General features: G+C 44.1%; 1 protein-coding gene across 2 annotated transcripts; it reads left to right on the forward strand.

Annotated features, from left to right (window-relative positions):
- The first annotated feature begins 3,882 nt into the window (after positions 1-3,882).
- Positions 3,883-92,336, forward strand: DEG14 (Trypsin family protein with PDZ domain-containing protein). 2 transcript variants are annotated; one of them, XM_086485186.1, is made up of 11 exons: positions 3,883-4,016; positions 21,463-21,639; positions 21,727-21,887; positions 67,594-67,813; positions 69,368-69,489; positions 69,569-69,780; positions 69,860-69,941; positions 89,450-89,592; positions 89,687-89,807; positions 89,926-90,018; positions 91,980-92,336. In XM_086485186.1, exons 2-11 carry the CDS (start codon positions 21,543-21,545, stop codon positions 92,094-92,096), a joined length of 1,368 nt encoding a protein of 455 aa, XP_086341312.1. In that variant the 5' UTR covers positions 3,883-4,016; positions 21,463-21,542; the 3' UTR covers positions 92,097-92,336. The 2 variants fall into 2 exon arrangements, with proteins under 2 accessions (XP_086341312.1, XP_086341320.1); XM_086485194.1 differs by lacking the exon at positions 3,883-4,016 and adding an exon at positions 4,139-4,235.
- Positions 92,337-144,179: the final 51,843 nt, after the last annotated feature.

The following is a 144,179-nucleotide window of genomic DNA, read 5'->3' on the forward strand; positions in this document are numbered from 1 at the left end:
TCTAATGTATATTCTTTGTCTTGATCACATTACCGTGCATTGTTTTGTAGCTTTTGTTTACATTGTGCCATAGGGTATGAGGTTGTTGAGGTGTCAAATCAGTCATCTCAATGGATAATGTTGAGCACTACTCTTTCCCCACAATGTTTGACAATTTTGAGACATCCATTAAATATGCTTGGGATATGTTGGAGGCTATTCCCAACGGCCAAGCGACATATGAAGCCCAATGGTTCAAGTAGGTTGTCAAGATGACAATAGAAATGTATGGCCTTTATCAAATGTGCACGAAGTTCAAGATACGCTCGTTGCAAAGCTTGAATGAAAAGGAGCAATCCCCTATTACTTGTTGGAAGACAGTTGGGATCATGACAAAGGCATATGAGGAGAAATTAAAGGAGTAGTTGGGGCGCATGGTGAATAATTTCTTACCCATAGAGGACAACAGTACTACAAAACTAGGATATGAAAATGTAATGTAATGCTTTCTATGAATAATGAATGTTCATCTTATTGATGTTTTGATCAAATTATCCAAGATCTAAAATGATCTATGTCCCAACCTCTCTATCTCTCTTTCAATGGAGATAAGGAGAGAGGGAGGTAGAGTGACAAAAATAGATCGGATATGTCTTTGTGGTATGCATTCTCTCTCTCTCTCTCTCTCTCTCTCATATTCTTTCTCTAAAATCTTTTCAGAATCTTCTCATCAGATTCCAAAAAGCGCTTGCTAGGAAATGCTCGCAAAGAAGAAAATCCTAGCATCTCACATCACTTGTTAGATCTAGAGAGATGATCCAAAAATAGAGAATTATTTTTCCCTATCGACTATACAATAAATATATATTAGTACACCACAAAAAAATATCATAAATAACAAAGGATATTTTGGAAAATTTGGAAAAGACTCAAACAGAATTTTGAAATTTTCTAAAAAATTCTCCAAATAATTTAGATTTTTTTAATTTGAGGAGTATTTTGGATATTTCCACAAATTTGAGGGAGGTTTTGGTAAGTTTTTGTATGAGAAGTCCTTCTTGTTAAAGAAGATTAAGTGTTTACTCATGTACACCTATTCAAGGCTAGCACGTTATCCTCAAATGGTACCAACACAAATAATTCTTGTGGGTTTATCAGATTTGGCACCTATTCAAAGCCCCTAACTTCATATCCTTTTTCAAAATTCTTATCACACCTACTTGATCAAACATAGGGTTTATAATTAGCTTATACTTCATGTTGGCTATCCTTTATGTTTGAAAACTAGTTTGGCTTTTCAAGCTTTCAAGCACCAAATGGATGCATTCCCTTGTATATCGAACTTTACATATGCATCACTTGCACCATGTGCATCACAACTCGGAATATGTCTGAGTTGATCTAAAACTTTTTCATTTGTAACTTATTCACATATTTATGGCTCACAAATATGCTTGAGTCAAAACCATGTAGAGATGTGCATTTGCTAATGACAATGAGGTTCCTTTCACATTTGTTGATGATAATAAGGTTCCTTCCAAACATGTAAAAAGTCTCACGATTAGGTCCAAGTTTTTGTGATATATGAATGTTTATTGTTACTTTGAGATTCTTTACCTAGCCAAAACGTTAGGTATTAAGTGTTCCTCAAAGCATTGACAAGATGCTTCTATGCAAGTCTAGATACATCTTTGCTTATTAAACATCCTAAATGTGCGGACAAGCATTCATGATGTGCTCTCATATGTTAAGCTAGGATAAAGAAAAACTAACAAAATTGTGGGTGATGCCAATAAGTTGGATGTTGGTGGAGAAGCTTTGGATCAAGTCAATTAATCCACTCTATAGGATAATGAAAAACTAACAAAATTGTGGGTAATGCCAATAAGTTATATGTTGGTGGAGAAGCTTTGGATCAAGTCAATTAATCCACTCTATAGGCTTTGGGCTTCATAACTTGAAATTAATCCACTCTATTGGCTTTGGGTCTTTGAAAATGTTGAGATTTCTCTGTCTCTTGAACAAGACATGTCAATGTTCATATACAAAATTCATGTGTCCTCTAGAGAAAATTTTGCCCCCCACCCCTTTTTCCCTTTTCTCTCTATGTATGTGTATGTGTGTGTGTAATAACAATGTTTTCTAAAAGTTTAAATACCAAAATAGCAAAAAATTCTCAAAATACTCTTCAAATTTCAAAAATTTAATTATACCTTTGCACCGATATCTTATATAGATTAATTTTTTGAGAACAAGATCTGTCTTTTGAGCATTTGACGTAAAGCTTTTTAGTAATGAGCTTACGAAAAAGGGCATGTGTGTCTACAAATAATGAATTGTTGAATCCCAAAACCCACCTAAATTCCTACTTCTATCATCATTCTTAAGGGTGGACAATCACCTTGTGGGGAGAGTTGCAAAAGAAAACTTTGCGAGAGATGTTTGGGGGATTCACAAGGGTTTTTTTGGGAATTTTGGGAAAATGTAAGGTCTCTTTCCCTCTCCTAAGGTCAACTTCATCCTATCCCTTGCTTCGCTCATTCTTAACCATCAGCACATCTCTTTCAAAGGTAAGTTCTGGCATCAGGTTAAAGGCACCACCATGGAATCAAATTTTGCGGTGGTGTATGCGTGTCTCTTTCTTTGCTCCTTGGAAGAAAGCGGTAGTCTTGTCTCTTTCCCGTCTCTCCTATATTTTAAGAGGTTCGTAGATGATGATTTTGGAGTTTGGGATGGGCCCCCTTCTAGCTTAGAAAAGCTTCTCCATTTTTATGGTCATCCTCTCTAGGCACATATCAAGATCACTCCCTTCATCTCCTCACACGAAGCTTTTATTATGGACATACACTTTTTCAAAGGCCCCTCTTTTTGCTCTAGGGGTGTTTTGGACACGCATTGCCACCAAAAATCTCTTAACTCTTATAACTATATCCCTTGGCAGTCTTGGTACCCTACCCACCAAAAAATTACCTTTATTTTTTCGGAGCTCAAGAGAATATTATAATTAGGGAAAGCTCACTTGGGGGCTTTGTTTCTATTCACAACCTTTTTTTCTCTAGGCTTAGGGCAAAAGGCTATCCTTCATCTTTTCTAAAGGCTTGCTTTCTCTACGTATCCTATGCCTCTAGGCCCTCTCTCCTTCAAAAGGATTACAACAATGAAGCCCCACCATCCATTGTCAAAATCCCCTTCTCACCCTTTATCCGCAAACTCAACCTAGCCCGTTCCATTAATCAATCTCTCTCTAAACGTTTAGAGAACAACTCCGAACTCTCCCTTGTCTCTAAACCGGTCATTTGTTGGCTTAATGCACCTAATCTTGGCAACCTTCTCTCAAAAGAGCTTCCCTTTTCCATCTCCTTGCCGCCCCCTCATAACTTGAGCACGACTACACCTTCATCTCCCCTATCCTTTACCATAGCCTTAGACCCTTGCCCTTGACCGTAGTTACACATTTTTTTACTGTCATTTTCTCTCCAAGTTTTGGTCAAGTCCTCATTTTTTGTGCCCTCTTAATTCCACTCTTAAGCTTTCCTTTTCCCTCCTTTTCCTAAAAAAAGTACCTCATTAAAGTATAAAATTCTTCCCTCTTCCTCTTTAAACTTTGTACTTATTATCTTGGGAACTCCTCCACTCTTAGTGGGCACCTATTTAAACCCTCCTACACCTATGGTTTACACCACTAAAGAGCTAATTGCGAAACACGTTTGGTGTAAGCCTCTTTTGCAAAATTCCCCATTTTCCTCCTCTGTTTCACCCCTTGGTTTTCTCCCTCTCTCTCACCTTTTATATTTTGGCAAAAGTTTTTTCACTCACTAAGATTGTTTTGCTGTCAAATAGGTTGGGACTTTGTGAAAGTTAAGGGTGTTTTGGGTACTTCTCCAAATCTGAGTGGCATTTTGGTAATTTTCTTTTCCAAAACATAATGTGGAAAATTCTAGAGGGAAAGTGGCTGGAATTGAAATTTTGAAGGTCGATAGAGAGGCTTTCTGGGAGGCTCAGCTGTAGACGACACGCCAAGGCTACATACACTTCAGGTCCGTAAAGCCCTGCCATCTCATGAACGGTGCATGTATGCGTCTGTGTGTGTGTGTGCGTGTGCGCACAGAGAGAGAGAGAGAGAGAGAGAGAGAGAGAGAGAGAGGGGTGTTACTGTCTCGTCAAGGTCGGCGGTCGCGGGGCAGGAGATCATGGCCGTCTACCTACTCTGCCATTATTGGCCGGAATCTCAGCTGCAGCCGTCTGATGATTGCCAGGTCAGCCACCTGAACCCACTCCCATGCATCCAATGAGGAGCCGGCATGCGAGCGCAGGGAAAGCACGATTAATTGCTGATGTCACAAACCGGTGATGTGGCTGGCCTTACAATGGGCAGCAAAGCATACACATCACACTCCTCGGCTGTAACCGGCCTATTAACTTCAAAAAGGGCGGTAGACTTTACTTCAAACCTTGATTTAGCTTTCACCCATTATTAGTCGTCTATTCTACCTGTGCTATAATGACACAAGAGAGGGGAATGGGATACAGATGGTAGAATGCATCTGCATGCGAGTTAGACACCAGATTGGCCCCTAAGTAGGCGTCCCTTTCGGTATTTCTTTATTCTTTAAAAGAGGGAATAAAAGTTGTGGTTCCCTACAAGTTGCCCCGCACAATCTGGGCTGAATTTCTTTTGTTCTGGCCCGATTTCAATAGCATAATTGTACTAGGACCCTTCACAGTCAGTATCCCCACGCATTAGATGACTTTCCCGACGCATACAGATACTTTGCAAAACCTGGCGAGAATCTACAGCACGTTGAATTCTTTGTTTTCTGCCCTGAAAATGCGCCAGATCACCTGTACAGCGGTCCCCTCGTGTCCCCGAACCTCCTCGGGGTATTAGGGTCCGTTTAGGGTCAAAACCCTAAACCTGCAAAAATACACATCAGGCTGTAATTCACTGTTTCGGGCTCCGTTTCGCGTACCGGTCGCATCTGTAGCAAGTCCTCGAGCTCCTGCACCTGTAGGGCTACTTGCCCTTTGAATCGGACGAGATTTCGCACGTGAAACCTCTCCGAATTACTTGTACCTGCGGGGGATTAGTCGCTAGCTAATCCAATACCTGTGCAAGAGGCTCTTGCCTCGGCAATCGCGCATGAACCCACACAACTGTACATGGTCAATCTGATGAGCCCACTAGAGGGGCATAACCATAAAGAATAGGGGAGAGAGAGCAGTGAGAGGTGTGCAGGTCATGACATCCTGCACCTCACTGTACATAGAGGATAAGCCAACACTCCATTGAAGCTCTTCCACTTGTGACAGCACTAAAAAACGAGCTCACAGCTGAAAATCACGTTTTTGCCTTCTCTTTAGGTAGTAAACTTGCCTCAGAGTGCCAAGTGTCACTCATTTGTGCATTTTCCCACTTTAGACCCTCAGGTCTAAAAATATCTCACCTGCAGCCTCTGTTGACTTAGCCTCAGAGTAAGAAAATGATCCCCATGTCAAACTGCACGTAATGACGCGAAGACATTTTGCCGTCCAAAAATAGTAGTCCCTAAAATTTAGGAGTTTCTGCTATTACATTCTTCTAGGTCATCTGACCCTCTTTGTACACTGCAGCCACACCCATAACTGAAATGTAGCCTATGTAGCAAAGGATTCCGCTTTGGCTGGCCAATGACCCCACTTTGGCTAACCATAGTCCTTGTCCAACCTTAGTGCTCTTTAGCCCTCAAGCTTGGACTCTCTCTGAACAGTTCCACACTGGCTATCAGGGCAGTTAGATTTCCAGAGGGGTGTTTCCAAAAGATAAAACAAACGAAATTCCCCAAAGAAAGAGAAAATAAACAAAAATGGAATTGCCACTGGTTGGTGACATCGGCCGGCGCAGCATTGCTGACGTGGCAGATCCCGCAAAATGCACCGTAAAATCCGCTGGCAGGTGCTTACGTGATTGTGTACGGAATTTTGCTTTTTACGTTGAGCTGTATGGACCTGCTTTTTCTACACAAAAGCAAGGCTCAAATTGTGTGGCTGAAAATTGGCAGCTTTTGGCAATAGTTGCTTTATTTTTGAAGGCTTTTCACTTACTGCTTTTGGGGCTCTGCGTTTGGGTATCCCTTGTAACCGATAAATAAGTGAGCAGGGCCTCACTTCTCAGAGCATCTGGATGTAGAGTCTGAGAGTGAACCCTTTGACTCTCTTGTACTTTGAACACAGATTAATACAAAAAGAAATATTGAAAGGGGCGCTAGTCTTTGGGGCCAATATCTCTAGGCACGGAACTTCGCTTGGTCGTGTCGAATCAATTGTAAACTGTGAACTGTTTTGAAGTGAATCTCTGTTGTGTCGCGGTAGGATCTTTACTTGGAGTGTCCAAGTTTGTTACAGTGGTATTAGAGCACGGCCGATTTCTCTTCTACCGGGAAGTCCGATCCTTTTCTCGCGACACTTGTGGATTCAAACAGGGAGCAGTTGACTTCTTCCGCATCTGGGAATGCGGGAAGAGATCACGAAGAAGATTCTCACGAGGAGTATGGCCCGCCTCGGCCTACTCAGGCGGAGATTGAAGAGATGAAGCGTCGACAATTGGTTGACGATGCGACAAAGATGATGATCAACATTGCGAAGGATCTAAAATTTGCAAAATTTTTGACGCAGACATCCTTTGACAAAGTGCACTCTTAGTGGTGGAAGGTTACAGAACCACCCCTCAAACCGGCACTCAAGAAATCTCCTACTCCAAGGATGTTTACAAAGCAAGAATTGGAAGAGGTGGTTGATACACGGATTACCCAGCTTTTTGATGCAAGTAACAAAGCCAAAAAGCACGACAAAAAGCAGAAGAAAGGAACTGACTTCTCAGGTTATTTGGGTCGTCATTCTGCTTTTGCCTTGGCAAAGAAAACAAAAGAAGCGTGTCAGATTTGAAGGAGTATCCTCTTCTTCTTCTTCTTCTTCTTCTAGTTCTTCTAGCTCTTCTGACTCGAGCGAAGAAGACAGGAAAGGGGAAAAGTGAAGCAAAAAGCAAAGCTTCAAAAAGGGCAAGAAAAAGGCAAAGAAGCCTAAGTTCCGCCCAGTTTTTGACAGTTCTACAAAGGACTCGTCTTTGGATAGTTCGGACTCCGATCACAGATTTTATGCAAAGAAGAAGAATTTCTATAAAGACAACTAGTATGACTTTCTGGAGGATAAAAGCAAGAAAGTTTGAGAATTTAAAGAAGGTGGACAATCGATTAAATTTGACACTTTTTTTGGATTCTGAGATGCTTCGAGGGCTTTGGCCTTCATATAGCAGTTTGATATAGCTTTCTCTGGAGGGCATTACTCTGAGCACTCTAAGATTCGGAGGGCTACCTCTTACTTCAAGGGAAATGCTTGAACATGGTGGTCCACTCTTCTATTGAACAAGAAAGCGCCAATTAAATGGTTGAAATTTTAAAGGCTTTTTACTTCTTCTTGGTTGACTCAGGAGTACGAACGCGACATACGAACTGCTTGGAACTATCTTTGGATGACCAAGAATGATACCTTGGACGCATATTGTGAGAGATTTTTGGAGCTCTTTTCTACCAGCTTCTTCATTTAAAATCTCGTTTAAAGAACAGATTGAGCGGTTTACCTTGGGACTTCCCACGGAGATCCGAGATCACTGCTTAGAGCAAAAGTCAGATTCTATTCAAGAACTGATGAGTCATGCGAATTGGGGCTTTGCCATACACTCAGGCAATTTGACTCAACCCACAAATGAGATCATGACGCAGAAAACCGAGCAGACTTCAAAAAATGAAAGTAGAAAGAAGAAGAGTCCCCAAGATCAGAAAGATAAGGATGCACGACCCCGGCTAACTCCTCGGGAGAGAGCCAACTACATTAAAGAGGGAAAGTGTTTTGGATGCGGGAAACAAGGACATATCTCCGCGAAGTGCCCTAAAAAGGCACAGAAAGAACAAGATGAAGAAAGGCTAGAGAGTTCAAAAGCAGCTTAGGAAGGTGGACGGAAAGGCAAGATGAAAGCAGGATTGGTTCCAGATTGCATAGGTACTAACCCAAGCACGATTGATGAGAGTACACAACTTTGCCGAGCTTGGGACAAAGTGAAAGATCAAGAAGCCCTATTTTCTCTGATGGAGGAGCCAAGGCAAACTTCATTTCACTTGAGTTGGCGGCGCGGCTTGAGATGACACCTGATCGGATGGGACCACTAGCAGAGGCAGTTCTAGCGGCAACCGACAGGGACGTAGCCATTGCACTTGTCATTGGCAAACTTCGGGTGGATTGTCAGGGGTATTTGGGGCACGAGGACTTCTACATAATGGCCTTGGAAGGTTGTGATGTCTTCGTGGGAATTCCCTGGTACCATAAGAACAACGATGTGGTCGACTATCGGGCGAGAAAAGCGACTTTGACTACAGAATAGGGCCGAACCATTGTACTTGATGTGAAACTTAAGGGCGAGTTTGTCCCTATTGTATCGGCTTCGGCCGTTTCAAAATTAATGAAATCTAGTCTGTTTGTTTACTCGATCTTTTTGAAAGAGTTGAATGATGATCATAGGACAAATATGCCTGATCTAGAAAAAGAACGCCAAGATTTTCTCCACACTCATGCCGATTGCTTTTTTGAGGGCCTACTGGGCGAGTTGCCATCAGCTCGTTCTGAGGATCATACCATTGATGTGATACTTGGAAGCACACCACTGAATCGGCCACCTTACCGTGTGAGTCTACCCGGCCAAGGTAGAGACTATGCGTGATTGGCCCGATTTAAAGAATGTCCATGAAGTTAGAAGCTTCTTGGGCTTATGTTTTTACTATCGGCGGTTCACTAGAAAGTTTGCAGAGGTTGCTTCTCCTTTGCATATTTTGACACAGAAATGAGTCCTTTTCTCGTGGGGACCCACAGAGGTGACTGCCTTTCAGATATTAAAAGAGAAATTGACTACAGGACTAGTTTTGACTTTGCCGGATTTGCAGATGTCATTTGAAGTATATTGTGATGCTCGTGGTCGTAGTCTGGGTGTGGTCTTAATCCAAGAAGGCCATGTCATTGCCTACGAGAGCCGATTGTTCTCAAGGTTGGAATTGATAGCACATATATATGAGAAAGAGCTTTTGGCGGTTATCTATGCTCTTACTCAGTGGCGACATTACCTACTCGGAGCTGATTTTACGGTCTTCACAGATCACCAGAGTTTACGCTACTTGTCAACGGAAGCAGCTATCGGAAAAGCAGATGTAGTGGGCAAACATCTCGTCACTTCCAAATTGTCCACGTGCAGGGGCAAAAGAACTTGGTGGGGGATGATTTGTCCCGGAAGCCATTGGCTCTGGCTATTTCTGCGATACATCATAGGAGCTGCGAAGATATAGTCGATCAGCATGCCACAGATACAGATTTTGCAGATATTTTCACTCAGATACGGAATGGGGAGGTAGTAGCGGGATATTCCATTCGGGATGGCTACTTAATGAAGAAAACCATGTTGTGCGATACACAACCATTAAGGCAAAAGGTTCTAACTGAATGCCACTGTCCACCTTTTACGGGTCACCGCGACATTGCTACCACCTTGAAAGGTGTGGAGAGAGACTTCTTTTGGCCGAAGACTCAAGAAAGACGTGGACGATTTTGTACGCAGTTGCTTGGTATGCCAGAAGGTCAAGTTTGACAAGCATAAAGCACAGGGATTGGTACAACCTTTACCCATACCCAGCCGCCCCTGGGAAAGTATTGCAATGGATTTCATTTTTGATCTCCCGAGAACACAAAGTGGGCACGATGGTATCTGGACTGTTATTGACAGATTTAGGAAGCAAGCTCATTTCATTCCAGTGAAGAAAACAATCAAGCCGGATCACTTAGTGAGACTGTTTGTGATCTAGATCTTCAGATTACGTGGCATGCCTAAGGTAATTGTCTCCAACAGAGACCCTAGATTCACGAGTTTGTTTTGGAAGGCTATTTGGGAAAACATTGGCACGCGGTTGTAGTTCTCGTCATCTTTCCGCCTGCAGACAGATGGGCAATCGGAAATTGCAAATTCAATCGTACTGGATTTATTGAAGTCTTACATCTTGGACCAGAAGACTCAATGGGAAAAGTATTTGCTCTTGGTGGAATTTGCCTACAATAACACGATTCACTCTTCGACGGAGAAGGTGCCATTTGAAATTATTAAAGGTGCTACGAAGGTTCCACCCTTCCTAAGCACGAAAGATAAGATTTTTGAAGCTGACGAGTACACACGGGACTTGGACACGGCTTTTGCCAAGGTCCGGGAGGCTTTGCAGAAATCTCAAGACAGGCACAAAAAGACAGCAAATCGGCATCGTCGCGACTTGAAATTAAAGGAGAATGATTGGGTGCTCTTATGTTTTGAGAAGGCACGCTTGAGAAAGAAAAAGGGAAAGGAGCGGCTTCTTCCAAAGCTTAGCATGAGATACTAAGGACCTTTCCAAATTTCCGAAAAGACAAATGATGTCTCCTTTCGACTGAAGTTGCCCGATACTTGGAGAATTCAGAATGCTTTTCATGTGAGTCTCTCCTGAAGCCTTTTAAAGGCGATGTGCCCAATGTTCGGAGCCCGATGAGCAACCCAAAGTGGAGGAAAACGAGGAGATACTCATTTCAAAACAGAGTTTGGCACATAAAGATAGAAAGGTAAAAGGTAAAAGGTAAAATGATAAGGCGGTTCTTGGTTAAATTCAAGAACTATCTCGCATTGGATGCGAAGTGGATGGAGCAGGAGGACCTGACAGATACTCCTCAGATTGTGAATCTTTACCTTGAAGCATTTGGTTTAGCATAGTCTATTCCAAATTGAACCCCGAACTCAGCTGGGCGGAATTTGGTGCAGCGGGTACGCACAAGAGGGGAGTCGCTCCACTCCTTTGTCAACAGATTGCCCCGATTTTTGATACTAAAGTCATTGATGTCTCTTTTGAGTTTTAAGGATACTGTGAGCTGACAGTATTATGCTATATGACTTTATGAATTGGAATTCTCGATATATGATACTGAATTGTTCTTGACTTGTCTAAGTGTAGGAACTGAAGACGAAATGACTGTAGCATTTCGGTCTGAAAGATCTCGATAGACGTGATTGCAATAAGGATTAGTTAATCGGGCATCTATGAGGTCCCGAGTAGATCTAGATGCGATTGCTAAGTACGTTGCTGATTAATCATGGTCTGAGATCCAAATAAATATTTGAATGTGATTTGTCACGTGATGTCAAGTAATGTCCTGTGATGTGACTGTCGATTGGTACATGTGCTAGATGTGTGTTCCTAGTGCGTCGGTACTAACAATCAGTGTCTGCTAAGACAGTTTATGGCTTCCGTGTGTAATCAAGGGCGATTACAATGCTTTCAAGAGGGGGGTATATCACAAACCGGTGACGTGGCTGGCCTTACAATGGGCAGCAGAGCATACACACCCACACTCCCCAGCTGGCAGAAAATCTGCACTGTTGACGTGGCAGATCCCGCCAAACGCGCCGTATAATCCGCTGGCAGGTGCTGACGTGGCTGTGTACGAAATTCCGCTTTTTACGCTAAGTTGTATGGACCTGCTTTTTCTACGCAAAACCAGGGCTGAAATTGTGTGGCTGAAAATTGGCAGCTTTTGGCAACAGTTTTCAGCAGATACAACCTCAGCCATGCAGCGTTTTTCAGCCATGAAGCACCTGCAGATTCAGCCCTAAGGGAGTAGCAGATTCAGCCCTAAAAGAGTAGCAGATTCAGCCCAAAGATCATCAGTTTTCAGCCCTACAATAGATGCAGTTTTTCAGCCCTAAAGACCCGCAAAATCAGCGTTTTCCTTAGCGTTTTCGGCAACAGCAGATTTCAGCCCATAGTGTTTTTGGACAGCAGATAAAAGATTGCAGATTTCAGCCCTTAGGTCGGTGTCGCCATCCCCGTCGTCATCGCCGACATAGCCTAGACTTGCATCAGTCACATGCATTCAATTTGTACCAGTTTATGTAATCATAAGTAGACCACTCTCGCGGACGAGAGTGGGGCCTTCGGAGGAGGGTTTTACGTCTCTGGTGTCGTATTTCTCCTCTCTCTATCTCTCAGTCTCATACACTTGCACGCACAGTGTCCATTCACTTTGTTTGTGATCATAGCATTCTCTCATTAAGAACGGAAGGCTCTACCTTCCATAAGAACAAAAGGAACCTTAAGCACAATTTGGAGCACTCATCTTGAGCAAAGCGCAAACATTCATTCCGCTGCACCTTACATTGGTATCAGAGCTTTGGCAGTGTTCTGTATCACTCAAGGAAAGAACCACAAGAACCACATAGTTTTTTTGCTTGTTGCGGTCGCACGTAACCCAAGTTCACTAGGGCGTGTCGATTCCTAATCGTGTTTTTGAAGAGTGACAAGAATCCGAGGAAAGAAGGGCTTGTCCAGCCTCCCCTTGTGTCTCTTCTCACTCATTGAGAGCGGACCATGCACTAAGCGGCCGGCCAATCGACGTGAGGTGGGAAAAAGCAACCTTGGTGTGAGCGCAAGGCCGCTAAGGGGTGCGCCCGCAGAAAAGAGTAGAACTCGGGTGAAGAGAAGATCCTTCTCGAACACGGTTTGCAAGCGAAAGAAAACCTCAAGAACTTAAGAACCAAGACCCCCAAGAACCCAAGTTTCTCGTGAACTTAAGAACCAAAGACCCCCAAGAACCCAAGTTCCTCGTGAACTTAAGAACCCAAGACCCTCAAGAACCCAAGTTCCTCGTGAACTTAAGAACCCACAAGAACCCACGACTTCAGTGGATGGTCATCGAGTCACTCGAAGTGGAATGGATACTTTGCTCAGAGGTGATGAGCATGAGAGAGGCGAAGAAGAATTTTCCCCACTAGGAGGTTTTTCCGACCCTCCCCCTTCCCCATCTACGCCAAGGATTGCACTAACTCCTATGGAGGCTTTGAAGCAGTTGTTTTTGGAAAAAAAGTTAGAACGCGAAGAAAGAGAAGCAGAAAGAAAGGCCTACGAAGAAGAAATGGCAGCCATAGATCGTGAATACGAAGAAAGCATGGCAGCCATAGAGCGTAAGTACGACTTGGAGCCAAAGAAAGACAAGCCAAATTGGTTAGCGAGAACAAAGAAAGTCAAGCCAAATTTGATCGCGAGAACAAAGCCATCAAAGAAAAGAGCGATCAACACATGACAGAATTCTTGCGACTCTTTTCTCAAGTTCAAGCACAAATGCAAGAGATTCGGGAAAAGGAGACTCTCTTAATCTCTTCTTCTCCAAAGCATGACACACAGGATTTGCATGATTATGAGAAGCATGATGATGATTTGATTGATAATGATAAGCATGATGATTTGGATGATAAGGACAAGCATGATGATTTGCATGAAGATGATGCGATTGTTCACAAGGAGGATGAGGTAGTTGATGCTTTTTCTAGCGAAGCTAACCTCGTTGCAGATTCGATCAATCACGAAGGATCGATCTTGGCTCTCGAGCCTAGGTCAAAAGAACCCTCACAGGAAGTATTATGTGTTCGCATGATTGATACGCACGCATTGTTTGAGTGTTCCATTCGTGATCATTTCCTGTATTTTAGTCAACGTCTTTATGTGATCCCTTTTCCTAGGCATGACATATTGTACGTTGAGCACGTTTCGCTCATGAATGAGCACGAATGTATACGGATTGTTAATGAAAAGTTGAAAAGTATGCATTCAAGGAAGTCACATTCCATGTCTCTTCCTTGGCACGACATAGTCGTAGAAAGAACACATGAAAGTATGAGCACCAAGCATTGGCATTTCCGTTGTGAATTGCCACAGTTAATTGATTTAGATCAGAAGAGGAAGATTCGATCTCATTGTTTGCGTGTGTGTGGTGAACGGTATGGCAATCCGTCTCTTTGTTCATCCACATTGCATGCACAGTCTTTGAGGAAGACGAGATTTTTTCCACTCACTTTACATGGAATAGGTGTGTTCATGGTTTTGTGTTGGAAGTGGTTTCAGGAATTTTCAGCCATGGAGATTCTTGAAGAAGAAAGAAGCATGACTAAAGACGAAGTTGAAGCATCGAAGGAGCCACAGAAGACTTTGTGTCGCTTTCGGCGCGGCCCAAAGAAGCAAGCGTTGCAGACCTTTATGAAGTTCAAGTACCGCACGACCCACACATCAGAGTGGGCCGGCGAAGAGTCCCTTCCAGGATTCCGGATGCTATTGGCGATCTCCCTCGACACCATACAGTTCGGTACCAGTACCTTACTTTGAAAAGGAGGGGATGTCACGCGACATATCCAACCCTATGTGTACGTGGACAAGCTACAGTACGACAAGGGTTCAGTCAGTCTAGTCAGTCTAGATTTAGAAGTGATCTGGCACTTTTGTGAGTCTATTCGTAGACCGTGCATGCCCAATCACTTAGTGTAGATGCATATCCTTTGGTTGCACACAGCATGATCATAAGCATTCCCATCAGAATTCATCAGAATCCTTCAGGGGAATTTTCCTGTGCATCTATTTTCCCTATTTTTGAAATTTTTGACTTTTGTTGGAAAGTAGGTAGGGCAAATTGAGTAAGTTTGTATATAAGCAAACCTAGACTAGCACTATTTGGCAGAAGAGGCAACAGGAGCCAAGCTCAGCAGGCAACTTCTCAAGCAAGACCTTGGCGGTTCTCCCCTCCAAGCAAGACTCAACACCTAGCGTTTTGCATCATCAGGCATCATCGCCCTCATCCGCATCAGCCTAACGTTTTCAGCAGGAGGTCATCGCCACACCTACCTGAGCATCTAGCGTTTTGAAGACCTGCAGCCCTAGCGTTTTTGGAGACTCTGGCGATTGTAGTTTTCAGCAGATACAACCTCAGCCATGCAGTGTTTTTCAGCCATGAAGCACCTGCAAATTCAGCCCTAAGGGAGTAGCAGATTCAGCCCTAAAAGAGTAGCAGATTCAGCTCAAAGATCATCAGTTTTCAGCCCTATAGTAGATGCAGTTTTTCAGCCCTAAAGACCCGCAAAATCAGCGTTTTCCTTAGTGTTTTCGGCAACAACAGATTTCAGCCCATAGCGTTTTTGGACAGCAGATAAAAGATTGCAGATTTCAGCCCCTAGGTCGGTGTCGTCATCCCCGTCGTCATCGCCGACATAGCTTAGACTTGCATCAGTCGCATGCATTCAGTTTGTGCAATCATAAGTAGACTACTCTCGTCGACGAGAGTGGGGCCTTCGGAGGAGGGTTTTACAACGTCTCTGGTGTCGTATTTCTCCTCTCTCTATCTCTCAGTTTCATACACTTGCACGCACAATGTCCATTCACTTTGTTTGTGATCATAGCATTCTCTCATTAAGAACGGAAGGCTCTACCTTCCATAAGAACATGTAAGGTGTAGCGGAATGAATGTTGTATTTTCTCAAGATTAGTGATCTTTATGGCTCAAGGTTCCTTTTAGTTCTTAGGGAAAGAGAGAGCTTTCCGTCTTGTAGAGTACTGTGGTCACGAACAAAGTGAGTGGATATTGTGTGTACAAGTGAATGAGATTGAGAGAAGGAGAGAGAAGAGATACGACACCCGAGAGGTTGTAAAACCCTCCTCCGAAGGCCCCACTCTCGTCGGCGAGAGTGGTCTACTTTGATTGCACAAAGGTGTACAATGTGTATGCAATGGACTGATGCAATGGGACTATGCCGATGATGACGACGACGACTTGATGGCTGAAATTTGGGATCTTTTATCTGTTGATTTTCATGGTCTTCTTGGTGGCTGAAAATGACTGTTTTGGCTACGTTTTGATGGCTGAAAATGGGGGAACATCTGCAACCGGCTTGGGGTGGTCCTTCTACTGCGTCGTAGTGCTAGAAATGCTGTGGATCTGATGCGATAAGGGCTGAAACTTAAAAACGCTGATGCTGCCTTTCTCATGCCAAAAACGTCAGGCAGTTTGGGGTCAGAAAACCAAAAACGCTAGGCTTTGTGGCTGAAATCCTGGCGTTAGTAATTGGCTGCAAAAACACCAAGGGCTGAGGTGATTCTGTCGCGGGAAACACAGAGGATGGGGCTGATTTGCAAGAATCTGCTAACGCTAGGGTACTGTGGTTGATGGCGATGACTGCAAGAGAGGAAACACCAGAGATGGGAGATGGATCTTGATGCTAAGGGGAGTACTGCTGAGAAATTGCCTGTTGAGCGGGAAGCTCCTGCTGCCTCTTTTGCCAGAAAGTGCTAACTTGGGTTTGCTTATATATCAAGTTAGCAAAATTGCCCTACCTACTTTTGTTGGAAAGTCACTTAAAAATAATAAGTGAAAATAACCAATAAATAGGAAAATAGGCTAAATGCACTGGAAAATTTCCCTAACTGATGCTAATGGATTCTGATGGGAATTCTGATGATCATGCTGTGTGCAACTGGAGGATATGCATCTATGCTAAGTGACTGGGCATGCACGGTCTACGAATAGACTCACAAAAGTGCCAGATCACTGCTAATCTAGACTTGACTGAACTGACTGAACCCTGCTGTGGTGTAGCTTGTCCACGGACACATAGGGTTGGGATGTGTCACGTGACAGAACAAAAGGAACCTTGAGCACAGTTCGGAGCACTCATCTTGAGCAAAGCGCAAACATTCATTCCGCTGCACCTTACAAGATCAGAGAATTCCACAGATCCAGGTTGAGGTGCCAAGGACAAGGAGGCTAGCAGGGTTACCGACAGGTCACGAGGCACAAGAAAAGAACAAAAAGATAAGCTAGGTCCAACGGATAATATGGTCAAGGGTACTTTTTGGCTCTCGATGCAAATTGGCTGGAGGAGGAGAACCTCGCTAATTCTCTTCAGAGAGAGCTGTACCTCGAAGCTTTTGGGCTATTAGCAGTTTGTATGCCAAAGGTTACCGATGAATCAGCAGGTTGAATCTGGTGCTGTGCGGATTGCACAAGAGGGGAGCCACTCCAATCCTTTGTCACAGATTGTCTAGATTGAATAAAGTCACTAATTTCTCTTTGAGATTTTAGGGTATTGAGAGGCTGATAATATTTTGCAGAATGACTTTATGAATAGATGTGCAGTGAATTGGAAATTTCCTTAATTGAATTGAAAATGTGTGCTCTTTCATGTGTGTATTGTTAGAGACATGTAGAGAAAGATGAAACGTTTGCAACATTTTGTCTAATGAATGATGTGAACTTCTTGCATCTAGACATCTGTGAGAGATCAACAAGATCTAGATGTGATGGCTAAGTGAACTGAATGTGAACTCAATGAAATTCTAGTGCATCAAGATGTCTATGAGGATGAGATGGCTAGATATTGTTGTCAGTGCATTAAGAGTCCCGGAAGGATGAGATGGTTCCACATTGATCTATGTGCATCAAGAGTTTTGGACGGAATGAGATGGCTAGATTAAATGATTGAAACGCAGTGTTTAGTGTGAACTAAGTGTCTGATTTTGTGAATTGCATGCTATGTGTATTGGCTTATGAGGATGGTCATGGCCATGCTTCGCTTGGTTGAAATGTGAAGTGAAAAGATATGAATCTGATAGTAACAAAGATTTAGTAGATCAAGACATTTGTGAAAAGATTAGCGCGGTTTGGATGTGATTGCTAAATGGTTACAATGATCATGATTTGTATCTGAGATCCTCGACAGAAATGTGATCGATCAGTGATTGACGTCTATGTAGAAGTGTTGGAGTCTGGTGCATGAGTACATAGAGCCGGTGTCTATTGAAGAAAGTTTTATCCTTTGGCGGTTTTTGCAGCCATAATCAAGGGCGATTACAATTCTTTTAAGAGGGTGGGATGCCACAAAGTGATGATGTGGCACGTCCATAGGGAAGAGAAATGGCTGAGTGGACAAGAGAAGCTGAACCAACCAACCTAAAGAACTTCTGAGCACCGGCCAAGGGGTCTAGCCCTAAAAATCCCAAAGCTTGAACTTTGAGGAGGATTTCCATAAAACGGGCTGACAAGCTGATGTGGCATATTGTACGGAATGTTGACGTGGCAAAGCTGTATGGAATTTTGCAATCTGTGTTGCAGTGCTAACGGGGGAGGCTATACGGATTTCCATAAATTGCGTTGGCAGTTTTGGAGAGTTTTTGGGCGCTAGCTTTTGGAAGCAGATGCTTTTGGGGAAAGTGCTTTTGGGGCATCCCTAGTACTGTTTATAATGAAGGTTGGGGTCTCACTCTGTAGAGCATGTGGACGCAAAGTCCGAGAGCATAGGACCCTCGGGAGTTGTACTATTGCGAGCATAATAATAAAGAAATACCGAAAGGGGCGCAAGCCTTTGGGGCCAGTGCATCTGGGTGCGGAATTCCGTCGTGCCTTGTCGACTCTTCTCTCTCTCTATCTCTCTCTCTCTCTCGTAAAGTTCAGTGATTTTGCATTTTCTGTGCGTGTGTTGCTATTGATTTCTTGCCTCCGAATAAGACTCCCTTATAGATTTGAGCTGACCTCAACTGGAAGAGATAATGAGCGAAGTACAAGACGTTTTGGAGAAAGGATTGGTCCAGCATAGTACATCACCTTTTTGTTCCTTTTTGTTCCACGGTTTTGTTGGCTCAAAAGAATGACGGATCCTAGAGGATGTGCATCGATTACAGGGCTCTCAACAAGATCACCATCAAGATCAAGTTTCCAATACCCAAGATTGATGATATACTTGATAGATTATAGGGTTCTACTTGCTTTAGCAAAATCGATCTTAAAAGTGGTCATCATCAAATCAGGATTGGTCCGAGAGATGTATACAAGACCGTGTTCATAACATCCTTCGAGTATTTGGTGACATCAGGAGCATCCAACCAAGCACGGACCTGTAACAGACTTGGACACTCCCAAGTCAAGAATCAATCGCGACAACACCAAATAACCATTTCAAAACAATTCATAGATCACAATAGATTTGCACTGGCCCGGCGGAGTTCCGTGCCTAGAGATATTGGCCCCAAAGACTGGCGCCCCTTTCGATATTTCTTTATGTATTAAATCAATGTCAAAGTACAAAGAGCGGTTAGGGTTTCACTCTCAGACTCTGCGTCGAGATGCTCTGCAAAGTGAGCCCTAAACCGTTTATTTATTTGTTTGCAAGGGATGCCCAAAAGCAGAGCCCCAAAAGCTTCCAGTTCAAAAGCAAGCGCTCTCTCTCACAAACTCTCTCTCTGTGGCTTTAATAAAATAAAGCGAGTATCCTTCTCTCTCTCACACAACCTATTATGCGTGGAGAAAAGCAAAAAAGTAGCGTCGCTGGTTGGCTGCTTTTTATCTCCGTAAATTGCGCTGCAAATCCCGGAAATCCATACTGTTGGCCACGTGGCATTTCAGCCGCCAAACTTAGGGTTACCACCACATTTAGGGTTTCAGCCAGCAGTTAGGGTTAGGGTTTCTAGAAATTAGGGTTTTTGCAAAATTAGGGTTTTTGCTGCCGGTAGCCACGTCATCACTTTGTGACATACCCCCCTCTTGAAAACATTCTAATCGACCGCGATTATGCCTGCAAAACCGACAAAAGCCATAAACCGTCTTAGCAGACACTGACTGTTAGTACCTACGTACTAGGAACACACATCTAGCACATGCACCAAATCGACAGTCACATCACATGACATTCAACATTCATTCGGATCTTAGACCATGATTTATCGGCAATATAGCTAGCAATCGCATTTAGGTCCAATCGGGACCTCATCGATGTCCGATTGACTAACCCCTATCGCAACCATGTCTATTCGAGGTCAATCAGACCAAAATGCTGCAGTCATTTCGTCTATCAGTTCCTGCACTTAAAAGAAGTCAAGAATAAAACAGTATCATAATTAGGAATTCCATTTCATAAAGTCATACAGCAGAATACTATCAGCTTTCAGTATCTCTGAAGCTCAAAGAGATATCAGTGACTCTAGTATCTAAATCAAGGCATCTGTTGACAAAGGAGCGGAGTGACTCCCCTCTTGTGCATCCCACTGCACCAGATCTCCGGCCAAGTTGAATTATGGGTTCCGTTTGGAGTAGACTATGCTAAACCAAAAGCATCGAGGTAAAGTTTCACAATTTGAGGAGTATCTGCTAGGTCCTCCTCCTCCATCCACTTCGCATCCAATGCAGGATGGTTCTTGAACTTAACCAAGAACCACCTTCGGACTTTACCTTTAGTCTTCGTATCCTTATGTGCCAACATCTGTTCAGGAATAAGGATCTCCTCGTTTTCTTCCACTTCGGGTTGCTCATCAGGCTCCCCATTATCAGGCACATCACCCTTAAAAGGTTTCAAGAGACTCACATGAAATGCATTGTGAATCCTCCAAGTATCTGGCAGTTTCAATCGGAAGGAGACATCATTTATCTTTTCAGTGGTCTGGAGTACAAGACAGCCTTTTGGACTACTTTTGGGTTATTTGAGTTTTTGGCGATGCCTTTTGGCTTAACCAATGCTCCTGCGAAATTTAACCGGATGATGGACATGATTTTTCGAGAGTACAAGCTATTTGTTGGCACTTTCTTTGACGACATCATTGTTTTCTCCAAGAATGAGGCAGAACACAGAGATCATCTACTTTATGTCTTTCAGGCATTACGAGATCACAAGTTAGTGATTAATGCAAAGAAAAGTGAATTTTTCCTACCAGAGATACACTTTTTGGGACACATTGTCTCAGCACCAGAGTGCAAATGGATCCGGCCAAGATAGAGACTATATGTGATTGGCCCTATTTGAAGAATGTCCATGAAGTTAGAAGCTTCTTGGGACTCTGTTCGTACTACAGGCGGTTCATACGAAAGTTTGCAGAGGTTGCTTCCCCTTTGCATACCTTGACACAAAAAGGAGTCCCTTTCTCTTGGGGATCCACAGAGGTGACTGCCTTTCAGACATTGAAAGAGAAATTGACTATGGGACCAGTTTTGACTTTGCCGGACTTGCAGAAGTCATTTGAAGTATATTGTGATGCTTGTGGTTGTAGTCTGGGTGCGGTCTTAATGCAAGAAGGCCATGTCATTGCTTACGAGAGTCGATTGTTCTCTAGGCCGGAGATGACAGCACTTTAGGGTTTCAGCCAGCAGTTAGGGTTAGGGTTTCCAGAAATTAGGGTTTCTGCAAATTAGGGTTTTTGGCAGAAATTAGGGTTTGCAGGAATTTTAGGGTTTCTGCTGTCGGTAGCCACGTCATCACTTTGTGACACAGACCTCTATACCTCTCTAATCAGAAGACAAAATTCAGAAAACCATATGGTGTGTGCACAATACCAGGGCTTCATGTAGACTAATCACAACTTGTATCAACTTGTAGTCATCGTTTGTTCTCCTAATCATCTCACACTTGCAACAGTTTTTCGTGGCGTTCACTCTCTTATCTTGTTCAAATAGCGTATATCCGTACATCATGTTTGTTTCCTAAACTTCTCCTAAATCTTGCTTATTTGTCTTTTGCTGGGCCCTTCTCAGAATGTCTAAGGACATTATAAAGATACATGAAAGATAGAAGGTAGCTGACTGTGTTTTACTGATGTTTAGGTTAGCCCTCCGAAGTTCAAAGGTTAACTTTTCGATCCTGGAGTATTTTTCTGTATACCAGCTGAAGTGGGAGGAAAATTATGCGGCAATCGTGGGCAAGACGGTCTCATATCAAATCATTTGCGAAGATACTTGCCTGCAGTGGAATTGCAGGGTTATATTTTCACCAGAATCATGGTTGAATAGCTTTGCTTCAGCTCTTGCTTACTATTCTCATCTTACATAGGCACCTCACTTACACATTTTGATGTCCTCTTTTGCTAGACCATGTTCTTGGTGAAGGCAGAACTCTCTCTTTTAACTTAACAAGCATGCAACCTGAGAGGGTCCTTGACAAATGGCAAAGGCACTGGTTGCAGTTAGACAGCCGTAATATCTTTACTAACCATCTACAGAGTCACTACGGCACAGTGCAGCTCACGCATGTAAGTATGACACAAGTCTGGTAGCTTATTTCAGTATTCATGCCACGTGGTGCTACATTATGAAGAAGCAATTTTTGCGTCATTTCTAGTATTATGGAATATCAACAGGATAAAGGCCCTACCTTTGTGTATATGCGCGCGAGAGAGAGAGAGAGAGAGAGAGAGAGAGAGAGAGAGAGAGAGAGAGAGAGAGAGAGAGAGAGAGAGAGAGAGAGAGAGAGAGAGAGAGAGAGAGAGAGAGAGAGAGAGAGAGATAGATGAAATGATATATTAACGTCTTCAAAAGGCCAAAATGACCTATGAGACCATCAGATACAAAGTGGTGAATCTAATACAATGTCTGAAGTACAAGTACAAAAAGTACTGAATGTAAAAAAATGAAAACTGAAAACTGAAAATGAAGTGTGAAATGTGAAATGTGAAAATGTAGAATAGGCCCTCAATGACACTCTGGGTGTCGTGCTAGAATGCCTCTGATCCTCTGCTGGAGTCTCCGTCGATGGAGTGTGCTCCTGTGTCTCGGTCGTGGTTGTCTCGATCTCCCGAGCTCAGTCGCCCTGTCAATGAGGGTGCCTCTAGTATGAATGTGGGTACAACCCTGTGCTGGTGGTTGGTCTCCTGGCTCCCTCGATCCAAATAAGTCTGTGATCTGTCTCTGTGACTGTCGTACTCCATGTCTCCTCAGCAAACTATCTCTATGTAGGTGAAGCTCAAGTAGATATAAGCCAAGGCATCTCTGATCCTGATACTTGATGACTCTATCTAGGGGTCCAAAACCCTCCCTGAATAAGCAATGGAAGCGTCCTCATATCTCATAATACACAATGCAGTGGCGTTTGTAGTGTAGCTCTGTCTCTGGCTCTCTATCGCATAGTTGGCATATCCTAGACTCCGGTGGTCTACCCGTCTCAATCTCCAGCCGGTGTGAGGATGTGCGAATCTGACCAATAGCACATCGCAGACCATGAGACAAATGAGTGTCCCATGTAGCTCGGACGAATCACAAACCCATCTCCCGAAAGCTGGAGAAGATGCTCTTTGTAGAAAGCCATCTTCGTGCCCAACTCCTGCATCGGCTCTACCCATGTCCTCCTGGTGTCCAACTGTATAAGATCCTGACGAATGAGTCTAGTGATCTCCGTCCGTGTGACTGGCAGGGAGGGTCATCCAGGGAATACTGAAAAGGAGGCAATCTATCCATGCTGAAACCATGCCTTTGAAACCATGAGGTCATCTGCGCATACCAACATGATGCGCTCCCTGCATCGCTAACTGTCTAGAGGACTCAAGAGCCAATCTAGTATATCTGCCTCTATGTGTATCCCATAGACTGTGCATAAAGGACACTGATCTGGTAAGAGCCTCAATCTCTATAGGAGGGGCGGCTACCTCCGCTCGAATAATCGCACGCGGTACGGAGGCCTTGGCTCTAATCATCCGGGATATCATAAATACCAAGGGTCTCTCCATGCTCCTCCAACTGTCATGATTCACAGATGGTCCCCAAACCTGGACCCCATAAAGCATAGCTGAAGCAACCACAGTATCAAAGAGCCATAGCTTTGTTCGTGGTTCTTGAAACTGAACCTGCGAACACATCCTCTCTAGCCCTCCCAATGCCGCATAGGCTCTGGACAGTCTAGTCTTTGCTGCTCTCCTCAGAGTAAACCTCGGTCCCGTGAATACCACTCCCAGATATGTATATTCATCTGTGTACTCCACAGTGTCCTGACCATATATGAGTGTAGGTGCCGATCTCTTGACCCACTGTGGTGTGGTGTTAAACACCATAACCTTGGTTTTACCAAGGTTCACAGACAATCCACTATCCTCTGCAAAGCTGTGCAATGCATCCAATTGTCTCTGCATGCCCTCTGGTGACTCTGATATCAACACAATATCATCAGCATATAATAATAAAGGGATCCATGTCCCTGCTAGCTGAGCGCCTCTTTCGCCCTCTTTGTCAATGTAGTCAGAGACCTCATCTACATACATACCAAAAAGTGTAGGGGACAAAAGACACCCCTGTTTCACTCCAAAAGTGGAATGAACAATGTCAGAATCCCCTCAAGAGTGCGTACCTGGCCAGTCACTGAACCATATAAAGCCATGATCCCCCATATGATCTCTGTGGGTACTCCCAACTTTAGTAGCCTGCGCATCAATCTGGCCCTCGGCACTGTGTCAAATGCTTTGCGGAAGTCCACAAAGCAACAATACATCCGTCTCCCATGTGCCCGACCCTCCTCAATAATGGCTCTGAGTGTAAGAATATGGTCCAAATTGGAGAAACCCCTCCTGAATCCAGCCTGTCCTGCTGCTCGTATGCCCTCATTTTCTGCCCATTTACTCAGTTGCTGTTCAAGAATGGATGCATACAACCGTGCCAATGTGTGCCCTATCATAATAGTACGGTAGTTCCCTGGCACCGTGGGGTCCCCTGCCTTGAAGAGAGGTACAATAGTAGATAATCTTAAGACTTGGGTAGTCCCTCACACATGACACGGTTAAACAACCGTGCAAGAACCTCTGACAGTAAATCTCTAGCATGTATCAAGTGCTCTGCCACCAAACCATCATGATCATATGCTCTCCTAGTCCTCATCCTGTCAATGGCGTTCTTCACCATCTCAGTGGTAAAGAAGATACTAGTGGCTGGACATGGCTCTAGAGGGTCTGGTAATGGTGGTTGCCCAGGTACTGTATATAATGATGCTGCATATTGACCCCAAATCTCGGGAGAAGTAATCACTGGAGGAGGTGAGTGCTCATGGAAGAGATGCCAGGCTAGGCGAGACGCCAGGGGAGGGAGAGAGAGAGAGAGAGAGAGAGAGAGAGAGAGAGAGAGAGAGAGAGAGAGAGAGAGATGAAATGAAATGAAATGTTATATTAACGTCTTCAAAAGGCCAAAATGACCCATGCAACCAATCTGTTACAAAATAGTGAATCTGATACCATGTCTAGGTACAAAAATATTAGAACAAAAATATTACTATTACTAGAATCCATCCTCATCTGCACTCCGGATGTCGAGAGAGTATGGCTCGAATCCTCTGTTGTAGTCTCCATCGGTGTTGTGTAGGCCACGACTGAGAAATGAAATGAAATGTTATATTAACGTCTTCAAAAGGCCAAAGTGACCTGTGTGAGACTAGAAAGTTACAATGTGGTGGATCTGATACAAAGTCAGAGTAACAAGATGACAAAATGACAAAATAAAATACTATGAAATCCTAAACTGCTAGGTGTGAACTAAGTAGCTAGCTGGGATAGCTAGATCACAAGAGATGCAGCATCAATCGCTGGCGGATCTCATCAATCTCCTCCATGGTAAGTAGTCTGACCGGGCGTCGTGCATGTTGGGTCAAAGTGATCCGAATCCTCTGATGCAGCCTTCGTCGATGGTGTGTAGTCCTCCGCAGTCGTGGGCATCTCAATCTCCCCAGCTCGGTCGCTCGGTCGATCAGTGTCTCTGGTGTGAGGCGACGAGCTCTGCTGTGGTAGCAGCTCCTCCCGGTGTCCAATAGCAGCTCTAAAGAAGTTTGTGATTTGTCTGTGAGACTGGCTAGCCTCTCCTCTCATCAAGCTCTCTCCGTGTCTGCGTAGCTCCAGCAAAAACAAACCCAGGCATCTCTGATCTTCATACCGCATGACTCTGGAGAGTGATCCAAAGCCCTCTCTGAACAAGCAATGGAAGCGGCCTCATATCTCGTAGTAGATGGGGTAGTGGCATGTGTAATGCAACTCTGTCTCAGGCTCGATGTCACAAAGTGATGACGTGGTTGCCCGCTTTGCTGAAACCCTAACCCTAAAAATCTGAAACTCTAATTTTGCTGAAACCTTAATTTTGCCCTAAGCCTAAGCCTAACCCTAAACCTGGATTTTGCTGACGTGGCAGTTGACACGTGGCAGTTGTACGGATCTCCGTGATTTGCGGCGTGAATTGTGCTGGCAGCTTTTGAGCAATGCTTTTTCTACGCAATTGGGAGAGAGAAAACCTCTTTGCTTTAATTTACTAAGCAAGAGAGAGAGAGAGAGAAAGAAAAGCCTCTTTGCTTTATTTTAGAGAGAGAGAGAGAGAGAGAGAGAGAGAGAGAGAGAGAGAGAGAAACTGCTTTATTTTTGCAAAGCTTTTGAGCTTTTGATATTCAGCTTTTGGGGCATCCCTTGTACCTTTAAATTTGTGAGCAAGCCTCTCACAACTGAGAGCATCTGGACGCAGAGTCTGAGTGTGAGCGCATGCTCGCACTCTTGCACTTTGAACTCAGATTAATACAAAAAGAAATACCGAAAGGGGCGCCAGTCTTGGGGCCAATATCTCTAGGCACGGAACTCCGCCGGGCCAGTGTGAATAAATTGTGAATTGTGAACTGTTTTGAAGTGGTTATTTGGTGTTGTCGGGGTAGATTCTTGACTTGGAGTGTCCAAGTTTGTTACAGTGGTATCAGAGCACGGCCGGTTTCTCTTCTACGGGAAATCCGATCCCAAATTTTTTTTCCGCGGCACGTATGGCTTCAGGCAAGGATCAGTCGACTCCCCCTGCATCCGGAGATAACGGCAAGGGATCACAACAAAGATTCCGGCAAGGTGTATGGCCCGCCTCGGCCTACTCAGGCGGAGCGTCAAGAGATGTCGGTCGTCAATTGATCGGCGATGCAACAAAGATGATGCTCAATTTTGTGGAGGACCCAAAATTTGCAAAATATATGAGCGAGACTTCTTTTCAGGAAGTGCATGCGCAGTGGCAGAAAACCACAACCCCACCCCCAAAACCCGCTCTCAAGAAACCTTCTGCTCACAAGAAATATTCAGAGAAGGAATTAGAAGAGGTGGTTGATGCACGGACTGCTCAGCTTTTTGACGCACAAAACCAAGCTAAAAAGCATGGCAAAAAGCAAAAGAATTGGCTGCGCGGCTCGAGATCACTCTTGATTGGATGGGACCACTTGCGGAGGCTGTTCTAGCGGCACCCGGCAGGAACGTAACCATTACACCTGTCATTGGCAAGCTTCGGTTGCATTGTGCCTTTGGAAAGTTGTGATGTCCTCTTAGGGTTTCCCTAGTACCACAAGAACAACGCCGTGGTCGATTATCGGGCGAGGAAAGCAACATTGACTACAGAGAAGGGCAGAACCATTGTACTTGATATTAAACTGAAGGGCGAGTCTGTCCCTATTGTATCGGCTTCGACCATTGCTAAATTAATGAAATTCAGTCTGTTTGTTTACTCGATCTTTATGAAAGAATTGAGCGATAAGGATAGGACAAATATGTCTAAACTTGATAAAGAACGCCAAGATTTTCTCCACTCTCACGCTGATTGCTTGCAAGTTACCACTTGCTCGTCCTGATACCTGGAAGCACACCACCGAACCGGCCACCTTACCGTGTGAGCCGAGCACAGAATGAAGAGATTATGAACCAAATGAAAGACCTCTTGGAAAAGGGTCTTGTCCAGCCTAGTACTTCATCATGTTGCTCTCCAGTGTCGTTGGTTTTGAAGAAAGACGGATCTTGGAGAATGTGCATCAATTATAGAGCTCTTAACAAAATCACCTTTAAGAATAGATTTCGGATTCCTAGGATCGATGATATACTCGACAGATTACACGGATCCTCGTGCTTTAGCAGGATTGATTTGAAGAGTGGATATCATCATATCAGAATCGCACTGGGAGACGTCTACAAGACAACTTTTCGGACGAATTTTGGATTATTTGAGTTTTTGGTGATGCCTTTTGGCTTAACCAATGCTCCTGCGACATTTAACCGGATGATGGACAGGATTTTTTGAGAGTACAGGCTATTTGTTGGCACTTTCTTTGACGATATCATTGTTTTCTCCAAGAATGAGGCAGAACACAGAGATCATCTGCTTGAGGTCTTTCAAGCATTATGAGGTCACAAGTTAGTGGTTAATGCAAAGAAAAGCGAATTTTTCCTACCAGAGATACACTTTTTGGGACACATTGTCTCAGCAACAGGAGTGCAAATGGATCCGACCAAGATAGAGATTATCCGTGATTGGCCCGATTTGAAGAATGTCCATGAAGTTAGAAGCTTCTTGGGACTGTGTTCGTACTACAGGCGGTTCATTCGAAAGTTTGCAGAGGTTGCTTCCCCTTTGCATATCTTGACACAAAAAGGAGTCCCTTTCTCGTAGGGATCCACAAAGGTGACTGCCTTTCAGACATTGAAAGAGAAATTGACTACTTGACCAGTTTTGACTTTGCCGGACTTGTAGAAGTCATTTGAAGTATATTGTGATGCTTGTGGTCGTAGTCTGGGTGCGGTCTTAATGCAAGAAGGCCATGTTATTGCTTACGAGAGCCGATTGTTCTCAAGGCCGGAGATGAGAGAGATGACAACACAGATTTATGAGAAAAAGCTTTTGGCGGTTATCCATGTTCTTACTCGGTGGCGACATTACCTACTCAGAGCGGATTTTACTGTGTTTACAGACCATCAGAGTTTGCACTACTTCTTGTCACAGAAGCGGCTTTCGGAAAAGCAGATGCGGTGGGCGAACATCTTGTCACAATTTCACTTCCAGATTGTCCATGTGCAAGGACAGAAGAATGTGGTGGCAGATGCTTTGTCTCGGAAGCCGTTGGTTCTGGCTATTTCCGTGATACTTCATAGGAGCTTCGAGGATATGGTCGACCAGTATGCCACAGATACAGATTTTTTTTTTTTCCTGAGAAAAAGATCCTTCTATTAGTCAATGAAACTGCCCATAGGGCTACAACCACCTCTTCAAGAGAGGGCTACAACAACCATGATGGGGAGACTCTCCTAATGAAAAAACCAGCATATGTACAATGGGGCTAAATCAAGAAATGGGGGGAGGGAAAAGCCACACAAGTGGTCGGTAGTGCCATCGGAGTACACCCTGGACCATGGTGTAGAAAGCCCCAGGACACCATAGTCGAAGGAAAGCCTCTCTGCACTCCCGCATGTGGTCGGAGCTACCCTGTAGTCTCTCAAGATGTCCTCTAAGAGTGTGGATCAGCTCTAGCCAAAGATCGCGAACAGTCACTACTGGTGGCACAGGGCGAGCCTCAAAGATGCGAAAGCAACGGGCCCGCCAGATGAACCAGAGTGTCAGGCCACTGATGAGCTCCCAAGACTCCTCTCTCTCACTGCATCACTCCTGTGGAGTAAGCTCTGTGGCAGGCTGGAGTGTAGGTCGCCCCTCTTGCATCACTATCATCCTGTTGGTGGAAGATAGCTCAAATTGAAGTGCCGGGCCCGTGAGGGTGGACCAAGCTTCTGCTCCCCAAGTGTGCTGTCGAGCCGTGGAAAGAGTAGGCATCAGCCGAAGAACTCGAAGCCACACTTGCTGTGCCGAAGGACAGTCCCAAAGACAGCGATGTTAACTCTCCACAAGATGGTCACAAGCTGCACATGCGGCCGCGAGACCACTATGCATTAGCCAGCTCCCAACTGCTGTAGTTGTGTGTGCGACCAGCCACTGAAACAAGGTGACTCACCTCGACTGTCTGGAGTCCCACAACCTCTCTTAGAAGGCTGCCAAGAACTCAGCTGTGAGACCCTCCTCCTGCCAATGAGGTGCTGCAGCGGGGCGGGCCTCTCTCTGCTGCTAGTATATGACGTCCCAGTCGAACAGTGTACTGAAAGAACGGGACACCTGGGTGGTCTACAGAAGAGAAAGGGTCCCTCCAAAGCCACTCACCAGGATCCCACTGTACTCGTGCCAGTGGACAACACTCCCAAGCTCACAGCCTCCAGTGTCCAGTCTCAAGAGCTGCTGGGTCAAGATCGATGACACTAGTCCTCCCACAGATGCCCACCACTCGGATCCTTTGAAAACAACACTCTGCCACCTGCGGGGCCTCTACTGCAACTCGCTGTAAGCGTCCCTCACTCTGTAGCTCGAAGAAAAGGGATCTCTGAGCAGGCCCGGACTGAGATTAGAACCTCCAGTCGTGTGAAGGCTCCCATCCACCTGGGTGCTACTGGCTCGAGAGATGTGAGCCACTCAGCTGGAACTGCCTCTGAGATGTCCTGGCACATGCTCTGCACCCCTCTCATGTCCTGTAGCTAGAAACCCTGCACCTCCTCTGACAAGCCTGAAAACTCTAACCAATCACCTAAAGAGCGCGCTGGACCCGCTGCCATGGGACCCCAGGAAACATGAGGCCGACTACCAACCAAGTGGCCTCTCTGAGTGCGAACCATGGGGTTCCAAACAAGGGGCTGCCGTAGGCGCTCCTCCATGCAAGTAGGCTGTTGTTGCTCCAGGCCTCGCTGCAAGAGCTCCCAAGATCGAAGCAAACTCACAGCGAAGCCATCCTCCAGTCTCCTGCTCAAACCAACTCTGCGCATCTCGGTGAAGATCCATCTGGTCGAAGGTCGCCAGGGGCCTCCAGCCTGAACCACCCTAGCACGAAGCCGTTGTAGCAAGAACTCCTTCCAGGGCTCCTCACCTGGAAGAAGTCCTCTGACTATGAACTTCCCAAGAAGGGATCTGCTCTGCTGTGCTGGGTCAATGATCCCAAGCCCTCCCTGTGAACAAGGAAGAGTGATGACCTGCCAAGCCACTTTGGCTCGGGCTATCTGAGTGTCACGTCCTGACCAAAGGAAGTTCCTGATCAGCCTCTCTACCTGGCTGATACAAGAACTCGAGAAGATCCAACAAGAAATGATGTACCACATAGTCGCCAACAACACCTAGTTGGCCACTACTACTTTGCCAGCCAAAGAAAGTCGTGCTGAGGTCCAGTGTAACAACTTCCTCCCGATAGACAGGAGGAGGGGAGCAATCTGCTGCGCGGGAGACAAGTCCAAACCAACCTGACAGCCCAAGTACCCAACTGTAGTCCCTGGGGGAATCCACCTAAAACCCTCTCCTTGCATCCAATCGGGCACAGGAGCACTACCAACCGAGAAAGCCACCGTCTTTCTCCAATTGATTAGTGGGTCCGATGCACAACAGAAGGTCTCCAGATCCTGCTCACACCTGTGAAGGTTGGCCTCCTGGCCATATAAGTACAAGGCTGAGTCGTCGGCAAACTCAGCGTCCAGTAGCTCATCTCCCCGAATAGGGAGTGCTAAGCCCATTAGACCAGCCTGCTGCGACACCAAAGACCTGCTCATCGCCTCCGCATAGAACAGAAAGAGGAAGGGGGCAAGAAGACAGCCCTGTCTGACCGAACGTGTGAGCATGAAGCGATCACCTCTACCTCATGCCAAAAGTACCTGACTGTGAGCCTGTCTGTACAAAGCTGACACCCCTCTGATCCAAGCATCTGAGAAGCCCATCCTGCGTAGAGTGTCCTCTAGAAAGTCCCAGTCAACTCTGTCGTATGCCTTCTCAAAATCGAGAAGAAGAATCACCAGGTTCTCACCACGGAGCCGCGCTAGGGCAGAAGCCTCCCAAAAAGTAAAGATGTTGTCAAGGATATTGTGTTCCTTGACAAAACCTGTCTGAGTCCCATGTATAAGGCTCTCTAGAAGTGGCTGGATCCTCAAACTCAAAGCCTTGGCATGAATTTTGTAGGCTGAGTTGAGGATGGTGATGGGGCGCCACTGTCGAATCTCATCCAAGGAGCCACCCTCCTTGGGAATGAGGTAGATCAAGCCCTCACTCATGCTATCTGGCATCACTCCTGTGTGCAAAATGTATTGAAAAGCACTACAAAGATCTGGGCCAAGCAAGTCCCAGTACTTCAAGAAAAAACTGGGAGTCAACCCATTCTCACTTGGACAGCTACCACAAGGGAGGGCCCTAAGAGCCGTGTGCAGCTCCTCAAGCTGAAGTGGCAGCTTAAGCCTCTGACGCATCTCCTCAGTCACAAGGCAAGGCATCTGTGTCCACACGTGCTCCCTGCATGCATCTATATGCTCTGATTGAGTCTCTGCAGACAATAACTCACGGTAAAAGTCAGTAGCAATTGCACGCATATCCTCAGGCTCAGAAGCAACTGACCCGTCGAGCCTCCTCAACTGACTGACCTTGGCATGCGAATGTCGAGGTCCCACTGCCTCGAAGAAAGCACCAGTCACTCTGTCGCCCACTTGTGTCCACTGAGATGCCTATCGATGGAAAGCAAACTCATGTCGCCGCTCCTCTGTGCTAACAAGCTCCTGGCAAGCCTGCTGTAGTTGCTCCTCCAACCAAGGACTGTCTAGATGCTGCTCCTGCATCCTCTGCAACGAAGCAATGCCCCGTTTGAGACGCTGCTCCTCCTCTCTCGTTGCAGCCCGGCGAGCCAAAGACTCCTGGAGAAAGAAACGACTAATCTGAGCTAGTCCTGAGGCCACTTTGTCAACAGGAGAATCCTGCCTGTCCAAGCTCTCTGTCGAGAGAACCTCTACTCGCTCTCTGAGTGCAGAGTCCAGCAAGACCCTCTCTGGGATGCGAAGCATCGTGCTCCCTCTCCTCTGCCTGTGTGCCACTGTGAGGATCACTGGTGCATGGTCCGAGAAGGAAGTCCTTGCCAGAATGCCAACTGTCCCTCCCAAGTCATCGAAATGGTCACTAGTGTAGAAGCGATCTATCCGCGATAGATTCACTCCTCCCACTCTGCGGCCCGAACGAAGGCAAGGCTGTCTGGTGGCCTCACAAAACTAGAATGCTGCCAAACTTCCGAGACCCTTAGAGTCATACAAAACCTCTCCCAAGCTGCCAGCTCAACTCCATGCACAGTAGCATGGCTACCACCAATCCTGTCAGAAGGGTCCTCCAACATGTTGAAGTCCCCCCCTATGCACCGGTGTTCTGCCTGCGGTAGAGACTCTAACTATCTGTGACCAAAACTCTGCTCGAGCACTCGCCACATTGAACGCATGGATGTTCAGGAAGCCCACAAGGCAACCCTGAACCTGCATAGTAATTCACTGAGCCCTGCCTGGCACAATAATCCCTCTACCCACAATGGCCTGCTGCAAAGAATCCGCAATAGTCATACATACCCCACCCTGGATGCCTCCAAGTCCAAAAGCAGTTGACCAAAAAGTATCATATCGTCCACGCAAGAGCTGACCACAACGTCTAATGCGGCTCTCACACAGATGGTGCTCCTAAAGCATAAGGAGATCAATCTCTCCTCCCACAAGGCAGCACTGAAGCTCCTGACGCAGTCGGCCCCGCTGACGTTGAAACTGGGGCCCACCAAGTCCCTGCACGTTCCATGAGACGATCCTCATGGAGAGCGAGAGAGTACAGATGCTGCCGCAACAGCTAAACGGGCTATCTTCGACGCTGGCTTGGATGGAGAGTAATCCGCATCCGAGCATCCTCTAGATAGGCGTGACTGCAACGAGTGCCTGGCCCAAGCCCAAGCAGAGCGAGTCGTACGTAAAACAACTTCCTTTGTCCAGGAGTCCTCATGAATGTGTACATAGCATGGCAAGCACTGTGTATCGGCAAAGAAGTAAACCACAATGTGTCTACATCTTGCTGTATCTGGAGGTGTCACCACAAACTTGGTTAATGGCCACAAAGTCAGAAGCATGTTTGTAACTCCTAGTTCTCCCATGTGGTGAGAGAACTCTAGGACTTGTGTGTGCAACCATCCCAACACTGAGTCGAGAGTCCACTCAGTCTGGTCCCTGTCGCAAAGGGGAAAGGAGAAGCCAACCGCTGAGTCCAAGGCCTCTGTCCCCCTAGCTGCAAGGAACAGAACATGGACCCTGAAGCAGGCTGCCTCATGGTCTGCTGAGGGGTCGCCGAGAAAACGAGTAAAGTCGTAGTCGAAGAAGTCCCATCGGGCCGGATGTCGATGCTCGTCAGACCACGAGGGATAGCTGCAAGGGGAGACGTCTGTACCTGTAGAGGGGGTCGCAAGAAAGGCTGTCCCTCTCTCACCAAGCGACTCGTGGCAAAGGTGCTGCCAAGAGATCTCCTAGCAGCCGGAGAAGGCCTTGCCACCTGGGCCGACTGTGGAACTGGAGTGGGATGGGGGGGAGTAGGAGCAGGGGGAAGAGGTGGAGAAGAGGGGCGGGGGGGAGCGGCAGAGGTAAAGGGGCGGGGGGAAGAGGCGGCGGGAGCAGGAGGCGGGGGGAACAATGATGAGGAGGGGGGGAGCTCTTGGGGGGGAGGGGTTGTCGAGGGTGAAGTTGGGGTGGGGGTTGGAGCAGGGACCTCATCCTCCTCAAGAGGACCGAACCGGTTCCCCGTGGGAACCCAATGCTGCTAGGTAGGCGCCTGAGGACCACTCTGAGTGCCAGGCTATCGCGCTGTGGCCCCTACCATCGTCGACCACGGACCTGCTGCCATCCCTCCTTCGCTGGAGCCCCAGGCTCAGAGGGTGGCTCTGCATGTGTGCGCTGTGTCTCTGTCTGTGGCTGCTGGCCAGCCCTTGCAGGCTGGGGCTGAGTCTGTGGTGTAGGTCGAGGCCTCCTCCGTGGACATGCCTTCGCAAGATGGCCTATCTGTCGAAAAATGAAGCACTTGTTCAGGAGGCCATGATACTCCACACTCTGTCTAAACCAACCCCCACTCACCCGAGGCAGAAGAATGACCTTCGGGAGCGTGTGAGTGTCCCTAACCAGAACGCGAACTGAGGGAATGTCAGTTGCCTTGGCAGCTACTGAGGCTGCCGTGCGAGGTGTCTCCAGGATAGTCCCAATGGCTGAGCCTATCCTGGACAAAAGTGGTAAGTACTCCCTCCCCAAACCTGGAAAGCAGACGGAGATGGGGATGTCTGCCTCCTCTACCAGAACATCCGAAGTAGGGTCGAAACCATGTCTCCACTGTCGAAAGTGGGCTCGAGCTGCTTGGATGGTCAATGGACTCATGGCGATGACCTTGGACGCCATCTCGGAGGTCTCAAACTCGATCTGATGGTAACCTCGTCCGAGTATCTGTACGTCCAAGATCTTGCCCACCTCTGTGAGAAGGCGGGCCTGGAGAAGGTTACGCAGCTCTCCTCTACTGGGTCGGGTGCCGAGAATCTTGCAGATGACAGAAGTCGCGTGCAAGCGCTCTACCTCCGCGGCTAGGCTCGCTTGCTCTGTAGGTGAAAGAGCAAGTCGAATGGTGGGCTCAGCGGGGTCGGGCGAGGGGGCTTCGGACGAGTCCCTCTGTGGCGGAGCTGGAGCCTCCATGTGTGTCTACTGCTGTGTGGGAGAAGCGGAAGGAGAAGATACTCTGCAACAAAACGCGCCGAGCACTGTCCAAAGAATAACACTGCCAGAGCCAAATGCAGGGAATCTTCGGGAAACTGGCGGAGAGCGAAGAGAACGGGGGGGGGCGGGGGGCCGGAAAAGGTAGCAGGTGAGGGCTGCGGACGGGGGGGGTGGCAACGCGACAGGGCAACGGGTCGGCAGTGGATAAGGCGGGCAAGGGGGTGGCAGCTCGAGAGGGCAGCGGGCGGGGGGTGGCAGCGCGAGAGGGCAGCGGGTAAGGTGGGCAGGGTTGCGCGCAGCAAGGGGCGGGCTGGGTTGCCGCACGCGAGAGGACAGGCAGGGGGGCAGCGCGAGGGTAGCGGGGGGGGGGGGGGAAGGAGGGCAGCGATGGCACAGGGGTGGGGGTGCTAGCATCAGCGAGCGTGCAAGTTCTTGCACATTATTGGGGCAGTGGTTCTCCTCTAACTTATCACAGATACAGATTTTGCAAACGTTTTCACACGGATACGGGATGGGGAGACAGTAGCGGGATATTCCATTCGGGATGGCTACTTGATGAGAAAAACCATGTTGTGTGTTACACATCCATGGAGGGAAAAGGTTATGACTGAATGCCACTGCCACCTTTTACGGGTCACCGAGGCATTGCTACCACCATGAAAGGGGTAGAGAGATACTTCTTTTGGCCGAGACTCAAAAAGGATGTGGAAGAGTTTGTGCGCAGTTGCTTAGTATGCCAGAAGGTCAAGTTTGACAGGCATAAAGCACAGGGATTGTTACAGCCTTTACCCATACCCACCCGCCCCTGGGAAAGTATTGCAATGGATTTCATTTTTGATCTCCCGAGAACACAGAGTGGTCACGATGGTATCTGGACTGTTATTGATAGATTTAGCAAATAGGCTCATTTCATTCCAGTGAAGAAAACAGTCAAGCCGGATCACGTAGCGAGACTGTTTGTGGCACATATCTTCAGATTACATGGCATGCCTGAGACGATTGTCTCCGATAGAGACCCCAGATTTACGAGTTTGTTTTTGAAGGCAATTTGGGAGAACATTGGCACGCGGTTGCAGTTCTCATCATCGTTCCACCCGCAGACTGATGGGCAATCTGAGATTGCAGATTCAGTGGTTCTAGATTTATTGAAGTCTTATATCTCATATCAGAAGACTCAATGGGAAAAGTACTTACCTTTGGTGGAATTTGCCTACAATAACACGATACACTCTTCGACGGCGAAGGCGCCATTTGAGATCGTTGAAGGTGCTGCGAAGGTTCCACCCTTCCTAAGCATGAAAGATAAGATCTTCGAAGCGGATGAATATACACGAGATTTGGATACGGCTTTTGCCAAGGTTCGCGAGACTTTGCAGAAGTCTCAAGAACGACAGAAAAAGGCAGTGGATCGCCATCGTCGCGACTTGAAATTGAAGGAGGATGATTGGGTGCTCTTACGTTTTGAGAAGGCACGCCTGAGAAAGAAGAAGGGAAAGGAGAGGCTTTTTCCAAAGCTTAGTATGCGATATTACGGACCTTTTCAGATCTCTGAAAAGATAAATGATGTCTCCTTCCGACTGAAACTGCCTGATACTTGGAGGATTCACAATGCATTTCATGTGAGTCTCTTGAAACCTTTTAAAGGTGATGTGCTTGATGATGGGGAGCTTGATGATCAAGCCGAAGTGGAAGAAAGCGAGGAGATCCTTGTTCCTGAACAGATTTTGGCACATAAGGATACGAAGAATAAAGGTAAAGTTCGAAGGCGATTCTTGGTTAAGTTCAAGAACTATCCTGCATTGGATACGAAGTCGATGGAGGAGGAGGACCGAACAGATACTCCTCAGATTGCAAAACTTTACCTCGATGCTTTTGGTTTAGCATAGTCTACTCCAAATAGAACCCAGAATTCAGCTTGGCCGGAGATCTGGTGCAGTGGGATGCACAAGAGGGGAGTCACTCCGCTCCTTTGTCAATAGATGCCTTGATTTTGATACTAGAGTCACTGATGTCTCTTTGAGCTTCAGGGATACTGAAAGCTGACAGTATTCTGCTGTCTGACTTTATGAAATGGAATTCCTGATTATGGTACTGATTTGTTCTTGACTTCTTTTAAGTGCAAGAACTGATAGACGAAATGATTGCTGCATTTTGGTCTGATTGATCTCGAATAGACATGGTTGGAATAGGGGTTAGTCAATCGGACGTCGATGAGGTCCCGAATGGATCTAGATGCGATTGCTAGCTACAATGCCGATTAATCATGGTCTAAGATCCGAATGAATGTTGAATGTCGTGTGATGTGACTATCGATTGGTACATGTGCTAGATGTGTGTTCCTAGTATGTAGGTACTAACAGTCAGTGTTTGCTAAGACGGTTTATGGCCTCTGTCTGTTTTGCAGACGTAATCGAGGGTGATTACAATGCTTTCGAGAGGGGGGTATGTCCAAAAGTGATGACGTGGGTGCCCGAGAGCCGAAACCATGACTGTTGCTGAAAACCCTAACCCTAAAACCTGCAAACCCTAGAATCTGCCAGAAACCCTAAAAACAACAGAAACGCTAACCCTAACCCTCAAAGGGCAGCAGGACAAATTTTCAAGCTGATGAATCCCATAAATTGCGGTGGCTTTTGCGCTGGGCTGCCTTTTGGCTCTACGCATTGGAGATAGAGAGAGAGAGAGAATACCTTTGCTTTATTTTTGGACTAAAGCCCAAGAGAGCCTGTGAGAGAGAAAAAGTTTGCTTTTGATCTGAAGCTTTTGGGGCTTTGCTTTTGGCATCCCTTGTAATTTAAATTCGTGGTGAGGGCTCACACTCTGCAGAGCATCTGGACGCAGAGTCTGAGAGTGAAACCCTAACCACTCTCTTCTACTTTGAATTGATTAATACATAAAGAAATACCGAAAGGGGCGCCAGTCTTTGGGGCCAATATCTCTAGGCACGGAACTCCGCTGGGCCAGTGCAAACCTATTGTGAACTGTGAACTGTTTTGAAGTGGTTATTTGGTGCTGTCGTGATTGATTCTTGACTTGGAGTGTCCAAGTCTGTGACATAAAGTTTCACAATTTGAGGAGTATCTGCTAGGTCCTCCTCCTCCATCCACTTCGTATCCAGGATAGTTCTTGAACTTAACCAAGAACCGCCTTCGGACTTTACCTTTTTTCTTTGTGTCCTTATGTGCTAAAATCTGTTCAGGAACAAGGATCTCCTCGTTTTCTTCCACTTCGGGTTGCTTATCAGGCTCCCAATCATCAAGCACATCACCTTTAAAAGGTTTCAAGAGACTCACATGGAATGCATTGTGAATCCTCCAAGTGTCAGGCAGTTTCAGTCGGAAGGAGACATCATTGATCTTTTCGGAGATCTAAAAAGGTCCATAGTATCGCATACTAAGCTTTGGAAAAAGCCTCTCCTTTCCCTTCTTCTTTCTCGGGCGTGCCTTCTCAAAACGTAAGAGCACCCAATCATCCTCCTTCAATTTCAAATCGCGACGATGGCAATCCGCTGCCTTTTTTTGTCGTTTTGAGATTTCTGCAAAGCCTCGCGGACCTTGGCAAAAGCCATGTCTAAGTCGCGCGTATACTCATCCGCTTCAAAAATCTTATCTTTTGTGCTTAGGAAGGGTGGACCCTTCGTAGCACCTTCAGCAATCTCAAATGGCGCCTTCCCCGTCGAGGAGTGTATCGTGTTATTGTAGGCAAATTCCACCAAAGGTAAATACTTTCCCATTGAGTCTTTTGATCCGAGATATAAGACTTCAATAAATCTAAAACCACTGAATTTGCAATCTCAGATTGCCCGTCAGTGTGCGGGTGGAACGATGACGAGAACTGCAACCGCGCGCCAATGTTCTCCCAAATTGCCTTCCAAAACAAACTCGTAAATCTGGGGTCTCTGTTGGAGACAAACGTCTCAGGCATGCCATGTAATCTGAAGATTTGGGCCACAAACAGTCTCGCTAAGTGATCCGGCTTGACTGCTTTCTTCGCTGGAATGCAATGAGCCTGTTTGCTAAATTTGCCAATAACAGTCCAGATACCATCGTGACCACTCTGTGTTCTCGGGAGATCAAAAATGAAATCCATTGCAATACTTTCCCAGGGGCGGGTAGGCAAAGGCTGTAACAATCCTTGTGCTTTATGCCTATCAAACTTGACCTTCTGGCATTACCAAGTAACTGTGCACAAACTCTTCCACATCCTTCTTAAGTCTCGGCCAAAAGAAGTATCTCTCCACCTCTTTCATGGTGGTAGCGATGCCGCAGTGACCCGTAAAAGGTGGACAGTGGCATTCAGTCATAACCTTTTCCCTCAACGGTTGTGTAAAGCACAACTTGGTTTTTCTCATCAAGTAGCCATCCTGAATGGAATATCCCGCTACTGTCTCCCCATCCTGTATCCGTGTGAAAACGTCTACAAAATCTGTATCTGTGGCATACTGGTCGACCATATCCTCGAAGCTCCTATGATGTATCGCGGAAATAGCCAGAACCAACGGCTTTCGAGACAAAGCATCTGCCACCATATTTTTTTATGTCCCTGAACGTGGAAAATTTGGAAGTGAAACTGTGACAAGATGTTTGCCCACCACATCTGCATTTCCGATAGCTGCTTCTATGACAAGAAGTAGCGCAAACTCTGATGGTCTGTAAAGACAGTAAAATCCGCTCCGAGTAGGTAATGCCGCCACTGAGTAAGAGCATGGATAACCGCCAAAAGCTCTTTCTCATAAATCTGTGCTATCATTTCCGGCCTTGAGAACAATCGGCCTCGTAAGCAATGACATGGCCTTCTCGCATTAAGACCGCACCTAGACTACGACCACAAGCATCACAATATACTTCAAATGACTTCTGCAAGTCCGGCAAAGTCAAAACTGGTCAAGTTGTCAATTTCTCTTTCAATGTCTGAAAGGCAGTCACCTCTGTGGGTCCCCACGAGAAAGGGACTTCTTTTTGTGTCAAGATATGCAAAGGGGAAGCACCCTCTGCAAACTTTCGAATGAACTGTCTATAGTACGAACACAGTCCCAAGAAGCTTCTAACTTCATGGACATTCTTCAAATCGGGCCAATCACGGATAGTCTCTATCTTGGCCTGATCCATTTGCACTCTTGCTGCTGAGACAATGTGTCCCAAAAAGTGTATCTCTGGTAGGAAAAATTCGCTTTTCTTTGCATTAACCACTAACTTGTGACCTCGTAATGTTTGAAAGACCTGAAGCAGATGATCTTTGTGTTCTGCCTCATTCTTGGAGAAAACAATGATATTGTCAAAGAAAGTGCCAACAAATAGCCTGTACTCTCGAAAAATCCTGTCTATCATCCGGTTAAATGTCGCAAGAGCATTGGTTAAGCCAGAAGGCATCACCAAAAACTAAAATAACCCAAAAGTCGTCTGAAAAGCTGTCTTGTAGACGTCTCCCGGCGCGATTCTGATCTGATGATATCCACTCTTCAAATCAATCCTGCTAAAGCACGAGGATCCCTGTAATATGTCGAGTATATCATCGATCATAGGAATCGGAAATCTGTTCTTAATGGTGATTTTGTTGAGAGCTCTATAATAGGCGTCTTTCTTCAAAACCACCAACTCTGGAGAGCAATACGGTGAATTACTAGGCTGGACAAGACCCTTTCCAAGAGGTCTTTCACTTGGTTCATAATCTCTTCATTCTGTGCTCGGCTCACACGGTAAGGTGGCCGGTTCAGTGGTGTGCTTCCAGGTATCAGATCAATGGTATGATCTTAAGAATGAGCAAGTGGTAACTCGCCTGGTAGGCCCTCTGAGAAGCAATCGGCGTGAGAGTGGAGAAAATCTTGGCGTTCTTTATCAAGCTTAGACATATTTGTCCTATCATCATCACTCAACTCTTTCATAAAGATCGAGTAAACAAACAAACTGGATTTCATTAATTTAGAAATCACAGAACCCGATACAATAGGGACATATTCGCCCTTCATTTTAATGTCAAGTACAATGGTTCTGCCCTTCTCTGTAGTCAATGTCTCTTTCCTCGCCCGATAATCGACCACGGTATTGTTCGTGTGGTACCAGGGAATTCCCAAGAGAACATCACAACCTTCCAAAGGCATTATGTAAAAGTCCTCATGCCCCAAGTACCCCTGACAATGCAACTGAATTTTGCCAATGACAGATGTAATGGCTACGTCCTTGCCGACGAGTGCCGCTAGAACTGCCTCCGCAAGTGGTCCCATTCGATCGAGAGTGATCTCGAGCCGCGACGCCAATTTCAGTGAAATGAAGTTGGCCTTGGCTCCTCCATCAAAGAAGATCAGGGCTTCTTGGTCTTTCACTTTGCCCCAAGCTCGGCAAGGTTCTGTACTCTCGTCCATTGTGTTGGGATCGATACCCACACAATCTGGAACTAGTCCTGTTTTCATCTTGCCTTTTCGTCCACATTCCTGAGCTGCTCTTGAACTCTCAGGCCTTTCGTCGTCCTTGTCATTCTGTTCTTTTTGTGCCTTTTTAGGGCACTTCGCGGAGATATGTCCATTTTCCCCGCATCCAAAGCACTTCCCCTCCCTGATGAAGCAAGCTCTCTCCTGAGGAGTAAGCTTGGGTCGTGCATCTTTCTTTTCTGGGTTGCTCTTTCTCTTTCTACTTTCATTTGCTGAAGTCTGTTCGGCTCGTTGTGTCATGACGTCATCGGCGGGGTACGTGAGACTGCCAGAGTGAATGGCAAAACCCCGTTTCGCATGACTCATCAACTCCTGAATAGAAGCTGACTTCTGTTCCAAGCAGTGATCTCGGATCTCTGTAGGTAGACCCAAGGTAAACCGCTCAATCTGTTCTTTGAACGAGATCTTCTTGAATGAAGGGGCGGGTAGAAAAAGCTCTAGAATCTCTCGCAATAAGCGTCCACTATATCTTTCTTGGTCATCCGAAGATGGTTCCAAGCAGCTCGTATATCACGTTCATACTTTTGAGTCAGCCAAGAAGAAATAAAAAGCTTCTTAAATTTCAGCCATTTAACTGGCGCAGTCTTGTTTAAAAGAAGCGTGGACCACCAAGTTCTAGCATTCCCCTTAAAGTAAGAGGCAGCTCTCCGAATCTTAGAGTGCTCTGAGTAGCGTCCTCTCGCGAAAGCGATGTCAAACTGCTGTACAAAAGACAAAGCCTTCGAAGCATCTCTATATCCCGAAAACGTGTCAACTTTAATTGACTGTCCACCTTCCTTAAACTCTCGGACCTTCTTGATTTTATCTTCCAGAAAGTCTCATTGGTTGGCTTTATAGAAATTCTTCTTCTTTGCATAAAAGTTGTTGTCGCCAGAGTCTGAACTGTCTGTAGACGAGTCCTCTGTAGAACTGTCACTCACTGGGCGAGATTTATACTTCTTTGCCTTTTTCTTGCCCTTTCTGAAGCGTTGTTTCTTGCTTCGCTTTTACCTTTTCGGTCTTCTTCGCTCGAGTCAGATGAGCTAGAAGAATTGTCAGAAGAAGAAGAAGAAGAAGAACTGGGTACTTCTTCGAATCGAACACGCTTCTTCTGTTTCTTTGCCTTTTCAAATGTCGACTGACGACCCAAATAACCCGGGAAGTCAGTGCCCTTCTTCTGCTTTTTGCCATGCTTTTTAGCTTTGTTTTGCGTGTCAAAAAGCTGAGCAATCCGTGCATCAACCACCTCTTCTAATTCCTTCTCCGAATATTTCTTGTGAGCAGAAGGTTTCTTGAGAGCAGGTTTCGGTGTTGTGGTTTTTTGGCATTGCTCGTGCACTTCCTAAAAAGAAGTCTCGCTCATATATTTTGCAAATTTTGGGTCCTTCACAAAATTGAGCATCATCTTTGTTGCATCGCCGATCAATTGACGACGCTCCATCTCTCGTCGCTCCGCCTGAGTAGGCCGAGGCACGCCATACTCCTTGCCGGAATCTTCGTTGTGATCCCTTCCCGCATCTCCGGATGCAGAGGGAGTCGACTGATCCTTGCGTGAAGCCATATGTGCCGCAGAAAAAAATATTTGGGATCGGATTTCCCGTAGAAGAGAAAGCGGCCGTGCTCTGATACCACTGTAACAGACTAGGACACTCCAAGTCGAGAATCTACCGCGACAGCACCAAATAACCACTTCAAAACAGTTCACAGTTCGCAATTGTATTACACTGTCCCGACGGAGTTCTGTGCCTAGAGATATTGGTCCTAAAGACTGGCGCCCCTTTCGGTATTTTCTTTTTGTATTAATCTGAGATTAAAGTACAAGAGTGCTGTTGGGTCTCACTCTCAGTCTCTGCGTCCAGATGCTCTGAGAAGTGAGAGACCAACTTTACTTATAAAGAGTTACAAGGGATGCCAAAAGCAGAGCCCCAAAAGCTGAAAATCAAAAGCTCAAAAAAGCTTGTAAATAAACTTTAAAGCAGTTCTTTTTGCTTTTTCTCTCATGCCAGTACTTGGCAAGTAAAGCAATTCAAAGTTCTCTCTCTCTCTTCCTTGCTAATTTGCGTAGGAAAAGCATATCAAAAGCTGCTGTAATTTTCGGCGCAATGTACTGTTGCCACGTGTCATGCCAGGGTTAGGCTTTCTGGCAAAATTAGGGTTTCAGCAGTTAGGGTTTCTAGCAAAAAATAGGGTTTCTCTAGTAGCCACGTCATCGCTTTGTGACAAAAGGTCAAGTTTCACAGGCATAAAGCACAGGGATTGTTACAGCCTTTGTCCATACCCACCCGCCCACGGGGAAGTATTGCAATGGATTTCATTTTTGATCTCCCGAGAACACAGAGTGGTCACGATGGTATCTGGATTGTTATTGACAGATTTAGCAAGCAGCCTCATTTCATTCCAGTGAAGAAAACAGTCAAGCCGATCACTTAGCGAGACTGTTTGTGGCCCAGATCTTCAGATTACATGGCATGCCTGAGACGATTGTCTCCGACAGGGACCCCAGATTTACGAGTTTGTTTTGGAAGGCAATTTAGGAGAACATTGACACGTGGTTGTAGTTCTCGTCATTGTTCTACCCGCAGACTGACGGGCAATCTGAGATTGCCAATTCAGTGGTTTTAGATTTATTGAAGTCTTATATCTCGGATCAGAAGACTCAATGGGAAAAGTATCTACCTTTGGTGGAATTTGCCTACAATAACACGATACACTCTTCGACGGGGAAGGCTCCATTTCAGATTGTTGAAGGTGCTGCGAAGGTTCTACCATTCCTAAGCACGAAAGATAAGATTTTTGAAGCGGATGAATACACGTGCGACTTAGACACGGCTTTTCCCAAGGTCCGCGAGGCTTTGCAGAAATCTCAAGAACGACAGGAAAAGGCAGCGGATCGCTATCGTCGTGATTTGAAATTGAAGGAGGATGATTGGGTGCTCTTATGCTTTGAGAAGGCACGCTTGCGAAAGAAAAAGGGAAAGGAGAGGCTTTTTCCAAAGCTTAGTATGCAATACTACGGACCTTTCCAGATCTCTGAAAAGATCAATGATGTCTGCTTCCGACTGAAACTACCTGACACTTGGAGGATTCACAATGCATTTCATGTGTCTCTGGAAACCTTTTGAAGGCGATGTACCTGATGATGAGGAGCCCGATGAGCAACCCAAAGTGGAGGAAAACGAGGAGATCCTTGTTTCTCAACAGATTTTGGCACATAAGGACACAAAGAATAAAGGTAAAGTCCGAAGGCGGTTCTTGGTTAAATTCAAGAACTATCCTGCATTGGATGTAAAGTGGATGGAGGAGGAGGACCTAGTAGATACTCCTCAGATTGTGAAACTTTACCTCGAAGCTTTTGGTTAGCATAGTCTATTCCAAATGGAACCCAGAATTCAGATTGGCTGGAGATTTGGTGTAGTGGGATGCACAAGAGGGGAGTTACTCCGGTCCTTTGTCAACAGATGCCTTGATTTTTTGTATACTAGAGTCACTGATGTCTCTTTGAGCTTCAGGGATACGGAGAGCTGACAGTATTCTGCTGTATGACTTTATGAAATGGAATTCCGGAATATGAAACTGATTTGTTCTTGAATTGTTATTAAGTGCAGGAACTGATAGACGAAATGACTGCAGCATTTTGGTCTAATTGATCTCTAACAGACATGGTTGCAATAGGGGTTAGTCAATCGGGCATCGATGAGGTCCCGACTGGATCTAGATGCGATTGCTAGCTACATTGCCGATAAACCATGGTCTAAGATCCAAATGAATGTTGAATGTCATGTGACGTCTAGTGATGTCCTGTGATGTTGTGTGATGTGACTGTCGATTGGTACATGTGCTAGATATGTATTCCTAGTACGTAGGTACTAACAGTCAGTGTCTGCTAAGACGGTTTATGGCCTCTGTCTGTTTTGCAGGCGTAATCGAGGGGGTATGTCACAAAGTGATGACGTGGCTGTCCGCTCTGCTGAAACCCTAATTTTGTTGAAACCCTAATTCTGCCCTAACCCTAACCCTTACTGTTATGTCCCGCTCACAAGAGAGGGGATCTAGCCCAGATGCCGTCGGGATGGGCGTCCAGTGTCCGGGCGGACGTAGTGTGAACATGGCCAGTGTGGCCGGCCATTATTATAAAAGGGAGGCCAAGGCCTCATTTGCAATTATCGGCCCCCACTGGCAGAGTGCCAGTGTTAGCCCTCGAGGCTAGGAGTGCGCGAGGTCACCTCGAGGAGGTGAGGCTGGGTGGTATGGGACGCTTGGTCTTACAGGTGCACGCCTACGTCCTCGGACGCTGGCCCCAGCACGGGAGAGCTGCCGGATGGTGGCTATGGTCGGGTGGTTCGTCCGACGTGTATCTGTAGGCGGTCCGTGTAGCTGGGAGATCCTATCTCCTCGTTCGTTTCATGGTATCAGAGCCGGCTTTGCTGCACGAACGACCGTGTGCACACCTACGGATAGGTGCGAGTCAGATAGTCTTTGTTTCATATAATTTTTGATGAAATAGTTATTTAATTAATCATTTTTCTTCTCTTGAGTATGTTTGTAGGTGTAAATCAATACTATGCTACCGATTTTTGATAAAAATCAGCAAATTGGCATTGAAAATTTGGGGATTACTTATCGATTTTACTGGTTTTTTATGAAATCGGTAAATTACTCATTAAGTGGCTGATTTTAGATTAAAATTCAGCATGTAGTATGCTCTTTAAACTTTCTCTGTAGTCTCTTTCTCCTCTGTGCGAAGCATAGAGAGAGAGAGAGAGAGAGAGAGAGAGAGAGAGAGACTCTCACCAGCGCAAGGAGAGCCCTTTGCAGGAAGTAGCGTGAGAAAGAGGTGGTTCACAGTAGCTTGAGGAGGGAGGTCCAGCGTGGATCCAGCGTGGCAAAAAAAAAAAACAGCGCTAGCTTGGGTTTGCGTGTGCTGGCCACGGGTGGGCACAAGGCATGTGTGTGCCCGCTTTCCTTCTCCTGAATCTCCACGTGGCACCTTCTGGCAGATCAACGAATTTTTTAATCCAGCGCTGGCTGTGTTTTTGTTTACGCTCCTTGTTGCTTTTTTTTAACGCCATATATGAGGTTGTCCTTTTAATTTCAAGTGGCCTTGAAAAAAAAAAAAAAGGCCAGGACCTTTTAAAGTATTGGTCTGAAACCTGCTATTTATTAAAAACTCACTTACAGAGACCTGTAAGTTACAAAATGAGTTTTTAGACTCTTGCTTCTCTCCCTAGCTTGCTCTCTCTCATCTGCTCGCGCTCCCGCCATCACCTGCTCGCGTTCAGACGCTCACGCCGACGCGTAGAGCTCTTCAAACTTCCACTTTTCGCGACCGAAAAGTGCAGAAAAGGCTCGGTTTTGCATGAATTTTCCAGTTTTTCACGCACTTCGCCATGGATTCCTCCAGCTCTTATGTGCAACGTGACAACGCGCTAGGTAACATCCAAATTCCATTCATGCATGCTCTCTACACATGGATTACAAGCACTTTTCAGATTTTCGACCAACGTGTTACCGCTTTGGAAAACGTGAATCTTCGGACGAACCTTCGCTTGGCCTCTCTCGAAGGGGTCGTACAGGGGCTCAGTTCCCGACTTTCTACTCTCGAAAATATGGCTCAGTCGACGACTGTGCGTATTTTCGAGGGCGGAATCTATCTCCAGCAATTGCGGATGCAGATTGCTGCTTTTGGGCGTTCGCAGGGTGGTCCGACTACCACAATTCCGTACAAAACTACCAATTTCTCAGGTGAAGAGAAGGAGTATACGGAATTGGCTATAAATAACTGGCTGCACCAGTGGACCACATACTTTGATCTCCATGGGGAGCATGATGAACGGAGGATTCAGACGATTCCTCTGTATCTGCGCAGTAAGGCGCTTAACTGGTGGCGTGACATGACAAAGAAGCCTACGACGTGGGCTGACTTTTGTGTGAAATTTAATAGGGATTTCGCCAAAATGGACCCTTTGAAAGCCTATGCCAAACTGTAGAGTCTTTTGATGAAATCTCTGTCTTTTGATAAGTATACGACGGCTTTCAAAGAGGCGCTCACCTTCTGCAAGGTGGATTCTACGCACGCCGTGCACATGTACTTGCTGGGGTTACATGAAGATTACTGTTGGGCCTTAATTAAGGATAAAGCCTCGACTGATGTCGAGGATGCAGTGGCACAGGCCAGGACGTTCCATTTAATAAATGGAGCGAATTATGAGAAGGAAAGAATTGCAGACCATCAATCCGGTGAGGGTGCTTTGAGGAAGCGACCCCAATCCTAGCATAAGTCCAAATCACCGCCGAGATCTTCTTAGGAGAAGAAGAAAGCCAGGAATGCTTCAGTTGCTGATGCAGTGAAGAAGGGGGCTTGCTTCGGATGTGGCCAGACGGGTCACCAAATCAAGGATTGCCGCAAGAAGAAAAAGATGCAGAAACCGCAAGGCCGTCCATCGGTTCAGATTCGATCTCTGGTAACTCTGATGTTGTTCAAGTTGAAATCCATCATTTAATGCACTAATTGTACTTTTAGCACCAAAGTGTTTGGTAAGCACGATCTTCTCCGTTTCCCCGGGAAGATCAATGGTCACGACGACGTACTCCTTGATAATGGAAGCTCACACAATTTTGTGGATGCAAAATTGGTGCAGAAACTGAGCCTGCGGACGTGAGACAGCGACCATGAGTATCGCGTGAAGATGGCTCGTGGCGTGGACACGGATGTATGGAATCGAATGGTTCCAGACTTGTCGCTCGAGCTGGCTGATTACAAAGAGAACTTGGATGCACCTGGACAGAGCAGATGTTATTTTAGGAATTTCATGGTTTTATGATAAACAAGACTCGTTGTATATAGACTATGTACATCACTCTCTTGTTTTTGTTAAACAGAACATGCCTCATGTATTTGTGTTGCTTTGTAATCAGAAGTCTGTAAATAATGGTTTTGCAATACCGGTTGTTACTGCTTTGGAAATGTATAAAGAAATAAAGTCTTTTGATGTTGACTTTTATCAATGTGTACCATCTGCTTGGTTTGATTCATTAGTGCTTGGTACTTCTGTCTTTTGCAAAAATGTTTCATGTTCTTCTGTTGAACTTGGGGATTCCGACGAATCCAACCTTATCCGAGAAATCATGACTGATTTCAAGGACGTTTTTCCTGATGATCTACCTCCTGGCTTGCCACCTTCGAGAGGAGTAGATCATGGCATTGAGTTGGTGGCTGGTAGTCAGCCCTTCTCAAAGAAACCCTATCAGTTTAGTATAACCGAGGAGGACGAGATTCAGCGCGACAGCTGAAGGATTATCTCGACAGGGGTTTTGTTCGGCCTAGCAAATCCCCGTGGGGAGCGCCAGTGCTACTTTCTTGAAAGAAGGATACCACTATGCGCTTCTGCGTGGATTACAAGGGGTTGAATAAGCTCACTGTCAAGAACAAGTATCCGCTCCCGCGCATGGATGATCTGATAGATCGGCTCCATGGAGCGTTGTATTTTACGAAGATAGACCTGCGATCAGGCTATCATCAGATACGGATCAAATTGGAAGATATTCCTAAGACAGGCTTCCATACGCGTTATGGTCACTACGAGTTTTTGGTCTTACCTTTTGGTATCACCAATGCTCCAGCTACGTTCCAGCAGATGATAAATGATCTGCTGAAACCATTTTTAGGCAACTTCGTTGTTGTATTTCTCGATGATATCTTGATCTACAGCCGAAGTTTGTCTGAGCACCTAGTGCATATACGCACTGTTCTCGAAGTACTGAGAACTGAGAAGCTTTATGCTAAGGCTTCTAAGTGTGAATTCTTTAAGAAAGAGCTTCTGTACTTGGGTCACATTATTACTCGCGATGGAATTCGCGTTGACCCTGAAAAATTGGATGAAGTGCGCAATTGGCCCATTCTGAAGAATGTACGCCAAGTAAAGTTCTTTTTAGGCTTTACTGGATTCTTTCGCAAGTTTATCAAGGATTACTCTAAAGTTGCTGCTCCGCTTACGCAACTTTTAAAAGGAGGGGTGAAAGGGCCAAAGAATTCGGGTCCTCATCGTAAAGGTAATTCCCCTGTTGTCTGGAATGAGCGTCTCAACGAGAGCTTTCGGACACTAAAGCACTTGGTGACTACTGCGCCAATATTGCACATTGTGGATCCTAGCAAACCGTTTGTGGTTGAAACGGATGCTACTGATTATGCTACTAGTGCGGCGTTATACCAGGATGGACGTCCAGTTGCGTTTGAAAGTAAGAAGCTTTCTTACGTTGAGATGCGTTATCCAACGTATGAAAAGGAGCTTTACGCCGTAGTCCACGCCCTGAGGAAATGGCGGCACTACTTGTATGGCTTTACGTTTGTTGCATGGACAAATCATCATTCCTTGCGCTATGTCTGTGATCAGGGTGATCTCAGAGGTCGGAAGGCTAGATGGGTTGAGCTTATGCAAGAGTTTGACTTTGAGATCCATTATAGAAAAGGATCCAGCAATCGAGTTGCCGATGCGCTCAGCAGGATTCCTGAGGTCAATGCCTTGTCTATGGCTGAAATCTTGACGGATTTCTATCTCTCTCTTCGAGGGCTATGTCGTTCCGATGGCCATTTTGGCAAGATATGGAACGAGGTCGAAGCGGGGCATGACTCGCATACAGGCTTGGGTGGTCTGGAGACCCAAGTGAGTCGTGCTGGAGAGACGAGACAGCGACAATATTCCATTATAGGTGGACTATTGTTCCGAAATGGTAAAGTTTGCGTGACGGAAATCGATGAGATTCGACAAAGGATTTTGTGCGAATGCCACGATGTTCCTAGCACCTTGGCTTTGGTCAAACGATATTTCTATTGGCCAAGAATGTGCTCTTACATAGAGAGCTATGTGAAGAGATGCGCTCAGTGTCAGGTCAATAAGGCAGAGCGCCTTAGGAAAGCTGGCCTGCTACACCCATTGGAAATCCCTGATGCCAAGTGGCAGAGTATTTCCATGGATTTCATCGTTGGTTTGCCTAATACTAGTCGAAGCAATGATGCTATTTGGGTTGTGGTCGATAGACTCACAAAAATGGCGAAGTTTATACCAACGAAGTCAACAGTAAAAAGCCATGAGTTGGCGGCTTTATTTGTTGATCAGATATAAGCTATATGGTCTCCCAGAAGATATCGTCAGTGATCGTGATACTAAGTTCACTGGCCGATTTTGGCGAGATGTGTTTGCTCATCTTCAGACGAAGTTGAGTATGTCGTCTTCTGACCATCCTGAGTCCGACGGACAAACTGAGAGGATGAATCAGACGTTAGAAGACATGTTAAGAGCCTATGTCTCTCACAGGCAATCTGATTGGGAAAGGTATCTCCCACAGCTAGAGTTTGCCTATAATAGTAGCAAGCATTCTGCTACTGGATTTAGCCCATTCATGCTGATGTATGGAAATTAGCCTAAATCCCCAATTGCTATTGGCTTAGAGAAAGTCAAGGAACGCCAAGCTCGTGATTTCCTGTATGACATGCAGGAAATGCTTGAATTGGCCAAGGATAGCAGAAGAACGGCTCGTGATCGAGTCACTACTTATGCTAATCAAAAGAGGTCTCCAAGGACTCTAGATGTGGGACAATGGGTTTATCTGAAGATACCCAAGGATTCCAAGACTATGCGAACAGGAAAGCATTACAAGCTTTCAGCTAGATATTGTGGTCCGTTCTTGATCACAAAGAAAATTGGCCAAGTTGCCTACAAACTGGCTCTTCCTTCGGATGTTAGTGTACATCCAGTGTTTCATGTCAGTAGCCTTAAAGTGAAATTGGGCGAAGCTGATGTTGTCGTGCCTATCGAGGAAAATGTATGGCAAGATATGCAGACTGAGTATATTCCTCGAGAACCAGAAGCAGTTTTGGATCATCGTACCCGTCATTCTCGCCAAAAGGCTTATGACGAGTACTTAATTAAATGGAAGGGTCAATCCGAAAGGTTTGCTATTTGGGAACCTGTTAGAGCTTTGAAGCCTCAGTATCCCCACTTCATTGATGAGGACATCAATGGTTCTTAAGGGGGGAAGTATGTTATGTCCCGCTCACAGGAGAGGGGATCTAGCCCAGATGCCGTCGGGATGGGCGTCCAGTGTCCGGGCGGACGTAGTGTGAACATGGCTAGTGTGGCCGGCCATTATTATAAAAGGGAGGCCAAGGCCTCATTTACAGTTATCGACCCCCACTGGCAGAGTGCCAATGGTTAGCCCTTGAGGCAAGGAGTGCACGAGGTCACCTCGAGGAGGTGAGGCCGGGTGGTATGGGACGCTCGGTCTTATAGGTGCACGCCTACGTCCTCGGACACTAGCCCCAGCACGGGGGAGCTGCCGGATGGTGGCTATGGTCGGGTGGTTCGTCCGACGCGTATCTGTAGGTGGTCCGTGTAGCCGGGAGATCCTATCTCCTCGTTCGTTTCACTAACCCTAATCCTAAATTTTGCTGACGTGCCAGTTGACACGTGGTAGCTGTACGGATCTCCGTGATTTGCGGTGTGAATTGCGCTGGCAGCTTTTGAGCAATGCTTTTTCTACGCAACTGGGAGAGAGAAACCCTCTTTACTTTAATTTATTAAGCAAGAGAGAGAGAGAAAGAAAAGCCTCTTTGCTTTATTTTAGCAAGAGAGAGAGAGAAAGAGAAACTGCTTTATTTTTGTAAAGCTTTTGAGTTTTTGATATTCAGCTTTTGGGAGCTCTGCTTTTGGCATCCCTTGTACCTTTAAATTTATAAGCAGGCCTCTCACAACTCAGAGCATCTGGACGCAGAGTCTGAGTGTAAGCGCCTGCCGACACTCATGTACTTTGAACTCAGATTAATACAAAAAGAAATACCGAAAGGGGCGCCAGTTTCTGGGGCCAATATCTCTAGGCACGGAACTCTGCCGTGGGCGAGTGTGAATAAATTGTGAACTGTGAACTGTTTTGAAGTGGTTATTTGGTGCTGTTGCGATAGATTCTTGACTTGGAGTGTCTAAGTTTGTTACACTCGATGTCACACAGGGGGCATGTCCTGGCCTCTGTTGGTACTCCGCTGTATCTCCAGTCTCGATCCGCAGCTGGTGTGAAGATGTGTGTATCTGGCCAATATCACATCGTATCCCATGAGACAAGTGGCTGTCCATGTATCTGGGCCTCGTCACAAAACCATCCTCCATAAGCTCGAGAAGATGCTCGTTGTAGAAAGCCATCTTTGTGTCCAACTCCTGTGCTGGCTGTATCCGTGTCCTCCTGGTGTCTAGCTGAGTCAGGTCTTGGCGGATGAGCTTGGTGATCTCGGACTGTGAGAGAGGGTGTATCCAGTGAGTACTGGAAGGGAGGTTATCTGTCTAAGCTGAACCCATGTGCTTGAAACGATGATGTCATCTCCCCATACCAGCATGTTGTATCTCCTTGCATGGCTAACTGTCGAGAAGACTCAAGTGCAAGGTGGGCATATCTGTCTCTGGGAAGTTCCCACATGCGGTGTATGAAGGAGACAGATCTTGTGAGCGCCTCAACCACTAGTGGGGAGCAGCTAGCTCTGCTCGGACAATAGCACGTGGTACTGAAGCCTTAGCTCTAATGAGGCGCTAGATCATAGAGACCAGAGGCGTCTCCATGTCCCCCCAACCATCAGTGCGGCCTGTCCTCCCGTGATGATCCAATGAAGGTCCCCAAATCTCAGCTCCATAAAGCAATGCAGAGGCCACCAAAGTGTCAAAGAGCCAGAGCTTCGTCCGAGGCTCCTGAAACTGAACTTGTGAACACATCCTTTCCAATGTACCTAATGCTGCATGGGCTCTAGTCAATCTAGTCTCTGCTGCCCTCCTCAATGAAAATGCTGGCCCACTAAAAACCACTCCAAGGTAAGTGTAAACATTTGTATACTCCACTGTCTCCTGGTCGTATGTGAATGCGGGCGTTGACCTCCTGATCCACTGTGGGGTGGTATTAAATACCATGACCTTGGTTTTACCAAGGTTGACGGACAAACCACTTTCCTGGGCAAACCTATGCAAAGCATCCAAGTGACGTTGCATCCCCTCCGGAGAGTCAGAGATCAACACAATATCATCAACATATAACAATAGTGGAATCCATGTCCCTGCCAGCTGTGCACCTCTATCACCATCTCTCAATGTAGTCAGAAACCTCATCCACATACATACCAAATAGAGTAGGAGAGAGCGGGCAACCCTGCTTCACTCCAATAGTTGAGTGAACCAGTGTGGATAGACCCTCTGAAGTGCGTACATGCCCCACTACTGACCTGTATAATGCCATGACCCCCCAAATGAGCTCTGTGGGTACTCCCATATGTTGTAATCTGCACATCAATCTAGCTCTGGGTACTGTGTCAAATGCTTTGCGGAAATCCACAAGGCTACAATAGATCCGTCTCCCATTTGATCTGCCCTCCTCAATGATGGCTCTGAGTGTCAAGATATGGTCAAGAGTAGAAAAACCCCTCGTGAACCCTGCCTGCCCGGCTGCGCGTATCCCCTCCTTCTCTGCCCATCTACTGAGCTGCTGCTCAAGAATAGATGCATACAACCGTGCCAATGTGTGTCCAATCATGATAGTGCGATAATTCCCAGGCTCCATAGGGTCTCCCGACTTGAAGATAGGTACAATAGTAGATAGGCTCCAAGTATCAGGCAAGCCCTCACACATGGCACGGTTAAACATAACTGCTAGAAGCTCTGCTAGTAGATCTCTGGCATGTGTGAAATGCTCAGCCACTAAGCCATCATGATCATATGCTCTCCCAATCCTCATCCTGTCAATGGCCTTCCTCACCATCTCAGCGGCGAAAAAAGCACGTGTGTGGGCATGGATCGGGGGGGTCGGGAAGGGGGGGCTTCTCAGGAACTGTGTACAGAGATGATGCGTACTGGCCCCAGGCCTCTATAGAAGTGATGGCAGGGGGAGGAGTGCTCATGAAAGAGCCGCCATGCCTCAAGTGAGTCTCGACTCAAGAATAGCTGGTATAGATCCTGCTCTAGGCGAGCCAAAAATGCCCTCTTCTTCCGCCGCACTAGGCGTCGGAAGTCAATTTGTGACTGTCTGTAGGTGATATCCCCCAAAAGCACTTCCCTTTGAAGTCTAGCTCTAGTGTCCCGGCATTCCTCATCATACCAATTGTTCTGGGGCATGCTCCCCGAATGGCGTCTGTGCTCAAGTTGGGTATGTGGGTATGCCTCTACTGCTGCATCATGTAGTGTCTGTGTCAGTATAGTAGTAAGCTCCTCCAGAGGTCGCCCTGGCTCCTCTGTGCACAGGCGTCTGTAGATCCCATCTATGTATACAGAGTCTGTCTCCTGTGTGAAGGTGTAGCGAGTAGGGGCTGCTGCCCGTGGCCTGTGTGCTACACTAAATTGAAAAGAGATGGTCAACGACACAAGAGCATGATCCACTGCCACACCAACAGGTCTGGGTCCAACCGTGAGATCCTAGATACTAGAGATGAGGCTCGGCTGTGTCATGACATAATCCAGTATGGTGGCTCCATGTCTGTGTGGAAAGCATGTAAACCCCCCCGCAGCGGGAAATCTCTGTAGGCCATTCAAGATGGCCAATCCATGTGCAATCCCCATGTCTATCAAGTGTCGTCCATACTCAGTGTATTCCCCATCCTGTGATAGTCTCGATAGACCCGTCTCTGCAACATCCAGCTCTCTCAGCATCTCCCGTGAAGTATCACAAAATACTGTCTGATGATGGGTAGTCCTAGCATTGAAATCCCCTAGAATGATGATGTCACCATCTCTAGAGAACTCCCATATGTCATCATCCAAAATAGAAAAGGGGGATTGTCCTTTGGGTGATGCATAAACTGACGTACTCGGGAGGAAGTAGCAAATAGCAATGTAAAGATATCTGTCCGTCTCTGCTCTCAATCTCACCCACATGTACCTAGCTGCTCATCCCTGCGGGCTGTATGTATCAATGTTTGCAACTCCTCCCTGAATAACACTGCCACTCCTCCCGAGCCCCACCTTCTGTGCTCTGATCGTGTCTCCTGTCTACAGGCTGTCTCCCATCTATGTCCACTAATGTGAGGCATAGACTGCCCAGGGGCCTGATGTGTCTCAGAGTAGAAGACAATGTCTCTTCCCCTAAAACTATCCTCAAAAGCACCCACATCAAGGCGCATAGATCCATGACAATTCCAGGTGGCAACTTTGAGTACGGTCCCATAGGTCTCGCACCGTCATGTGGAGCGCCGCTCTACAATCACCTCCCGACCATCTGTGTAGAGGGCCGTCTTTCCCTTCTCCCTTGCCGCTTGAATCTTTGGCATTACCTCTCTCATATGCGCAAGCTGTGTGAGAGTGAGGTCATCTCCAAGGAATATGCCCATTTTCTTTAGTGTAGGAGGCCTCTTCAAGAAGTCTTTCTTTGCCTCCATGGATGGGAAACGGATGATTAAAGCTCTCTCTTTTGAAGTCTCCCCATTTCCTTGTGTCTTCTGCCCTACCCTCCATGCCTTTGTATGAGTAGCCTCACTGCCCATCATGCGGAGAAGTTCTTCGACTTCCCCTTCCAAATCATCTCGGTCTTTTAGACCGGTTACTCTTATATGCAAAGCTCTAGTTTTCCTTCGTTGCTCTTCTTCTAGAGTCATGTTGATGATTGTAGGAGTGGGGACAGATGTGGTTTCTTTCCCTTTCCCTTTCTTAGTGACTTCTATCCATTTCTTGGCCTCATCCGCCTTCTTCTATGTCTTCGTGATCACATCCATCCACGAGGACGTCTTTACCACATTCTGTTTCTCCTCCTCTTTGATCATCCGTACCTGCTCCTTGATGACCTTGATTTCCTCTTATCACTGAAGGCTGGAATTCCCCTTCCTCTAGTCCACTGCTTGCTCTATCAGCAAGCTCTCGTTTGAGGGCTGAGACCTCTTCTTTAAGTGCTTTGGAGTCCCCCTTAAGTGCTTGTAGCTCTGCATGCAAGTCCTCTTTCTCTTTCTTCCATTGCGCGCCTTCGTTGAGAAACATTTGAAGAAGGTTGGCCTTCTCTTTCCACCATCCCTCCGTATCTGCTTTCCATTCTTTCATCTCCCTTTCCATTTGGGTTATCCGCTTGTTTGTAAGCACAAAGGTTGCTTTCGGATGGGGCTTACACACTGACGAAGCGCTCATGACCTCCATCAAAAACACAATCTGCACTTCTGCAAGAGAGGCCAACCCACTATGTCCACATCACGCATACATCCATGTCCCGCATAATGCATACATATGTTTTGTTTTCCTCATATCAATCATACATTCTTTGATTTTTGATTTTCTGATTTTTTGCTAATTTCTGTCAAAGCTGTTATGTATTTTGTAAATCTGCAGGTCCTTGCAATTTCTGCCAAAAAAATCTCCAATCTGAATTTTTGGAATTTCCTGTATTTCCTATATTTCTGAATTTCTGCCTGTGGGGGGGATGTACTGTCGGACCTGTACCTGTTGTGGAGGGGGGGCTGGCTGGTCGAGGGGGGGGGGGGGGGAACTGGCTGGGCGAGAGGGTTGGGGGTAACGCAGGAGGCGAACAGCAATCAGCAGCAGCAGTGTGGTTGGCGCGAGCAGCAGCAGCGTGGTTGGCACGTAACAGCTGCAGCAGAGGAGCAGCGCGTGAGCAAGGGGGGGGGGGGGGGGGGGGGGGGGGGGGGAGAGAGAGAGAGAGAGAGAGAGAGAGAGAGAGAGATGAAATGAAATGTTACATTAACGTCTTGAAAAGGCCAAATGACCTATGAGACCAATCTGTTACAAAATGATGAATCTGATACCATGTCTGGGTACAAAAAGACTAGAACAAAAATATTACTACTACTAGAATCCATCCTCATCTGCACTCTGGATGTCGAGAGAGTATGGCTTGAATCCTCTGCTGTAGTCTCCATCGATGAGAGTGCCGGTAGTGGTCTAATGAGTGTGGGCCGAGCTCTGCAATGATGGCTGCTCCTCTGGCTGTCCCATATCTAGTGAAAAGAAATTTGTAATCTGTCTTTGGGACTGTCTCTCTCTGAGTAAAGTGTCTCTAAATCTGCGTAACTCAAGTAGATATAGCCTGAAATCTCTGATCCTCATAACTCACGACCCTAGAGAAAGGACCGAAACCCTCTTTGAATAAGCAGTGGAAACAGCCCCGAATCTCATAGTACACTGTGCAATGACATATGTAATGTAGTTCTGTCTCTGGCTCTAGCTGGCGTAAGCGATATATCTTGTTGTCTGCTGGTATCCCTCTAAATATACCAGTCTCAATCTCCAGCTGACGTGAGGATGTGCGTATTTGATAAGTCACGATCCTCATAACTCACGACCCTAGAGAAAGGACCGAAACCCTCTTTGAATAAGCAGTGGAAACAGCCCCGAATGTCATAGTACACTGTGCAATGACATATGTAATGTAGTTCTGTCTCTGGCTCTAGCTGGCGTAAGCGATATATCTTGTTGTCTGCTGGTATCCCTCTGCATATACCAGTCTCAATCTCCAGTTGATGTGAGGATGTGCGTATTTGACCAATGGCATGCACCGCAAACCATGAGACATATGTGTATCCATGTAGCTGGGTCGAATCACAAACCCATCTCCTGTGAGGTGGAGAAGATGCTCTCTATAGAAAGCCATCTTCGTGCCCAACTCCTGTGGTGGCTCTATCCATGTCCTCCTAGTATCCAGTTGGATCAGGTCCGGACAAATGAGTCTAGTAATCTCCACCCGTGCAAGAGACATCGAGGGTGTCTGAAGAAAGTACTCGAAAGGGAGCAGCTTGTCCAAGGTGAAGCCATGCATCCGAAACCATGATGTCATCTGTGCATACCAACATGAAGTGTCCCCTTGAAGAGCTAACTGTCTGGAAGACTCAAGGGCCAGTCTAGCATATTTGTCTCTAGTAGTATCCCACAAGTTGTACATTGTCACGTGCACATCTAACCCTATGTGCATGTGGACAAGCTACTTCAGGTCTAGGGTTCAGGTTAGCTTAGGAAGTGTTATGGCACCTTTGTGAGCCATGCGCAAGCCGTGCATGTCCAGGCACTTAGAGTGGTTACATATCCTCGGGTTGCGCACAATATGATCATCAGATTACAGTCAAGAGCCATCATGAGCATTTTACAATGCATAGAACCCATTTTTCCTATTTTAGCCATTTTTCACTTATTATTAATAAGTGACTTTGTTGGGAAACTGGGTAGGGCAATTTTGCAAGGGACTATTTAAGAAACCTAGTGCTAGCACTCTCTGGCAGAAGAGGCAGCAGGAGTCCACAAACTCACCACAGGCACCTTCTCAACAAGACCGGCAAGAGGCCTAGCGTTTGCAACCAACAACAGATGAAGACCAGCGTTTGGCAACAAGACCAGCCCAGCGTTTTTCATTAGATCAGCCTTGGCGTTTTGCAGACAGCAGATCAGCCCTGGCATTTTTGCAGATCACAGATCAGCCTAGCGTTTTTGCAATTGCAGATCTACATCAGCATTTTGCAGATTCCCGGTGACAGAACCATCCCTAGCAGTAGCATTTTCAGTTTGCAGCAGTCAGATTCCGCACCGCAGCCCCCAAACCTTGTAGCGTTTGCAGATTCAGCCCGTTATTTGCAGATTTCAGCATTTGAGTTTTCAGCTCATGGTCGTCGCGTCGTCGTCACCGCCATCATCACCGACATAGAGTCAGAATTCATCAGATACACGATTTGCAAATTTCAGCCCCTAGCGTTTGCAGTTTTCAGCTCGTCTAAGAGAGAGACCCCATATTGAGTCTAAGCATATCTTAGAAGAAGGAATAAATTGTGCCAGTAAGAACACCCTTTCTAAGAATCCAGGGTCACGTGCCCTTATTACACAGTAGTATCGGGGACCAAGCCCCAAAGCTTCTGTAACCATAGAAAGACAAATGTTGTTTCGGAAATGGTCTCGACCCCAAAGAGTGGCCCTCATAATATCTCGCCACGTCTTTCATACCGTTTGCCCGAGAGAAGAACCTTGTTGAGAGAAAAGAAGATTTTTGGAACATAGAACCAAGTCTTGTTGCCAAGATGCCATCAGACAAGAGAAGCGATTAAATTGCGAAAAAGTGAAGATTGCAGAGTAAGAGTAGGACAAGCCATTAAGAAAGAAGGGCTTATAGTAACTTATAAAGATATAAGAGGCTTTTCCCATGCAAGGAAATGAGATTCTTGCTTTGAAAGTTCGAGAGGACCTTACATGAAAGCTTGATGATCGATATTGATACACTCATGCTCTAAAGAACGAATGATAGAGAGAGGTTCCTTATCATGCAATGCCTGATTTTTTTCTGAACTATCTGATTGTGCACTGAGAGATGCTACTGGATTGTGTGTGTTATCCCCTTTCAAAACATGAGAGTGAGAGATTAATGGCAAAGAAGGGATACTGTGCTCACAACAAATAACCATTGGAGGGGCACCTTCATTAGAGAGAGTGAGCGTGTTTGCTTCTCAATCAACTTGGGGCTTAAGCTCACGAAACCACTTAATGCCAAAAATCATATCACAGCTAGAGAGAGAAGAAACAACAAAATGACAATGAAAACCTACACTTTGAACTGCGACTTGTACTTGAGGACATTCATGCGTGATGGAAGAGTGCATGCCAAGAGGAAATCCAGAAACCACAATGGGATCTACTGGAACAGCTTCTAAATGTGCGCTCTTCACAAGAGAATCACTAATCACATCATGCATATTGCCAGGATCAAACAAGGTCACAATGCGCTCACCATTCACATGACTGAAACACTTCATGAGAGATTTATCTAGACGATCATTACAAACTTGGGGCACAATAGTTTTCTCATTTAGAACATTAACAAAAGATGTGGATTCTGTGGGTGTTACGGGTCCGTTCTTAGGACAATCTCTTTTCATGTGACCTTTAGTGTGACACTTAAACATCTTGATCTTTTTCCATACTTAGCTCGTTCTTCAAGATTTAACCAAATTTCTACTAGTTCTTGAGCAGATGTTTCATTGGATGCCAACTTAGGGGTTTCCTAAGTTTTAGCCTTTCCTTTATTATCATTGTTAGGTAAAGAGTTTTGTGCTCTAGGTGTAGTGGAAGATTAAGAAGAAGAGGTGCTGTGGTTCTTACCATTCTGTTGACTAGGTTGAGGGGTACTTGACCTTTGGCTGACCTTTGTTGTGCTTCATTTCCTGTGTGAGAGCTATTCTGACGCTGTCATTGTAGTCCTTAGGACTGAAAACTTGCACATGGTATTTGATGTACATAACGGGAGTCCCATTTTACTTGGCTTTGTCAATCATCTTTCAACCATTCAAAGTCCTATGGTGGCATGAAACTAGCCTTGAGCTTGTCTTGGAAGTCGATTCAACTGTAAGACAATGGTTTCCCATCCGCGGCATGCTCAAGATGCTTGGCCAACTATGCCTCTTGCCAAGCTTGATAGCAATTAATGGCATCACCCGACAAATACATGGCATGGCTGCAGTCAAAACTTTATTGTTATTGCTTTTCTTGGTAGTAGCAAAGTAAGCATTATATTTGTGCAACCAAGAGTAAATCAAAGATGCATCCATCTTACCACCATACTTATTGAAAGTCAACTTAGTGACTGGATTGTAGGAGTCGTCGTCTCTATCTGGTCTATGCGATGACTCACTGGCCTCTTCGGTTCGACAAGAGCACATGCAGGACCATGTATTGCATGCGTTGATCTCGCAACGCCTCATGCTCTAGCTCCATAGCTACCCTCTTTACTTCAGCCGCTATGCATTGAGCTTCGCTCTCTCTCTCTCTCTCTCTCTCTCTCTCTCTCTCTCTCTCTCTCTCTCTCTCTCTCTCTCTCTCTCTCGCCATGCGTTCCCTTTCCTGAGCAGTCCATTGAGCCTCCTTTTCCCTTTTGGATGCCGCTTGCTGAGCTTCCCTTCCCTCTCGGATGTGGCTCGTTGAGCTTCCTTTTTCCTTTCGACTACAACTCCTTGAGCTTCTCTTTCCCTTTCGGCTGTGGTTGTGGCTCGTTGAGCCTCTTGTTGTAGCGTCATCTCCATCATGGACTTTACCAAAGCCTCCATAGAATTTGGTGCAATCCGTGGCGCAGATGGCGACGAAGGAGGATCCAGAAACAGTCCTCTTGGTGTAGGGACTTCTTCTCCAACTTCAAACTCATCACTTTCACTCAAAGTATCCATTCTGCTTCGGATGATGACCATATAATAATATATTGAGTACTGGGATGCTTGGGTCCTTGGCGTACTTGGGTACTTGAGGTATGTAACGGGATGGCACCACGTGCCAAAGGAAAAGAATACACATAAACTTGAGGCACTTCAAAACAATTGAAAGAGAGAGACTTCACACGAGAAACGGAGTGGCATAGTTCCGCCCCCAGAGTGCATCGGCCCCAAACTGTGGCGCCCCTTTCAGTATTTCTTTATATTGCTTCAACAAGGTACAATCCTTGTGGCTTCGTTCTGCATCTCCCGCGGGTAGAATGCCAGAGAGAGAGCCCACAACACATTTAGAGGCCCCGGGCCCATTCAAAAGCAGTTACATGAAAAGCACTGGGTTCTAAATAGTAAAAGCGTGTGATTCCAAAAGCAAGCGCCCTTTGGGGCTGTCCGTTTAGCATGCCACGTCAATCTCCTATCCGCGCAATTCGTGGAATTTTTGTACAGCAGTAACAAACTTGGACACTCCAAGTCAAGATTCTACTGCGACACATGAGAGATTCACTTCAAAACAGTTCACAGTTCACAATTGATTCGACACGGCCCCCGGCGGAGGTCCGTGCCTAGAGATATTGGCCCCAAAGACTGGCGCCCCTTTCAGTATTTCTTTTTGTATTAATCTGCAACTCAAAGTATAAGGAGCGGGAGGGGTCTCACTCTCAGACTCTGCGTCCAGATGCTCTGAAGAGTGGAAGCCCTGTCCTCTTCTTCATAACTTTACAAGGGATGCTAAAAGCAGAGCCCCAAAAGCTGCCAAAATCAAAAGCTCTTTTAAAATAGGCTTAAAATAAAGCAAGGCTCAAAAGCTCTCCCAAAAAGCTTGTGTATAAATTCTCCTACGCAAAAACTACACTTCCGAACAGCTACTGTACGCACTGCCACGTCAGCCTGCTTTCCGGAAATCCAGCAACACATCCCGTCGGGTTTTTCGTGGGTCCGTACGCTGCTGACACATTAGCACTGCAGTGCGTTTTTCCGGGACTGCCTGCCAGAGAGAGAGTGTGTATTTTTGCTACCCAAAATGGCCACGCCACGTCACCGGTTTGTGACATACCCCCCTCTTGAAAGCATTGTAATCGCCCTCGATTACGCCTGCAAAACAGACAGAAGCCATGAATTGTCTTAGCAGACACTGACTGTTAGTACCGACGCACTAGGAACACACATCTAGCACTTGTACCAATCGACAGTCACATCACAGGACATCGCAAGACATCACTTGACATGCAAGGACATCACATGACAAATCACATTCAAAACTCATTCGGATCTCAGACCATGATTAATGGGCAACGTATTTAGAAATCGCATCTAGATCCACTTGGGACCTCATAGATGCCCGATTAACTAATCCTTATTGCAATCACGTCTATCGAGATCTTTCAGACCGAAATGCTGCAGTCATTTTGTCTATCAGTTCCTGGACTTACACAAGTCAAGAACAAATCAGTATCATATTATCAAGAATTCCAGTTCCTACAGTCATACAACAGAATACTGTCAGCTTACAGTATCCCTGAAACTTAAAGAGACATCAGTGACTTTAGTATCAAAAATCGGGGCAATCTGTTGACAAAGGAGTGGAGCGACTCCCCTCTTGTGCATACCCGCTGCACCAAATTCCGCCCAACTGAGTTCGAAGTTCAATTTGGAATAAACTATGCTAAACCAAATGCTTCAAGGTAAAGGTTCACAATTTGAGGAGTATCTCCCAAGTCCTCCTGCTCCATCCACTTGTCTCTGATACCACTGTAACAAACTTGGACACTCCAAGTCAAGATTCTACCGTGAGACAACAGAGATTCACTTAAAAACTGTTCACAATTTACAATTGATTCGACACGGCCCGGCGGAGTTCCGTGCCTAGAGATATTGGCCCCAATGACTGGCGCCCCTTTCGAGTATTTCTTTTTGTATTAATCTGCAACTCAAAGTACAAGGAGTGGGAGGGGTCTCACTCTCAAACTCTGCGTCCAGATGCTCTGAAGAGTGGGAGCCCTGTCCACTTATTTATAAGTTTACAAGGGATACTAAAAGCAGAGCCCCAAAAGCTGCCAAAATTAAAAGCTCTTTTAAAATAGGCTTAAAATAAAGCAAGGCACAAAAGCTCTCCCAAAAAGCTTGCGTAGAAATTCTCGTGCGCAAAAATTGCACTTCTGTACAGCTGCTGTACGCACTGCCACATGAGCCTGCTTTCTGGAAATCTCGCCGCAAATCCTGTCGCGTTTTTCGGGGGTCTGTATGCTGCTGCCACGTCAGCACTACAGTGCGTTTTTCCGGGATTGCGAGCCAGAGAGAGTGCGTGTGTGTTTCAGTTGCTCAAAATGGCCATGCCACATCATCGGTTTGTGACATATCCCCCCTCTTGAAAGCATTGTAATCGCCCTCGATTACGCTTGCAAAATAGACAGAAGCCATAAACTGTCTTAGTAGACACTGATTGTTAGTATCGACGCACTAGGAACACACATCTACATGTATCAATCTACAATCACATCACAGGACATTACTTGACATGCAAGGACATCACATGACAAATCACATTCAAAAATTCATTCGGATCTCAGACCATGATTAATCGGCAACGTATTTAGCAATCGCATCTAGATCCACTCGGGACCTCATAGATACCCGATTAACTAATCCTTATTGCAATTACGTCTATCGAGATCTTTCAGACCGAAATGCTGTAGTCATTCCGTCTATCAATTCATGCACTTAGAGAAGTCAAGAACAAATCAATATCATATTATCGGGAATTCCAGTTCATAAAGTCATACAGCAGAATACTGTCAGCTTAGAATATCCCTACAACTCAAAGAAACATCAATGACTTTAGTATCAAAAATCGGGGCAATTTGTTGATAGAGGAGTGGAGCGACTCTCCTCTTGTGCATACCCGCTGCACCAAATTCCGCCCAGCTGAGTTCGGGGTTCAATTTGGAATAGACTATGCTAAACCAAATGCTTCAAGGTAAAGGTTCACAATCTGAGGAGTATCTGCCAAGTCCTCTTGCTCCATCCACTTCGCTCTGATACCATTGTAACAAACTTGAACACTCCAAGTCAAGATTCTAACGCGACACAACAGAGATTCACTTCAAAATGTTCACAGTTCACAATTGATTCGACACGGCCGGGCGGAGTCCCGTGCCTAGAGATATTGGCCCCAAAGACTGGCGCCCCTTTCGGTATTTCTTTTTGTATTAATCTGCAACTTCAAAGTACAAGGAGTGGGAGGGGTCTCACTCTCAAACTCTGCGTCCAGATGCTCTGAAGAGTGGGAGCCCTGTCCACTTATTTATAAGTTTACAAGGGATGCTAAAAGCAGAGCGCCAAAAGCTGCCAAAAGCAAAAGCTCTTAAAATAGGCTTAAAATAAAGCAAGGCCCAAAAGCTCTCCCAAAACGCTTACGTAGAAATTCTCCTGCGCAAAAACTGCACTTTCGTACAGTTGCCATACGCACTGCCACATCACCGTGCTTTTCGGAAATCCCGTCGCGTTTTTCGGGGGTCCGTACGCTGCTGCCACGTCAGCAGTGCAATGCATTTTTCCAGGACTGCCAGCCAGAGAGAGAGAGTGTGTGTGTGTTTCTGCTGCCCAAAATGGCCATGCCACGTCACCCGTTTGTGACATACCCCCCTCTTAAAAGCATTGTAATCGCCCTCGATTACTCCTGCAAAACAGACAGAAGCCATAAACTTTCTTAGCAGACACAGATTGTTAGTACCGACGCACTAGGAACACACATCTAGCACATGTACCAACGGACAATCACATCACAGGACATTACTTGGCATGCCAGGCCATCACATGACAAATCACATTCAAAATTCATTCGGATCTCAGACCATGATTAATCGACAACGTATATAGCAATCGCATCTAGATCCACTCGTGACCTCATAGATGCCCGATTAAGTAATCCTTATTGCAATCACGTCTATCGAGATCTTTCAGAACGAAATGTTGTAGTCATTTTGTCTATCAATTCCTGCACTTAGAGAAGTCAAGAACAAATGAGTATCATATTATCGGGAATTCCAGTTCATAAGTCATACAAGAGAATATTGTCAGCTTACAATATCCGTGAAACTCAAAGAGACATCAGTGACTTTAGTATCAAAAATCGGGGCAATCTGTTGACAGAGGAGTGGAGCGACTCCCCTCTTGTGCATACCCGCTGCACCAAATTCCGCCCAGTTGAGTTCGGGGTTCAATTTGGAATAGACTATGCTAAACCAAATGCTTCAAGGTAAAGGTTCACAATCTGAGGAGTATCTGCCAGGTCCTCCTGCTCCATCCACTTCGCTCTGATACCACTGTAACAAACTTGGACATTGCAAGTCAAGATTCTACCTCGACACAGTAGAGATTCACTTCAAAACAGTTCACATTTCACAATTGATTCGACACGGCTCGGCAGAGTTTCGTGCCTAGAGATATTGGCCCCAATGACTGGCGCCCCTTTCGGTATTTCTTTTGTATTAATCTGCAACTCTAAGTACAAGGAGTGGGAGGGGTCTCACTCTTAGACTCTGCGTCGAGATGCTCTAAAGAGTGGGAGCCTTGCCCACTTATTTATAAGTTTACAAGGGATGCTAAAAGCAGAGCCCCAAAAGCTGCCAAAATCAAAAGCTCTTTTAAAATAGGCTTAAAATAAAGCAAGGCCCAAAAGCTGTCCCAAAAAGCTTGCATAGAAATTCTCCTGCGCAAAAACTGCACTTCCGTACAGCTGCCGTATGCACTGCCACGTCAGCCTGCTTTCCAAAATCCTGTCAAATCCCGCCGCGTTTTCCGGGGGTCCGTACGCTGCTGCCACGTCAGCACTGCAGTGTGTTTTTCCGGGACTGCCTGCCAGAGAGAGAGAGAGAGTGTGTGTTTCTGCTGCCCAAAATGGCCACACCACGTCACCGGTTTGTGACAACAGCAGCCATTGATGGGATCTGCAAGTACCAAGGAGGCTATGGGCTGAAATCTGCAAGGCTGGTCTGGTGATGCAAAAACGCCATGGCTGAAAACTGATCTGAGAGCTGAAATCCACTAATGCTGGGGCTGATCTACTGCTGATGATGGCGATAGCTGCGCTAAGACCCTTCTGCTTTTGTAACCGAAATTAAAAGCTTCTCCAGAAAAAAAGATTTAATTGGTCAGTGCGCTGCCTCCATGTCAACTGACCGTACAGTCCAGGTTTTGTGGCACCAATGGCACCGTGTTTTACAGGCAAGCAGTGCCAGGTCTTGTTTGGGTGGTTACTGAAGTTCACCTGGTGCATGCGTGTTAGGTGTGCGAATCAGCACTGCCTCACATACCTTGGTTGGCTTCTGTTCCTGCTGCTACCGTTGCAGCTTTTCATGTACTGCAATGTCACCAGCTTGTCACAGTACTACATACGTCGAGTGGGTGAAGTGCATCCCTACCTAGGTCATTCGGGTAAAAAGGTGGACGTAAAGTATCGTGCAGCGGTACATACACAGCTTTAGGATGTGAATGTGCCCAATTCAATTTCTCCTACCTTAGTGGCGATGGCCAGTGGATGTTGCCGGGATTTAACATGCCTTGCCGGCTGGAGTGTGAGCCCCTGCTTAGCAGGAGTGGAGGGTAAGGAAGACCTAGAAGAAGTCTATGAGATGGACATCAAAATGGGCAGTAGAGGCATCTGGCCATGCCAGCCTGCTGATGTAGCTGTGCCAAGTAGCCACTGGCAGTGCGGCACTGCTACATCGTTCGCTGAGGGCAGCAGATCATCATAGTTATCTTTTCTCAAACCCAATCTTCCATTCCCATCTGCACTTGCAGCCTTAAATTATGCTGTATTCATCCCAGAGATTCATCTAATTGAAATTTGATATATTTAGACTGTTTTCAGCAGGATGGCATCAAAGAACCTTTTGGTGCTTTTTTGGACGTTGAATGTTCCCGTTTGTCTTCTTTATTCTCCACTCCTTCAAGTGTCTGTTAAGCACATGCACCTAGAAGCTTCAAATTTTATCAAATTGTAATCCATTTATTGTCTGCAGGCAGGCTGGAACTCAAGCATCCAGGATTATGGAATAAGGCCTGTTTCTTTCCGAGATGGTGGCCCACCACTTTCTTCTGCTTCGGCTTCTGCTCCATCAATGTCAGAACCTGACAGTAAAAGTGGGAAAGAATCTGCTAGAGACCAACTAACAAGATACTCAATTGCAGATGCTGCTGCAAAAGCCGCTCCTGCAGTGGTCCATATTACAGTGACTTTAGGTTTGTCTTTCATTTTCTGCACCTCTTTAAGCGCACATTCTAGATTTCATTGTGGTAAGAACACTGTTATGTGATCTATGCCCCATCTTTAACTCATGAGATCATATGTGAAACCTCCCTTCGAGTCGTGTTTCTTCAATGGAAGAGTATGACAAATACCAGGGCTCTAGGCCAGCAGTTTTGGTATTTAGAAGGTGCCTTATCATAAGGGCCGAAGCATTTTCTGTCCATTGTTGAAAAAAGTTCGGGAAAATATGACCCTTTTGATGTTTGAAAGAAAGATCACTTTAATTCATCATGGTAGTTATGCCTGCAGCCTTGATAGTAGGGCTGCTCAAATACACACTATCTGACCGATCCCTCCTGACATTGTGTCTGATTTGTTTTATCAGGGAGCTGGGGCAGGGATATTATCCTAGAACAGTGCTAGAATAAACTTTCCTGTGAGCGTCATATTGTCAGTATAACAGATTTCTACTTCTAGAATTTGGTGTTAATAATATTCCTCATTTTGCATGCAAGAATGTTCTTGTAGAGTATGCGTACAGTAACACCATCCATACTACTATAGGGAAGGCACCCTTTGAAATCATTGAGGGAAGACCTAAACGTCCCTTACTGCTTAAGGTACATGGGAAGATCTTCACTACTGATGAGTATAGCCGAGACCTACAAGAATCTTTTCAAAAGATTAAGGAGGCTATATCCATCTCACAATAAAGGAAAAAAGCTACTACTAACAAGCACACAAGGGCCATAGCTTTTAAGGAAATAATTGGTTCCATTTTGCTGAGGTGTATAAGGCACCAAAAATGCATTAAATTCATGAGGCATATACTCACCCCCTTGACGGGTGCCTCTTGATGCAGTCCGGCTCATGGCCTAAACTCCATGCTTGGTCGGGTGCTGAGAGCTCCTCCCCTATGCAAATGCTTCCGTAACTCTAATGTATATTTTGTGTGCATAGACCCCCGGGGAGGGGTATCTCTCACCTGGTATAAGAGCAAATGCTTAAGGTTATGGGGATAGCTAAAGCCTGATACTAGTCAGGTTAGTTATGCCTCGTGCACGCATTCACACATGCTGTTTGAGAAAGGTTACGTTGAGAACCTTTAATCTTTTTCAAGGAATCCTCTATAAATGTGAGTTATAATATTTGATGGGTGAGCAATTCCAAGCTAGCTACTATCATAGAAAGTAGTTCTCACAGTGCTAACAACTTCAGAAAAAGGGAAGGATGAGAGATGTGAGAAGATAGGAAAATAGGAGCTGCAGAGAAAAAATCATTCAGTAGTTGTGTGTCTAGCAAAGGAAAAAGAAAAAAATGAGAGAGAGATTAAAGATGCGAAAAGAGGGTAAAAAGGTGGTCTCCTATTGTAGAGAGAGATTTCTACACAAACGTGAACTTACAAGCGCGTTTCTTTAAAATAAGGTTTGTAATTTATGAGGGGATTTCCAGCAGTTTCTTTGATGACTACTCTAAGACCTCTTGTGCAAAAGAGTGTGTTTTCCAAGAGGATTTTCAAACTCGCAACCTATTGTCTGTATGGACAGGTGATATGGGATTATTTATTGGTCAAGGTGCAGGCTCTGGTGTGTTGATCCACTCAAATGGAACGATACTTACAAATGCTCACGTAGTAGCAGGATATGGAAATGTTGTGTACAAAGGAAACGTAGGCTTTGTTTTTTTTTCAAAACAATAAGCACAGAAATATTATTTCTTCCATGCTCTTATTCATGATTATACTTCAGGTTAAAGTCAGCTTGCAAGATGGGCGAACTTTCAATGGAGAGGTGGTCAGCTATGATATGTCATCAGATTTGGCTGTTGTTAAGATCACCTCAAAAACCCCTCTCCCAGCTGCAGTTCTTGGGTCATCTCAGAAATTAAGACCAGGAGAATGGATCATTGCTCTGGGAAGCCCTCTGCATCTTCAGAACTCAGTCACAGTCGGAGTGATCAGGTAAGCACTCTGGGAGTAAGCACTGTCTGCGTTGTTACTTAAAATGGATACTTCATGACATGCTAGCCACATCTTTTAGTTGTGTGGAGCGCAAGGGGAGTGAAATAGGCCTAAGAGGTGTTCATGGAGGCTACATTCAAACAGATGCAGCTATCAATCAGGTGACTTGTCTAATTGCTTGTTCTTGGCGTTTGGTGCTTATTTACTCACCATCCTTGTATAGATGTATGAAGCACATTTTCCATATGAATCTTCTCGTTTATCGGTCGTTATAACCTCCCCACCCCTCTTCTCCCCATCCCTTTATTGGAGAGGTCCTGAGAGGTTCGCAAACAGGAAGGCATCTGTGGTTTTCTAATACTTTGTCCCAGTTTTTGCCTGTTTCCTTCTAGTTGTTCTTGGCCATGAGAGATCCCTTGTTGAACTTGGGGCCTTAAGAGGCCCCATCCTCTTAAAAGGTGCTCTTTTTCTCAAGTCTTTCAAAATCAAGCCCTCTCGTGCTCAAGCCTCTGCCTTCTAGGCTTCTCAATTAAGCCCTCTCCCTCTTTCTACTAGTTTAAAGCTAGTACTTGCGGTATATTGGGCAGCTACGTGTCTCTGATTATTTGTCAAAATTTATCAAGAGCTACAAGTACAAGTGAAACTATTTTCACTATTCCATACCCACAAAATCTCAACATATTCATTAGCATTGTACTTTTACAATTTGTACCAGAACGTACTTTTTTTTTTGGTCACACGCATCCTACTTATTCTTGTGTGTAAACGCGTTCTTTATGAACCATTTTGATAGGAATTTTAAAGTGCGCTAAGAAATATTCTTACACATTTTTACTCCCGTGTTGTGTATGTTTAAAATATTTTCCAAAACCCATTTCATACGTATGAAACCTGGAGTTCGTACATACATCTTGAATCGACCTGACAACGCTGCAGCTATGGTGGGAAATTGTCCGCCTATTGTTTTTCAAGCACAACAAGGGGAATGCCATCTCTATCAAAACTATAGGAGTACAAACATTCGGCAATCCACCTATTATCCATTCTCCTGGTCTTAATTTTGGTCTCATAGGCCATAGGGGCCTTTTAGAGACGTCTTTATTTTCTTCTCATGAAGGCATTTAAGACTGCAAGTAAGGGGCTTGCTTGACGCAAAGGCCCTGCTTAACAAAAGCAAGAGCAGCACCCTTAAGTAAGCGAGGGTTATCCAACACCCTACCCTTTGAGGACACGGGGTGCCCCTCAAGTGATACTTGAAGCAGAAGAAGCAGGTCTCTCTCGTCATTGAGGGCCTATTCTACATTTTCACATTTCACATGTCACACTTCATTTCAGTTTTCATTTTTACTTTCAGTACTTTTTGTACTTGTACTTCAGACATTGTATTAGATTCACCACTTTGTATCTGATGGTCTCATAGGTCATTTTGGCCTTTTGAAGACGTTAATATATCATTTCATTTCTCGTCAAGCACTATGCAGAGTGGACCACAAATTCTCGATCTCCTCCTCCTCCCCCTCCCCACCGAGACAGAGAGACCTTGACATGGGACAGCATATGGTCTCATCCAACAAATGCAGCAAGAGAGAGATGCTCTCATACAGCAGCGTAAAGAGGCAAATGAAAGATTTTAGCATTTGGAAACCCAGGCAAACGAATGGAAGCAAGTTGCAAATGGAGTAAGCATTCTCGGCATCAATAAAATGGAACAGGTACAAATTTCTTTATTCATAGAAACCAATGACAACACCGTTCAAAAAGTCACTGGGAAAATAAAAAAGAAAGACAAGGCTTATATTTTTGGAGTAGGGACTCCAAGAGAGGATGAGAAGTAGTCGAGGCACTTTAAGTAACTTGGATAGACAAAGATGAATAAAAGCCTGAACATACCGCAGGCGGTGCGCAGTCAATGCCGCCCAAACTGTCCATGCTGCATACACTAAGTTACCATCCTTGCCTAACACTAAAAATAGAGGTCATTGCCATGAGCCAAAGCCCCGGAGGATGAACCATGGGAAACTTATCAGACCATGTAAGTAGAGGGGAGGGGGGTTTTTTGAAAGGCTACAAAAGCGTACAAGTAAGGGATAGGCCTCCAATAATTAGACCCCTAAACTTCATAATGAGGGAGAGGATGGTTGAAATTTGTGCGGCAAGGGAGAGAGAAGGGGGGGGGGGGGGCAAAGGAAGGGAATTGTTGTGTATTATAAGAATGATTGCCCAAGAGAGCAACATCCCTATCCTCCAACTTGTGAGATAATAGTTTTGTAGATACAAAAGGTACTAATATTGTGTCTTTGTATCAAATGGAGGTTGTGTCTTTGGAAGGTGTCACACGTCCATCTAACCCTATGTCCATGTGGACAAGCTTACTCCTACTCCTAGGGTTTAGGACAACCTAGGAAATGTTCTGACACCCTTGTGAGCCTGCATGCAAGACGTGCATGTCTAGGCATTAAATTAGTTGCATACCCTTTGATTGTACATGATCACAACTAGTGTCTGCTAGGTGTAGGCACTGGGGAGTGTTCGCATAGTCTAGCGTCAATATCCTAGCCTAGGTATTTACTTGCATGTGAAACACCTCTCATAAGTGAGTTATGAACTTATTTATAAGTGACATTTAGCCAGCAGTAGAAAGATCGTGGGTTTTAATTGGCATTGCCTGACCCAACTTTAATTCCATATACAAGTGACCCTAGGGGTCACTTCTCAAGCGTAAGTTAGCACCTGCAGTACCCTAAGGGCAGCAAGTCCCTCAACACCACAACCTTGGCGTTTTGCTATCAGCAAGACCAGTGTTTTTGCTTCAGCATCCCTAGCACTTGCAAATTCCCTCCGCACTCCACGGGAACAGATCAGCCCAGCATTTTCAGCATTCAGCCCTCAAGCACCATCGATCACAGATTTCAACCATAGCCTCTCGTAGATCCAAGTTAAGCAAGCCAATTGTTTTCAGTTTTCAGACCATTTTCATCACAGTCATCAGCACCCTCGACATCAGCCATAGCCTCGTCAAAGGTTGCATATACCATCAGTTCCACTAGGGTTTGTGCATTTCAGCCATCAGCCATAGCCTCGTCGCAGGTTGCATATTCCATCAGTTCCACTAGCGTTTTTGCATTTAAGCCATTAGCCTCGTAGATCCATCTCAACATCTAGATCTATTGTATCAGCATTTGTGCAATCTAAAGTAAATACCTCTCTAGCAATATGGGGGCACTTGGAGGAGGGTTTGGGACCGCATCTGGTGTTAGTCTCCTTTCTCTCTCTCTTTCACTCATAGAACCTTCACTCAGAGTACCATTCTCTCACATGAAGTAAAAGGAACCTTGAGGACACACTGAGCACTCATCTGGCACATTCAACATCAATCACTTTCACTACACATGTTGCTAAGTTGACTTTATAAATTAAAATAAAATCTAAATGAATTATTGGAGTTATAAGTGAGAGGGCTTTTCTCACTGGAGACATTTGAGTACAAATATTTCTAGTGTTGTATTCAGAGTAATGGCTGAAGCACTATGAACGGGAATATCTGTTAGGCCACCAAGAACGGGTACTTCTGATGCGTCACATCGAATGGGTGACAAGGAGTATCGAAAAGAAGCATTCGACCATCTGGGAACGGACATCTGTGATGCGTCATAGGATAGGTGATATAGAGCTGCGAGCATCACGAAGAGATTGTACCATAAGTTCGGTGAGAAAGGACTAGATGATGGATATTCCCGATGTATCACATGGTGGGTGACAGTGGCATTGGAAAGGGAATATTCCAGAGTCGAGAGGAAATTTTGAAATTTGTTAGAATTGTGCACAAGGATGAGCAAGCACTTGAATGAAGATGGGTTCATAAAAAAATTTGAGGAAAAAACGGATGCTTTCTAAGAAAGCAGGTTGCTTTTTGGGAAAGCAGACGCTTTTCCGTAAAGAGATGCATTGCATATGTGCATGAGACTGCATCCAGGGACGCTTGGGTTGTGATTGTGTAAGCATTTTTTTCAGCTTATAAAGTTTTATTGAGTTTTTTAACAGGTTTATACCGTTTTTAAAATAGTCTAGCTGCCCACTTAATAAGTGGGCAAAATCCTTCTCTCTTTGGTGCCCCTCTCTTAGCCCTATTCCTGCTGGCAAGACCTCCCCTATTCTCGCCGGTTGCCAGGAGCTACAAAATCAGATTCTCTCACTCTCAAATACACAAAAAAGGCCAGCGCTAGGGACAAGAAGGGGCTGCTGCAGATTTTCAGCCGCAAAGATGACGCCGACGGTGATTCCCATGGCTGCCTCAAGTGCACGAGATGTTACCAAGACTATGTAGGCGAGTCCCATCGCCAAGAAATGCCTACGGAAAGTGCTTCCATCACGACAAGTTGGTGGTTTTCTCTGTTTTCAGCCCATAGACATTGTACACAAGGCTGATTTTCAAGGAGGAACTGGAGAACACACCTCTTCTGTGTGTAGGATTGGAAGAAAAGGTTCTCTACGAAGAAATCCCTTCCAGGAAGTTGCTTTTCGAGAAGAAAGTTGCGTTCCAAGTGTCGAGACTTCAAAGGTAACGTTTTCATGTTTTGATCTTTGACTATTTGTTTGCAGGAGTACTTTCTCTTCGCGAGGGAGTAGGAGCAGAGGAAGGCATAAGCCTTTGCAGGAGAAAAGCACTCCGAGGAACTAGAGCCAGAGGAGCCTAAGGGTTTTGCACCTTGAGTTTAGGAGTAGATCCACTGATCTGCGAGTGGTAGACTCTTGAGTTGGGATCCGGAAGTCGAGATTCCCAAGGAAGGACTTTGCATCTAGGAAAATAGAGTTGTTATGCAAGAAGGGGACTCTAGGAACAGAGTCGGAAAAGAGTTGCAGGGATGCAATGCCTTGAGTCTGGCATGTGAGATCCAGAGGCGAGAACCTTGGTTCTTGAAGATTCAGAATAAGGAACGAAAGTTCTTTGGAATAGGTTTGGTCATGCCCTAGGAATAGGAAGCTGAGGCTTCCGAGTACCATGAAGGCTAATTCTAGAACGAATGTGGTAATACGTTCGGTTCAAGTGCTTGTATGGACTTCTCCCCAAAAATAAAGATACCTTTGCAGGGGAGGACCAGCCCTTCTTCCGGTCCCTAATACTATGTCAGATCGAGACGCCCACGACTGCGGAGGACTACACAGCATCGACAAAGGCTGCTTCAGAGGATTCGGGTCACTTTGGCTCGACATGCACGACGCCCGGTCAGACTACTGACCATGGAGGAGATTGTTGAGATCCGCTAGCGACCGATGTTGGATCTCCTGTGATCTAGCTACCCCAGCTAGCCTTAGCTGCTTAGTCCACACCCAGCAGTTTAGGATTCCATAGTATTTTATTTTGTCATTCTGTCATTTTGTCATCTTGTTACTCCGACTTTGTATCAGATCCACCACATTGTAACTTTCTGGTCTCATAGGTCACTTAGGCCTTTTGAAGACGTTAATATAACATTTCATTTCATTTCATTTCTCTCTCTCTTATATTTCATTATCGTCCTTGGAGGTCACATATGACCCATGGGACCAAAAAGAGATCATTACAACCATAGTTACCCGGAACGCGGAACGGGAACGGCGACGGGATCCCCGCGGAACGGGGAAACGAATAGGGGTTCGGAACGGGAACAGCGCGGAACGGGAGGTATAAAAAACACCCAAATAGTGCATTTTTTAGCTTCTTGTGTTTAAATACAAGGAGTATTAGAGTGCTTTGACTCTAATACTCACAAAAAACTCGTTTTGAAGACCATTCAATCTTGCTATGACTAGATGATGTGAGAGAGAGAGAGAGAGAGAGAGAGAGAGAGAGAGAGAGTGGGAGAGAGACTCGAGAGAGTGAGAGGGAGAGGGAGAGATTTGAGAGAGTGGGAGGGAGAGGAAGAGAGCTTGAAGGCTTAAAGCCTTGAGCCTTGAGAGAGTGAGTCTTGAGAGGGAGAGATCTTGAGAGTGTGAGAGGGAGAGAGCTTGAGCCTTGAGGATTAGCTTGTGGAGAGAAAGGGGGAGGGAGGTGCATTTTATGAGTCCTTGAGGCCTTGCACACTTCAAAAAGAAGCCCAAACATTTACTTCAATTTTTTCAATTTTTGCCAAATTTGTTTGTAGCCGTTGGCCGTTCCAGGGGCATTCTGGAACGTTTTGGGGGCGTTCGGAACGTTCCGGAACGGCCGTTCCGGTTTGCACTGGCCACCCGGAACGTCAAACATTTCGGGACGTTTCGGAACGTTCGGGAAGGGAACTGCCCCCCCGGAATGTCGGAACGGGGGCTAGGGGGCGTTCCCCGGTAACTATGATTACAACAGGGTTTTTAGAGAGATACATATCAGCTAAGGACCGAGGGTCCATTGGAAGGGAAAAGTGGCAAAAGGAAAATAGAAGATCCTAAGGGGGGTTAAGAGACAGAGACGACGGTTTAGGAGTCCAAAACTCTTGAATGATGGCTTTAACGCCTTGGTAGACAGCCCATTTACCTTATTTACGAGCTTCGTGCATCTTCGTGAGCTCTCTTGCCTTAAGCTTGAGTTGATTTGGAGTCAGTTCCTCGGCAATCCAAAGCGTTCTTCCCTTGAGGAGGAGAGATTGTTGCAGTAGTTTCATCCACGCTTCTTTGTCCTTGAATGTAAGGATACATTGTTGAGGTGGCATTGGCTTGTTTGTATCGTTGATCCAGGAGATGGAATCAGGCTTGATGTGAATTGGTTGGAGAATATCATTGAGCTTGGTGATGTCTTCTTCAAGTGTGTCTTCCTCGGTGCACCATGGGGGGTTGAGCCCTCCAATCCTGACGTTGAGGCCAAGAGACTCTTGGAGTTTGTTTTCTTGTAGCGCCTTTTGTATTTGAGTATCAATCTTCTTGTGTGTTACCTCGTGCATTTCTTTTTGTACTGCCATGACAGTTTCGGTGAGGGAAGCTTCGATTTTGTGAGCTTTTGCAAGTAAAGCTCGACTTTTTGTTTCTTTTGCTTCCTCAAGCAAATGCAGGCGTTGCTTAAGGTCTCCAAGATTGTAATCCGTGCATCTTGACGAGCGAAAGGGTCTTTTCTTGGAGCCTAGAGTACTAGGGAAAGACATGATCTTGGTGCGGGCTGTACGTCGTGGGCAAGACTGGCGCTGGTGTGAATCAAAATAGAGGGCCCCTGTGTGAATGGTTAAGCCCGTCAAAACAGAGTAGGCGGTTCGAATCAGGCTGCTTGCTTGTAGGCGTGTACCTCGTTAGGAACCGGGACAAATAGGATTGCATTACCTGACCCGGTAGAACAAGAGGATTCGCAGTCCCAAGTTGTAGCTCCTAGGTCGAGTTTCTTGTTTGTAGGCTTATGGCAGGCAGGACACAGATCCTATGGCGAGAGGACACAGATCGGGTCGGGTTGCTTGCAGAGGCAAAGCACAGACGGTCAGGTTGCTTGCATAGGCATGTACCTCTCGCCGGAACCAAGTCTAGTTGCTGGCTTGTGGGCCTACGACGAACAGAATCATTAATGTTGCAGCCCATCAAAGTAAGAAGTTTTGGTTTGTAGCTTTGGAACTAGTTGCTTGCTTGGCAAAGACGCACCTTCGTGCGGGGACGCATTGAGAGGCTAACGCCCCCCCCACATGGCTGCTCCTTACCCCAGGGAGAGTGTGTAGACGAACGGAAGGCTAGGCGAGAGAGTCGGAAGACTTGGGGTTTCTTATGAGAGAGAGAGAGAGAGAGAGAGAGAGAGAGAGAGAGAGAGAGAGAGAGAGAGAGTATTTTATATTGTTATGCACTATCGTTTGTGAATGTGGTATCAGAGCATGGTCTCTTCTCTTTCTCTGTAAAGGAGGACGACACAAGGAAGATACGGGAAGAAGCCATGACAAGCCAAGAGAGAAGTAAGCAGGCGGAACAAGTCCGCAGGAAAAGGTCAAAGATTTGGAAATTTTTTTCTCTCTGCAGGAAGTCGACAAGACTTTGGATTCTCTGAGAAGTCGACAAGGGCATGAAGCTCAATAACCTAGAGAATCCGAGGAGCGGAATGCTCGAGGCCTTTTAGAACCCAGAAGTGAGTCAAATTCTTCTGTTGAAATTCAGAGAAATCTGAAAGAACTTTCCCTATCATCCATAGTCTCACCTCAATCCTCTTTTAGAATACCCACGAACACCAAGTCCAAAACCATAGCCAAGAAATCCCATCATTTCGGGAAGGATATGAAGAAAGTCTCTACATCTCAACAGACTCCAGTCAAGTTTGATACTTTTGATGGAAAGGAAGATGTCCCGAAAGCTATTGCTTTCATTCGACAATTTGAAGTTGCCTTTGCAAACGACAATTTCTTAGGGGCATGTGACCAAGCATTGCGAGTACTTGGTGGTATACAAAAGCTCTGCAAGGAATTCAACACAAGACTTGGATTCAATTCAAGGCTGAATTTTTTGAGAATTTTTTTTTCCTCTACACTTTGAGGAAGGCATCTGAGAAGATTGGGATCGATTTTCTAAAAAGAAGCATGAGTGAGTCACTAATTAGGTGAACATGTATTGGTTCACTCTTTTACATGTAGCTCCATTCTTGAATCTCTCTAATGAAGAAAACATGAAGAAATTCGACGAAGGATTTATACCCGAACTCCATAGACGCATGCAGATATTTGCGCAAGATAACTTGCAGTGGATGATGGAGTCTGGCATGCAAGTTGGAAGTGTACACTTCAGTGTACAAAGAATCTAATCCCCATAGTGGGATGGGAACCATTGAACATGGAAACAACAAATTTTTTGTTACCTCTCCTTGAAGAATACGTTGCTATCCGGAGAAAGTTTTGGAGTAAACGAATTCAATCTAACTCCTAAGATTTTGAACAAAAGACCCTCAAACCTTAAGTGAGAGGGTGGGTCTTCGATCAAAGTTACATCTTTGAGGAAAATCGCGAAGTGTATTTTGACTCTCAAGTGCTTATGAGAGTAGAGTCGAGTTGGAACATTGTTTTATGTGATGAACTGGTTTGTTGAACCATTCGGAAGGTCAATGATTGATTTGGTATCCGACGGTAGGCGGGTAGGACATTATGACAGAATCATTCCGAGCTTTCAAGTTGTCAAACCCTCCTCCGGAGGCCCCACTCTCTATGGCGAGAGCGGTCTACTATTGATTGCACAAATCTCTACAATGCTTTGGACTTGCCGAAGATGTCGACGACGATGAGGACGACGACGAGACGGGCTGAAATCTGAAAACGCTAAGGACTAAAATCTGCAAATCTTTATGTGCTGAATTCTGACGCTATGTCCTGCTGTGTCTGCCAATGCCTGGGCTGAATTGTAATGCAAAAACGCGAGGCTTGGGGGATGGCTGAAAACGCTAGGCTTTGCAGATGCAAAAACACTAGCTCTGTTGATATGGGGGGTCTTGCTAAGCAGGTGCACGTTGAACGCGAAGTTCCTGCTGCCTCTTCTGCCAGAAAGTGCTAGCGTTGGGTTTTCTTATATATATTCATAGTCAAATTGCCCTACCTAGTTTCCAACAAAAGTCACTTAAAAATAATAAGTGAAAAATGCCAAAAATAGGGAAAATAGATCTATGCATTGTAAAAATGCTCCGGATGGGTTCTGATGGAAATCTGATGATCATGCTGTGTGCAACCAGAGGATATGCATCTAATCTAAGTGCCTGGACATGCACGGTCTACGAACAGACTCACAAAAGTTTTAGAACACTTCCTAAACTAGGCTAACTGAACTGAACTGAACCCATGTCATGAAGTAGCTTGTCCACGTACACATAGGTTAGATGTGCACATGACATCCCGTCCTTTTCAAAGTGAGGTACGGGTACCGAACTGTATGGCGTCGAGGGAGATCGCCAACAGCGTCTGGAATCTTGTGAAGGACTCTGCGCCGGCCCACTTGGATGCGTTGGTCATGCGATACTTGAACTTCATAAAGGTCTGCAAAGCTTGCTTCTTTGGGCCGCGCCGAAAGCGACACAAAGTCATATGTAGCTTCTTCAATGCTTCAACTTCGTCCATAGTCATGCGTCTACCTTCTTCAAGAATCTTCGAGGATGAAAATTCTTGAAACCACTTTTAACACAAAAACATGAACATACCCATTCCATGTAAAGTGACTGGAAGAATTCTAATCTTTCAAAAAAAATGTGCATGCAATGCAGATGAATAAACAGACAGGAGTGTCAAACCGTTCATAAAACACACGCAAATAATGGGGTCGAATCTTGACTTTCTGATCTAAATCAATCATCTGTGGCAAACCATAATGGAAATGCCGATGCTTGATGCTCAATCTTTCTTGTGCTCTTTCGGGTACTGTGTCATGCCAAGGAAGAGATATGGAATGTGAATTCCTTGAATGCAAACATTCCCTCATTTCATGAGAGTTAATGTGGTTCTTGTGGTTATTTCCTTGCATGATACAGAACACTGCCAAAGCTCTGATACCAATGTAAGGTGCAACGGAAGTGAATGTTGAACTTTGCTCAAGATGAGTGCTCCGAACTGTGCTCAAGGGTTCCTTTTACTTACGAAGGGAGAGCCTTCCTTCTCCCTTCCGTTCCTTTAGTGAGAGAGGCAATGGACACAAACAAAGTGGTGAACATTGTGAATGAAGGTACATGAGACTCAGAGATAGAGAGAGAAGAGTACGACACCAGAATGTTGTCAAACCCTCCTCCGAAGGCCCCACTCTCTATGGCAAGAGCGGTCTACTTATGATTGCACAAATATCTACAATGCTTTGGACTTGCCGACGATGTCGACGACGATGAGGACGAGCTGGAATTTGAAAGTGCTAATGGCTGAAATCTGCAAATCTTTATCTGCTGAATTCTGACTCTATGTTGATGACGATGTCGATGGCGACGGTACGACGATGACGCGCTGAAAACGCAGATGCTGAAATTTGTGGTTTTCGGGTTGAAACTGCGAACTTTGCACGATCTGACTGTGTGGCGAGGATCTGCTGCGGGAAGGTGAGGTCTGCGAGGTTCGGGACATGTTCTGCGGAGTGTCTATTCTGAAAACTGAAACGTTGGTCTTCTTGTTGGTTCTGCCACGAAGATCTGCAAAAACGCTGGTTGGTCTTGCTGATCCAAAAACGCTAGACTGAATTTTGTGCTTGCGGTGGAAATCTGCTAATGCTAGGTCTGATCTGCTCTCATGCGGTGGGATCTGCTAACGCTAGGGCTGATCTGCGGTCATGCTGTGGCCAGGGTTGATCTTGATGCAAAAACGTTGGGCCTTTTGATGGTTGAAAACGTTAGGTTTACCGCCGGTGGGGGATCTTGCTGAGAAGGTGCATGTTGAACGCGAAGTTCCTGTTGCCTCTTCTGCTAAAAAGTGCTAGCGCTAGGTTTCTTATATACAAGCTTATCAAATTTGCCCTACCTAGTTCCCAACAAAAGTCACTTAAAAATAATAAGTGAAAAATGTCAAAAATAGGAAAAGAGGTTTATGCATTGAAAAAATGCTCCTGATGGATTCTGATGGTAATGCTCATGATCATGCTGTGTGCAACCGGAGGATATGCATCTAATCTAAGTGTCTGGGCATGCACGGTTTGCGAACAGACTCACAAAAGTGCCAGAACACTTTCTATTCTAGATTGACCTGACTGAATTGAACCCTGGTCATGCTGTAACTTGTCCACGGACACATAGGGTTGGATGTGTCACGTGACATCCCCTCCTTTTCAAAGTGAGGTACTGGTACCAAACTGTATGGTGTTGAGGGAGATCGCCAATAGCATCCGCAAGCTTGGAAGGGACTCTTCGCCGGCCCACTCTGATGTGTGGGTCGTGCGGTACTTGAACTTCATAAAGGTCTACAACGCTTGCTTCTTTAGGCCGCGCCGAAAGCGACACAATCTTTTGTAGCTCCTTCAATGCTTCAACTTTGTCTATGGACGTAGTCCACCTTCTTCAAGAATCTCCAAGGCTGAATATTCCTGAAACCACTTCCAACACAAAAACATGAACATACCTATTCCATGTTAAGTGATTGGAAAAAATATCGTCTTCCTCAAAGATAGTGCATGCAATGTAGATGAACAAATAGACAGAGTGCCAAACCGTTCACCACACACACACAAACAATGAGATCGAATCTTGTGTTTCTGATCTAAATCAATCAACTACGGCAATTCACAACGGAGATGCCCGTGCTTGGTGCTCATACTTGCTTGTGCTCTTACTACTACGACTGTGTCGTGCCAAGGAAGAGACATAGAATGTGACTTCCTTGAATGCATACTTTTCAGCTTTTCATGAATAATCGGCATACATCTGTGCTCATTCATGAGGGAAACGTGCTCGACGTACAATATGTCATGCCTTTGGAAAGGGATCACATAAAGACGTTGACTAAAATACATGAAACGATCACGAATAAAACACTCGAACAATGCGTGCTGACTAATCATTCGAACACATAGTACTTCCTGTGGGAGTTCTTTGGACCTAGGCTCAAGATCGGTTCTTCATGATTGATCGAATCTTCCTGTGGGGTTTTGTGGACCTCGACTCGAAAGCCAAGATCGGTTCTTCGTGATTGATCGAATCTGCAATGAGGTTAGCTTCACTAGAGAAAGTATCAAGTAACACATCATCCTTGTGAACAATCACATCGTGATCATACAAATCATCATGCTTGTGAGAAATCACATCTTGATCATGCAAATCATCATGCTTAACATTATCATGCAATTCATCATGCTTATCATTATGCAAAACCTGTGTGTCGTGCTTTGGAGAAGAAGAGACTGAGAGAGTCTCCCTTTCCCGAATCTCTTGCATCTGTGCTTGCACTTGAGAAAAGAGTCGCAACATCTCTTTCATGTGTCGGTCGTTCATTGCTTGTCTTGCTTTGTTCTCACGATCAAATGCTGCTTGTCTTTCTTTGTTCTCACGATCAAGTTCTGCTTCTCTTTCTTTGTTCTCACGATCCAACTTTGCTTCTCGTGCTTTGGCTTCCAAGCGTGCTTGCTCGTGCTCACACTCTATGGCTGCCATTCTTTCTTCGTATTCACGATCTACGGCTGCCCTTCTTTCTGCCGATTCACGATCTATGGCTGCCATTCTTTTGGCTCTTCTTTCTTCTGGTTCTAACTTCCTTTCCATAAACAACTGCTTCAACTCCTCCATAGGAGTTAGTGAAATCCTTTGCGTAGATCGGGAAGGGGGAGGGTCGGAAAAACCTCCTGGTAGGGAAAATTCTTCTTCGCCTCTCTCATGCTCATCACCTCCAAGCGAAGTATCCATTCCGCTTGGAGTGATGACCATCCACTGAAGTCGTGGGTTCTTGTAGTTGGTTCTTGGGGGTCTTGGTCTTGAGGTTCTTCTTTAGTGAAGGATCTTCTCTTCACCCGAGTTCTGCTCTTTTTCGCGGGCGCACCCCTTGGCGGCCTTGCGCTCACACCAAGGTTGCTTTTTCCCACCTCACGTCGATTGGCCGACCGCTAAGTGCAAGGTCCGCTCTCAATGAGTGAAAAGAGGCACAAGGGGAGGCTGGACAAGCCCTTCTTTCTTGGGTTTCTTGTCACTCTTCAAAAACACGATTAGGAATCAACACGCCCAAGAGGACTTCGGTTACGTGCAACCGCTACAAGCAAAAAAATAATGTGGTTCTTTCCTTGAGTGATACAGAACACTGCCAAAGCTCTGATACCAATGTAAGGTGCAGCGGAAGTGAATGTTGAACTTTGCTCAAGATGAGTGCTCCGAACTATGCTCAAGCGTTCCTTTTACTTACGTATTGCAGAGCCTTCCGTTCCTTTAGTGAGAGAGGCAATGGATACAAACAATGTGGTGAACACTGTGAATGAAGGCACATGAGACTGAGAGATAGAGAGAGAAGAATACGACACTAGAATGTTGTCAAACCCTCCTCCGAAGGCCCCACTCTCTATGGCGAGAGCGGTCTACTCATGATTGCACAAATCTCTACAATGCTTTGGACTTGCCGACGATGTCGACGACAATGAGGACGACGACGAGACGAGCTGGAATCTGAAGGTGCTAATGGTTGAAATCTGCAAATCTTTATCTGCTGAAATCTGACTCTATGTCGATGGCGATGGTACGACTACGACGTGCTAAAACGCAGATGCTGAAATCTGTGTTTTCCAGGCTAAAACTGCGAACTTTGCGGGATCTGACCGTGCGGCGAGGATCTGCTACAAGAAGGTGAGATCTGCGAGGTTCGGGACTTGTTCTGTGGAGTGTCTATGTTGAAAACTGAAAACGCTGGTCTTCTTGTTGGTTCTGTCGCGAAGATCAGCAAAAACGTTGGTTGGTCTTGCTGATCCAAAAACTCTAGGCTGGATTCTGTGCCTGCGGTGGAAATCTGCTAATGCTAGGTCTGATTTGCTGTCATGCGGTGAGATCTGCTAACGTTAGGGCTGATCTGTGGTCATGCTGTGGCCGGAGCTGATTTGCAATGCAAAAACGCTGGGTCTTCTGATGGCTGAAAACGCTAGGTTTACCGCCGGTGGGGGATCTTGCCGAGAAGGTGCTTGTTGAACGCGAAGTTCCTGCTGCCTCTTCTGCCAGAAAGTGCTAGCGCTAGGTTACTTATAATATACAAGCTTATCAAATTTGCCCTACCTAGTTTACAACAAAAGTCACTTAAAAATAATAAGTGAAAAATGTCAAAATAGGGAAAATAGGTTTATGCACTCTAAAAATGCTCCTGATGGATTCTGATGCATTCTAATGGTAATGCTCATAATCATGTTGTGTGCAATTGGAGGATATGTATCTAATCTAAGTGTCTGGGCATGCATGGTCTGCGAACAGACTCACAAAAGTGCCAGAACACTTCCTATTCTAGACTGACTTGACTGAATTGAACCCTGGTCACGCTGTAGCTTGTCCACTGACACATAGGGTTTGATGTGTTATGTGACATGATTGCACAAATCTCTACAATGCTTGGACTTGCTGACTATGTCGACGACGATGAGGGGCTGAAATCTGAAAATGCTAAGGGCTGAAATCTGCAAATCTTTATCTGCTGAATTTTGACTCTGTTGATGATGATGTCGATGACGATGATGCAACGACGACGCGCTGAAAATGCAGATGCTGAAATCTGCGTCTTCCGGGCTGAAAATGTAAACCTTGATGAATCTCACCGTGCGGCGAGAATCTGCTGCGAGAAGGTGAGATCGGCGAGGTTTGGGACTTCTTCTGCGGTAACTGACTGCTGAAAACTGAAAACGCTGGTTCTAGGGCTGAATCTGTCGCAATGGAATTGCAAAACACTGAATGTCTTGCTGCTCCAAAAACGCTAGGGCTGAAAATGATCTTGCGGGGAAATCTGCTATCTGCTGTGGGAATCTGCTAATGCTAGAGATGATCTGCTGTGTCTTGTGGTCGCCGAGGCTGATTTGCCATGCAAAAACGCCAAGGCTGGTCTGTTGATGCAAAAACGCCAATGTCTCTGATGTGTTGCAAAAACGCTAGGCCTTGCTGGGAAGTCCTGCTAAGAAGGTGCTTGTTGAAACGAAGCTACTGCTGCCTCTTCTACTCATAAGTGCTAGCGTTAGATTTCTTAAGTACTTGCTTATCAAAATTGCCCTACCTAGTTGCCAATAAAAGTCAATTAAAATTAATAAGTGAAAAAATGTCAAAAATGGGGAAAATAGGTCTATGCACTGTAAAAATGCTCCTGATGGGTTATGATGGAAATCTGATGATCATGCTGTGTGCAACCAAAGGATATGCTTCTAATCTAAGTATTTGGACATGCACGGTCTGCGAACAGACTCACAAAAGTGCCAGATCACTTCCTATTCTAGACTGATTGAACTGGACTGAACCCTTGTCATGAAGTAGCTTTTCCACATACACATAGGGTTATATGTGTCACGTGACATCCCCCTCCTTTTCAAAGTGAGGTATTGGTACCGAATTGTATGGCATCGAGGGAGATCGCCAATAACATTCAGAATCCTGGAAAGGACTCTTCGCCAGCCCATTGAACTTCATAAAGGTTTGCAACCGCTTCTTTGGGCCGCGCCGAAAGCGACACAAAGTCTTCTGAGGCTCCTTCTATGCTTCAACTTCGTCGATAGTCATGCGTCTACCTTCTTCAAGAATCTCCGAGGTTGAAAATTCTTGAAACCACTTCTAAAACAAAAACATTAACATACCCATTCCATGTAAAGTGACTTGAAAAATACTACTCTTCTGTAGAGCCTGTGTATGCAATGTAGATGAACATAGAGACGGAGTGCCAAACCGTTTATCAAACACACGGAAACAATGAGATCGAATCTTGTGTTTCTGATCTAAATCCATCAACTGTGGCAAATCACAATGAACATGCCGAGGCTTGATGCTCAATTCTTCTTGTGATCTTTCTACAGACTACAACTGTGTCATGCGAAGGAAGAGACATGGAATGTGACTTCCTTGAATGCATACCTTTCAGCTTTTCATGAGAAATCCACATACATCCGTGCTCATTCATGAGTGAATCGTGCTCAACGTACAATATGCCATGCTTAGGAAAAGGGATCACATAAAGACGCTGACTAAAATACAGGAAAGGATCACGAATGAAACACTCGTACAATGCGTGCTGATTAATCACTCGAAGAGAAAATACTTCCTGTGAGGGTTCTTTGGACCTACGCTCGAGAGCCAAGATCGGTTCTCCGTGAGGGGGTTCTTTGGACCTAGGCTCGAGAGCCAAGATTGGTTCTTCCTGAGGGGGTTCTTTGGACTTGGGCTCGAGAGCCAAGATTGGTTCTTCCTGGGGGGGTTCTTTGGACCTCGACTTGAAAGCCAAAATCGGTTCCTCGTGATTGATCGAATCTGCAATGAGGTTAGCTTCACTAGAGAAAGTATCAACGAACACATCATCCTTGTGAACAATTACATGATCTTCATGCAAATCATCATGCTTGTGAGAAATCACATCTTTATCATGCAAATCATCATGCTTATCATTGTGATACAATTCATCATGCTTGTCATTATCATTCAAATTATCATGCTTATCATTGTTATGCAAATCATCATGCTTGTCATTATCATTCAAACCATCATGCTCATCATTATCATGCAATTCATCATGCTTATCATCATGCAAATCTTGTGTGTCATGCTTTGGAGAAGAAGAGATTGAGAGAGTCTCCTTTTCCCGAATCTCTTGCATCTGTGCTTAAACTTGAGAAAAGAGTCACAACATTTCTTTCAGTCTTGCTTTGTTCTTGCGATCAAATTTGCTTGTCTTTCTTTGTTCTCGCGATCAAATTTTACTTCTCTTTCTTCGCGCTCACACGCTATGGCTGTCATTCTGTCTTGGTACTTACGCTCTATGGCTACCATTATTTTGTCGCTTTCTAACTTCCTCATCATCATCTGGTACGTACAATGCAACGACGACGCGCTGAAAATGCAGATGTTGAAATCTGCGTCCTCCGGGCTGAAATTGTAAACCTTGATGAATCTCACCGTGCGGCGAGGATCTGTTGCACGAAGGTGAGATCTGCGAGGTTTGGGACTTCTTCTACGGTAACTGACTACTGAAAACTAAAAATGCTGGTTCTAGGGCTGAATCTGTCGTGATGGAATTGCAAAACGCTGAATGTCCTGTTGCTCCAAAAATGCTAGGGCTGAAAATGATCTTGCGGGGAAATCTGCTATCTGCTCTGGGAATTTGCTAACGCTAGAGATGATCTGCTGTGTCTTGTGGTCGCTGAGGCTGATCTGCCATGCAAAAACGCCAAGGCTGGTTTGTTGATGCAAAAACGCCAATGTCTCTGCTGTGTTGCAAAAACGCTAGGCCTTGTTGGGGGGTCCTGCTGAGAAGGTGTCTGTTGAACCGAAGCTCTTGTTGCCTCTTCTGTCATAAGTGCTAGCTCTAGATTTCTTAAGTACTTGCTTATCAAAATTGCCCTACCTAGTTCCCAACAAAAGTCACTTAAAATTAATAAGTGAAAAATGTCAAAAATAGAAAAAATAGGTCTTTGCACTATAAAAATGCTCCTGATGGGTTCTGATGGAAATTTGATGATCATGTTGTGTGCAACCAGAGGATATGCATCTAATCTAAGTATCTAGACATGCACGGTCTACGATTAGACTCACAAAAGTGCCAGATCACTTCCTATTCTAGACTGACTGAACTGGATTGAACCCTTGTCATGAAGTAGCTTGTCCACGTACACATAGGGTTAGATGTGTCACGTGATAGAGGTACTAGAGGAAAGACATGAATTTCTTCTAATGGAGTTATGTACCCCATCTACTCTCAAACCGGTAAAGTAAGTATTGAATTATTGAATTTTTGTTTAATTGAATTTTTAAGTTCTCTTTTAAGAAAGAACCAGCTGAACTCCCATGATTTGGAATTTTTCCCAGTTTTCCCCGGGCAGTTCAGTTGGACCTCTACAGTTTAGGACAATTGTTAATAAGTGAGAGGGATGTTGCTAAATTGGCTTTATTTGAAGGAAAAATATTTCTAAATGAATTATTGGAATTATAAGTGCGAGGGTTTTTCTCACTGCAGACATCCGAGTATAGATATTTCTAGTGCGTCATTCAGAGTAATGATGGGAGCACCGTGAACGGGAATATCTGTAACGCCACCAAGAGCGGGTACTTCTGATGCGTCACATCGGATGGGTGACAAAGAGCATCGGGAAGGAAGTATTCGACCATCTGGGAACGGACATGTCATAGGATGGGTGACATAGAGCATCACGAAGGAGATTGTCCCGTAAGTTCGGTGAGAAAGGACTAGGTGAGGGTATTCCTGATGCGTCACATGGTGGGTGACGGGGGTGTCGGAAAGCCATAGTCAGGAGGAAATTCCGAAGTGTGTTAGAATGGCAAGCACTTGAATGAAGATGGGTTCAAAATAAACTATGAGTAAAAAACGGATGTTTTCTGAGAAAGCAGGTTGCTTTTTGGGAAAGCAAATGCTTTTCCGCAAAGAGGTCTATGTTAGCATTGCATATGTGCATGAGACTGCATCCAGGGACGCCTGGGTTGTGATTGTGTAAGCATTGTTTTCAGCTTAGAAAGTTTTATCGAGTTTTTCAACAGGTTCAAACCATTTTTTAAATAGGTTGGCTGCCCACTTAATAAGTGGCTCAAAAAAGGAAGAGAGCACCCAAAAATAAGAAACCAGGGCTCCCTCTCTTGCTGCCCATGATTCCCTTCTCTCTCTTTCTGGCGGATCAGAAGCGATCCCTCTCTCCCTCTCTTTGGCGCCCCTCTCTCAGCCCTATTCCTGCGAGCAAGACCTCCCCTATTCTCGCCGTGGTTCAGAAGCTACAAAAGCAAATTCTCTCACTCTCAGATATACAGAAAAAGCCAGCGTTAGGGACAAGAAGGGGCTGCTGCGAAGATGACACCGACAATGATCCCCATGGCTGCTCCAAGTGCACCAGAGATTGCCAAGACCATGTAGGCGAGTCCCATCGTGAAGAAGTGCCTACGGAAAGTGTTTCCATCACTACAAGTCTTTGATTTTCTCCGTTGTCTAATTTGTAGTGTTTCTCTACTTTTATTCACTGCAAGAATCTAGTCTGCTGTTATTTTATCTTTCATTCTCTAGCCACTTGTTCTAGCTTTGACTTCTTCATTTGGTACTAATGTGAACATGGATGTGGTTGATAAGGTTATTCACCTCATGGTATTTAGCTGGTGCAACTAACTGAGCAGGGTAACTCTGGTGGACCACTCATCAATCTTGATGGTGAGGTTATTGGCATCAACACAATGAAAGCTTTTGCAGCGGACGGGGTAAGTTTTGCAATACCCATTGACACAGCCATAAAAGTGATGGAGCAGCTCCAGAAACATGGGTTGGTTCTGGTTTCTTTTTTCTTCTTGTTAAAGCTCGTATAAAATTATCATTTTAGGGAACATTCATTGCTGACCCTACTTGACTTAATATAGGAGGGTTATAAGACCGTGGTTGGGAATCAAGATGCACGAACTAAATGAGCATGTGCTTTCACAACTCAAAGAACAAGATACAGCATTTCCTGATGTAGTAGAGGGTGTCCTTGTACCTCAGGTATGGAGTTAGCCACCTTAGAGGATTTTGAATACAACACTCTTTTAGAAAAGCTTTCCATGAGCAGTTCTCTGACTGTAAATTTTAAAATATTTATGAATTATATTTGTAAAACCAGGTGATTCCTGGATCCCCTGCAGAGCGTGCGGGAATCCGAGCTGGAGATGTTATTACCCACTTTGATGGCGCTCCAATTAGCAAAGCAAGTCAGGTTTGTGCCGGTTTTCCTATCTGCTGAGATGTCTGTGTTGGAAGTTTAAAGATGTTATCAGGCAGTCATGCCGAAACTTGTCGAACTACCATGTACTATGAGATAATCCGGCAATCATCGTTATAATGATGCCCATAAAGTTCGCAATAGTTCAGTCACTAGAAATATTTGGGAGCAGATGACATTAATTATGTTTGGGTTTCTCACTCGTTCAGCAGATTGCAGTAAGGTGTGGTAACTAGATTCTATTCGTTTGTGCATTGTTGCTTGCCTAAATTCTCTCGAAAAACAGGTGAAGGCCATTTAGGAGACCGTTCATAAGCTCCAGAGTGGGCAAAATAGTACCTGTTGCACCACATTTTTTAACATTTATGCACATATACGTGAAGGCTTTCATATAGCTCGTAAAGTCTTTCATAAACGAGCTATCCTGAAGCTAAATGACTGGGCCGAGTGGGCGATTCGTACTGCCATCTGAATACATGAATATTTACATGGAAGGATTCCCAGTTTGATGTTAATGTATCACAAAAATTGGTCCTCTGCCATTGGCACCTTCCTTACAAGTGCAGCTGCACGATGCTTGTTTACATTGCTCGCTGCCCAGTCAAAGATGCAAACACTAAGTAATTAATCCAAGTGAAAGAGAGCTGCTGTACACAGGCTCTCTTTGCCTAGCTTATACACCTGTGAGGATGCCTAGGCTGTGATATGAATTTGCTCAAGAGGGATTTACGAAGTACAGTATTGTAACAGAGTCCGCTGTAGGGAATTCTGTTAGCCGATGGCTTACAGAAGCTAAGTTAGAAATCTGCAACACACAAAACTTCCAAGTAATCTTTAATTTGTGGGCTATTGCTCAGGAAGTTATATGCCAGAGACAATGGATGAGGGATGCAGGTTGGTGGGTGGGGATTGCTGGGTGCTGTTGGCTGCTGAGGTGGGATTCTAGTGAAAACTGCTGGCAATGGCTGCTATCAGCAGACTGATGGAAATTACGGCTCTCACCTTTATCTCTGTGGAAGGGTTTTTGTCTCCTCCGGCTCTGTTCACTAGCAACCTTTGTTGGTGTGATCCAGAACTCGCCCCGCTGACCTGGAACGGTCCGGCCCCTTCACAAGAATTTATTTATTCCTCCAGAAAATTACAAGTGTATAGACTGAAAATTTAACACGGAATCACTGTGTGTTCTCCTGCATGCGATCACTTCGCAACACCTCCTCCAAGCACCATGTAGAGGGCAATGGTGGTGGTAGTGTAGAGGCTTCCTGGGCTGAAATTTAGAGTAATTTCAGCAATGAGGTGATCTTTAAAATGAGGGAAAAGGGCTGCTCTTATAGATGAACTTGCCTCCTGAATAAGGAGGCTACGTGTTAGCATTAGCACAAGTGTCTTGCCACTTGTCTAAAAAGATAAATTGTTTTTGAGAAGTGTCCTTACATGTCTCAAGTGTCTTGCCTTTTGAAAAAAAGAAAAAGTGAATTGTCTTTGGGATTATAGTCCTACAATAGACACTGAACTTGCCTTCATTAGAAAAAAATATGTGTACTTCAAATCACAATTTTTAGGAGTTGAAAGATGTGCTCAGACTTTGAACTGTGCTTTTATTGCCAAGTGTTATCAACTTTGCGCGGTTGAGTGAAATGGGTGCGAGTTCCATTAAAAAAGGGCATGCTTTGTGCCTAGAATAAAATGTTAACAAACTGGTAGCAGTTATTACGGGATGAATAGCAAGCTTAGTTGGGCAGCTTCCTGCAGTGTTGTTTGTTCCAAGCATTTCTTATCACAAAGTCTGAATATGCTCAATTTGCATGAGGTTTATTGTAGACGTAATCCTCTGGCTGGTAACTTCAGACCTGAGCTACATTTTTTCCCTTTCAAATTTGGAGAATGGATATACTCATTCAGCTGCAATCTACATGTGTATTGGAGTCTGATGGTTTTTCTTGTGATGTAAGTAGATTGTCGACAAACTGGGAGACAAAGTAGGGGAATCGTTCAAAATTGTCGTGAGGCGGCCGCACAATCAGCAAGTGACATTGACAGTGACCACAGAGGAAGCCAGAGCGAGTGTCTGACCACAACATTGGCCCTAAGTGGGAGGTGGTGGGTCTGCCATCTTTTGGTGGCGCATGGTAGCAGCGGTAAAATAGGAAATTATTCTATTTGTCAACCACATTATTATTGATGGGGTAAAGTGAAAATTCTCTCTCTATCACCCAAGTGTGGTAGATTGGTTATGCCATTTCCCTCTCTCTCTCTCTCTCTCTCTCTCTCTCTCTCTCTCTCTGTGTGTGTGTGTGTGTGTGTGTGGACAATCCTAGATTCATGGAGATACTTAAAAAGCAATAAGCTTTGTACCGTCAAGTCGAAACTACCTTACCAAAAACATTTTTTCTAACCAAAGAAAAAGGGCACACTTGAAACTCTACTGGTTTCTAGGTAAAGTTTGAAGCATTTGCTGGTATTTACACTCATCAAATTTCACGAGTTTTCTTCTAGGCAAACTCAAAATCTAGTCGGAATTCTACAACTTTAGTTGGTTAAAAATACACTAACCACAGTTTCTTGCTGATGGTGATTCACCACCCATTTCTCTAATGAAAATGCATGGGCAAGAACACGTGTGCATAAGAGAAAGGCAGATATTACCGTCTTCTGGCCTATTGGACAAAACTGTGTACAAGTGTTGACATCATCGAAATATCATCCATAAAGTGGATGAGGATGTGCATGGTATCAGCAAATGGCAAGGTTCCTTTGTTCCCTAATTTTGCGAAGCTTGTCCACTTTTTATGTCTTGGATTCGAGCTGAAGTGGTGTGAGTATTGTGCCATCCATACATTAGTACCCTGTAGTGAGCAGGCTTGCTTCACGATTTTGATTGTCTTCAAGTCTTTATATGTAAGCACTACTTGTTTTCTTTTGATTTTGGTACTTGGATCCTTGATGCCATTGAAGGCAAGCTCGTCTAGGATTTCAATCACTTGCGCGGTTGAGTGAAATGGGTTCACTCATATAATTTATAATGGGTATTAGAGAAAAAGAAAAGGTTTAGGAAGAAGCAGCAGCAAAGCAAAGTACTGTATGGCAAAAGCTAAAGGAAGAGCTTGAAATCGCCAATGCCAACTAGAAACTCGACAACTTAATGATGTTCCAACTACAAGCAAAGATAAAAATTGTACCAAAATAGATCAAAACCACTTTGGCAATACACCAACATTGGAATTATCTTTGGATAATAGTCATTGCTTGCGCTGTCAAGGGGAGTTTGCCTAGAGGTAAAGGCAAGGGGCTTTACGTGCGCCTTTTGTGGCTCAACCCCTACGATATGTAGGTATGGGTGCAATCCCATAAAACTAGATGATGTGAAGCATGAGATTGCAAAAAACTCTTCCTTGAGCTAAGTAGGGAAAAGCCATATTTTAAAATGGTTTTCTGTGGAACCAGAGATCCTTTAGCTTTTTAAAGGAATTTGTAGTTAAATTTTTAATGGAATCCTTTGTTTGTCTATCCAGATGCAAACTTGTTAGGTGTATCCATGCAACGGTCCTTCCCCCCCCCCCCCCCCCCCGCCCCTTCCACCCTTCGAGTGAAGTTGTGGCATCTCATGTGAAATGCCCAATGTGATCCCAATATTTATTTTGGCTTTAGGTATTTATTTTGCTTATTTGTCAAAGTTTGGGTAGAGCAATTTGCCAAGGTGACTATATAAGTACTCCTAGCTCCCATTGTATTATCTTTATTCTCCCCATTGCTCTATGTTTCCGCATCATCGACTTTAACATGGTATCAAAGTGAGGGAGGAGATCTAGCGCGTGAAGAAGAGCAAAGGAACAACCCTAGACTAGGAGTTGTGGTACAATGATACTTTCTTCATTGTGATCAGCATCTTCAAGGCTTTCTTGCTCACGACATTGGATGTGGTGTTGCTATTGCTTGCTGTAGCACGGCTATAGTGTCACTGGAACAAGATGGGAGTTAGTTACAGTTGGTCTAGAGTTCACACTAGATAGACTCACTTGGGCAATGACATGTGGTAGTTATACAAGTGGTGGTCTAGTGGACACTATGGCCACATCTCCACCACCGCAGTTTAGAGACATGCTTAGTGATATTTTATTGGCCGTTGGTAGCTCTTTATAATACATATATGTGTGGTTGGTTCTAACGTGGTATATCATACGATCATCTACTTTTATGGTCTAGCGTCTTGAGTCTTGTGTCTAGAGTTCAACACTGCACATCTGCCTTACACATTTGAGCCTCGACACCCCATTGTACCCTTGAGTGTTCGGCTTGGAGCTGAGTGTACTACCAGCCAGAGTAGTTCTATGAGTTTGTTAAGTTCCAGTAAATCCAGAGTTACGATTTGAGTTGTTGTTCCATTGTTGTGTGATGTTTTCTTTCTGTAGGAGTGAGGTTTCTCGCATACTACACTAAGGAGCACCTAGTGTAGAGAGCATGGCACACTTCTCTTGCTATAGGTAATCTCATTTTTGGCACGCTCGGTGGGACCTCAATTGAAGTCTCACTCCATGTCATTGAGCTACAGGTTGAGGGGCTAGTTGGTTCAGCTACTCAGCTGGTCTAGTCTGGTCTGTTTGTGTGGTCTAGCTTGGTCTAGACCAGCTTCGCTCTAGTCCATCTTCTCCTTAGTCCAGCTTGGTCTAGATGAGCTTCACCCTAGATAAGCTTGGTCTAGTCTCTCTCGCCCCTATCTAGAGGAGTGGTCTATACTAGACCAGCTTGGTCTAGTGCAAATTCTCCCTAGACCAGCTTCACCCTAGTCCATCTTGGTCTAGTCTCTCTCGCCCCTATCTAGAGGATTGGTCTAGCCAAGTCTAGTTGGTCTGATCGGGTCTAGTATAGTGGGTCTAGACCATCCAGCTAGTTTAAGGGTCTCTATGGCCAGATTTTGGGTAGGGTTGTTGCTACTCTGCATGACACATACACGAGAGTCTAAAGATCGACAAAGCCCACTACTAAGCCCTATGAAGTACTACAACAAGAAGCGTCAACCTTTCGTGCCAAGTAGAAGTCCACCAGCCTCGTTATCCCTATTCTCCCATGCATCTACCTGCATTCCCTCAGCTAGTTCTTCACCTCCCAAGTCATTTTCCCGAGTATAGTTCTCACCCACTCTGTTACAGGAAGCTCTTGGGCAATAGGATCCTGAGCTGGCAACCATGGAGGAGCTCACAAGCGTTTTGGCTAAGGTGAACATAGATTTTTCGACTGTTAGAGGACTTTCCACAGAGGATACATATGACCATGCTAGGAGATCAATATTCTGGCTAAGGTGAACATAAAGTTTTCGACTTGTAGAGGACTCTCCACAAAGGATGCAGACGACCATGCTAGGAGGTCCGTATCCCTCTGCACGGGTCGTGGCCTCAATTGAGAACATGCCTACCTAGTACTCTTTCCGTCAACCTTGGACAACTTAGCAGATAAATGGTACAGTCAGTTTGCTGAGAAGCGCTTTACTACTTGGGCAACACTAAGGCAGCAGTTCTGTGAAGCTTTTAGACGAGGTGACTTCCAAGATAAGGTTCTTGATGAGTTGGCAAACCTGATGCTCGAGCCAAATGAGACTTTTGCATCACTCATGACTAGAACAAAGTCTCTGATCACCAAGCTTCCCCAGTAACCAAGAGAATTCATGGTCAAGAAGTGGGTGGAAAAGGCTCTCCCCAAGACTTCTCAGCAAAAACTTCGAGAGAGTCTTCAACTTGAAGCCACTCTGGAGGAGTTTGTTGCTGTTGCTACTAGGATAGAAGGAGCAAGAAAGCTATTCAACGACTCCCCTCAGGTAGAGATTGCCTCTGTACTCTTGGAAAGTCCGTTTGACCCCTTGACTTCTTTATGCAAGGAATTAAAAGCACTAAAGTTACAACGAGCTCTTTAGGAGAAGAGATCCTTCTCTCTTTGACAGGAGAAGCCTCTACATCAAGAGGCTTTGAACCAAATCAAGTGGGAGCTAATCCAACATGGTTTCCCCCTACGGCCATCCAAACCACATGCCACCTTTGCAAACAACCCCTCCTATGCAAGGTATGCAAAGCACACCTTTCCATCTCGGAGCTTTTATCATGTGAATGCTTCCTCAGTCCCCTCAATCCCTCAAAGCTTCTACACCTCCATGAACCAGGAGCAAGGACCACCTTGCCCTTCGACTCGCCTATCCAATCGGCCCATTTTGTGCTACAAATGCAGGGAATATGGGCATTACCAAAGCAAATACCCCCTGCCAGAAGAATCCCCTCCCGGCCGTCATTGCATTGAAGCTAAGGATCACTTCACTAAGGATTGTCCCAAACTTCGTGCATCCACTTCTTCAAGCCCAACTCAGAGCCAAAGTAAATTTACCTTTCCCAAGATCAATTTGATAGCAACAATTAGCACCATCCCTCAACCGCCACCTTTTGCCCATTGGTTGCCCCTCAAGCAAAGCTGTAGTTGGTAGAGGAGGCGCGGGTGGCCTCACGCGGACCCAAAGGTAGCTCTCGGTCTTAGCATTCCAGCAAGTTCAACTCCCCCACTCATTATTTCAACAATGAATACCCCTTTTCTAGAGGTTGACAAGCCATCCCCTAGTGCTAAGAGAGGATCTTTGTCTTTGCTCTTCGATATTGATGGGGATTTCTTAGAAGCAATTGCTGACCTACAACAAAACCCTCTTCTCACTGTGTCCATTTTGGGGCGGCCTGTGTTCACTATGTTGGCCTTAGGTATGCAGCCTACCCAGCCTGCTCCCTTCACAGTTACGTTGGCCGACGAGAGGACAGTCTACCCATTGGGCATAGTGGACAAGGTGCCTTTGTAGGTGCAAGACTTCATCTTTAGCTTGGATCTTGTTGTGGTTCGTCTTCCCCATGTTGAGGGAGGATTTCATTTGCTCATCGGTAGAGCATGGCTACAACACACTAAAACACTACATGATTGGGAAAAAGACACAATGTGGATACATACTCTTTGCTCCCCAATGAAACCCATTCGACTTGAAGGAGGCATGGATCCAGTAGTGCAACATGGTTATTTGTCAATTGAATCCAACCCTAAAGCGAACAATCTACTCCACTTGACGGGTAAAAATAAGATCTACTAGAGTGGTTGGAAGCTACCAAGTCTATACCTTGTTATTGGGTCTCTATTCAATATTTGCCTGAGGATACACCCTCTTGCAAAGTTTCTATAGTATCTGAGCCCAATGAGCCACTTGAGCAAGCAGCAAGTGTGGAGGTCATAGATGTTAGGAAATAAGACGTAGCTAAATAGATAATTGAGTAGATTACTTAATGGAGAGAGACAGATTTATATACACGAGATTATAGAGTAGAGAGAGAGAGAGAGTACACACGATATACGTGGTTCACCCGATGTGGGCTACGTCCACGGGAAAGCAGCCACTCAATGGCTTTAGTACTTCAAAACAAGAAGTAGTTTACAAAGGGATTATACCCTTAATGGAGCTCCCGCCTTGCTTCACTCTCACCACCTCACACTCACCTTGTTGCATCAACTTCACACTATGAAATGTGTGTAGAAATGGCCTCCTTTTATGGGCCAAAAGGGCTGCCCTCTCTTATGAGAGACAGCCATGTGTAGCCGCCCTTGTGCAAATAAGTCCAAATCAGACCCTCCAATCCGCCCATGTGTGGCCGCCATTGAGAAGACAAGTCCGCTTTTGAATTCGGCCACCGGCCATTGACTTCCGACCATCGGCCACCGGCCATTGACTTCCGACCACCGGCCATCGGCCATTGACTACCGGCCACCGGCCAACCGACCGGTTGTTTTTCGACCACTTTCCGGCCGCCGTCCTGCCATAATATTCCGGCGAAAAAAAGAATATTCCGGCGAAAAAAAAAAGTCTCGGGGGCCTCCGCCCCCGAGGCCTTTAAAGTGCCCCTGATTCTTGTCCGTGAAAATTTTGGTTTTCGGTGAGTGATTTTCCTTCACGCACGATGGCTTCTCCTCATAATGGGGGCCTTACAAATGTGCGCTTTTACCACATAAAATTACAAGGGTAAATCAGGCTCCATACTTAACAATAAAGGCTAATAACTATAGATCCAGGGATCACAAGTTAGACGAGTGCAGCTAATGTAAATATTGTAAAGCATATGGTCATGTTTGGAATAATTGTGGAATCAAAATTCGTCACTTCAAAAAGGGTAAGTTTTGTCCATGATTGCACTGAGCAATCCGAAAGTGGTGAAGACAGATGCATCAATATGTTCCAAGGGCACTCAAGCTAGTATGACCAAGGGGCCATGGTTGGGGTAGAGCTGTCTTTGGCAAGAAGGAATTCAAGTGCTATGCCTATGGAAATTATGGCCATTTTTTAGCACAGTGTCGTAAAAGTGCCAAACCAGAAGGAACTGAGAGAAAGCCACATGAACCAGAGCGGTTACCAGAAGTAGAGGGGTGGTAATTGAAAAAATCCTAGATGAGCCAAGAAAAGAAGTGAAGCAAGCTACTCAAACAATGAAATCAGAGCAGAAGAGGGTTACTTGGAAGATGAAAGGTAATGCAAAGGTAGTGGATGAATGGTAGGAGCAAAGGGATCTTGAGGCAAAGATCATAGAGGATCTAAGAAGATGTTGGGATCAACCCATTAATGTGAACGAGGTGTAAAATCTACATATGGCTTGAAACCTAATGAGTAAGCTCTCATTCTCTTGTGCTCCAACCATGCATTATCTCCTCTCTCTCTCTCTCTCTCTCTCTCTCTCTCTCTCTCTCTATATATATATATATATATATATATATATATATACATACATACATATATATATATATATATACATACATACATATATATATACATACATACATATATATATAGTCTACTTGCTCTCTTTAACATGTCTGTGCAAGAAGCAATTTGCTTTTGCTTCAAGCGCCTTAATAGGTGGTATTGGAGCTATAGTAGATGAGTTAAATACAGAATCCATCACGACCTCTCAAAACACTGCTCTATGCACACAACAGATCATCAAGACATGAACTCAGCACTCGAATGTGCATCTCAAGAAGCTTCTAGCGAGTTCTTTGCAAAACAATGTGCATCTTAAAATGTGGTTGTTTTGAAGCCATTGCCTTCAAAACCTGCCCACAAGAGCATCTCAAAACTCTGTTGTTTTGACACCTTGTCTATTGAACCTACCAAAGAAGCATCTCAAAACGCCATTAAAACCAAACCTCATGCACTACATTCCACATGCCTCTCAAAATGCTTCAGCCATTGCCTTCATGAATTGTCACCTTGAAGATTTTGCATCTCAAAAGGAAAACGAAGCTACAGTGCTTGAGAAGTAAGTTTTTGAAGAACTATCCATCACAAGGTTTATCGCCCTCTTTGCAAACCAATTTAGTTTGATTTTTCTTTAAATCTCCACCAAAAACCAACCATTTGCAAAGAAATGTATGTGATGATATGCATGTTGAAGAAAGTTTGGCAAAAAACCCTCAATCCATTCTCTTACGATTATGGTGATATTTTTTGTAAAGGGATTAGATACTGCCTCGATGACATAAAATAATGACATCAGAGGTAAGACCTTTCCCATGACCCATGAATTGGACTAACTTGTGAGCCTAGAATGAGTGCTCTTGTGGACCATGTGTGATGAATCCATTATGAGAACCACTAGGATGTATCAAGCACTACACCTAGGTGTATGAGTAGTTCCTAGGATTACACTTATGACAATTATTACTCCAAGTTTGGCTAAAGGGGGTGTCTCTTGGGATCAACCCAACTTGCCCAACCAAATTAATGTGAAATCTACATATGGTCTAAAACCTGCTGAGTAAGCTGTCTTTCTTCTGTGCTCTAACCGTGCTTTATCTCCTCTCTCTCTTTCTTTTCTGCTCTAATCATGCATTATCTCCTCTCTTTCTTTTGTTCTCTAACCGTGCAATATCTTCTCTCTCTCTCTCTCTCTCTCTCTCTCTCTCTCTCTCTCTCTCTCTCTCTCTCTCTCTCTCTCTCTCTCTCTTTGTTTGCTTGCTCTCCTTGCCATGTCTGTGCAAAGAAGCAATTTGCTTTTGCTTCAAGTTCAACAGAAGATGCCAAAGCATCTAGAATTCTCTAAGGCCAAAACCATTAACAAGGTTCTCACAAAGGAAAAGACGGTAAGAGAATCTGGCAAGGACAAGGCATCAAATGAATTGGATCAATTTGTGATAACTGCAATTGAAATTCTAGTTGAGGAGATGCGGAAAGTCAAATCAAACTTGGGCAAAGTTGAAACCACTTACGTGGGGAAGGAGAATATTGGAGAGCAATTAGAAGATCCATCATAGGGTCAGATGAATAAATCTAGTTCAGTCGCATTGTGAAGACAACCAGTTGGAAGAGAGATCTTCTAGCTCAAATAACAGGTTTTGTATAAAACAGTATGAAATATATGTTAACAATAACCTAGCATGACATAAAAGTGTCATTTTATGGTTTTGACAAAAAAGTCCAAAACCAAAGTAGATCCAAGCATTGTGGAAAATCCTATCATGACCTTATAGTTCAAGGTTTAGTAGATGTGACAAAAGTGAGAAACTTCTAAAAATTTTCATCTCTTGGTCACAACAAGCCTCGAAATTTGATGGACCGATCCATTTTTCCCAAAACACCCATTTCTTATGGTTGATTGTAAATGAGATTGGGGATTTTTGTAGGAAATGAGATAAAATTTTGCGTCAACTTCAATGGGTTGGTGATCAAAGAATATGGTTGATTTTGCCTCACTAAATTTTTTTGGCAAAAAAGAGGTACAAAAAAGTTTCATTTTTTTCCATTCTGTAGACCTATCATCAAAGTTTCTATAGTCATGCTCAATGTAGATAATATATACATGTTTTATCAACTCCATTTGGGCCATTGTATGCAAAATAAGCCATGGAACATGTCAAAATAATAATGAATCTCTTACCAAGTGGAACCTTGGGGACAATGATGAAGTGAAAAATACAACAAACATGACAAAACTGGGTTTAGCATTATGACCTATAGATCCCATGGAAACTACTTAATATCTAGCCAATTTTAAAGTTTATGATTAGATATGGTTACTACCCACAAAACACACACAATTGGCCTTATAAACTAGCAATATTGAGAAAGGTATAATTGCTACACTGGAATGTCTTATATTCTTTTGCAATTGAAAAACTCAACCATCATCATATTCTATGCTATATAGGGTATTAGGTGCCCCAAAACTCAAGGAATATTAGATTTATCTTACGCATGCCACTTCAACAATCAAAATTACATTTGGATATCAAGAAAGCCACCAAAAAAACCATAAAAGTGCTAAATTTGCCCAAAAAACACGATTTAGAAATTCTTGTAAATTGGTCATGACTTTCAACTTTAACACTTATTTCTTCATAAACATGTTGAAAACTATTAAGGCTAAACCTTTAGCAATATAAATCTCACAAACATGAATTTTAGAGTGGTATAGTTGCAAAACTTCAAAAAAAAGCCAAAAAGAGGACCCGTTTTTTCACATTCTAAGTTGAAAAATGTTGTGCAAGAGTAAGGAAAATGGTGAGATCAATATTCCAAAAAGAAAAAAATAGTTTTTTTCAACTCATACGAAAAATTGGTGGATATATAGTACCTAGAAATCCAATTTTAAACTCTTTAAATAATTCAAGCAAAATGGTCACTTTACAAATTTAGTGTTAAAGTATGTGAAAGAATCCAGAATGTGACGATGGCATTGGATGATATTCAAAGAACCTTACTAGAAGCTACAAAGTTTAATGAAAGCATATGCAAAATCTAGAGCATTAGATCTGATAGCTATCAGGGATGACGAGGTTGTTGTAGGAGTCAACATTCTCAAAGAGAATCTAAGATAGGATTTGGGAATCCAAGACCTAAATCCAACTCCATTCAAAATAAAGAGGGCTAATCACAAGGTAGTCCAAAATATTGGATTAATAAAAAAACATGCAGATTAGAGCCGGCAAGGAGAAATTCAAAACTAGTTTCTTAGTGATAGATGTTCAAGGAGCATATGGAATGCTTTTGGGTAGAACATCTCTCAAGACATATGGCACCATACATGACTATGATATCAAACTTTGACTATTCAAAGTCTAGTAAAAGAATTCAAATCAAGATTGACAATACAAGAAAATGGGAAAAGGTGCTACGTACAAAAGAACTCTACAAGAAATATGGTATGAAAAATATCGATTAAAATGTTGGCATCAATGGATATTTTTCCATTGGCAAAGATAGATTTGAGTTCTATTCATATGGAGAAGGAACAAGCTGAAAGGCAAAGAAGGCAATACTCTGATCAATTTGTAGAATCAAAAGTTGGTGAAATAAAAAGCTCGAATAAAAGCTCGAACGATTGGTTTGTAAATTTTTAAGAGACCAGTGAGCGTACGACTATCTGATCCTCCCGTCTAGAATCAGCATACAACATAGGGCATGTTTCTTTCAAAACTTGGAACGGGACAACTTCGGCTTCTCCATCAAATGCTCTCTGTGCATTCTGTGAAGTGCCTTGTACAAGAAGAGCTACCAAATGTACAGGTTAGCATCAGAGTTATAACACATGTGATTGTTAGATATCTTATGTGCACATTACTGGTTGTGCCTAAATTCTCCTTGGTCAACAGTTATATTGACCTCCTTGAGTGTAGTTATGTAGATTTTTTGAGTTATCTCTATAGCAAAAGAGGCCAGACCTGACAATTCTAGCATTGTTGCCTTATGACATGAGGATTTTGAATATGACAGCTCTAGTGTCCAACTTTTTCCTTTAGAAAGATTCGCATTGTTCCAAAATAGAAGCTCTACATCAATTTAAGCTACAGGACGGGAATCTTTGGATATTGCAACTAACATTCGACTTGCCATTTCAGAATTTGGGAACCTTGTGGAAGACCTAAGAAAACAATTGTAGTCTCTGGGAGCATGTTGTCAGCAAGATACTTTGACTGATGGTAAGTGATCACAAGGGCTTGCGGTGCTCAACACCTGGGGGTTTGCAGTTTTGAGCAATTGAATTTTTTGATCCCCCTAGTTGGCCTCATCCTAACCACCCTCTCCTCAACTCACCCTCACACCCCCATTCCCCTACCCACCCCCTCACCACCTCTCACCCCTACTCACCTCCGCCTCCCCACCCCTTTCCTTCCTCGCCTCTACCCACCCCCTCACCATCTCTCGTCCCTACCTTCCCCTATCCCTCTCCCCCTCGCTCCTACCCACCCCCACCCCCTAACTCCCTCGCCCCTACCCACCCCCACCCCCTAACTCCCTCACCCCTATCCACCCCCTCCCCCCTCTTCTTGCCCCTCACCACCACCCCTCGCCCCTATTCACCCTAAGCCCACACCCCCTTGCCCCTACCCACCCCCTAACTCCCTCACCCCTATCCACCCCCTCCCCCCTCTTCTTGCCCCTCACCCCCCCCCCCCCCCCCCCCCCCCCCCCGCCCCTATTCACCCTAAGCCCACACCCCCTTGCCCCTACCCACCACCCTCCTTCTAGCCCCTACCCACCCTCTCTCCCTGTCTCGTCCCTACCCACCCCCTCTCCATCTCTAGCCCCTAACCACCCCCTAGCCCCTATTTCTTTTTTACACATTTTGGGAATTTTCCTCTGTGAAGACCACTCTTGGTAGCCACCGAACCTCCTCGTCCTTTTAATTGCATTTACACTAGCTTTTTGGGATTTTGTTCACACTTGGGCCTTCTTCAATTTCTTGCTTTCTGTACATCCTATCTCAGCCTATCTCATTGTGGCATTGTGGCAAGGCTGCCCATTCTTCTTCATCATCTTCTGCAAATATCTACATTTAATCATTGGTCTCTTCCTCCTTGAACTTCAATATCTTCTCCACACATCAATTTCTTTACTCGAATTGGGCTTTCTGATAGTTTCAGTGTACTCTCTCACTGGGACGGTGAGTGGTCTTGTGGCGGGCAACCTATAGCAAGGCTACAATGTCACTAACACAAGATGGGAGTTAGTTAGAGCTGATCTAAAGTTCACATTGGATGAACTCTTGCCTGGGCAGTGACATGTGGCAATGATACAGGTGGTAATCTAGTGGACACGGTGGCCAGATCACCACCATTGTAGTTTGGAGATAGGCTTAGCTGGATTGGGATATTTTGCTAGCCGTTGGTGGCTCTTTATGATACATATATGTGTGGCTGTTTCCAATGTGGTATATCGTATGATCATCCACTTTGTATGGTCTAGCGTCTTGAGTCTTGAGTCTAGAGTCCAGCACTGCACATCTACACCCTATGTGCACATTGGAGCCTCGACACCCCCATTGTACCATTGAGTCCTCGGCTTGGAGCTGAGTGTGATGTTAGCCAAAGTATGTATGGTTCTGTGAGTTTTTTGTGGTGCTTTGAGGTGTTGTTCCATTGTTGTCTGATGTTTTCTTTTTGTTGGAGTGAGGTTTCTCGCATACTACACTGAGGAGCACCCATTGTGGAGAGAACGACACCCTTTTCGTGCTACACTTGGACTGCCTATGTGTAGCATTTTGAAATGTTGAGGCAAAGCCGTTGGTGGCTCTTTATGATACATATATGTGTGGCTGGTTCCAATGTGGTATATCGTATGATCATCCACTTTGTATGGTCTAGCGTCTTGAGTCTTGAGTCTAGAGTCCAGCACTGCACATCTACACCCTATGTGCACATTGGAGCCTCGACACCCCCATTGTACCATTGAGTCCTCGGCTTGGAGCTGAGTGTGATGTTAGCCAAAGTATGTATGGTTCTGTGAGTTTTTTGTGGTGCTTTGAGGTGTTGTTCCATTGTTGTCTGATGTTTTCTTTTTGTTGGAGTGAGGTTTCTCGCATACTACACTGAGGAGCACCCATTGTGGAGAGCACGACACCCTTTTCGTGCTACACTTGGACTGCCTATGTGTAGCATTTTGAAATGTTGAGGCAAAGCCGTTGGTGGCTCTTTATGATACATATATGTGTGGCCGGTTCCAATGTGGTATATCGTATGATCATCCACTTTGTATGTTCTAGCGTCTTGAGTCTTGAGTCTAGAGTCCAGCACTGCACATCTACACCCTATGTGCACATTGGAGCCTCGACACCCCCATTGTACCATTGAGTCCTCGGCTTGGAGCTGAGTGTGATGTTAGCCAGAGTATGTATGGTTCTCTGAGTTTTTTGTGGTGCTTTGAGGTGTTGTTCCATTGTTGTATGATTTTTTCTTTTTGTTGGAGTGAGGTTTCTCGCATACTACACTGAGGAGCACCCACTGTGGAGAGCACGACACCCTTGTCGTGCTACACTTGGACTACCTATGTGTAGCATTTTGAAATATTGAGGCAAAGAAGCTTCATGTCAGTAGTTCTACCTGAGTTTTGAGAGGCAGCTAGAATCAGTGAGACGGGTGCCCTTGCTCCTTTCGCTCTAGCGTTTTGATATGTCACCAGCAGAACCCTACATTGTTTTGGAGTGTTATGAAATGCTAGTGGGCCGTAGAGCATTTTGGCTTCTACTTTGCACAGCTCAAAGGTAGTTTTCATCCGGGCATACTACAATAAAATGGTGTTGTGGATGTAGAAAATGCGAGTGTGCAGTTGCAAGTTTTGAGTGGACCACAAAAATCACTTGGTTTTAGCAACGCTGAAAACCCATGTGGCCAGTTATGTGAAAGAATAAGTCTTGTGAATTCATCAAATGCATCAAGAGATGCCCCTAGGATATCAAATTTGATTGCAGGTCATGGTGATGTTGATTCAAGTGGTTTGAAGCAAAGTCTTGATGTGGAGTTTGGAATATGCTTTGTGATGATTGCATGTTGACAATAGGTAGTGATCTTGGACCACATAGTTTTGTGAGAGTGAGTAATTCTATGTAGAGATTGACTTTTGGCAATTATGTGGCTTTCCATTGTGCATTTTTATGGTGAAGATTGTGTAGGCTATAGAGCCTACTTGTTTGAGGATACTGTTGGAGAACCCAAGTGGGATCAAGTTGTGAACAAAGAGATGGATGGAGCCCTTGATGCTTATGAGGCATGGGTTTAGTGCCATTGCCAAAGGGAAAGAGTGTGATTAGATATGTCTACAAAGTGAAGCACAATGCGAATGGCACAGTGACCGTGTATAAGTCTAGATTCCGGTTATGTAGAGACTCATGAAATTGATCATGAGGATACTTTCTAGCTAAGATGGCTATTGTTTGTATCATTATTTTAGTGGTCACAACAAAAGGTTGGGTGTTGCATCAAATGGACATGAAGAATGCATTCTTGCATAGTGACTTGCAATAGGAGGTGTCAATGGAGTAACTACATGGATATGAGGATGTGAGACATTTCGAGTGTGTTTGGAAGCTTAAAAAAGCACTTTATGGGCTAGTTGCTCACTATTGGTTGTTGTATGGCTCAGCAGGTCACTGCTTGCTCTCTCCTAGTTATTCTTTTGGTTACTCTTAATTTGATATCCCCATTCATTTTGTAACTAATAATATCCTACACACATTAACGGTTCTAGTACTCGTGGTTCTCTATATTACTTTGCTCTACTAATCATGAGCTCTCTTACTCCATTGCTATAGAAAATTGTAATTGCTTGGCGTCACGATGTTATGAGGGTAGGCTACTTTGACAAAGCTCTTGGAAGCTCCCTCCTTGGTTCAAGGTTTACTCCTTTGTATCAAAGAACCCCGCTTCCATGCTATGGTCATAGAGAATGATACTCTATCGCTGCCATTAATGGATATCCTTGCATGGCTTTGCCTCTATGCTCTTGCTTTGTCATTACATAGAAGCAAGGGAATGCTTATGATACTCTGTTATTGTCATTAATGGATGTCCTTGCATGGCTTTGCCTCTATGCTCTTGCTTTGTCACTGCATAGAAGCAAGGGAAGGCTATGATACTTTGTTGTTGTTAGTAATGGATGTTTGTGCATGACTTTGTCTCTATGCTCTTGCTCGACAGGACCGCACCCAGGTTATTGAGAGGGTCAAAGAGAAAGCCTGCCTCATTCCCTACATACTCGATGATGACACCAGAAAACAAAAAGAGTGGTGGGAACACTCTCCTTTAATCATGAGAATGTTTATGGTGATGCATGGCAAGAAGCTCAAAAACGACCATGTGGCTAGAAAAAGGAAGAAAGGCATGGTATAGGGACACCACAATTCTCTTTTATACCTACCACTAGCCCCACTAAAAATCTCATCTTGGAGGACGTTGAGGAGGAGTGGACCTCAACAGACGTCAAAGGGGAATGACGAGAGGCAACTCCAGCTCCTGGCTATTTTTAAAGGTTTTTACGCTACTTGGAGTTCAAAGGTGAATCTCAAAATTTGTAGGTGGAATTGCTCTAAATCTTGGTTTTTTCGAGTGCTTAAAAGCAAATTCGAGGAAAATCTCAAAAATTTGTAGGGGGGGTTATAGTTAATGTACAATGCTTTCTCCCAAAAACTTACGTATGAGAAATTTTAGGGGCAACTTTTTTTTTTGTACCGGTGTAGGTATTTTCGCTCGGGCAAATACAAGAGAGCGTCACCCAGCTGCAATCGAACCCACGACCCGGGTCACAGAGCTAGAATGCTCAATCAACTGGGCTAGCTCCCTTTGACAAATTTTAGGGGCAACTTTATTATATTTGAAGGCTTTTACACTCAATTTCTCTATACTTTGTAGGTTTCCTCACCTTCACATCTAGAATTTGATTCAAAATCTATAGGTGGAACTACAATAAATCGAGGATTTTTTTAGCATTCGGCTATACTATGCTTTTTTCAAAAATTTAAAGGCAAATTTACTATATTCTAAGGTTTATACACTAAACTTCTCTGCACTCCTTGAATTCTCTAAACTTTAATTTAAGTTTTGTGAACTTTGTAGTTTCTTTAAACTTTGGAGATATTCTCACCTTCAATTTAAAATTTAAGGTTGTGATGTTAAGTTGTTATTCTTTTTGTATCCATGGCTATTTTGGAGCATGGGGATATTATATTTTTTATGTTTCTAATTCATTACAAGTCACTCTGATGAGTGAGAAACAATTTTTTAAAAAAAACGAGGTAAATCTCAATATTTGTAGGTGGGATTATACTAAACCTAGGTTTTTTCCTGCAATTGTTGTGGGTGTCCTAACCTTCAAATTAAATCTTACGAGTGTGTGGCCCATCATATATATATATATATATATATATATATATATATATATATATATATATATATATATATATATATATAGAGAGAGAGAGAGAGAGAGAGAGAGAGAGAGAGACCCTTTTCTTGGTGCTCAATCCACTCTCGTTCTTTCCTTTCCTTGGTCTCCACCTCCCTTCCCCCCCTCCCCCCCTCCTCCTCCAAGCCCTTTCCTTATGTCACGGGGCAGGGCCTCCAAGATGCATTATACATAGTTGAGAAAATTTGTAAGTTGGATTACACTAAACCTGAGTTTTTCTCAAGCACTCAGGTGCTGTCATAAAATATAATATCTAACTTTACCAAATGATTTTCTCATATTAAACTGAATCATTTAATATGGGAAGATAAAAGGGGAATAAGAGTTACGATATAGATATGTGCTTCTAGACTTATCTCAACAAGGGCCCAAAAGGAGAAATGGCTACATCTCAATAGGGGTCCAAAAGGAGACGGTCTACCAAAGAACAATGTGCAATAAGTGTTTCTAGATTTACCTTAGCAAGGGACCAAGAGGAGAGATGGCTACATCTCAATAGGGATCCAAAAGGAGGAAGTTCATCAAAGAGCAACTGCATCTAATGGAGCTCAAAAGACCTTAGGGTTAGCTTCATTAAAGACCTCCAAAAGTTAGTGTTAAAAAGTCCTTTGACCTTAGGCAAGCTAGGGTTGACCTTGAGGTGGGAATCCTACCCAAGCATGAAGTGCTTGTCGTGCTTGGTAACTAAAGTGCTTAAAGTGTTTGTGGGAACCTTGCCCAAGCTTGAGGTGCTTCTCATGCTTAAATGACTAAGGTTCTTGAAGTGTCAATTCAAACATGATCTCTCAAGAGACATAAACGATTTCCATGCTTAATTGACTAAATGATTGAGGTGTTCAATTCGTGCACACCTTGGGAGCTTTGGTCTTAATAATGGGGTCTTTTTAGACTTGCCTACGGCTTTACCATTATTGAGCCATAAGAAGTCTAAAAGGAGCTATCCCTCGAAAATTCTACTATGTTAGACCCACTCCACTACTCTCTATAATTAAGCAATTCGAGCCATGGGTGTAGATACTTAAGTGCTTATTTTCAAAGGCTAAGAGAAGTAGCAACTAAGGTTTTGAATTGTCGAAGGATACACTAAGTAAACACATAAGTATAATTAGCATGGCTGGCAATAACCAAGAGAGTAGAATGAACATTGATAACTTTGATTTTGCACATGAAGGTGCTAATGATGATGCCTCCATGTTTATCAATTATTTTGTTACTAGGTTGCATCAAGCTATGGGCAATCCTACTTTGCAAGCCGAAGTTACCCAACAACTTCATGCTTATGGGATTTCCCTTGCTCTCCAAGAGGAGAGAGAGTTTAGGAGGCCTCTTGATGAGACTCCCAAAAGAAGACTCTCTCCCATAAGAGAAGAGGAATCCAAAGAATGAGAAAGAAGTGAATCCCTAAGTTCCTCTAAAGATGTGGCTCCATGAAGACAGCGGTCTAGACTATCGCCAACTCCTCCCAAGAGGAAACAGTCAACCCATAGTCCTTCTCCTTGTTACTTCAAAAGGGAAGAGAGGAAACAAAGAAAGAAAAAGTTAAGAAAGAGGTCACCCTCTTCTCCTTCTTCTTCACCTTATGGCTATTCTCCTAGAGAATACAAGAGGGAATGACATCGCAAATCATACCCTGCATGGCGAAGATCACCTATGACGGCACCTTTGGTGCCATTGACAAAGTATTGGCCTTCATCCAACAATTTGATACAGCCTTTGGAGACGAGGGCTTCATGGGGTCCTCCAAGCTACACCATAGAAATTTGCTCATCAATGGTGGGCTAGCCTTTATGGCAGCAACGAAGCCCCAAAGTCAGGGAAAACTCTACAAGTTTCCATAATAAAGCAATTCCTTGCAAGCAATGCCAAGGACAAAGTGCTCACCGAATGGCAAAGTTTGAAGCTACTCTTCAACGAGTCTCCACAAATATGTAGACAAGTTTTGAGATTTACATCTCAAAGCTACAGTCTTTTAAAGGATAGACTTCACCAAACAAAAGCAACAATTTTGTGTGGTATTACCTTAAGAAATGGCCGAGTATATCAACTCACAATGGCCTAGCACTATCACCAAAGTCATCCACCGCACTATGGTTGCTTCAAGGATCAATTTCCAACAAGGGGCGAGAAGAAATTTCAAGCCCATGGAAAACAAGGATTGAAATGAAGCTAAAGGGAAGAGAAATGCTCAAAACATTTCCCAAGGCAACACCAACACCAACAAAAACAAGGCCGAGGAGAAAGGAGCTTACAAAGGTAAAAATAAGCTCTCTCCCAAAGAATTAAAGGCTTTTCATAAAGGCCATAAATGCTTTAAGTGTGGGGAGAAAAACCATGGTAATCGTTCTTGCCCCAAAAGAATTGTACATAATGACACTCCTAGAGCTTCCATGGTTGAAGCTCCAAAAGAGGATACTCATTGCAAAGGCTCATCAAACTCCTATGCTTGGGGAAAAGGGAGCATGATGCCTTCATCTTGTTTGAACCTGGCTCTACTCACAACTTTATATCAACGGAGTTGGCCACTAAGTTTGGCATTCAAGCTTTCGAGATGGAAGATATTGTAACTGTCCATGCAGCTTTCAAGGGACATCAAGCCTCTGTTACTCCCTTGATTGGGAAGTTGAGGCTTCATGTTCAAAGCTACGTTGACAAAGAAGATTTTTTTATCTCTCCTCTCCAACATGAGGATGTTATCCTAGGGGCACCATAGTTCAACCGCATGGCTGCCAACATGAAGTTCCCTGAAAGGAGAATCTACTTCACCTATAGGGAAAAGAGCATGTATATAGATGCTAAGGAGTTGGGGAATACCATACCCCTAATAAATACGCTTGCGTTCGATAAGTCAATGAAAAGCTCTATTTTTGTGTATATGATTTTTGTTAGAGAATCTGTAAATGATTCTAATGTTTTCACAAGTAGCAATAAAGGAAATCAAGAGGAATTAGAATTGTCTAATTTCCTAAATGGATTCTAAGATGTTTTCATTGATGACATCCCTAGTGAGCCACCTCCAAAACGAGGGGATGATGACCATGCTACAGAGCTTCTACTAGGAAGCTCACCACCTAATAAACCTCCTTATTGAGTTTCACAAGCTCAACAAGAGGAGATCATGAGGCAAGTGCATGAATTGGTGGAAAAAGAGATGGTGAGGCCTAGCTCCTCTCCATTCTGTTCACCAGTACTTTTAGCGCAAAAGAAAGATGGCACATATCACATGTGTCTCGACTATGGAGCACAAAATAGGCTCACTATAGTAAAAAATATATTTTTCGTGCCGCAGGTAGAAGATCTATTTGATAAGTTACAAGTTTTGGCCTGACAAATGCTCCAGCCGCATTCAAACTTACGATGGACAAAAATCTTCAGGCCACTCAAATTCTGTTGAGGAGTACAAGTGACACCTCCAGGTAAGCTTTCAAGTTGTGGGAGAGAATAAGCTTTTCATTAATCAAAAGAAAAGTAAATTTTTCCTACAAGAGATTCAATATTTAGGTCACATTATCTTTCAATATGATATCAGTATGGATCCATCAAAGTTGGAGGTAATAAAAGCATGGCCTAATCCAAGGAAAGGATCTACATGGGCTAAGAAGATTTATTGGTATGTCTACATACTATAGACGCTTCATAGCAAAATTCTCTCAAATAGCAGGACCATTGTATGACTTAACAAAGAAGAAAGTTAAGTACTCATGGACTGCAAGAACAAAATGCTTTTGACAAGCTCAAAGAGAAGCTTACCTCTCAACCAATCCTCATGCTTCCTGATCTCTCAAATTCATTTGAGGTCCAATGTGATGCTTGTGGTGATTGCCTTGGAGAAGTCTTGCTTCAAGAAGGGCATGCCATAGCATATGAGAGCCTTGGACATTTATGAGAAAGAGCTTTTAGTTGTTCTACATGCCCTAGACACATGGAACCACTATCTCTTGGGGGCTCCATTCATCCTACAAATGGATCACAAAGCCTCAAGAACTTCATGACGCAAACCAAGCTCTCCAACAAACAAATGAGGTGGGAAAATGTTCTTTTGTAATTTAAATTTCATATTGCTCACATTGCTTGCAAGCATGATCAAAGTGGTCGATGCACTTTCACAACGGCTAAGGGTAAATGTGGTATCTATAGCAACTCACAATGATCTATCTTTTATGATAGATGAGTATGTAAATTTCTAGAAGGGTCTCTTTGAGAATCTAGGAAGTAGATTAAATTTCTCTTTCGGCCTATCATCCACAAACGGATGACCAAAGTGAAATAACTAATCTGACCATTCTGGAATCTACTAAAAGCCTATGTCATGGAAGTAGATCAACGTTCTCAATGAGAGAAGTACCTACCTCTTATAGAGTATGCGTACAATGACATTGTACATACTTCTATGGGGAAAGCACCTTTTGAGGTTAAAGAGGGAAGATCCAAAAGTCCCTTACTACTTAAAGTACATGGGAAGATCTTCGTTGTTGCTGATGAATATAGCCAAGACTCACAAGAATCTTTTCCAAAGATTAAAGAGGTTATATCCATCTCAAAGCAAAGGCAAAAAGGGCTGCTGCTAATAAGCACAGAAGAGCCTTGGCCTTTAAGGAAAATGATTAGGTCTTGCTAAAGTTTCTCAAGGCTCGTCTAAGGCATACTACGAGCAAGAATCCTACGAGCCACCAAGAGTATTATGCTAAACTAGCAAAAAGATACTATGGTCTTTTCTTTTGAAATTCTTAAGCCAATCAATGAGATGGATTATTAGTTAAAGTTTCCCCAGCCATTGGCTCATTCACAATGCTAACCATGTGAGCTTACTCAAGCCTTACAAAGGAGAGCCACAAAAAGAACCAATAACGGAGGACCCGCCAGATCAAAGATCAAGAAGAGGTGTTGCAGCCCGAACCGATTCTTTGACACGAAGACAATGTACCAAGGAATGGTAACTTATCCAACGATATCTTTTTAAGTTTAAGGATTTTCCTTTTAAAGATGCTAGATGGATGCAAGGAACCTAGCTTAAGGATAATATGAACCTTGTTAATGCTTACAATGCTACACTAGAGTAAGCAAATGAAAATGCATTTTAAATGAACAATGTTTTTGTCTTGTAAGACTCATTCTCTTTCTTTTATTGTGCACAAAATTTCAGAAGTATGCATGCTTAGGATCTTGTCACTCTACTTTGGAAGTACGATATGAACTAAAGAGCAGACATGCTTGCAGCAGCTAAGTCTCCCGAGCACCAAATGGATTAGTCATCCATTCTGGAATGATGTCGTGGGGTGAAAAGGGATCCTCTACCCGCTAAAAAAACATGGAGTAATGACTAGGTTTTATCTTCTCTACCTCATAGTCGAGGACGACTATGATTTCAAGAGAGAGGTAATGTCATAAAATATAATATCTAACTTTACCAAATGATTTTCTCATATTGAACTGATCATTTAATATGGGAAGATAAAATGGGAACAAGCGTTAAGATATAGATATGTGCTTCTAGACCTATCTCAACAAGGGACCAAAAGAAGAAATGGTTACATCTCAATAGGGGTCCAAAAGGAGACGGTCTTCCAAAGAGCAATGTGCAATAAGTGTTTCTAGATTTATCTTAGCAAGGGACCAAGAGGAGAGATGGTTACATATCAATAGGGATCCAAAAGGAGGTAGTCTATCAAAGAGCAAGGTGCATCTAATGGAGCTCAAAAGACCTTAGGGTTACCTTCATTGAAGACCTCCAAAAGTTAGTGTTAAAAAATCCTTTGACCTTAGGCAAGCTAGGGCTGACCTTGAGGTGGGAATCCTACCCAAGCATGAAGTGCTTGTCGTGCTTGGTAACTAAAGTGCTTGAAGTGTTTGTGGGAACCTTGCCCAAGCTTGAGGTGTTTCCCATGCTTAAATGACTAAGGTTCTTGAAGTGTTCAATTCAAACATGATCTCTCAAGAGGCATAAACAGTTTCCATGTTTGATTGACTAAGTGCTTGAAGTGTTCAATTCAAACCAAATGATTTAAGAAGCATAAAATACACATTTGAAAATCCTCCACATGTGGCCCTCATGATGTGCTTGAAACCTATTGGACAGGCTTTAAAGGGGTCCAATGAGAATTTAGATGCATAAAAATAAGTAATTAAGTCTCTTTCTCTCAAAGAGAAAATAGAATACACGTGTCCAAATGATATAATTAAATAATATGAGAGAGAGAGGGGGGCATGGACCAAGCATGGAAGGGGGTATACTCTCCCACACACACATTCACTCATTGTGTGAAGTGCAAAGTGCAGAGCTCCATCTTCTTCTCCAAGCTTGTTGAGAAGTTGAGAGCCTACACCAACACTTTTGGCTATGGAACACAAATCCAACCAAGAGCCATGCTTCATGCTTAAGCTTGCCATCTTCTTTATCTTCATTGCTATGCTTTTATGATATGCTAAGCAAGAAGAGTGATGATAAGTGAAGAACAATTTCTTTCTCCTATGGATGATTCTTCTTCCTCTTCCCTACCCTCATCCCCCGCTAGCTCTCTCCACCTTCGAAGGTGTTTGAGGCCTTGGGATTGAGGCTTGGGATAGTTAATGCTTTTTGCAAAGTTTATGTTATGGTTGGGATGCATGAATATTTCCATCTTCATAGCATCACCAAGGTCACGAGGAACACAAGATTGTATTGTAGGATTGTACCAAGTCTCTCTTGATGGGAGAATCTATAATACAAACGCCTCAACTATTTTTATGTTTTCTAATACTCTGTCTCTTGCAAAAGTATTGTTCATTGCCAAGTTAATTAAGTACTATGTTTATGTTACTACCATCAATTAAGTTCACCCCCTATGTTCTCAAAGTAATCTCACAAAAATGCTCACTCTAATTATCATAATTCCACTATTCTCAAAGTTCATAGGCCATTTCCATTACAGATGCACAATAGTTTTTTGTTATTATTCAAAAGTCCATTATCTATACTCCGTATAACGGAGCTTTAAAAATTAGAGGAAGGAGCACGCATTGCCTTTTGGTTTATTTTCATAGCCTATTGGATCAATGCGTGAGTTGTTGAGTCCCTGCTCAATTGTCCTACTTGCCATAGACACATTAAAGAGCCTTTAAAAATTGCATAAAATAGTTCAATTTCTATGCAACTCCATCCTTTTCCAATGACTTGCAATGGTATAAATCATATGCCTGACAACCTATTATCAACCTCTCTGTGTGTGTGTGTGTGTGTGTGTGTGTGTGTGTGTGTGTGTGTGTGTGTGTGTGTGTGTGTGTGTGTGTGTGTGTGTGTGTGTGTGTGTGTGAGAGAGAGAGAGAGAGAGAAAGAGAGAGACAGAGAGAGCCCATTTGAGGCAGGGGTACTACAATTTAAAAAATTCCTATCACGTGGGTTCAATAGTAGAGATTAATTTATTCTATATTTTCTCACATTTTCACGTACAAAACGGTATTGAAAAAATGATCTTGAGTTTTTTTTAATAAATTGAATAGGGAAAGGATCCCTTCTGTTGATTAAACATTCACAACTAAGGAGTATTATAAATTTTTCTTGAAGCACGCGATATATAGGTTTTACAAATAGTGACCTCTCCCAACCCCCCCCCCCCCCCCCCCCGGTGGACCTCATAGAGTGCACAAATCTAGCCTTTTCCAACAACGTGCAAACTGTAGTAGCCAAAATTGTACGCTTGACAACTTGCATATGTTGTATGCATATGCGTGTGCAATGTGTGTGTGTGTGTGTGCGCACGCATGCGCCCATATGTGTCACCATCACTGTCACCATGTGTGTGTGTGTGTGTGTGTGTGTGTGTGTGTGTGTGTGTGTGTGTGTGTGTGTGTGTGTGTGTGTGTGTGTGTGTGTGTGTGTGTGTGTGTGTGAGAGAGAGAGTGAGAGAGAGAGAGAGAGAGAGAGAGAGGGAGAGCTTTGCCACTAGCAAGTAGACAAAGAGAGAGAAAGAGTGAGGTGGGTCATGATGAGTGCGCGTGTGCGTGTACGGAGTGTGTGCAAGAGAGGGGAAGAAGAGAAATGGGGAACGGGGAGATACACAGGCAGCCACTGTATGGGTTAGTGGAGAAGAAAGAGAAGAGTCAACTCTTCCTCTTTTTCTCCCTATATTGATCAGGTGAAATGAAGTGTACAAGGGTGGTTTCCCACGGCCACCTGGCCTACACCCCAACAACCTCCCACTTGAAGGTCATGGTGGCCAATAGTAGCATTAGTATAGTTAGTCTATACAAAATTGATGAAGCATTGCCGAGGCTTCATCCTACACCCATAAGTTCTATACAATGTGTAAATCGTTCCGAGGCTAGGCTCTTTGTGAGAGCATCTGCGGGGTTGTCGTCAGTGTGAACCTTGACAAGCTCGATACGCTTACCAGCCAATGCATCTCGTATGACATGGTATCTGACCTCTATGTGTTTCAACTTTGAGTGAAACATTGGATTCTTTGCCAAAGCAATGGCACTCTGACTATCACAATGTAGTACTGGAACCTCGTGAATGCCCAAATCTCCCACTAGACGAGCCAACCATATGGCTTCCTTGCTAGCGTCAGACGCAGCAACATATTCTGCCTCAGTGGTAGATGAAGACGTGCAATCTTGGAGACACGATCTCCAAGAGATAGCTGCTCCAGCAAACATGAACACATAGCCAGATGTGGATCTTCTACGATCCACGCAACCCGCATAATCCGTATCCATGTAACCTACAATAGATGCATCACTGTTTCCGAAGCCTAAACACTTGCTAGCTGTACCTTTCAAATATCTGAGGATTTTCTTCACTGCTTCCCAATGCTTCTTGCCAGGGTTTGCCATGTACCTACTAACCACTCCCACTGCATGTGCAATGTCTGGTCTTGTGGCTACCATAGAGTACATCAAACTGCCAACTGCTAAAGAATATGGTACTTTCACCATTTCCTCTTTCTCAGCGACTGTCTTGGGAGAGTCTTCCTTGCTAAGTTTGGAGTATGCTTGCATTGGGGTACTCAATGACTTCCCCCCCTGCATACTAAAACATTGCAAGACTTTGTGAATGTACTTTTCTTGAGATAATTCAAGAATTCCACGTTGCATGTCTCTCTTGATGTGCATACCAAGAAAGTGATTGGCATCTCCCAAATCCTTCATGGAAAACTGAGTGCTTAGCATCTTTTTCAACTGATTGATTTCATCAATTGATTTTCCTGCGATAAGCATATCATCTACATACAAGATCAAGATGATTAAAGAACCATCGTTCAACCTTTTTGTGTATAAGCAGTGATCCTCTTGACTTCTAATGTAACCCTGAGACTGCATGAATTTGTCGAATTTTTGATACCATTGCCTTGAACCTTGCTTGAGGCCATAGAGTGCCTTTTTCAGTCTACAAACCAATTCTGTCCTCGCTGGTTTTTGGGTTTTACATACGAATCCCTCTGGTTGTTTGATGTAGACATCTTCATCTAGATCCCCGTGAAGAAATGTTGTGTTCACATCCATTTGGACAAGTTCCATGTCTTGGATAGCAACCAAGCCAAGCACGGTGTGAAGTGTAGTCATCTTGACTGCTGGAGAGAAAATCTCATCAAAATCCACACCTTTTTGCTGCTTGAAACCCTTGGCAACTAGACGAGCCTTGTATCTTGGCTCGAGATCTTCCGCTGTATACTTCTTCTTGTATACCCACTTGCAAGGTAAAGCATTTTTGCCTTTTGGTAATTCAACCAAATCCCATGTCTCATTAGTCACAATCGAATTGTGTTCTGATTGCATAGCCTGCTCCCACTTAACGCTATCCTCCATTTGTATAGCTTCTTTGTAGCAGGTTGGCTCTCCACTGTCAGTGATAAAAATGTGGTGTATACCCGGCTCAAACCGCTCGGGCGCACGTGATACTCTCTCAGAGCGTCTCAGTGCCTGACTGCTGGACTCCACTCTCTCCGAAGCAATAGTAGTATCTTGCACTTGAGGAGTGTGTGCAACACTACTGAACTTAGTTGGTTCGGAGGCTACATCCTCAAAACGAACACGTCTATACTCAACATCTTTGATGGGCTTTTTGTGCATTTTTGATTCATTGAAAATCACATGTGAGCTTCGTATGACTTTGTTTGATTCTGGGTGCCAGAGACAATATCCCATCTCTCCGTTTGCACCATAGCCAATAAAGATGCATTTGTATGATCTGTGATCTAATTTCTGACGAAGTTCTTTGGGCACATGTGCATATGCCTCGCATCCAAATACACGTAGATGCTCATAGCTTGGCCTTTTGCCATTCCATAATTCCTCTGGAATTTTGAAATTCAAAGGAGAACTAGGAGACCTTTTGATGATGTGCACTGCTGTTAGAACAGCTTCCCCCCAAAATTCGGGAGTAAGCTTCACCATAGACATCATAGAGACAACTCGCTCTTGAATCGTACGATTCATTCTTTCAGCTATCCCATTTTGTGCAGGTGTGTATGGAGCTCTAAACTGCCGCCGAATGCCTCTTCTATTGCAAAAATCCTTGAACTCTGTGGAGACGTATTCTCCACCATTGTCCATGCGAAAAGCTTTGAGCTTTGTTCCTGATTGGTTCTCAACCATGGCGAGGAATTTTTGGAATGTCGAAAAGACTTCTTCCTTACGCTTAAGAAGATACACCCACACCTTTCTGGTAGAATCATCTATGAACGTGAGAAAGTAATTCGCTCCCCCTAGAGTTTTATGTGGCATTGGACCACACAAATCACTGTGCACTAAGTCTAGAGGTTCGCCTAGTTTCTTATTCAATGGCGATGATGTCAATCTAGTCTGTTTGCCATATAGACAATGCTCACACAATGGAAAGTCCGTGTAATCTAACACGGGTAAGTAGCCAAAACGCTGAAGTGTTTTCATTCCCTTTTGGCTAATATGCCCTAGCCGGCTATGCCACAACTCAGGAGACGGCAGCTCGGCAACATAGATAGAGTGTTCATCGACACTCGAAACAAACAAAGAGTACAGGGATCCATTTTTATTGCCTTTCATCATGATAAGGTTGTTCTTGTGGATCATCCAAGAACGATTACCAAAAACTGTAGTGTAGCCAAGTTCATCCAATTGCCCTATAGAAAGCAAGCTTTTCGTAAGCTTGGGCACATGTCTGACATTCTGTAGTACAAAAGTAGTGCCATTATGCATGTGAAGTTTCACATCACCAATGCCAATAATGTCAAGCTGATAGGAATCACCAAGCTTGACTATTCCATGCATGGATGCATAAGAGGAAAACCACTCTCTATGCGGTGTGACATGAAAACTTGCACCAGAATCAAGGATCCAATTTTGTGCATAACCCTCATCCTGTGCAACCAAAGCATCTGGAGTGAGATCTGAAGTGAAAATGAGAACATCTGAGGCATCTTCTGTCACCTCGGGATGAATCTCTGTGGGCATAATGAGCATCACTGGAGGAGGAGCATCCTCTACTGCAGTGGTAGGTATGGGAGACTCAACAATATTGAGATCCTCAATCTTTACTATACTTTTGCCTTTGCCAGAATTATCATTTTGCATGTTTTTGTGATCTCTTAGGAAACTGCGACAATCCTTTTTGTAATGACCCTTTTTGTGGCAATAGTAACACTAGACATTTCTGGCATTGCGGTCTTTACTTTGGTTCCTGTGTCTGCTAGGACTACGAGGATTCCACTCTCTACTTTTGCTTTTGTGTTTGTTCTTGTCACGGCCTCTTGGCTTTGTTGAACTGCCAGCCGTATATGCATCTCCATGACTAGCATTATCGAGAGATTTACGACGAATTTCTTCAGTGAGCAATGCATCTGTGACAGCATTGAACTCTAACTTGCCATTCGGAGCTGAATTGCTAATTGCTGTGCAAAAGATATCCCATGAACTGGGTAGAGAGCATAATAAGAAGATAGACTTGAGTTCATCGTCAAACTCCTTAAAGCCCTGAGATGTCAGCTGACTAAACAAGGAGTTGAACTCATTTAAATGACTGGAAACTGTGCTACCTTCTTTCATGTTGAGCTTCATAAGCTTTTTCATGAGAAAAACTTTGTTGGATGCACTTTTGCTCTCCCATGCTGAACATAAGCTATCCCATAGTTCCTTGGTTGTTTTCTTCCCTATGATAGTGAAGAAGACTGACTCGGCTAGATGTAGACGTATCGTAGCCATGGCTTTTGCATCCAAAAGCTCCCATTGAGCTTGTGTATAATCATCATCCTCTGCGCGCTCTTTCAACGGTTCTGAGAGGCCTTTGTTTATCAAAACATCTTTCATGCACTCTTTCCACATGGTGAAGTTGCTCCCATCGAACTTCCGAATGAAATACTCCTCCTTTTCTGAAGAAGAAGCCATCGCTGATAAGAGGGTTTGAGAGGTGCCAAACTATGGCGAGACGCTGTAGAAATTTGGGCAGAGTAACCTTTGTATCGGGAGTAAAATCTCAACCCAAATAGACTCAAAAGTGCCAACTATGGAAGTCACGACTCGCGGGAAGTAAATCCGGCAGAGTCTCCTTTGTATGAGGAGTCAAAAAACTCAACTCAAAATGCATATAAATTTGCCAACTGCACTAACTGGGCATTTGCTGCACAAAACAACTGCTATGTGAGTTCCAACTCAGCGTCAAAAGCATAAATAACCGTCCAGATACATATCCTATGGCGAGGGTACCGCAAAAGGGGAACTCCAGCTACCTGTATCACCGAAAGTGTCTCAACATTCGAGCACACCCCAGCTCAAAGAAAACCTCACGCTATCGACCCTCCAAAAGGCTAATGCAGACACAAATGGACTAGCCACAGTCTCAGAAAGGGCTCTTCCGGTCCGAGTCTCAGAAACGGCCGGGAAAAACTGCCAAAATAGCCAAAAATGGCTCCACACGTAGTACAGTGGGCAATGTCCGCAACTCAACGTACATGAGTAAAACCGCGCTCAAACAGGCGCCAAGAACTACTGCATGTAGTGAAAGTGATCCCTGTGGGGATATCTGCTCTCAAAAGAGCTCAGTAGCACTAGGTGTGCTCACAACAAATGCATCTGTCAACGCATGTGTCCGTAGAGAATCTGATGTCAAAATGACTACCAAATCGCATGTCAAAGCGCTGTGTCTGGTAACCTGGAGAATCTGTGAGTGAATGGGCTGAAAAAAAACCCTGTAGCCTGTAACCTGCGTGTCAGTGTCGCTATGTGCCGATTTCTGCCATCAGGTAGAAATATGCTAGTCGAATAGCCGCCAAAGGTGTCGTATTCGTAAACTGTGTCGTACAGGGCGATCGGTGCGCTCGGTGCCGATGCTGGGTGTCACTCTTCTATGATAGAGGTACCTCACCCGTGCATGTCGCAAGCACGGTCATCGATCGCGGGAACGCGCTCGTGTGGGGAAGCGCCCGGTGTCTGGGTCGGATGTCGGAGATCCGCCGAAAAAGCAGTGGCGAGCCGGTGCGCATGAGCGGTGTTGATGCTGATGTCGCTTTCCGTCGCTGGGCGGAAGTGGCTCCGATGGCAAAAAAATGCCGAGGAAATGGGCCGATGTCGGGTGATGTCCGGGCTTAGTCGCCGCCTGTAGCCGAACACAATGTGTCCGCTCTCTCTCTCTCTATCTATCTCCAAGCTTGGGGATTCGGGGCTTTGGTGGTGGGAGCATACAAAGTCGAAAGTCGGGAAGTTGAAGGGGGGTGGGTTGGGGGGGGTGTGAACCCACCCTTGCACACAAAAGTGTGGTAAGTCAAATTAAAATAATAATAATAATAATTAATCTGTCGAAACCTGCCTGCAGTCGACGACTGTGGGTGAGTGTGTGTGTGTATGTGTGTGTGAGTCTACACACAAAAGCGAAGATTGCTTCGATTCTTGCTTGTTAATCAAGCTTCCAATTGCTACTCACTTTCTTCTCAGCGCTGCCCGGTTCTCGCCTGCAATTGATTGTGCCCTCCTTGCTCGTCACACTGCCGCCCGATTCTTCCCATTGCAATTGGCTGTGTGTTGTTGCTCGGCAATGGCTGCTGCCTATTCACTTGGTGCCCAAATGATCCAAGCAATGCTTGGGTTTGCCTGCTTATACACACACAGTGTGTGTGTGGTTCTTGCAAAGCTCACGGCCTTGGTGCCTCAATTCGATTGCAGCCCGTTCTCACAGCGCTCACGAGCAGCCCGATTGCCCTCAATTCCTGCAAGCTCAAGTGTGTGTGTGTGTGGCCCGATTCTACCGAGATTTGCTACAGTGCTGTCCGAAGTTCCCAGCCTTTGTCGATTGCAATGCTTACTACAGCTTGTGCACCAGTCGGCTCGATTTGCTGCTTCTGATTTAATTCTTTGGCTGTGTTCCCTTGTTGCTCACAGGTTAAGCCCGATTCAAGGCCTTGATGCTCAATGTCGGCTCATTTGATTCCCCCAATTGGGTGCTCGGGGTCTACTGCTTGCTCTGTGACCTGCCTATCAATTGCTTGTGTGTGTGTGTGTGTGTGTGTGTGTGTGTGTGTGTGTGTGTGTGTGTGTGTGTGTGTGTGTGTGTGTGTGTGTGTGTGTGTGTGTGTGTGTGTGTGTGTGTGTGTGTGTGTGTGTGTGTGTGTGTGTATGTGCTTACACACACCACTCAATTGACTCCAAGACTAAGCTTCCATTAAACCTGTACACAACGTGATTCCAATTGCTTCAATTGTGCAATGATTCCCCCAATCATGAGCTCCATGAGTGTGTGCAAGCGGCCGTCTCCATGCCAAAGGTTCCGAGCTCCGCGACTCCTCCTAATCCATTCGATCAAGCTTCCATGACTGATCTGCAAGATCATCCGCTCAAGCTTTCTTTCTGACTCCCTCTCTCGAGCTCTGAGCTCCAAGCCCAGTTATGGCTGAGCTCTCTCCCGTTCTTCAAGCTCCTGCTATGGCTACCTCTCGCCATGCAAGCTCCGCGATCTACAACCACCACCGTTGTTGTTCCCACCTGAGCTCTGATACCAATTGATGAGTGCGCGTGTGCAAGTACGGAGTGTGTGCAAGAGAGGGGAAGAAGAGAAATGGGGAAGGGGGAGATACACAGGCAGCCACTGTGTGGGTTAGTGGAGAAGAAAGAGAAGAGTCAACTCTTCCTCTTTTTCTCCCTATATTGATTAGGTGAAATGAAGTGTACAAGGGTGGTTTCCCACGGCCACCTGGCCTACACCCCAGCAGGTCATTCGGCTCGAGACGAGACCTTGACCTAGGTAGCTACCGGTGATTACGTATAGGTACAGTAGGCCAAGCGGTTGCACCACAATGTTCAATAGCAGTAACTTGGTTATGAAGTGGAGGCGAATAGGGGACAGTCACCACCCATTGCTGGGGGAGCTTGGTAGTAGCAGATGGGTGCTCTAAGGCAACATGTGTACATGGATTTGCTCAAGCCATTGAGTGTTGGGGTTGGTAAGAGAGGGTAAAGAGCTAATGGCTTAAATAGGACCAGCTCCAGCTGCTACGACTTGAAAGATTTTGTGTGTGTGTGTGTGTGTGTGTGTGTGTGTGTGTGTGTGTGTGTGTGTGTGTGTGTGTGTGCGGTTGTTTAATCTTAGATAATAAGACATAATTTAACTTTTACATTCAAAAGACAACTGGCAATGGAACAAAGAATAGATAAGTATATAAACAACTCAGTATTAGAATCATTTAAGTACAATGTTTGTAGGGAAGAGGTCCCCTTCCGGTATACAGATAGTAAAAGAACTTCCCAAATCATAAGTGAGTGTTCCATCCAGTGTAGGTCAGCTTGCCAAAGTAAAAAAAAAAACTTTCAAGATAAGATAGAGTCCTTACCTGCATCCATCCAAACAAGACAACAATTCAGCTAGCCTTGGATGTGTTTTACAGGTATCAATGGGCTATACCAGTTGTTATCCATGTCCATCGTTGGGGGTCCCATCATTGCAATAACTCCAATGACCAACAAAATTATCAATTCGGAGGGATGAGCTACCTAGCTAGGACATGGAAACACTCACACTGTTATTGATCTAATCGTGGCAACACAAATGGTTAACTTTATGAGGTGAGCTTCTCTGCTTATGGAGGAGCTAAGCCGCAATAAAGAGCAATCTCCATATCCACTTCTCTTCACCTCTAATCAACCCAATCACGCACACTACGATTGCAAAACGCATACAACACTAATCCTATCATGCAACACACTAATCGCAAGCACACACATATAGATCTATCGAGCACCACACTCCAATCAAACCTACATGCACACACAAGCAAAATAGGGCAATCACACAAGATTAGAGAGGAATTAACCACTAATTAGTTAAGATCTAGTTAATTTAAGCATCATAGGCAATCATAAGAAGTAAGAGAGAGGCATAGTGAGAGAGAATGAATCATTGATTAGTGTTAATCAAGTCTCATGAGCGAGGAGAAGCTCAAGGACTCCATAGCCACACACCTCAAGAGCTCTCACCAAATAGTGCTCTCAACAAATGACTTGAGAACCCTAATTTCTTTTACACACTACCTTATATACCTAGGGAAAAAATATGCAATGTCTAGGCGCCCAAGGCCTTTAGGGCTCACCACTTACTGAATTTGTAACTTAGGCACAGTAAGTGACCTATTCTTTACAACTTGGAACTCTCATTGAGCCCGTAACAATTAGAAATATTACAATGGCTTGAAATAAATCGAGAATTTACAATACGTGACCGTTTTGGAAAAACGTGGAAAATGTGTAACTCCAATCTTTACTGCTTCTTTGCATTCATCCTCGATGTGCATTCGTACGTCTTCGGTCTTTAGCAGCTTCTGTTAACTAACGTTGACTCAGTTAACATTCTCCCCTTCCTATTTTGGTGCCCGTCCTCGGGAACTGTTGAAAATGTCCGTGGAGGCTGAGGAAGTTTTTGATTGGTTGTTGATGGGCTGATTGTCTTCATTTGTTGCTCAATTTGTTTATGAGGTTGAATTCGTTGCAGCATTGTCATTGGTCAAAATATGTCTGATGTGAGAGATGATGTTGCATTTTCCCGTTGTAATAGCATAATGATGAGGCTGATGTTTATTTATGAAAAATATGTACAAGGGAAGTAGAATGATGAGATCCTAAATTAGGGTCTAATACCTGGATGACCAAAGGAAAAAAATCCAGTGGAAAAAAGTGCCTTTGGGATACGCACATTATTGGAGTACTTATTAGCATGGGAAATATTAATAAAGTACTGAATGCATTATCACTGATAGATATGGAATTAAAAAATGTGATATCCATGAAAGTGTACTGGGCCGACGCCAATTTGCCAAGGTCACCACCAAGCGATGGGGAGCGTTGGACAGTCACCAAGGCCGCTATTTGCTCGGTGTTGACTCCACTGTCGCATGTAATGATTTTAACCCCGAGGTCAGTACCAAGCGATAGGGAATGTTGGGGAGTCCCCAAGCGGCCTATTCGCCCCATATTGACTCAACTGTCGTATGTGATGAATTTAAGAGCAAGGTCAACACCAAGCGATGGGGAGCGTTGGGCAGTCCCTAAGCTTTATATTTGCCCAGTAGTGACTCAACTGTATTTTTGTAATCACATCACCATGGTCTTCATTGTCAGTTACACCAAGGTCAGCACCAAGCGATAGGGAGCGTTGGGTAGTCACTAAGCCTTCTAATCGCCCAGTAGTGACTCAATTGAATTTTGCCTTTCTGTTGTTGGTTATCATGTCCCAAGGTCTTTGACGTCACCTGTAATGGCTTCAACACCTAGGTCAACACCAAGCGATAGGGAGCGTTGGGCAATCCCCAAGCCTACTATTCGCCCAGTATTGACTTCACTGAATTTTGTCTTACCATTGTTGGTTGTCGTGTCCCAAGGTCTTTGCTGGCGCTTGTAAGGACTTTAACAGCAGGGTCAACACCAAGCGATAGGGAGTGTTGGGCCATCCCCAAGCTTTCTATTTGCCCAGTAGTGACCCCATTGCATGACTTTGTTGCTTAGCATGAAATTGGCTTGTTGCCTGTTGTAGTCCTCTCAAGGTGCATCAGTGGAAGCAAAAAGAGTGTCTAATGCATATGTCCAATGATGGGACGTCCTATTTATGCATACACAAAAATGCATGCAAAACAATATGGAAAGAAAGATTTTGAGGGGTTATTCAGAAAGATAGTGTAGCTATAAAAGCATATGACATGGCTTTGCAAGCTGGCACCCCTTTAAGAATGGTTTTTGTTGTTGAGGATATGTGCTCTCATCTTACTGTGCACTGTGCGTGAGTGTTGGAATGTACGACACTCCACCATTTGTAAGCTAATAGACTTCAACTCTTATGCTCATCTCATCAAGATCATCTCATCAAGCTTAAGTGTAAGCCTAATAACTACAACTCTTAGCACAGAGTTTAATATGACTTGAAGCTTTGGGACTAATGCTTTGCTCATTTTATGGCTCAGGAGCCCGACTCTGACTATGCCAAAGAGTGTTTTTTGCACCCTGGCGACTTGACTTTTTATATTCTTGTCCTTACTACAAACATTTCTTTAGGTAAAAGTAAGCTTGAATCCTCCAAAAGAGGATTACTGAAGGACCAAGTTGGCATTGAAGGTTTCTTTTGCTAAACCTGTTTTATCTTCCTTGAATCTGCATTCTCATTGGTTGGGTTGTCCTTCTCTGACTGTGAAGACTCCATTATCTGTTTGATTCTCCAAGTAGTCTTGTTGATAGGAATCTTTGATGTTGTTGTAGGCCTCTGCTGGCTATTGGCATCTGGCTTTTGACTATGAGAAGTGGAAGAATTAGGAATCCAAATCTCTTGAGGACCTTTGTAACTCCTTTGTTGACTTTGTAGAGCTCTAGGTTTTGTTGAGTTCTTGAGATCTTCATGCAGGTCTGGTGTAGTTGCAGCTGGCTTGTGGTTGACTGGTAGCCAAAATTTGTAGAACCTATGTAGAATCCTTGTCGAAGAGGAACGTTCCTTGAGATCCGTCTTTGTTTTGTATCCTCTTGAGAGTTGTGGTAGACTTTAGCATCATTCAATGTCATTCTGTTGTATACCTGCTTCTTAGGTATCCTAGGATATTGTCGAGGTTGATACCTTGTGGGCCTTCTTTCTTGGGAGGGACTGGAAGTTACTTCATATGTTCTAACCTTTGGTTTTGGTACCCAAATCTGTCTGTTACCTCCATAGTACTCTTGTTCTTTTAAGCTCCATTGTGATGCTATCCATCCCATGTGTTTGTCTTCATGTGTTTATTTCCTGTCCTTAATCCAAACCGGATCATTGACTTTGACTAAACTGCTCGAAACAAACACTTGCTTGACTTTCCTTTGTTTTCTTGAGTACTTTGGCTGATATACCTTTGCTTTTCTAGGTGTCTCCTTAGAGGGTTCACTTGGGTCAGCAATTGACTTGAAGTTTTGAAAGCCTGACTTGTTAGAAGTATCTGATCCTTTGATGTAGAGGCATATGATGTCACACCTTCTTTTCTTGTCGGTGGAAGTCCACTTTAGCTCTACCTTTGTCTGCAATATTTTTCTTTGATTCCTATGACTTCTGCAACTCTGAATCTGACATTTTTTGTTCTATTGAAGATCTTTGTTCTGCTTTTGCCATGGTCTCATCTTGATTTAACTGTGTCTCTATGAAGGGTAGCTTGAGACTTTTTGTTGCAAACTGACTTACAACAACTGATTCTGTTGGCAATGAGTGATTGAGCTTTGGACTTCCTGTTGCTTCCTGGTTGTCTGCCTTTGGTGGTATCCTTTGCTCAATAGCTATTGTGGTTGCTCTTTGCTCTCTTTGATCTGCACTTGCTATTGATTGATTTGCTTTAAGCTCTTCTGAAGTTCTGTTTGATGGAGATAAATCTTCTTCAATAAGATCTTCTTTGATGTAAGTCTCCATTTTAACTGTGCTCGAGGACTTTGTGCTGTCATCCGCCGGTGACCAGTGTTGGTCTTCATTCTTTGATGTCTGTGATGACTCCGTCATGTTTGCATTTTGCATCTTTAACATCTTCTAAGACATTGGCATTCCCATTATGATGTTGTCTGGCAAATCTTTTGCTGTGATCACATGAAATTGAGCTGTGATAGTCTGTGAACTTACTTCAATGGTGGTGGAGATGATTCCCCAGCATTCTGCTCATTTGTTTCCTAATATGCTCACAAATTCAGGAGCATCTTCCAGCTATGGTTGACTGCATCTTTTCCAAGTGCGAAAAGACATGAGGTTCTTGTCTAACTGACAATCTAGCTTTACTTCACTTGTCAGTTTTTCTTCATTTTCACCAACAATGTTGCACTTGATCGTCTCAAGATTTGTGTCTGATTTGACTTCTTTTGCTATGGCAGCATCCTTTGGTTGAGCTTTATCTGCATTTTCTTTGCTTTGACCACCTGTTTCAATCGATGTAGAGTCCATTGGCTGTAATATTGCACCTTTTTGCAATTGTTGAGCATTGTCCTCCTGCATTTGAGTAACCTTTGACCTTAAAGATCGATTGTACTGTCTGGCAGAATTTGTCTCTTCGGAGGAGATTTTGGTGGTACCTTCGTGTAGCCTTCTGGACTTTAGCTCCCATTGACTTTGACTTTTTTGTCACCTATTCTGGCAGCTTGAGGCTTTGCATCATCTTCAGATAGTCTTTGACTCTAGACGGGCCATCCGTAGGGATTTGTACAAGTTCATGACCTAGCTGATATTCGTTACCATGTGCATCTTGATATGCATATGTGAGCTTGGTTACATGTAACTGTTGAACACTATGGGATTTGTCGGCTTTTGACTCTGATTTGTGTAGATCAGCTGAAACTTTTGTCCCCTGATGATCTTCATAGAAGCATTTGTCTGCAGATTCTGAGGGAACCTGGGTCAACCTGGGTCAATTGGAAACTTCCAACAACCATATGATCTTTCAATGGTTTCTGCCTTGAAGAGGTCTGTTGGGTAGAAGCTCTAGGGCTTCTAACTGGTGTAGCATTTCCTGGTACATAAGCTAAGCTTGATGGATTTACAGCTCCCCCCTTCCTAGGGTGATCACTATAGCCTGCTTCATTGTAAGAGTTCAAAGTTGTTTGGCTTTGGTTTAGTCTCACCTTTTGGGATTGTAAAGGCACACTTTGGTTAGCACTGTTGACATTTGGCATCCGTAAACCTTTTACATAGTTTCTTACGTATCTCCTTGAAACATGACAAGCTGTAGATGGCATTATCTTTGCCCTGATATTGCCTGTTCCATGGGTCTCCTATGATATGAGCTTCTGTGGTTTCGGGACCCAAGGCGTCATAGATGCTAGACTCTCATCTATATCTACGACTATTTTGGTCAAAGTATATGTTCGTTTGGTCACAACATTGAAGCTTGATTTTTGATGGAGGAGAATTTGTCTCTAAACACATTTCTGGATTCACTCGGGTAATATCCTTCAGCTCTAGAGAGGATGGGCTATAATAGAAATTTTCCTCTGAAATGAACCATCCTTTCTGATCTATCACTGGATGTACTTCTATGAGCTGATATGTGGGCCGTTCAAACACCGGTTGATCCTTTTCGTACAGTTTTCCTTTTCGGTCTACATAGTGTGCATATGAATGATGTGTACCATACAAAGCTAAGAGCATTTTGTTTGATGTGTCCCTTAGATTCGTGAATGATTGCACACTTGTGGCACTGGATGCAAAATCATTTGCAAACCTAACATTCTTTTCAACCTTTGGTGATATCTCGACACCTTTACTAAATTCATGTAAGAATTTTTTGTTCAAAGAATCAATTTTAAGCTCTTCAGGCGCCTGTGTATCTTTATGCTCATTTTGAACTTGCAATGCTTTCACTAGTGCTTCTAATGGTAATGCAGGATCATCTGATTGCATTAAAAGTGACGAGTTAAGTGCACTTACATCGAGATTCGCATTTCCAATTTTCTATGTACCTTGCTTGGCAGTTAATGTATCCCTGTTGTCACGATTTCTTGGACAATCTTCATAAAAATGTCCACCTTTGCGTCCACAATCTGAGCAATACGCCATGACTGGTGGTATTTCAATCGGCTCTGTCATGTCAAGTTCATGCTGAGAAGTTTCTGTTTCTATTCTTGCCAAGTTGTTGGCTTTTCTTTTAAAACATTGAGCATCAAGCTATAGACTGCTCCATCTTGACCTTGGTACTGTCTTTGGCTCGGTTCTCCAATTAGACTTACTTCTATTGGTTGATCTGTTGGATCTTGCAATTCTGGCTCTCGATTATAAATCTGACCATTGTAATCCATGTACAATGACCCTTATTGCATATACACTAATTGGATGCTTTGCTGGCTGGTGCAGATTTCTAGATAACCACTTGGGTCAATTTTTTGCACTTCTATCTGCACTTCATCTTTGAGCTTGCAATACCTGGCTCCACTGAAGTCTGTGAGCATCTGGAAGTTCTCTGAACCTGGCTTGACTCTGATCAATAGGATCTTGGCTCCCATGTTGCTTTTGTTGCTCATCAAGTATCTATGGCCTTTTGAATCTGTGTACAAAAATTTATCCCCGTTGTAGCCATATAGCTGTAAAATTTGCTCTGTTGCACTTGTGCATGTGTTGCCACTACTACTAGTTTGTCCTGTTGTACTTGAACTCTCGGCTCGATTTGAGTCCATGTTGGCTCAGTCTACAAGAACTGTCAATTGACAGATTTTGACATTGCTTAGTAGAATTTTTGCTACTCGATTTTGATTAAACCTCTTTATTCAAAGCACTTTTGCAGTTGACTACTCTTCAGATACGCAATAGTTGATTAACCCTAGCTCGACAGTGTCAAAATTAATTTCAACCTTTTGAAACGATGAAAAACTGGGCTTTAACAGATTAATGTGCCATCCCCAGTGATTTGTCAATTTTCAGCTTGATTTGACAAATTTAAAAAGTTCTCTGTCCCTCACGGCTTCGAGTTGATCATTTTCAGCTTTTTCTAGCTACTCGGATTCGCTTCAGCACAGTTTGCTCAATGTGCGTTGTTAGCTCGGTTTGCGACTATTTCTGACTTTTTTTTGCTCGTTCTGGCTTTTTCTGTCGTTTACTGGCACTTCTAGCGAGTTTCTTTTTATTTTTCCTAATTTTTTGTGAAATTTTTTATTTTAAAAAATATTTTTATGATTTTTTACACTTTTTTGGAAAAGTTTCGATTTTTCATAAATTTTCTGTGAATTTTTCTGATTTTCTAGGATTTTTTGAAGGTTTTATGGATTTTGATTTTTTCAGATGATTTTGAAATTTTTGTGAATTTTTTTAAATTTTTGTAAATATTGTTGTAAATTTTTGAATTTTTTGTGATTTTCTATATGTTTTTTATTTTTCTTTATGAATTTTTTATGTTTTTTTCGAACTAATATATAAATAAATGAAATGAAAGTGAGAAAAAAATGAAATTGAAACGAAATGAAATGAAATGTAAAGGGGAAGACAACGAAATGAAATGAAATTAAGATGAAATTGAAACAAAATGCAATGACTCAATACAAAAGTCAATGACACAAAAAAAAAAAAAAACCAAAAAGACAAAAGAGAAAAGAGAAAAGGCTCCTCAAAAGAGACAAAGAGAGAAAAGAGTGTCCCTTTTTTTTCTTTTGTGTGTCTTCTTGTAGGTTAATGAAGTGTGTGTGTGTGTGTGTAGGGGTGCGTTCACGCACGTGTGTGTGTGTGGAAGACAGCGGAAGACAGAAAGTTAAAAGAGACTGCACATGGGCTACATTTGTAGCGTTGATTACGGAGGTACAAGGAGAAGGCGGCCCGGTTACGCGCACAGAGGAGAGAGAGCGTAAAGGGGTGTGTGTGTTTTTGCGTACGCGCGTACTCACAGCGAGACAGGCTGCGGGGTTTGGTGTGTAGTGAGGAGAGAAAGTGAGTTAGAGAGAGTATGAGAGGGGTGTTAATAGTCGCTATGTGGGAGGGGGAGGAGAGAGAAGGTTAATAATCGGAGTTTTTGGAAGGCGAAGGGGAGAGAGAGAGAGAGAGAGAGAGAGAGAGAGAGAGAGAGCTAGAGAGAGAGAGTTGGAGTGGGTTCACTAGGAGTGGGAAGAAGAAGAAGAGAATTTTAATGTCGACGAAAGCTATTTCTACAGGCCCTAGAGATCTATCCACGAGAAAAAATTTATGCGCCGCCAGGCACAAACATCGAAATCGAACCTGATTTTTATATTAGTTAATTTTTTTAAAAAAAATTTAAACGTCCAAAAATGCCAAAAAAAAAGCCAAAAATCACCCGAACCTCCAAAAAATTGCTAGAAAAGTCCAAAAGATTCTCAGAGAATTCTAGGAATCTTAGAAAATCATTTGCAATCACAAGCAAACATTTTTTATAAGCAAAAATGTACCAAAAATAGCAGTTTTTATCGAAAATGCCAAATTCGACAAAATCATTAATCGACCCCCGAAAATAGCAAAACGCTCAATATTTGGCAAACTAAAGCCCAAATACGCTCGAAATCAAGCCGTAAACACACATTCAAAACAGCTTGTGAAGATCGCAAAATATCAATTTTTTATGGAATTAACCAAAAATTAATGCAAAAAGTAGCAAAAAATTATAAAAATTCTTCGAAAAAACCCAAAAAATTACAAAAATTCTCCGAAAAAACCCAAAAAAAATTTACAAATTCTCCACACATTGAGAAATAGTGCAGCCAAATAAATTGCCAAAATCACATCAATTCAATTGCCAATTAATTTCATCAATAAAATCAAGACTAGGCAATTAAACCGGCAAAATTACCGACAAAATTATGTCAAAAATTGACACAATAAGAGTGTGTAGATCCCTGTTTTGAACACAAAAATGCAGCATTTAATCATTACACACATCATTTATACAATCAAAACGTTGAATTAACCATGCAAATTAAACACTTTTTTAGGCACGCACACACTAAAAAATTGATAGTTTTTACCAATCTTTAGGTGCGCACAGAAAAGGGTTAAATTTGTCGCATTTGCAATATGACTTCACAAATCAATATTTGGGCATGAGCACAACACACATCAATCATCACAATTGAAAAATCATAACGCACACATTGATTTCTAGGTGCACAAACATGGGCAAAATAGTGCACACACACCTAAAATTAGCATGCACACACTCAATTAGAATGCACACATACTTGAAATTAGTGCACACATACCTAAAATTGACCATCCAAGCATGCACTTAACTCGATTAGGCACCCTATTAGCAACACGCATTCATCAATTAGCAATTGAAACTTATCAAATTCATGCGTCACCAGTTCTTAAAAATTTCGGCATTACGACGGCGTGAAAATGAAAATTCGCAAAATTTTCCATCCCTAACATCAACATTGCATTGCATCAACATAGCATAGCATTACATTGCATCACATTACATTGCATCTTGGTGGGATATCTACACAATTCTACACATCTCTAGATTCTAGGGAGGTTGAGAATACCACCTTAATTACCTTTCCGTTAAGGATCAATAGAATGGTCGAATGCTCCAATCCTTCATAGCACATTAGTAAATTAGCAAAAATTATTCAAATTAGCAAGGGGTTAGTGAAAAATTAGAGTGTGTAAAGACACAATTGGCAAGATATGGTCACACATTAGGGAATTATGAACACAATGCTTCATGCACATACATTCAAAATCCACAAAAACATAAACAAACAAGTGAAATTATTAGTGAAATTAGTGAGGGAACGCACTCATTTATGCCACAATTACACTATCGTAGGCCATCGTCCCCGGCAACGGCGCCAAATGTTGGGGGTCCCATCGTTGCAATAACTCCAATGACCAACAAAATTATCAATCCGGAGGGATGAGCTACCGGGCTAGGGCATGGAAACACTCACACGGTTAGTGAGCTAATCATGGCAACACAAATGGTTAACTCTATGAGGTGAGCTTCTCGGCCTATGGAGGAGCTAAGCCGCAATAAAGGGCAATCTCCATATCCACTTCTCTTCACCTCTAATCAACCCAATCACACACACTACGATTGCAAAACGCACACAACACTAATCCTATAATGCAACACACTAATCGCAAGCACACACATATAGATCTATCGAGCACCACACTCCAATCAAACCTACATGCACACACGAGCAAAATAGGGGAATCACACAAGATTAGAGAGGAATTAACCACTAATTAGTTAAGATCTAATTAATCTAAGCATCATAGGCAATCATAAGAAGTAAGAGAGAGGCATAGTGAGAGAGAATGAATCATTGATTAGTGTTAATCTAGTCTCATTAGCAAGGAGAAGCTCAAGGACTCCATAGCCACACACCTCAAGAGCTCTCAACAAATGACTTGAGAACCCTAATTTCTTTTACACGCTGCCTTATATACCTAGGGTAAAAATATGCAATGTCTGGGCGCCCAAGGCCTTTAGGGCTCACCACTTACTGAATCTGCAACTTAGGCACAGTAAGTGACCTATCCTTTACAACTTGGAACTCTCATTGAGCCCGTAACAATTAGAAATATTACAATGGCTTGAAATAAATTGCGAATTTACAATACGTGACCATTTTGGGAAAATGTGGAAAATGTGTAACTCCGATCTTTACTGCTTCTTTGCATTCATCCTCGATGTGCATTCGTACGTCTTCGGTCTTTAGCAGCTTCTGTTAACTGACATGACTCAGTTAACATCCATCTTACAAACTTTTTTTAAACCTTACAAGCTAAGCCAATAGTATTTATGTAGATAAATGTTTTTTTCTCTTTTTTACAAGAACCCAAAGTTTTAAGCAGAAAAAATTATATCATTCTGATTAGAAGGCCATTACCCCTTCTAATCCAAGTGTCTGAATCCCCCCTTTTTATTATCTCGGTATATCTTCCTAGATCAATGAAAGCACCATCATATGAAGTTTTAAAAAAATTCCTTTTATAGTTCCAATCAAGCCTTAAGCTAGTTAAAGTTTGTTGAAAGTCGGGTATAGTTTACTTCTTTCATGGTACATGGAATCCAAATCCACCAGTTTGTATGTTACTTACCTTACACATCATTTTGGCCAACCATGTGGCCTTGTTGTATCAAGCTAGACCACAAGTCTAACCATGAATTTTTAGAGAATTATGTTTTTAAGTTACCAATTCCTTATGAAAAAAGATCCTAATAATACTTTAATCATGAAGGCTTAGTAATATATCCAATAACTATAAGTAGTCGGGCCGAAAAAACATCTAACAACCGTATGCAATTGGGCCAAGCCCTTTTTCACCATAAACAAAAAACCGCTAGTGCCAATGTAAATACCGAATTGCAGCATTTCACCAAAGTCGGGGAACAAAACCAGTAACGTCATGGAATGCAGTCAGGGCATCCTCTCTTACCAATGAAAAAAATGTGCAACCAGTTCAGCCCCTTTATATTCACATAACCAACCTAAGCAGTGGTAGGCAGTATACCAAATCTTTTAACAAGCAACAAAGGGAGCAACACCCGCTAGTGAGTAAGTAGATAATGCAATGTATTGCCCTTAACCCGACCAAAAAGAGATGACCAAATACAACAAGAGAGCATGCCTCCGGGCCCAACTATCCTTAAAAAACATTCAATAACAGTGAGCACTGTGTTGGAAAACACCACCCCTTTCAAGCTCTCATATCCATCCAAAACACAAGGCCTAACTAGGCTACGCATGACTAAGATCGATAGCCCGTGCAAAAAACAACATTATCAAGCCAACCTCCAAGCATATTAATGAATAGTAAGCACGAGTAATGTTCGGTTCAGCAGAGCGTCAGAAAGGAGCCCCCAAAAAAAAAAGGCAGAACAACCTCAAGTAATAGGCTTATTAGTAAACAATTGTATCCTCAGCAGTTCCGCAAATGACCATAAGGCAGAACAACCTCAAGTAATAGGCTTATTAGTAAACAATTGTATCCTCAGCAGATCCGCAAATGACCATAGTCACCATGGCATGGTATGTTTTAGCCCTATATGGTTCTCAACAAGGAGTAACATAAACCCGTAAACAGAGCAAGAGTAATATGCTTTATTTTTTTCAAAAACAAACAAAAACCTCCTCAACAGTAGTGACCTCAAAATAATGCTCCCCTCTTTTTTTTTAAAACCTGCAATGAAAACCAAAATGGCCAAGAGAGCAGACTTGTGTATTAGAAGCGGTGAGTTCCATGCTTCATTGTCACGACACAACAGAGATTACACTAGGCACAGTAACAACCAAGCAAAGCTAAGTGAGGGCCTGAGAAGTGCCCTCACCTCTTTCTATAGAGGAAGGATGGAGTCGGCCTACCAGATCCTGGTCATGAGTACAATCGCTATGAGTGAACCGACAGTATTACACGATGGTGAGGCTGCCTACGTTTTGCAGAGGGAGCCACTGCGCCATCACGGCCGGTAGATGGTAGTAGGGTAGTAAACCCTTTAAGTGAAACCCTATTTGTAGATAATAGATACGGGCCTAGTCCCATGGTGAGGAGGTGAAAAAAAAAAACCCAAAACCTATGACTTAAGTACCGCTGTGTGTGTGTGGTGTGTGTGTGTGTGTGTGTGTGTGTGTGTGTGTGTGTGTGTGTGTGTGTGTGTGTGTGTGTGTGTGTGTGTGTGTGTGTGTGTGTGTGTGTGTGTGTGTGTACCCGCCCTAACCCGGGCACCATACACAATGGGTTGGTAGTAGGCCCATTGTGTATGGGCCTACTACCTTATAAGAGAAAAGAGATTATCCTGGTTAAAGTGTAACCCAGGCCAACTATGCTAGGTGAGAGATTGTGTAATTATGTTGCAAACCTGGTTCCTATTAAACCCGTTGTTAGGAATTTTTTAGAGCAAGGGATTGCACATATGTATATACACATGCATGGTGCATAAAATAAAGAATTTCCCATTCTTCAGAGCCAAGTGGTTACGTGGGGCCCACATGTGTACAAGTAGGGCAGGGTGTACATAATGCATCGATTTTCATTATCACGAGTATCAGTGTGTTTTTCTATAGTAAGAGGAGTTTGCAGCACGTAAAAATTCTCGAGAAAGCTATCGGCGGGCCCACGCCATGAGGTAAGCAGATGCGTTAGATGGCATTGAGTGGCGTCAGTAGGTCAAAGGGATTAAGTCTTGCACGTGGGTAAGTGAAGACACAACGGGGCTGTTTTTTTGTGATGAATTATGCAAAAGGTCATCATGAGGACCATATTTTGGGGCTACTTCACGTGGTTGCGGGACCAAAGATATGGCCTTATTGAGAAAATTTGAGGGCCAGGTGTGCGGATGAATGCGGCAGGGTGACAACTATGCACTGTGAGGCCACTTTTTGGCTTGTTCGGGGTCCGTTTGAGGTCAACTAAAAGGCCAAAGGTACCCAAGTAATAAAGCTAAGTGTGGGAACTTGAAAACCTGAGAGAAAGACCCAAAAAAATGGGGAGAAGAGGAGCAATACCTGCAGCTCTGTTTTTGCTCATTTTTTGCCCTAAACAACTCATCCTAGGTCGGATTTGAGCACTATGACATTGTAGGGTGGGGTTTCTGGCCGTTCCGAACGCAATGGTGCTGTCCATTTTACCAAATTCCTCACAGATTTTCTGTTGTTTTTTGTGTAATTTTCTCCGGTGAGTGAAGCCTCTGCTTAACTTTGTGGTTGTATCTGGTGTATTTCCTCAATACTGTGTAAACTATTTTCCCCATTGGTGTTGGGCTGAGCTTCATTGAGTCTAAAAAACAGCAATTTGCCTCCTTTGAGCTAAATTGATAGTGTGTGTGTGTGAGTGTGTATGTGTGAGTGTTGAGTGGGCAAGTGGGAAATCTCTCTCTTCTCACTCCATCTGTGTGTTTCCTTTCTCGGCCAGCCGAGTTGTGTAAGCCGAGTGGTGCCCCATAATGTGTGTTGGGGTATAAAGCCCAATGTGGTCGCCCAGGTAAGTGGGCGGGCCGCCAGGTATGTACACATATTCTTTTGTAAAAACCTAATAAGAACTCACTATGCTCTACACATTACAGTAGAGCGAGTTCACCATATCGTCGTGCTCTTCTTCTCGCACTCTCTCTCGCATCGCACTTCCGCTCGTACTCCTTCAACTGGTATCAGAGCTCAGATCGAGGCTCGGGGCAGCACTGCAGGAGGCTAGAGTCACCAGCTCAGATTGGAGTGAAATTCGACAAGTGAAGACACAGCCCCAAATCCTGTGGGGGAGGCCGAAGGACTTGGTGTTCTCAGAATTTCATTCTGAGGTCATCTCGGTCACCGTTCGGCTTCGACAAAGGTCTGCGCATGCCATTTTCGACTACGTGGTCTCGACGAGTGCAGATCCGACTCTGCAAATTTGGGGTTTTCGGCCTACGACTGCAGGTGATGAGGATATCGACACTCCTAGAGTGTTGATTTGTGGCTGTCTACACATCGAAGGACGGCTCACAGTTCTTGGAGGCGTGTCACATACGACACGGGCGCATCTACACACAGACTGTAGGCGACATCCACTAGTTCATCAGGTTGATATTGGTTCAGAGGTCAGTTTACAGGGGAAACTCTGCCGAATTTTTCCCAGAAAAGTAAACTACTGTGAAGCGTAGCTATGGCTGGATCATAGGACACTTCTCTTTACAATATCAAGAAGCTGGATGGAACCAATTTCCCATTGTGGAAGAAGCAGATTTGGCACGTGTTGGTACAAAAGAAGCAAATAAAACCTATAAAGCTCAAGGGGATAAAACCAGAAGATATGGACAAAGATGAATGGAGCGAAATGGATGAATTGGCACTTTCTACCATTATGCTGACTTTGGCAGAAAGAGTTTACTTCAATGTAGCAGACGAGATGTCGGCTTATCAAGCATGGTTAAAGCTGAGTGATCTTTATGAGAAGCAGAGTGCAGCTTCACAGGTATGCTGGCTTAAGAAGCTTGTTGACTTGAAGATGAAAGAAGGGACACCTATGTCCAATCATCTGAATGAATTCAACACAATCTATAGTCAGTTGTCAGCTCAAGGTGTCAAGTTTGATGAACCTGTTAGAGCTATGTTCCTGTTGATCACATTGCCGGAAAGTTGGGACACTTTTCGCACAGCTTTGAGTAATTCTGCACCTCCAGATGGTTTGACCATAGCAGGTGTAGAAGGAAGTCTGCTTACTGAAGAAACCAATATAAAGACAATGGACAAAGGCAAAGGAACAGCCTTAGTTGTCAGGGGAAGGACCAAAGAAAAGTACAAAGGTGGAGAGAGGAATCAGTCTCGTAGCAAGTCCCGCAGTGCTAAAGGCAAGAGTGACATAGAATGCTACCATTGTGGCAAGAAGGGTCACATGAAAAGAGACTGCAGAGAATGGAAAGCAGAAAAAGGCAAAGAGAAAGCTGAAGACCATGATGAGAAGAACAAGTCCTCAGTGAAGATTCAAGAAATAAATGTGACAAACACTGTTGCAGAGGATGACAGTCTAGTGTCAGGAGACATCTACTTCTTGAAGAATACAATGGACTCGGCTCTTCTTACAGCATCTGATGGAAATGCACTGAGTGACTGGATTATAGACTCAGGGGCATCACTTCATGTGTCTCCAAACAAGGAGTGGTTTACCTCTTATGCGACCACTAAAGATCATGTTCGGCTAGGCAATGGGCAGACATGTGAGATCTTAGGTGTTGGAGATGTTCAATTGAAGTTTCAGAATGGATCTTCTTTCACACTGAAGAATGTGAGACATGTTCCCGCAATTACAAAGAGCTTGATCAGCACAGGTTTACTTGATGATGTTGGCTACGTCACCACTTTTGGTCAGAACATGTGGAAGATATCCAAGGGTTTCATGACAGTAGCACATGGAGTAAAGTCTGGAGGACTTTACATGATTTATGTATCAAATGTCTCTAAAAATGTAATCAATGTAACCGAGCAGCCGAACGTTTCTTTGTGGCATAGCCGGTTAGGACATATGTCCAAGAAGGGAATGGAAATCTTGTCTCGTTCTGGTTATTTGCCTGGCTTTTCATTTAATGATTTTGAATTCTGTGAACATTGTCTGTATGGTAAGCAAACACAGCAGCCACATAAGCATAGAAGCAGTAGAAGAGATACACAGTTGGCACTTGTTCATAGTGATTTGTGTGGACCTATACCTAACCTATCTCTAGGGGGAGCTTCTTACTTTATGACATTTATAGATGATTACTCGAGGAAAGTATGGGTTTACTTTCTCAAGCACAAGGATGAAGCGTTTAGTGTTTTCAAAACGTTTGTGACACTTGTGGAGAATCAGAGTGGCAAGAAGCTTAAATGCTTACGCACTGACAATGGTGGAGAGTATGTTTCAAAGGCCTTTCAGGACTTTTGTGAGTCAAAAGGTATAAAATGTGAACTTACTGCTCCTTACAATCCTCCTCAAAATGGTGTTGCTGAGAGGATGAATAGGAACATACAAGAGAAGGTCAGAAGTATGTTGTCTAATGCACAGCTGCCAAATGGGTTTTGGGTGAAGCTGTATCAACAGCTGTTCATCTTGTAAATAGATCTCCTAGCAAGGTTTTGCAGAAGGATTCAGTGCCAGAGATGGTATGGTCAGGCAAAATGCCCTCATACAAGCATCTCAGAGTCTTTGGCTGTGAGGCATATACTCACGTTCCAAAGGAATTTAGGAACAAACTTGAGCCAAAGAGTAGAAAGTGCATCTTTCTAGGCTATGGTAATTCTGGTGAGATGGGGTACAGACTTTGGGATCCCGAATCCAGAAAGGTTGTCCGCAGCAATGATGTTCACTTTAATGAATCCAAATATCATTCTAAACCAGAGAGGGTTGAGGAGATTAGAAGAGTTGTCTTCCAAGAAGATGGACCTGCACGTGCAAGACAAAATGTCAGGGCTCAAAAGGAGCAAGGACAGGATAGAGTGGAACCACAGGTTGTGGCTGAGCCTGAGCCACCTATTGTGCGTAGATCTGGACGTGTCACGCGACCTCCTGATAGGTTTTTTCCATCTATGAACTATGTCATGTTGACTGATTGTAATGAGCCTTCATGTTACAAGGAAGCAGTGCAAATGAAGGACTCCGGGAATTGGCAATTGGCCATGCAGTCAGAGATGACAGCTCTGCATAAAAACAAGACATGGAAGCTAGTTAAATTACCACAAGGCAAAAAGGCTCTACCTTGTAAATGGGTTTACAGGTATAAGATCACCGCTCATGATAGTCAGCCAAAGTACAAAGCAAGGCTTGTTGCCAAGGGCTTTAAGCAAGAACAAGGCATTGACTTTGATGAAGTCTTCTCTCCGGTGGTCAAGATGATTACATTGAGATGCTTTCTTGCATTGGTTGCCATATTAGATTTGGTGTTGCACCAAATGGATGTCAAGACAGCGTTCTTGCATGGTGATTTAGATGTGGAAATTTACATGCAGCAGCCAGAAGGGTTTGTTGAGAAAGGCAAGGAAGGTTGGGTATGCCAATTGTTAAAGAGTCTTTATGGCTTAAAACAATCACCGAGGGCATGGTACCATAAATTCCACAAGTTTATGCTTTCTCAAGGCTACAAACGTAGTGAGTTCGATCACTGTCTATATACAAAGAAGGCTAAGGATGACAGTTGGCTGATCCTTATTTTGTATGTGGATGACATGTTGATTGCTGGCAAGCACTTGGAAGAAATTTCAGCTTTGAAGTCAAAGATGGCAAAATCGTTTGACATGAAAGACATGGGTGAGGCAAGTCATATACTTGGTATGCGCATTGACAGATCAAAGAAGTTGATTTGGTTATCTCAAACAGAGTATATTGACAAGGTTTTGCAACGTTTCAATATGGAGAAGGGAAAGGCACTGAGTGTTCCATTGCCACCATATGTGAAACTTAGCAAACAAGATTGTCCTGTGTCTAAGGAAGAACAGGCTGAAATGGATAAGATTCCATATGCGTCTGCAGTGGGTAGTTTGATGTATGCAATGATTGCTACTCGCCCAGACATTGCATTTGCAGTGGGAGGAGTAAGTCGATACATGTCAAACCCAGGCAAGAAACATTGGGAGGCAGTGAAAGGAATATTGAGATACCTGAAAGCTACAAAGAGTATGCGTATATGCTATGGGAGTCAGGAGCTAAGTGTAAAGGGTTTTACAGACTCAGATAATGCAGGTGACTTAGACAACCGAAGGTCTACGTCAGGGTATGTCTTTACATTGGTTGGTGGAGCAGTATCATGGCGTTCTAGATTACAAGATTGTGTTACTCAGTCTACTACAGAGGCTGAATATGTTGCAGCATCAGAGGCATGCAAAGAATCAATTTGGCTTAATCGACTAGTAACAGATTTGGGAATCAAAGAAGAGATGCCTGTGTTATATTGTGATAGTCAAAGTGCTATACAATTGGCTCGCAATCCAGTTTATCACTCAAAGACAAAGCATGTGGATGTGAAGTATCATTTCATCAAGGAAATGCTCGAGGATAAGCAACTTCAGCTTGTCAAAGTTCACACCACAGAAAATCCTGCTGATCTACTTACAAAAGGACTTCCCTCAGAGAGCTTTGCGCATTTTCGCAAGCAGTTAGGTGTAGGGTAGTACATCACTTCTCTACATCTCTTGTATATTACCTTGTATAGTAGATTCTCTCACACTTAAAGTACCACATTGGACTTTAAGTGGGAGGTTGTTGGGGTATAAAGCCCAATGTGGTCGCCCAGGTAAGTGGGCGGGCCGCCAGGTATGTACACATATTCTTTTGTAAAAACCTAATAAGAACTCACTATGCTCTACACATTACAGTAGAGCGAGTTCACCATATCGTCGTGCTCTTCTTCTCGCACTCTCTCTCGCGTCGCACTTCCGCTCGTACTCCTTCAATGTGTGTATGTGTTATTCCAAGAGTGTGTGTCGGCTTATCATGGAGGCTTTGTGTGTGTTTCCAAACCGCTCACATTCTTTTGGCGCCCCCACGGAGGATCTTCTTCTCGTACCTTTAGCATCGGGATTACAGGTTCGAGATTACAGGTTACAAGTTACAGGTTACAGGTACAGGTACAGGTGATTCACACAGGTACATGTAGCTAGAGTAGAGTGATACACTGGCAAGTGGGAGTCACTTGGAGTTGCCGTGGGTAAGCATCAGTTGGCGCCTGTTTGAGCACATTGTCTTGTATTGTACGTTACTTGTGGATACTGCCATTGTACGCCTTTGTGGAGCCATACTTGGTTTTATTTGGCAGTCCCAGCCATTTTGAGACTTGATATGGAAGATAGTCATTTGTGAGACTTGAGTTATACGAGATTTTCATAAGCTTTCGTGAGAGGGTCGATAGCGCGAGGTTTTATTCAGCTGGGGGATTCTCAAATGTGAGATCCTTTCGGTGATACAGGTGGCTGGAGCACCCTTTTTGTGACCTCTCCATAGTATATATTACTTGATGCTCGGGTTCTTGTTGGCAGGTTATGCATACATATACAGTCTATCTTTTGGGTTCTTACTGCTCTACTTCTAGGGAAACTCTGCCAAAAAATTTCAAAGTTGTGATGGCTGGTTTTTTGGTCTTTTGAGCCATTTATGTTGTTATGCTGCTGAAATTCTCGCAAAATCAGAGGATAAGTCATGTGTGCCTTTTTGGGAGCTGCATGGTTGGCTTTAATGGATGATCAAAACGAACCTCAATTCGCTCCTTTTCATTTAACACAAAGAATCCAAATAAATGTTCATGTGTCCAGGAAGATTTTTTTCCAGCGGCGCATAGCCTTCATGTTCGGGCCAAGAAGATTAAGAGAGATATTGGAATACCCTTTGCCTGTTGTAATTCCGATGATTAACTATGAAACTCATTTAATGTGCACGTGTTTGTCCTTATCTAAAGACAAGCTCCATTGAAGTTTCTAGGGATTGAGTCAGTCAAAAGTTTTGGATTCTTGCACGTGTGTTCGAAGGGGTTCTCAAAGCATCAAAACTTGGGTAGCCATGTCTTTTTCTTATCCAGAATTTCATGGAAGAAGTGATGAAGATGTGGAAGAATTTTTGGAAAAGATGGAGGTTGCCTGCATT

Source organism: Adiantum capillus-veneris, chromosome 2 (genome assembly GCF_014529385.1).
Source record: "Adiantum capillus-veneris isolate H3 chromosome 2, ASM1452938v2, whole genome shotgun sequence".
Lineage (NCBI taxonomy): Eukaryota > Viridiplantae > Streptophyta > Polypodiopsida > Polypodiales > Pteridaceae > Adiantum > Adiantum capillus-veneris.

Bases quoted from the DNA above. Each gene is read 5' to 3' on its own strand.
- DEG14 (XM_086485186.1), top strand. From the start codon at position 21,543: ATGCGGCAATCGTGGGCAAGACGGTCTCATATCAAATCATTTGCGAAG. The intron at 69,781-69,859 runs GTAAGCACTCTG...CACATCTTTTAG, and splicing joins GTCACAGTCGGAGTGATCAG to TTGTGTGGAGCGCAAGGGGA. The intron at 89,593-89,686 runs GTTGGTTCTGGT...GACTTAATATAG, and splicing joins GAGCAGCTCCAGAAACATGG to GAGGGTTATAAGACCGTGGT.